The sequence below is a fragment of the Oncorhynchus masou genome, chromosome 21 (genome assembly GCF_036934945.1).
Source record: "Oncorhynchus masou masou isolate Uvic2021 chromosome 21, UVic_Omas_1.1, whole genome shotgun sequence".
Lineage (NCBI taxonomy): Eukaryota > Metazoa > Chordata > Actinopteri > Salmoniformes > Salmonidae > Oncorhynchus > Oncorhynchus masou.
Window position 1 is genome coordinate 10297292 of NC_088232.1, and position 144179 is coordinate 10441470.

The 144179-nt window shown below is 43.2% G+C and overlaps 4 protein-coding genes, 2 non-coding genes and 1 pseudogene across 7 annotated transcripts; 6 read left to right on the top strand and 1 right to left on the bottom strand.

Moving 5' to 3' along the window:
- The first annotated feature begins 7446 nt into the window (after positions 1-7446).
- LOC135507798 (SLAM family member 5-like) lies at positions 7447-31156 on the top strand. 2 transcript variants are annotated; one of them, XM_064927462.1, is made up of 6 exons: positions 7447-7602; positions 23949-24263; positions 24369-24650; positions 24774-24894; positions 26238-26308; positions 26989-27114. In XM_064927462.1, exons 1-5 carry the CDS (start codon positions 7533-7535, stop codon positions 26287-26289), a joined length of 840 nt encoding a protein of 279 aa, XP_064783534.1. In that variant the 5' UTR covers positions 7447-7532; the 3' UTR covers positions 26290-26308; positions 26989-27114. The 2 variants fall into 2 exon arrangements, with proteins under 2 accessions (XP_064783534.1, XP_064783535.1); XM_064927463.1 differs by having other exon boundaries at positions 7448-7602; positions 24774-24890; positions 26989-31156.
- Positions 31157-42771: 11615 nt separating this feature from the next.
- LOC135507799 (protein PAT1 homolog 1-like) lies at positions 42772-71848 on the top strand. Its single transcript, XM_064927464.1, has 18 exons — positions 42772-42880; positions 45089-45191; positions 55928-56427; positions 56833-56913; positions 58432-58644; positions 59037-59144; positions 59415-59501; positions 62500-62723; positions 62928-63072; positions 65059-65176; positions 65444-65541; positions 67863-67922; positions 68352-68497; positions 69839-69998; positions 70160-70285; positions 70486-70577; positions 70899-71048; positions 71546-71848. The coding sequence occupies exons 1-18, from the start codon at positions 42866-42868 to the stop codon at positions 71565-71567; spliced, it is 2448 nt and encodes an 815-aa protein (XP_064783536.1). The 5' UTR covers positions 42772-42865; the 3' UTR covers positions 71568-71848.
- A 9699-nt stretch (positions 71849-81547) lies between these two features.
- Positions 81548-81620, bottom strand: trnak-uuu (transfer RNA lysine (anticodon UUU)). The gene has a single exon. It is a non-coding gene; the product is annotated as a tRNA-Lys (tRNA).
- Positions 81621-82142: 522 nt separating this feature from the next.
- trnar-ucu (transfer RNA arginine (anticodon UCU)) lies at positions 82143-82234 on the top strand. Its single transcript is given in 2 exon segments — positions 82143-82179; positions 82199-82234. It is a non-coding gene; the product is annotated as a tRNA-Arg (tRNA).
- Positions 82235-83532: 1298 nt separating this feature from the next.
- Positions 83533-114810, top strand: LOC135507800 (programmed cell death protein 4-like). Its single transcript, XM_064927465.1, has 12 exons — positions 83533-83770; positions 83902-84001; positions 98965-99264; positions 99507-99604; positions 101525-101638; positions 101817-102038; positions 102327-102424; positions 103282-103396; positions 107854-107961; positions 111739-111849; positions 112274-112413; positions 113097-114810. The coding sequence occupies exons 2-12, from the start codon at positions 83956-83958 to the stop codon at positions 113146-113148; spliced, it is 1404 nt and encodes a 467-aa protein (XP_064783537.1). The 5' UTR covers positions 83533-83770; positions 83902-83955; the 3' UTR covers positions 113149-114810.
- A 466-nt stretch (positions 114811-115276) lies between these two features.
- On the top strand, positions 115277-129889 carry LOC135507801 (mannosyl-oligosaccharide glucosidase-like; annotated as a pseudogene).
- Positions 129890-139552: 9663 nt separating this feature from the next.
- On the top strand, positions 139553-143137 carry LOC135507327 (early growth response protein 4-like). The gene is made up of 2 exons (XM_064926887.1): positions 139553-139946; positions 140201-143137. Exons 1-2 carry the CDS (start codon positions 139790-139792, stop codon positions 141511-141513), a joined length of 1470 nt encoding a protein of 489 aa, XP_064782959.1. The 5' UTR covers positions 139553-139789; the 3' UTR covers positions 141514-143137.
- The last annotated feature ends 1042 nt before the right edge of the window (positions 143138-144179 follow it).

Consider the following 144179-nt stretch of genomic DNA (forward strand, 5'->3'; position numbering starts at 1 on the left):
AACATAATAATGCGGTGTGCCCTGTGCAGAAAACAAAACACCAATTCCACACGGTTCAGTCTCTTGATTTACCAGCCAAGTTAGTTTGCAAAACTAATACAGCTTTTGAACTTGGCTGTAGTTAAATGGGTCTTGCCACAGGCTGTGCAAGATGGTAAGCCGAACACGAGTGCCATGGTCCTCCTCAATAATAGCTCGCTTATCAAGACTGCTCTTAACACTGAGACGCATTCATGCGCTCCTCGTAGTGGTGCGGAAAGTCCAATACAATCACAAGGACTCAGCGTGTAAGATTTCAGATGCTGAAACACCCTGTAGAGGTAAGTATCAGAGGCATATTCATGGCTCACTACCTCACACCTATCATTACGTATGTAGGCATTGTTTGGCTGTCTCATTTTGATAACCTGTTGGCGGGGAGAAGCTCAAAAGATGCATTCTTGCAAATTTGCACAAGTCGCCTCCTCCCTGAACGGACCATCTTCTTTAGTTGTTGCAAGTAGTTGTCAAACTTGAAAGCTCTACAGTTGTCAAGGCAGCCGTGTTCTTCAGCATCAGCAGTGTGTTGCCAGAACAACAACCTCTACCTCAACGTGACCAAGACAAAGGAAATGGTCATGCACTACAGGAAAATGAGGGCCGAGCATGTGCCCATTCTCATCGATGGGGCTGTAGTAGAGCAGGTTAAGAGGTTCAACTTCCTTGGTGTCCATATCACCAAAAAACTCATGGTCGATACACATCAAGACAGGAAAAGGGCACAACAATATCTACAGTGCCTTGCAAACGTATTCACCCCCTTGGCATTTTTCCTATTTTGCTTTCTTACAACCTGGAATTAAATGGATATTTGGGGGGTCTGTATTATTTGATTTACACAATATTCCTACTACTTTGAAGATGCTAAATATTTTTTATTGTGAAACAAACAAGAAATAAGACAAAAAAACGGAAAACTATTCACCCCCCAGTCAATACATTGTAGAGCCACCTTTTGCAGCAATTGCATCTGCAAGTCTCTTGGGTTATGTCTCCTATAAGCTTGGCACATCTTGCCATTGGGAATTTTCCCATTCTTCAAGGCAAAACCTCTCAAGCTCCTTCAAGTAGGATGGGTTCCGTTGGTTTTAAATTTAAAATGTAAATGGTTTCCCTTAATATATATTAAGGAGTGGCAATGTCGTCCGCTATTATTCTCAGTAATTTTCCATCCAAGTTGTCACACCCCGGTGGCTTGTCATTGTTGATATACAACCATTTTTTTTTTTCACTTCTCCCACACTCACTTTACGGAATTCAAAATTACAACGCTTGTCTTTCATAATTTGATCAGTTATACTTGGATGTGTGGTGTCAGGGTTTGTTGCTGGCATTTCATGGCTAAGTTTGTTCATCTTGCCAGTGAACAAAATCATTTCAGTAATTGGCAATGTAAGTGGGTTTTTTGATGAATGGAATGAATTCAATAAGTTATGGAGCTGAGTTTCCCTTTTTACACAACATTTCTCAACTTCCAGTACGTTGGCAATCGGTTATGCAGCCATTCTTATTTGCCACTCCTTTTGCCTCATCCCTCTCAACCATAATATTTTATTTTTCTCATCAATCCATTGGGATTTGATAGTTTTTACAGTCATTTTCTTAATTGGTTAATTTCATAAATGTGTCAAGTGCAGCATCTGGTTGCTCCTCATTACACACCACAGACCAACAAATATTTACGACAAAACTTCTTGCAGGACCTCTTATACACTATATTAGGCCCAACCTTTGGAACTTTGGTTTTCCTAGATATGGCTTCTATATTGTGATCACTACATCCGATTGATTTGGTTACTGTTTTAAAGTAAGAGTGTCAAACTATTACTCAAAACCACATCAATAATCTTGGTTCATAGGCACATGATTACTGCACACATTAGCTGTAGGATCAGCAGAGGAATTCAGGGCAGTTAGACGGACATACAATAGCTTACTACCGTCATGGGACTTTGTAAATTGTTTAATTCTACGTAAATACAGCTTTCAACCCACATAAGGCGTGGTGCAAATACAATGCATACGGAAAATATTCAGACACCTTGACTTTTTCCACATTTTGTCACGTTACAGCCTTATTCTAAAACAATTTTTTTTTAATTCCTCACCCTGGGGTAGCCTAGTGGTTAGAGCGTTGGTCTAGTAACCGGAAGGTTGCAAGTTCAAACCCCCTGAGCCGACAAGGTAAAAATCTGTCGTTCTGCCCCTGAACGGGCAGTTAACCCACTGTTCCCAGGCCGTTATTGAAAATAAGAATTTGTTCTTAACTGACTTGCCTGGTTAAATAAATGTAAAAAAAAATAATACAAAAATCTACACACAATACTCCAAAATGACAACGCAAAAACAGGTTTCTAGTCATTTTTGCTAATTTATTAAAAATGTAAACTCACATTTCCCTAAGTATTCAGACCCTTTACTCAGGACTTTGTTAAAGCAGCCTTGGCAGCGATTACAGACTTGAGTCTTCTTGGGTATGATGCTACAAGCTTGGCACACCTGTATTTGGGGACTTTCTCCCATTCTTCTCGCAGATCCTCTCAAACTCTGTCAGGTTGGATGGGGAGAGTTGCTGCACAGCTATTTCAAGGTCTCTTTAGAGATATTCGATCGGTTTCAAGTTCGGGCTATGGCCTGGCCACTCAAGGAAATTCAGAGACTTGTCCCGAAGCCACTCCTGTGTTGTCTTGGCTGTGTGCTTAGGGTCATTGTCCAGTTGGAAGGTTAACCTTCACCCCAGGCTGAGGTTCTGTGCTCTTTGAAGCAAATTTTAATCGAGGATCTCTCTTTGCTCCATTCATCTTTTCCTTGATCCAGACTAGTCTCCCAGTCCATGAACAACATCCCCACAGCATGATGCTGCCTCCACCATGCCTCATTGTAGGGATGGTGCCAGGTTTCCTCCAAAAATGACACTTGGCATTCAGGCCAAATAGTTCAATCTTGGTTTCTTCAGATCCGAGAATCTTGCTTCCCATGGTCTGAGAATCCTTTAGATGCCTTTTGACAAACTCCAAGCAGGCTGTCATGTGCCTTTTACTGAGGAGTGGCTATCGTCTGGCCACTCTACAATAAAGACCTGATTGGTGGAGTACTGCAGAGATGGTTGTCCTTCTGGAAGGTTCTCCCATCTCCACAGAGGAACTCTGGGCTTCTTTCAGAGTGTCACCTCACTGACCAAGGCCGTTCTCCCCCGATTACTCTGTTTGGCCGAGCGGCCAGCTCTAGGAAGAGTCTTGGTGGTTCCAAACTTCTTCCATTTTTAAGAATGATGTTCTTGGGGACCTTCAATTGCTGCAGACATAATACTGCTTTTGGTACCCTTCCCCAGATCTGTGCCTCAACACAATCCTGTCTCTGAGCTCTATGTACAATTCCTTCGACCTCATGGCTTGGTTTTTGCTCTGACATGCACTGTCAACTGTGGGACCTTATGTAGACACGTGTGTGCCTTTCCTAATCATGTCCAATCAATAGAATTTACCACAGGTGGACTCCAAGTTGTAGAAACATCTCAAGGATGATCAATGGAAACAGGATGCACTTGAGATAAATTTCGAGTCTCATAGCAAAGTGTCTGAATACTTGTGTAAATAAGCTATTACTGTTTTTATTTTTAATACATATGCAAAAATGTCTAAAAACGTGTTTTTGCTTTGTCATTATTGGGTATTGTGTGTAGATTGATGAGGGGGAAAATTATTTAATAGATTTCAGAATACGGCTGTAAAGTAAACAAAATGTGGAAAAGTCAAGGGGTCTGAATACTTTCCAAATGCACACGTACCACTCTGCACCTTGGTCCTCTGCTTCTTCCACCTACAACAATCGTTACACCGGTATCTCTCATGGCATGAACATTGGCTACCCGTCATTCAGGACAGGTGGGGCACAGTTTTGAGCCACACCTATTTAGCTAGTGGAAATTTGCTAATATCCCTCCGTCATGTGCTTTTCAGTGATCCTTGATTTCTTTTTATTTGGGAAAGAAAATAAAACAGTCATTTGGTGGAAGATTTTCCCTTGCTCAAGGAATGTATTTCCACGTGAACTCAATTTCTGACAGCATATTCAACTACCAGCCCTAAAACTTTGTTTTCTGATTTTCACCATCACATCAGGCCTGTTATTACCTGTTGTCCGGACCTCTGACAGTCTCTATGGGTGTGCCACAGGGTTCAATTCTCGGGCCGACTCTTTTCTGTATACATCAGTGATGTTGCTCTTGCTGAGGGCGATTCCCTGATCCACCTCTACGCAGACGACACCATTCTGTATACTTCCGGCCCGTCCTTGGACACTGTGCTATCTAACCTCCAAACGAGCTTCAATGCCATACAACACTCCTTCTGTGGCCTCCAAGTGCTCTTAAATGCTAGTAAAACCAAATGCATGTTTTTCAACCGTTCGCTGCCTGCACCCGCACGCCTGACTAGCATCACCACCCTGGATGGTTCCGACCTAGAATATGTGGACATCTATAAGTACCTAGGTGTCTGGCTAGACTTTAAACTCTCCTTCCAGACTCATATCAAACATCTCCAATCTAAAATCAAATCTAGAGTCGGCTTTCTATTCCGCAACAAAGCCTCCTTCACTCACGCCGCCAAACTTACACTAGTAAAACTGACTATCCTACTGATCCTTGACTTCGGAGATGTCATCTACAAAATAGCGTCCAATACTCTACTCAGCAAACTGGATGCAGTTTATCACAGTGCCATCCATTTTGTTACTAAAGCACCTTATACCCCCCACCACTGCGACCTGCATGCTCTAGTCGGCTGGCCCTCGCTACATATTCGCCGCCAGACCCACTGGCTCCAGGTCATCTACAAGTCCATGCTAGGTAAAGCTCTTCCTTATCTCAGTTCACTGGTCACGATGGCAACACCCACTCGTAGCACGTGCTCCAGCAGGTGTATCTCACTGATCATCCCTAAAGCCAACACCTCATTTGGCCGCCTTTCGTTCCAGTTCTCTGCTGCCTGTGACTGGAACGAATTGCAAAAATCGCTGAAGTTGGAGACTTTTATCTCCCTCACCAACTTCAAACATCTGCTATCTGAGCAGCTAACCGATCGCTGCAGCTGTACATAGTCAATCGTTAAATAGCCCACCCAATTTTACCTACCTCATCACCATACTGTTTATATTTATTTACTTTTCTGCTCTTTTGCACACCAATATCTCTACCTGTACATGACCATCTGATCATTTATCACTCCAGTGTTAATCTGCAAAATTGTAATTATTTTCCTACCTCCTGATGCCTTTTGCACACAATGTATATAGACTCTCTTTTTTTCTACCGTGTTATTGACTTGTTAATTGTTTACTCCCTGTGTAACTCTGTTGTCTGTTCACACTGCTATGCTTTATCTTGGCCAGGTCGCAGTTGCAAATGAGAACTTGTTCTCAACTAGCCTACCTGGTTAAATAAAGGTGAAATAAAATAAATAAAAAACATACACAATCCTTGTCTCAATTGTCTCAAAGCTTAAAAATCCTTCTTTAACCCGTCTCCTCCCCTTCATCTACACTAATTGCAGTGGATTTAACAGGTGACCATGATATCAATAAGGGATTATAGCTTTCACCTGGATTCACCTGGTCTGTCTGTCATGGAAAGAGCAGGTTTTCCTAATGTTTTGCACACTCAGCGTATATACCATAATAGAACATAGAAGGCTACCATACAAGATGATGCAAACTGTAAACAGTCGACCATGAAATTCTACATTTACTCCACTAGAAGGTAGTCTTTAACAACCTACAGTACAGTACTCTGGTTCATCACTACGCAACAAATCTCCTAACCGCTCCCTATCTCAAGAGCGATGAGTATTATAGTCTAATGAGCTGATGGCAATAATGGATTATATGATTTCTCACACAGCGTCTCATTTACATTTAAGTCATTTAGCAGACGCTCTTATCCAGAGCGACTTACAAATTGGTGAATTCACCTTCTGACATCAGTGGAACAGCCACTTTACAATAGTGCATCTAAATCATTTAAGGGGGGGGAGGGGTGAGAAGGATTACTTTATCCTATCCTAGGTATTCCTTGAAGAGGTGGGGTTTCAGGTGTCTCCGGAAGGTGGTGATTGACTCCGCTGTCCTGGCGTCGTGAGGGAGTTTGTTCCACCATTGGGGGGCCAGAGCAGCGAACAGTTTTGACTGGGCTGAGCGGGAACTGTACTTCCTCAGTGGTAGGGAGGCGAGCAGGCCAGAGGTGGATGAACGCAGTGCCCTTGTTTGGGTGTAGGGCCTGATCAGAGCCTGGAGGTACTGCGGTGCCGTTCCCCTCACAGCTCCGTAGGCAAGCACCATGGTCTTGTAGCGGATGCGAGCTTCAACTGGAAGCCAGTGGAGAGAGCGAAGGAGCGGGGTGACGTGAGAGAACTTGGGAAGGTTGAACACCAGACGGGCTGCGGCGTTCTGGATGAGTTGTAGGGGTTTAATGGCACAGGCAGGGAGCCCAGCCAACAGCGAGTTGCAGTAATCCAGACGGGAGATGACAAGTGCCTGGATTAGGACCTGCGCCGCTTCCTGTGTGAGGCAGGGTCGTACTCTGCGGATGTTGTAGAGCATGAACCTACAGGAACGGGCCACCGCCTTGATGTTAGTTGAGAACGACAGGGTGTTGTCCAAGATCACGCCAAGGTTCTTAGCGCTCTGGGAGGAGGACACAATGGAGTTGTCAACCGTGATGGCGAGATCATGGAACGGGCAGTCCTTCCCCGGGAGGAAGAGCAGCTCCGTCTTGCCGAGGTTCAGCTTGAGGTGGTGATCCGTCATCCACACTGATATGTCTGCCAGACATGCAGAGATGCGATTCGCCACCTGGTCATCAGAAGGGGGAAAGGAGAAGATGAATTGTGTGTGTCGTCTGCATAGCAATGATAGGAGAGACCATGTGAGGTTATGACAGAGCCAAGTGACTTGGTGTATAGCGAGAATAGGAGAGGGCCTAGAACAGAGCCCTGGGGGACACCAGTGGTGAGAGCGCGTGGCGAGGAGACAGATTCTCGCCACGCCACCTGGTAGGAGCGACCTGTCAGGTAGGACGCAATCCAAGCGTGGGCCGCGCCGGAGATGCCCAACTCGGAGAGGGTGGAGAGGAGGATCTGATGGTTCACAGTATCGAAGGCAGCCGATAGGTCTAGAAGGATGAGAGCAGAGGAGAGAGAGTTATCCAAGGTCTCCATCTCCACAGGGTGTTGTGATGTTGATGGTAATGTTGTGATTACTCACAGGGTTGGCAACCAGTCTTCTCTCTCTAGTACCGGAGGGATGGTGATGAGATCGGGGTGTAATCATTAGTCCAAACAGTTGCAACTGAAACGACAGGTTCTATTGGACAAATTCAGGTCGGTCCCTCCCCCATTTTGTTTGCTTCTCTTTCTTTAGAAACTTTTGCAACAAAAACGTCACACCTTTCAGGTTGTTCACAGTGGACAGGATTGAACAGCTCGAGCTTTAGAACAATGAACCATTTGTTTGGATGGAGAAGGCTTGCCAGCCTGATGTTAATGCTGCTATATTTCATCATTGATGGTATGTTTCTTTTGTTACTGATTTGCTGTGTATGTGGGAGATAATAGATAAGTAGCCTAAACTTTACTTGTTTTAAATGTTCAATGTTTGAATTAATAACTTTAGAAACATATTTTTGTATGTTTTGTTGTGGCTCCTGAATAAGGGAGCCTAGGCTACCAGTTGTAGTGCATGGAGCGCAGACCAAATGTGAATTCCCCAAATTGCATTCCCAATCCCCCCTTCCCACCCCCTTATTAAATATGGTAAAATGTGTAAAGGCTAAATAATTTAAACAGTGCCACATTGAAACCTAGCCTGTCGCTAACACTCAAAATAACATTCCTCTCTCGAGAGGAACATACCCTCCTGTATCCTGTCCGAGCATTTGATAAATATTTACAGTAAGGGATAGATAACGACAGAGAGTAGGTTGTATAACTGAGCTCTTTCATGGGAAGAAAGAGGTGGAGGCTATAAAAGTTTGCAATCTCAACACCAACTACAGAGTATGCCAATACTTTGATGCATAGACTAATTTATATGACAGATTAATGATCTTTTGGAAACAACAGACTGACAACCTTACCTAATAATGTGACTGTAGCAAGTCATATGAAACTAATTTGCATGACTATTTGCATTTTTTCCCAACTGTCAGAGCTCACAGGCTCACTGTGTTAAGACTCACAGTGCCTAATGACTATAGATATGAGAATAAAATACGCACCTTTATGGTGTTGGGACTTCCCTCAACCATGTTGGGAATTCCCTCAACCATGTTGAATCATTGAAGGGCAATGGACATGGCTTCATCCCCAAAATGAAGAAATCCTTTCACGGATATATCAACATCTAAAAGTCACGAGGTAAAATTAACATTCCAACTCAGTGATGTACTTTATTTAAGCTACATTCGATCGGCACATTAGATTGTTCTTCTCTAAACAGGAAACGTTGGTGTTTTCCTGTGATTACGTGGTTAGTGGCTGTCTTTACCCTGAAATACATAAATGACAAAATACACCCATCAAAAGAAAAATACAAAATGCAAGAAGAAAGATAGAAAAACACAGTCGTAAAAAATAAAGACATTCATCAGTAAAAAGTTCCTTACTCAGCTTTCTGAATTGCTCTAGAGGCACCAAAACATAACATTTTTCAGAACATTTTGAAAATTGTTCCACAAATAAGGTGCAAAAAAGCTTAAAGCTGTTTTAGCTAACTCAGTAGAGACCAATGGAATTTCCTGGGTTTACCATCCCTGAGAGCGGGTGTGGTAACTCCTATGTCTGAAGTTTAGTAATGATATTAGGTACAGTGGGACCTTTTGTAAAAGGGCTTTAAAAATGAAAACATAGTGATGTTTCAACCTACGTGACATCAAACGAGAGCCAACCAACTTTCTGGGAGAGAAGGCAGTGATTGGTACTAAAATTGCGCTATGATAAACTGCATCTAACGGCTTTAATAAAGTGTCAGTTGCGTTCATACAGACGAAGTCGCCATAGTCTAGGACCGATAGGAACGTCGACTGAATAATCTGCTTTCTACTTTTTAGCGAAAGGCAGGACCTATTTCTATGGAAGAGCAAATTTTTATTCTCGGCTTCTTAACGAAATCGTCACTACGCTTTTTAAAACACCCTTAACAAGTCGTTTTGCCTGCCCCCTGTTCTAGTAATTCACTTTTGTTACTTTGACACTGTCTGCATCTGGGTCTTCTCCTGAAATGTTAATTCACCTGTATTTGGGGAGTTTCTCCCTCTCTTCTCTGCAGATCCTCTCAAGCTCTGTCAGGTTGGATGGTGAGCACTCCTGCACAGCTATTTTCAGGCCTCTCCAGAGATGTTCGATCGGGTTCAAGTCTGGGCTCTGGCTGGGCCACTCAAGGACATTCAGAGACTTGTCCCGAAGCCACTCCTGCTTTGTCTTGGCCGTGTGCTTACAGTCATTGTCCTGTTGGAAGGTGAACCTTCACCCCAGTCTGAGGTCCTGAGCGCTCTGGAGCAGGTTCTCATCAAGGATCTCTCTGTACTTTGCTCCGTTCATATTTCCCTCGATCCTGACTAGTCTCCCAGTCCCTGCCGCTGAAAAATGTACTGTCATGTACCATTTACTGAGGAGTGGCTTCTGTCTGGCCATTCTACCATAAAGGCCTAATTGGTGGTGTGCTGCAGAGATGGCTGTTCTTTTGGAAGGTTCTCTCATCTCCACAGAGGAACTCTAGAGCTCTCTGAGTAACCATTGGGTTCTTGGTCACCAAGCTGATTCCCTTCTCCCCCGATTGCTCAGTTTGGCAAGGGCGGCCAGCTCTAGGAAGTCTTGGTGGTTCCAAACTTCTTCCATTTAAGAATGTGTGTTCTTGGGGACCACTGTTTTCTTGGGGACCTTCAATTCTGCAGAAAAGTTGTGGTACCCTTCCCCGGATCTGTGCCTCGACATAATCCTGTCTCGGAGCTCTACGGACAATTCCTTCAACCTCAAGTTGCTCTGACATGCACTATCAACTGTGGGACCTTATATTGTCAGGTGTGTGCCCTTCAAAATCATGTCCAATCAACTGAATTTACCACAGGTGGACTCCAATCAAGTTGTAGAAACATCTCAAGGATGATCAATGGAAACAGGATGTAACTGACAGTTAGACTTACAGGTTATGTCGTTGTCTTTTGTTTGAATTGTTTACGTGTCCGCTGTGCGGGGGAAATGATAATACAAGCGGAACTACGTAGCTAATACTGTTGTAACAGGGATCCTTATTGTAGCAACACACTGTTGGAGGGAAGGCAATCCTGCGCTGCTCGTTAGCTAAGTTTTCATGTCATCGGGTGTAGTGTAGTGGGTCCTGTGTGGCTCAGTCGGTAGAGCATGGCGCTTGCAACGCCAAGCGTCGTGGGTTCGATTCCCGCTAGGGCCACCCATATGTAAAAGTAGTGGCCCCAGCCGACTTGTAAGTCGCTTTGGACAAAAGCGTCTGCTAAATGGGATATATTATTATTATTATATTAGTTCATAAAGGTTGAAGAGTGTATGTTAGGATGAAGTGTGAATTCATGCCAGGAATAATACGTGTGAAGTTTGAGTTCCTCCCTTCTGTATAAGCAGCCAATGAGGTATTTTTTCCTTTATTCATGTGTTTAATCTGAACCCGTTATAACGCCGGTTAAACTGTTATGCATGTAAGCACTTCAGAGTTATACCAAGCTAATAAGTCACTCGTAAGATAAGGTTGTAAGAGTGTGCTTAACTGTATTTTTCATTTACTTTATAGTTCTCACGGAAGGTGATAATTCTGACTAAAACTACAGAATAAAGCCGCCAGTTAAAATCAAGGAACGGTTGTGCTCGTGGTTACTGAAGGGAGCTACACAGGATGGACCTGAGCTCAATTTCGAGTCTCAGAGCAAAGGGTCTGAATACTTATGTAAATAAGGTATTTCTGTTTTTTACATTTAAAAAATGTGCAAAAATTACCACAGACCTGTTTCCACTTTGTCATTATGTGGTATTGTGTGTAGATTGCTTAGGAAATAGTTTTATTTCATCCATTTTAGAATACGGGTGTAACACAACAAAATGTGGAAATAGTCAAGGGGTCTGAATACTGCACTGTACTTAGTTTTACCTGCATTCAATACTGCATTCAATACTAATCTCAGGTCAATAAGGTTTTTCTGTAATACAATGAAGGCAGACTGTAGTTCAGATGGTGCCTGTTCAACCGTGGGGCAATAGCATACACAACAGTATCATCAGCATACAAGTGCAGGTACATTTCTTTTACAGACAAGGCGATTTTGTTAATGTCAACAACAAAAAGTAGAGGACCCAAAATCGACCCCTGCAGGACACCTTTCGTAATATCCAGGAAACGTGATTTAACACCGTTAGTAGATACACGTTGAGTTTAATCTTTTAAGTAATTTTTAAAACAGCTACATGCAGCCTGGTTGAGGTCACTTGAGGACAGCCTTTGAATTAGTAGTGAGTGATCAACAGTATCAAAATCCTTTGACGAAGAACGCGAAGAAGGCGGCTCAATGTTGCCCTTTCATCCACATAATTAACCAGATCATTTATAACTAGGGATGCAGCAGAGAGAGTGCTTTGACCTGGTCTAAAACCCGACTGATGTACATTTAGAAAACATGTCAAAGATAAGAAAGATCTTAATCAAGGATTCTAATATTTTAGCTAGGCAAGAAAGTTTAGAAGCAGGCCGATAATTATTTAGGTCACAAGGGTCACCACTTTGCTGAAGAGGGAGTACATGGGCCGCCTTCCAAACCCTGGGAATAGTACCAGATATAATCATCCAGTTAAAAATATGGGTTAATTATTCAGCAATCAGGGGGCAGAGACCTGGAGCAAAAATAGATCAAACATATCAGCCCCAGCGGTAATTTTTACGTCTGAAGCAAGGCATCTAGCACATCACAGATAGTAAATTTGCTGATATGAAAACAAAGATTCACTAGAAGATGACATACACTTCCGGCGCCGACAGAGCGCCGACAGAGATGGCGCCGACAGAGATGGCCACCTCGCTTCGTGTTCCTAGGAAACTATGCAGTTTTTTGTTTTTTTACGTGTTATTTCTTACATTTGTACCCCAGGTCATCTTAGGTTTCATTACATACAGTCGAGAAGAACTACTGTATATAAGATCAGCGTCAACTCACCATCAGTACGACCAAGAATATGTTTTTCGCGACGCAGATCCTGTGTTCTGCCTTACTAACAGGACAACGGAATGGATCGCATGCAGCGACCCAAAAAAACAACTCCGAAAAAGAGGGAAACGAGGCGGTCTTCTGGTCAGACTCCGGAGACGGGCACATCGTGCCCCACTTCCTAGCATTCTTCTTGCCAATGTCTAGTCTCTTGACAACAAGGTTGATGAAATCCGAGCAAGGGTAGCATTCCAGAGGGACATCAGAGACTGTAACGTTCTGTGCTTCACGGAAACATGGCTCACTGGAGAGACGCTATCCGAAGCGGTGCAGCCAACGGGTTTCTCCATGCATCGCGCCGACAGAAACAAACACCTTTCTGGTAAGAAGAGTGGTGGGGGTGTATGCCTTATGGCTAACGAGGCATGGTGCGATAAAAGAAACATACAGGAACTCAAATCCTTCTGTTCACCTGATTTAGAATTCCTCACAATCAAATGTAGACCGCATTATCTACCAGGAGAATTCTCTTCGAATATAATCACAGCCGTATATATCCCCCCCCCAAGCAGACACATCGATGGCTCTGAACGAACTTTATTTAACTCTTTGCAAACTGGAAACCATTTATCCGGAGGCTGCATTCATTGTTGCTGGGGATTTTAACAAGGCTAATCTGAAAACAAGACTCCCTAAATTTTATCAGCATATCGATTGCGCAAGCAGTGGTGGAAAAACCTTGGATCACTGTTACTCTAACTTCCGTGACGCATATAAGGCCCTGCCCCGCCCCCCTTTCGGAAAAGCTGACCACGACTCCATTTTGCTGATACCTGCCTACAGACAAAAACTAAAACAAGAAGCTCCCATGCTGAGGTCTGTCCAACGCTGGTCCGACCAAGCTGACTCCACACTCCAAGACTGCTTCCATCACGTGGACTGGGACATGTTTCGTATTGCGTCAGATAACAACATTGACGAATACGCTGATTCGGTGTGCGAGTTCATTAGAACGTGCGTTGAAGATGTCGTTCCCATAGCAACGATTAAAACATTCCCTAACCAGAAACCGCTGATTGATGGCAGCATTCGCGTGAAACTGAAAGCGCGAACCACTGCTTTTAATCAGGACAAGGTGTCTGGTAACATGACTGAATACAAACAGTGCAGCTATTCCCTCCGTAAGGCTATCAAACAAGCTAAGCGCCAGTACAGAGACAAAGTAGAATCTCAATTCAACGGCTCAGACACAAGAGGCATGTGGCAGGGTCTGCAGTTAATCACGGACTACAGGAAGAAATCCAGCCCAGTCACGGACCAGGATGTCTTGCTCCCAGGCAGACTAAATAACTTTTTTGCCCGCTTTGAGGACAATACAGTGCCACTGACACGGCCTGCAACGGAAACATGCGGTCTCTCCTTCACTGCAGCCGAGGTGAGTAAAACATTTAAACGTGTTAACCCTCGCAAGGCTGCAGGCCCAGACGGCATCCCCAGCCGCGCCCTCAGAGCATGCGCAGACCAGCTGGCTGGTGTGTTTACGGACATATTCAATCAATCCCTATACCAGTCTGCTGTTCCCACATGCTTCAAGAGGGCCACCATTGTTCCTGTTCCCAAGAAAGCTAAGGTAACTGAGCTAAACGACTACCGCCCCGTAGCACTCACTTTTGTCATCATGAAGTGCTTTGAGAGACTAGTCAAGGACCATATCACCTCCACCCTACCTGACACCCTAGACCCACTCCAATTTGCTTACCGCCCAAATAGGTCCACAGACGATGCAATCTCAACCACAATGCACACTGCCCTAACCCATCTGGACAAGAGGAATACCTATTTGAGAATGCTGTTCATCGACTACAGCTCGGCATTCAACACCATAGTACCCTCCAAGCTTGTCATCAAGCTCGAGACCCTGGGTCTCGACCCCGCCCTGTGCAACTGGGTACTGGACTTCCTGACGGGCCGCCCCCAGGTGGTGAGGGTAGGTAACAACATCTCCTCCCCGCTGATCCTCAACACTGGGGCCCCACAAGGGTGCGTTCTGAGCCCTCTCCTGTACTCCCTGTTCACCCACGACTGCGTGGCCACACACGCCTCCAACTCAATCATCAAGTTTGCGGACGACACAACAGTGGTAGCCTTGATTACCAACAACGACGAGACGGCCTACAGGGAGGAGGTGAGGGCCCTCGGAGTGTGGTGTCAGGAAAATAACCTCACACTCAACGTCAACAAAACTAAGGAGATGATTGTGGACTTCAGGAAACAGCAGAGGGAACACCCCCCTATCCACATCGATGGAACAGTAGTGGAGAGGGTAGTAAGTTTTAAGTTCCTCGGCATACACATCACAGACAAACTGAATTGGTCCACTCACACAGACAGCATCGTGAAGAAGGCGCAGCAGCGCCTCTTCAACCTCAGGAGGCTGAAGAAATTCGGCTTGTCACCAAAAGCACTCACAAACTTCTACAGATGCACAATCAAGAGCATCCTGGCGGGCTGTATCACCGCCTGGTACGGCAACTGCTCCGCCCTCAACCGTAAGGCTCTCCAGAGGGTAGTGAGGTCTGCACAACGCATCACCGGGGGCAAACTACCTGCCCTTCAGGACACCTACACCACCCGATGTTACAGGAAGGCCATAAAGATCATCAAGGACATCAACCACCCGAGCCACTGCCTGTTCACCCCGCTATCATCCAGAAGGTGAGGTCAGTACAGGTGCATCAAAGCTGGGACCGAGAGACTGAAAAACAGCTTCTATCTCAAGGCCATCAGACTGTTAAACAGCCACCACTAACATTGAGTGGCTGCTGCCAACACACTGACACTGACTCAACTCCAGCCACTTTAATAATGGGAATTGATGGGAAATTATGTAAATATATCACTAGCCACTTTAAACAATGCTACCTTATATAATGTTACTTACCCTACATTATTCATCTCATATGCATACGTATATACTGTACTCTAGATCATCGACTGCATCCTTATGTAATACATGTATCACTAGCCACTTTAACTATGCCACTTTGTTTACATACTCATCTCATATGTATATACTGTACTCGATACCATCTACTGTATCTTGCCTATGCTGCTCTGTACCATCACTCATTCATATATCCTTATGTACATATTCTTTATCCCCTTACACTGTGTATAAGACTGTAGTTTAGGAATTGTTAGTTAGATTACTTGTTGGTTATTACTGCATTGTCGGAACTAGAAGCACAAGCATTTCACTACACTCGCATTAACATCTGCTAACCATGTGTATGTGACAAATACAATTTGATTTGATTTGATGTTAATCATCGAGTCATCTAGAGGCTGGCATTGGGGAAAAGCAGTTCATTGACTTTAAACCACAGTTTCTCTCAAATAAAAAGCCTGCCTAGATACAATTATGATTAAACCATCACTTTTCCCCTTCTCAGTTATGATGCCACAGTCAGACATAACTTGCTTAGACAGGGAAGAAGAGGCATTTGTACGCTTTAGTGCATTTACTGTTCTCCCAACTTTTTAAGGATCACCAGCCGATTCAGAGATAAAGCTTAAAAAGTAGCTTGATTTAGCTTCCTTAAATGATATAGTAGATATGTTTCTCAATGGTCTTCAAAATGAACAGGGTCCGTTTCCTTGCCTTGGATCAGGCCTGATTTTTCACCTGATTGAGCTCAGAAGAAAACCAAGGGTTGGATCTATCTTTCACTCTGAATTGTTTAAAAGGGGCGTGTTTATCTGCCAGAAAAATAAATATGGAGGATACATTTTTACAGGAGACAGTGGCTAAATCAAGACCAGAACATGTCACGACCCTTGAGGAGAGAACTTTTAAAAATGTATTTATTTAATTAAACGAGGATTAGTATTTTGCTGTTTCGTATCTCCTATACATACTATGTGAGATGATCACGTTGTCGTGGAAATTCAACACCATGTCATGGTAATGACCACCAGGGACACCTTGAAGTCAATATGAAATGAATAATTCTTTGTTATCAGCACGGTGGAGAGGCTCCAACCAACTCAATACACCAAGTACACATATCGATCAGGAACTCCAACTGGGATTTACATTCTAAAATACACACACAAGGGATCTGTAGACTCAGCGGTGACTAAATCTCTCAATGCTTAACCATTGTTTACATAGGTTACATAGCTCTCACCACAATCGGGTTGCAGTGACTGTCCCTGAGACGAGTCAATACACCAAGCCTGTAGTTTAAGAGCTTCTAAACTTGTCAAACAAAAAAAAATAAACGGACATTCTCCCTCAAAGCTCTTATCCTTTAACAAACCAAGGGCCTGTCATCACTCCTGCTATTGAAATGGGTGGGAGTAGAGTATTATCTGGCCTAGCAAAAGACAGTGGGCCTGTGTGTTAGTATAATGCAAACAGTGCATGGTCCATCCCACCTAGAAATCATATTGACTTTCACAGGGAAGAGACTACACATGTTGTAACAGTTTCACACCAACGCTGATAAGAATGAGATTGGGGCAAGGTTAGCCCAAGATACATTCTAGTGGCTCTCCTCTCGTTTTAGGGCATCGCTCTGTCACTCCTTCTCGCCTTTCCAAATCATAATTAGAACAAAATCAATGAATGAATTATCCAACCCTAATTTAGAATCACTCGAAGAACCTCAACTTAGCACAAACCGACACTTGCAGAATATACATTTATGTTGACAGACAGTATATCCATTTTATAATTCTAGCCTTAACTTTTTTCGGCCCCCATTTGTGGTAATGACAGACTGGTATCTCAATGCATTCTTAGTCTAAATTACTATAACATCCACAGTGTACAGACCCTCCCCAATCGATATCCCAAATAAACAATTTGACAAATCTAAATCAATTACAGGTACGGTTGACGACCCCCTTCCTTCACGCCACTCATCCTTCTGGCGTGTCTTAATCGGCTTCTTCAGATAGCTTTACAATTAGTCTTCCCAATAGCACATACAGTGCCTTGCGAAAGTATTCGGCCCCCTTGAACTTTGCAACCTTTTGCCACATTTCAGGCTTCAAACATAAAGATATAAAACTGTATTTTTTGTGAAGAATCAACAACAAGTGGGACACAATCATGAAGTGGAACGACATTTATTGGATATTTCAAAAAAATTTAACAAATCAATAACTGAAAAATTGGGCGTGCAGAATTATTCAGCCCCTTTACTTTCAGTGCAGCAAACTCTCTCCAGAAGTTCAGTGAGGATCTCTGAATGATCCAATGTTGACCTAAATGACTAATGATGATAAATACAATCCACCTGTGTGTAATCAAATCTCCGTATAAATGCACCTGCACTGTGATAGTCTCAGAGGTCCCTTAAAAGCGCAGAGAGCATCATGAAGAACAAGGAACACACCAGGCAGGTCCGAGATACTGTTGTGAAGAAGTTTAAAGCCGGATTTGGATACAAAAAGATTTCCCAAGCTTTAAACATCCCAAGGAGCACTGTGCAAGCGATAATATTGAAATGGAAGGAGTATCAGACCACTGCAAATCTACCAAGACCTGGCCGTCCCTCTAAACTTTCAGTTCATACAAGGAGAAGACTGATCAGAGATGCAGCCAAGAGGCCCATGATCACTCTGGATGAACTGCAGAGATCTACAGCTGAGGTGGGAGACTCTGTCCATAGGACAACAATCAGTCGTATATTGCACAAATCTGGCCTTTATGGAAGAGTGGCAAGAAGAAAGCCATTTCTTAAAGATATCCATAAAAAGTGTTGTTTAAAGTTTGCCACACGCCACCTGGGAGACACACCAAACATGTGGAAGAAGGTGCTCTGGTCAGATGAAACCAAAATTGAACTTTTTGGCAACAATGCAAAACGTTATGTTTGGCGTAGAAGCATCACAGCTCATCACCCTGAACACACCATCCCCTCTGTCAAACATGGTGGTGGCAGCATCATGGTTTGGGCCTGCTTTTCTTCAGCAGGGACAGGGAAGATGGTTAAAATTGATGGGAAGATGGATGGAGCCAAATACAGAACCATTCTGGAAGAAAACCTGATGGAGTCTGCAAAAGACCTGAGACTGAGACGGAGATTTGTCTTCCAACAAGACAATGATCCAAAACATAAAGCAAAATCTACAATGGAATGGTTCAAAAATAAACATATCCAGGTGTTAGAATGGCCAAGTCAAAGTCCAGACCTGAATCCAATCGAGAATCTGTGGAAAGAACTGAAAACTGCTGTTCACAAATGCTCTCCATCCAACCTCATTGAGCTCGAGCTGTTTTGCAAGGAGGAATGGGAAAAAATTTCAGTCTCTCGATGTGCAAAACTGATAGAGACATACCCCAAGCGACTTACAGCTGTAATCGCAGCAAAAGGTGGCGCTACAAAGTATTAACTTAAGGGGGCTGAATAATTTTGCACGCCCAATTTTTCAGTTTTTGATTTGTTAAAAAAGTTTGAAATATCCAATAAATGTCGTTCCACTTCATGATTGTGTCCCACTTGTTGTTGATTCTTCACAAAAAATACAGTTTTATATCTTTATGTTTTAAGCCTGAAATGTGGCAAAAGGTCGCAAAGTTCAAGGGGGCCGAATACTTTCGCAAGGCACTGTATGTTCAAAGTGGATGGCCCTTGATAATGTCCCCATTTCAATATCTGGGGAATAATCTGATTTTCCCAGCAGACAAATCTCTCACCTGAGCCGCCATCCCACCATCATTTGCGGTCCATTATGTCCATTTTTCCAACCAGTACACCAGAAGCATGAAAGAAGTTTGGACGGGATCTCTTTGCATGCTCACTCCACGTGGACTCATGTCACATTCCTGAGAGAAAAGGCATGAGAAAAAAGGCAGTTGATAGCCTCAACTGGCTGCTGTGTACAGGTTGCTGGCTCGGATTCAGGTTTCAGGTGGTGAAGGATCATCGTGAACGCCATTATCGCCCTTACTTGAGCCGGTTAGAGGGGGTGAGGTTCATACCGTTCTTGGCCAAATGATCCCTTCCGTGCATCTAGATACCATCTGTTGTCACCTTCGCAATCACCTCGATAGAGTACAAACCAGGACAACATCTTAGTTCAGGTCATTTCTGATTCAGGAAATCCAGACAAACTATTCACTAAATGACAGCAATACACTTCTTCATATAAAACTAGAGGTGGGGAAAACTTCAATCAACACCATAGTGCCCTCAAAGCTCATCACTAAGCTGAAGACCCTGGGACTAAACACCTCCCTCTGCAACTGGATCCTGGACTTCCTGACAGGCTGCCCTCAGGTGTTAAGGGTAGGTAACAACACATCTGCCACACTGATCCTCAACACTGGGGCCCCTCAGGGGTGCATGCTCAGTCCCCTCCTGTACTCCCTGTTACCAATGACTGCATGGCCAGGCACAACTCCAACACCATCATTAAGTTTGCCAATGACACAACAGTGGTAGGCCTGATCACTGACAACAATGAGACAGCCTATAGGGAGGAGGTCAGAGACCAGGCAGTGTGGTCCCAGGATAACAACCTCTCCCTCATCGTGAGCAAGACAAAGGAGATTATTGTGGACTACAGGAAAAGGAGGACCAAGCATGCCCCCATTCTCATCGACGGGGCTGTAGTGGAGCAGGTTGAGATGCTCAGTCTTCGAACGCATGGCCCCAGTGTACATCACTGGGGCCAAGCTTTCTGCCATCTAGGACCTCTATACCAGGCAGTGTCAGTGGAAGGCGCTAAAAATTCAGCCACCCTAGTCATAGACTGTTATCTGTGCTACCGCACAGCAAGCAGTACCGAAGTGCCAAGTCTAGGTCCAAAAGGCTTCTTAACAGCTTCTTGCTACATGCCATAAGATTCCTGAACCACCCCCCCCCCCCTCCCAACCCCTATTTTACACTGCAGCTACTCTCTGTTTATTATCTATGCATAGTCACTTTACCTGTACTTACATGTATATATTACCTAAATTACCTTGACAAACCTGTGCCCCGCACATTGACTCTGTACTGGTACCCCCTGTATATAACCTCGCTACTGTTATTTTATTGTTGCTCTTCAATTATTTACTATTTTTCTATTTTCTTATTTTTCTTTGGTTTATTTTAGTAAATACTTTGTTACATAATTTTTTTTATAGCTTATGGTTTATTCGCCGTTAGTCAGCACCACTACATAAAATTATTTTCTCTGGGTGTGCGCCAGCTCATGTTTTTTATTCAAGTAAATACTTTCTTAACATTTATGTTTCTTAAAACTGCATTGTTGATTAAGGGCTTGTAAGTCAGCATTTCACTTCAAGGTCTACACCTGTTGTTTTCGGCGCATGTGACAAAGAAAATGTGATTTGTTTTGGTAGGGGCTGGAGATATCCGTGTCTGGATCAGCTGAGATGAGATTGGCCTCCTCTCTCTCCTTGGAGATACGGGGAGGTGGGGGGGGGCTTGGTGGCTGACCTGGTTTGATTGTGGAACTCTGCCTAACGTGGCGTTCTTCAGGTCCTTAGCAAAGATTCTGACTCCCTCGTGGTCCAGTTGCACATGGTCATACAAGTGTTCACATGTCAGGGTGTGGTGGTGAGAGACGCTGACATTTGGTAGTGAGGAGCAGCTCCATGTTGATTTCTTGGTAGACATTTTGGATAATTTGCCGGGGGAGATCTTTCCTTGGTAGAAGGGTGGATAGAATCACGTTTCTCCTTGGGACCAGGGTGTGTGCTTTCTCTGCCACCTTTCTCACTTCCTCTGCCACTCTTTCACCTTTGTGCGCAGGTCATTTGTCCCAGTATGTATGACAAGGTTGTCAGGATTTTCCAGCTTGAGTTGATAGAGCAGTTGTAGTGCACTAGTTGTCAGTTATGGTACACCAGCATTTAGCCATCTGGTATCTGGGGGAATTCTCCTATCTTCCAGATACTTCCTATTAGAGTCTATCAGAACTGGAGTTTTGGGAGGTATCCTATGTTGAACTGGATCCTGTCCTCGGGAGGTGTTCGGCTGAACATGGTCAGACTGCTGGGAGGTTGGTGAGGCAGGGTAGGGTGTGGCAGACTGGGAGGTTGGCAGGTCAAAGTGGACCGTGGAAAATGTAAAAACAATGTTGTAGAAAAATAATGTAGTTACACTCCTGGGCCTACCCACCCAAGCAAAATAGCCTTCCTTTTCCCAGTGCAATTTCACTTTCACTTTTAGAAATCCAAAGACCCCTATCAGGTCTACATTGATCTGACAATTGTAAGAATTATAAGAGTCACGAGTAGACCTTTAGCGTTACTGACAACTATTCTGTTCGCTGCAGTGAAAAGTATTAATTTCAGTGCAAACATATTTTACCACATAGGCCTGCATGTGAGACAGGACTCCTGTATGCATGGAAGACTGTGTGGGGCTGCTTCACATATTAATATGATTTGAACTTACAGCTGCAGGAGGATGACTGCCCGCTAGCCCCTGGTCTTCTTCCATAACATCATTGATGTGTCCTCATACAATGTCTTCGTGATATGGAACAAGATCAACCCTACCTGGATGGCTGATAAGTGGAACAAGAGGAGGGTGTTCCTGGAGCAGCTGGGAAAGGCACTTGTAACCCCATACATTCAAAGAAGGGAGCGCCTCCCCCGCACAGCAGCCTCTGCAGCTCTTGTGAAAGCTGTTCAAGGGGCTGAATATTGTCCTGATTCGCCTGAGGCTAAAGCTGGGGCAGGCAAGAGGAGGAAATACCAAATTCTGTCCCCCCAAAAAAGGACTGTAAAACAAATACTATGTGCTACACATGTTAGAAATACATCTGCAAAGTGATGTAAATTGATTGATTTATGTTCTTCAAGTTTTTGTTTTGTATTTATCTTATTTTGTTCGTATTAATTGTTGTTGTTTATACACCTTGTGGGTGGGGGAAATGGTTTACCAATATGGGAGTAGACTAGTATTTTGTACTTGAATTCCTCATTGTACAGTATGTAAGAATATATCATTTTGTTGGCAAAAAAGTTCAAGACTGTTATTGTTTCTCTTCAATAAAAATGCTTTCAAAACTACTTTCTGCATGTTTCTGCTACTATCTTAGGCTATACGTGTGCTATCTCTTGCTAAAAAAAATATGTTTACACCTATGCAGTACTTTTAGCAATAATAATAATAATAATAATAATAATAACAAACCTCTACTTTGGTAAGGAAAACAACTATGACAGGTGTTTTGTAATAAAAACGAGTGGTGTCAACTGATTAAATGCAGTATTTCTACATTGTGAAGAGGGAAAACTCAGATATTCACAAGGTTTGACATGAATGACAGGTTGTTTCTTCATTCAAAATAGATTTAGGGTTTAAAATTCAATTAAGCTGCTTTATTTTAGGGGTTCAGTGAAGGCGTACCCTTAAGGGGAGTATACAGAATGTTAAGACTATACACAAGGGTTAATTAAGCAGTGTTTTGGGGGGGGGGGGGTCTGTACTTTACTTTACTATTTATCTTTTGACAACTTTTACTTTTACTCCACTACATTCCTAAAGAAAATATACTCCATACATTTCCCTGGCACCCAAAAGTACTCATTACATTTTGAATGCTTAGCAGGACAAATAAATGGTCCAATTCACACACTTGTTAAGAGGAAATGCCTGGATGTCCCTACTGCCTCTGATCTGGCGGACTCACTAAACACAAATGTTTAGTTTGTAAATGATGTGTGAGTGTTGGAGTGTGCCACTAGCTATCCGTAAATTTAAAAAAACAAGACAATCTGGTTTGAAATGACTTATACTTTTACTTTTGATACTTAAGTATATTTAAAACTTTTATATTTAAAAGTACTTTTAGACTTTTACTCCAGTAGTATTTCACTGGGTGACTTTCACTTTTACTTGAGCCATTTTTAATTAAGGTATATCTTTACTTTTACTCACGTATGACAATTGGGTACTTTTCTCACCACTGATTATTGATATACATTACTTCTGTTTAGAAGAAAATTACATTTGAGTAATTTAGCAGACACTTTTCAACAGTCTACAGCTGCTTATAATCACAATATTTTTGCAGTGTCCATATGTACAGAATTCCTCCCTCTTCCCTAATGCTAGTAGGACAACCATCATGCCCCTCATCTCTTTTTCTGTGTTGTCAACACAAAGCCTTGTTTCAACAAATAACACATAGGCTAACGCCTACATTAGTCCTCTGTCATGCTGCAATGTTCCCCTGACCCTGAAATTCAAAGAATGCAATCTAGGCTATTTTAGAGGCTGCCGTGTAAAATTATGTTAGGTGGTAATGAAATATCTCTGTAAAGTCGTGTGCTTTTTCAGTGATATCCTTGACTTTTATTTTGGAGAAAAAACAAACAGTCAATTGGGGAAGAACTTCCCTCACTCAGAGAATCCATTTCCATGTGAACTTAATTTCTGACAAAATATTAAACTACTAGTCCTAACAATTATTTCCTGACCCCAACCATCACATTAGGCCTGTAAATAACTAAGAAGGACTGTGATACTCAAGTCAGTAGTGTCATTCCAGGCGACTACATTGCAGCAATTTTTTTTACTAATGATTGTATGTCATTGTCATCTTCAATGACATGTTAAACACTTATCCAGGTGTTGTGAGATTTAGTGTGCGACTGTTTTACTGCCCCGCTGGAATGCAGTCGTTGTGTTGATATTGACTATCTCTCTTTCCACAGTACTCTGTGCTTCCCAACCAACAGTTCAGTCTGAGACTCCGCGGGTGAATGGCATCGTGGGACAGTCTTTCTCTTTTCCAGAGAGGGTGATCAAGTCTGGCAATTTACTTTACGGAGACCTTGGCAGTATTGCAAATGTGTACCCTGGTAAAGAAGGCAAAATCACCCTTGAGAAGAGATTTGAAAATCGTATCCACTTAAACAGTGTTACAAGATACTTCACTCTGTCAGACCTTCAGATAGACGATGCTGGGGTTTATACTGTGGAGAATACAGATGGAGGGGAAAAAAACAAATTTGAGCTCACTGTATACAGTAAGTGTGTGTGCGTGCGTGCGTGCGTGCGTGCGTGTGTGCTGTATATTACAAAAACATTAGAAATAGGTTCCATTTCCAATTTATTCCAAATTTTTCTTCCAGATGTTGTTTCCAAACCTCAGGTGACAGAATGTGACAGCAGCTCCTGTCGTGTGGTGTGTTCTGTGGACAACGAAAAAGAGGTGACCTTGACCTTGTACAGGGGAGAGGACATACTAAACCAGACCAGCAGTCCTGATCTCACCACTGATCTATCTCTCCGTTTGGAGGTAGAGGGAAAGAACTACAACTCCACCTACAGCTGTGTGGCTGCTAACCCTATCAGTAATGAGACAGTTCCTGTCCCAAAATGTTGCAGCAAAGATGGTCATCCCAAGGAGACAGGTAAGAGCAATATTGAATTAAAGTCATCCAGAAAAGAGCAATTACCAAGTGAAAGTGAAATGTCATTGAGCTCATTCAAAACATATTTTACTAAAAATAATTTCCTTGTGTCATTTATTTCAGACCGTGATGAGAGGGGTCGGGGAATTCTTATTCTTGCTGTATTCTGCGTTTTGGTTGCCTTGGGGCTGGTTGGACTTGCAATCTATCTAAGGAAGAGAAGAAATGGACAACCAAAAGGCAGGTATTTATCTTTTACAGGTATGAGGTCACCCCCCAAAGTGCTTAGCCTTTTTCATGTATTTTTTTATTATTCTTTTTTTAAATCAAGCGTAGTGTTTTGGAAAAGGTAGGAAATGTTTGCTTGAACACAGGATGCAGGTCAAATAAAGTGGCACATCTTCCACACTTCCTCTGCTTGTCCCGACAGTGTCATTATTCCAGACAGTTTCTCTAAATATTGAAAAAACAGAAGGCACGCACACACACACACACACTCTCTCTCTCTCTCTCTCTCTCTCTCTCTCTCTCTCTCTCTCTCTCTCTCTCTCTCTCTCTCTCTCTCTGACAATGATTACCTGAATAGCTTTTCTGACACCAAAAAGGCTGCAAGCACAGAGACCGGTCCCATAGTAGACGGGTACCCATTGTAGACGGGTACCCATAGTAGACCGGTACCCATCGTAGACGGGTACCCATAGAAGACCGGTACCCATAGAAGACGGGTACCCAGAGTAGACCGGTACCCATAATAGACCGGTACCCATAGTAGACCGTTACCCATAGTAGACCGGTACCCAGAGTAGACCGGTACCCATCGTAGACCGGTACCCATAGAAGACCGGTACCCATAGTAGACCGGTACCCATAGTAGACCGGTACCCATAGTAGACCGTTACCCATAGTAGACCGTTACCCATAGTAGACCGGTACCCATAGTAGACCGTTACCCATAGTAGACCGGTACCCACAGTAGACCGTTACCCATAGTAGACCGGTACCCATAGTAGACCGTTACCCATAGTAGACCGGTACCCATAGTAGACCGGTACCCATAGTAGACCGGTACCCATAGTAGACCGTTACCCATAGTAGACCGGTACCCATAGTAGACCGGTACCCATAGTAGACCGTTACCCATAATAGACCGGTACCCATAGTAGACCGTTACCCATAATAGACCGGTACCCATAGTAGACCGTTACCCATAATAGACCGGTACCCATAGTAGACCGGTACCCATAGTAGGCCGGTACCCATAGTAGACCGGTACCCATAGTAGACCGGTACCCATAGTAGACCGTTACCCATAGTAGACCGGTACCCATAGGAGACCGGTACCCATAGAAGACCGGTACCCATAGTAGACCGGTACCCATAGTAGACCGTTACCCATAGTAGACCGTTACCCATAATAGACCGGTACCCATAGTAGACCGGTACCCATAGTAGACCGGTACCCATAGTACCAAATGAGACCTGAATTTTTACAGAACCTGTCCTGGGCGGTGAGCATCTATATGTCTCTGTCAGTTAGTCACTCCTCACCTTAGGACAATATTAACTTTCCTTTATTTCTCTTCATAGATTCATCTCAAAAAGTGCAAGTGGACATAGTGTATGCAGCGATAACTCCTAAACAACAAGCAGATAATCAGGTTAGTAAAAAAAAAAGCTACAGACTGAGAGACAAGAGAGCAGCATTTGCAGCCCTCGTGGCGACAGCTGTAGGCTTTAGCTCTGCGCCAGTGGATTAATGTGGTGTTGAGATGCACAGACCACATGAGCGTGATACGCAGCCTGAAGTCATTGCAACCAGTTTTGCCCGTATGATATGGTTGGGTTGCACAATGAGAAGCCACACAGCACAAATGGAATATAGTAATGACTTTGATCTTCACATAGTCTTTGTCAGTATTTGCAAAGTCTGTGGGCTTTTAAAGCTCGGCCTCGTGGTTCCTCCCGCTAGCTATAGGAATGGTCCTAGGTGTGTTGTGTTGACTGTTGAGTTACTTACTGCAGAACAAACAGGATAGACAAGAGAGCATGTCCTGTTTCTAATAAAGCACAAGACATTTTTTTCTGTTTGTTACTTTCCTACCCCTTTAATCTCCCCTCTCTCTGTCCTGTCCTTCTCCCTCCCTCCCTCCCTCCCTCCCTCCCTCCCTCCCTCCCTCCCTACACTTACTTCCCTCCCACTCCCTTTCCCTGTCCCTCCATCCCTCCCACTCCCTCCCGTACCTCCCTCCCTCCCACTCCCTCCCTCCCTCCCTCCCACTCCCTTTCCCTGTCCCTCTCCGTCCTTCCCCCCCCTACCTCCCTCCCTCTCCCTGCCTAGGAGGTGCGTACAGGTGTACCAGAACTGGATTCACTTAGAGACAAACAAAAACTGACATCAGTTTATGATACACTACAATCCCATCGCATGGCTGCCAGCGGGGATGTTGACACAGCATGAAGGAGCGAAATGGGAAGTCACTGAGAAACCGACATGATAATTCACATCCTGGAGAGGACGGCATATCATGAAGAGGATGTTGAAACAAACTGAAAGTAAAAAACTATTCGCCCAGAAAACCTTTTAGAGGCACAGTTGTTATGGGAGAAAATTCCCCTGAAACTTTTGCGCTGATGTTATATTTTCAGTCTTTCTTTGTAGGTCGTTCTCACAGACCTTCTGCCAAACAGGGGTCTTGATGACATCCACTGGTACGGACCAGTTCAATAACTACGCATTGAGTTAGTAGCAGGATCTGTATAATCCTTCTTTTCAAGTGCCTTTTGTCCCAAATCCCAATTTATAGGTTAAAACAAATGGAACCTGTCTTTTAATCCAATTCCCTAGTGTGTTTGCTATGCTACTGCTGGGCCAAAGCTTATTTTCAGTACTGACTGTTCTGTTGTTTAAATGTAGGTCCCTCCCCTATATCTTTTTGCAGATGGTAATTGTTTCGCTTGCCAGAGGATAGCAGCTGTGTACGTATTATAAAAAGAGCAGGCGTTTGAGACAAAGACACCTATTCCTTAGAAGCAATGGCTGTTAGGCTGCTTTTGGAAAACAAAAGTTCCATAGATGTATTTTTTCCTTTCACCATGTATGTTGTATTGAAACATTTCTGAGGGTCGATTTGCCATTTGATCTTCAGCGACATTTTCCTCTTCTTAGCGTTTTTCACAAGATGGAGGTCTGGGCTAAATTGTAACTCTTAATCAGCTCATTTTGTTTATTATGATGGACCATCTATTGGTTATCCTGATCTAGGTGTTTTTTTATGTTTTCATTTAACCTTTATTTAACTAGGCAAGTCAGTTAAGAACACATTCTAATTTACAATGACGGCCTACCAAAAGGCAAAAGGCCTCCTGCGGGGACGGGGGCTGGGATTAAAAATAAAAATATAGGACAAAACACATCATGACAAGTGAGACACCACACCACTACATAAAGAGAGACCGAAGACGACAACATAGCATGGCAGCATTACATGACAACACAACATGATAGCAACACCACATGACAACAACATGGTAGCAACACAACGTGGCAGCTGCACAACATGGTAGCAGCACAAAACATGGTACCAATATTATTGGGCACAGACAGCAGCACAAAGGCAAGAAGGTAGAGACAACAATACATCACACAAAGCAGCCACAACTGTCAGTAAGAGTGTCCATGATTGAATCTTTGAATGAAGAGATAAAACTGCCCAGTTTGAGTGTTTTTGCAGCTCGCTCCAGTCGCTAGCTGCAGCGAACTGAAACGTGATAGGGATGTGTGTGCTTTGGGGACCTTTAACAGAATGTGAGAATGTGGAGGATGAGGAATGCAGTAGGTATCTCAGATAGGGGGAAGTGAGGCCTAAGAGGGTTTTATAAATAGGCATCTACCAGTGGTTCGTGTGATGGGTCTACAGAGATGACCAGTTTACAGAGGAGTAGAGTGCAGTGATGTGTCCTATGAGGAGCATTGGTGGCAAATCTGATGGCCGCTGGTAAAGAACATCTAGCCGCTCGAGAGCATCCTTACCTGCCGATCTATAAATGAAGTCTCTGTAATCTAGCATGGGTAGGATGGTCATCTGAATCAGGGTTAGTTTGGCAGCTGGGGTGAAAGAGGAGTGATTACGATAGAGGAAACCAAGTCTAAATTTAACCTTAGCCTGCAGCTTTGATATCTGCTGAGAGAAGGACAGTGTACCATCTAGCCATACTCCCAAGTACTTGTATGAGTTGACTACCTCAAGCTCTAAACCCTCAGAGGTAGTAATCACACCTGTGGGGAGAAGGGCATTCTTCTTACCAAACCACGACCTTTGTTTTGGAGGTGTTCAGAACACGGTTAAGTGCAGAGAAATATGGAACGCCGTTTGGTTCTTTACGTGTCAAAAAGATACACGTAAAATAACACAACTCTATTATAGAATGTTGTGTGTGATGAATTTGAACGTGCAAGCTAAGCGCCACCACCACTAACAGTGGCACTGTCAAAGCTGTACAAAAAGTCTGCAAACAAGCACACACTGGCCACGAACGATGTGTTTACAATACTTCGTTGGTAATAAGGCGTTATTTGTTCGACCTCAACATCTTTGGTATCTAACCCTAACCCTAACCCAATACAACTTGTCGTTTTGCTGTGTTTTTGGGAAAGAACATTGTTTGCATCAAATCCATCAGCTAGCTAACCTTTTTGCGACCAGCACTGTCCAGAGCTTGGGGAAGGGCAGGTGGGCGAGACAACTTTGCCAGCATCATAGCGATATGTATCGTTTAATTGTTGTGACATATTAAATACGAGTGATAGTGTAATCAATGTGTAATAACTACGTTAAAAAATGTATGAACGCGCTCAATTATTATGTGACGTGCAGTCATATTCAGGTCCCGATTGGTCAACCAGCTTATTTGACACGTCAAATAGTGTTATTTGACGTGTATCTTTTTTGACACGTAAAGACCCAAACGGCGTTCCATAGAGAAAGCTTGTTGGACACTAAGAAAACTTTGGTGTAGAGCGTTTAACACAAAATCCGGGGAGGGGCCAGCTGAGTAAAAGATTGTATCATCTGCATATACATGGATGAGAGGGCTTCTTCCTGCCTGAGCTATGTTGTTGATGTAAATTGAGAAGAGCGTGGTGCCTAGGATCGAGCCTTGGGGTACTCCCTTGGTGACAGGCAGTGGCTGAGACAGCAGATGTTGTGACTTTATACACTGCACTCTTTGAGAGAGGTAGTTAGTAAACCAGGCCAAAGACCCCCTCAGAGACACGAATACTCCTTACCCGGCCCACAAGAATGGAATGTTCTACAGTACCAAAAGCTTTGGCCTAGTCAAAAAAAATAGCAACACAACATATGTAGCACATCATCCCTTCAAAATATAATCACTCCCTCCTGCAGACTCCTGCTGCAACTCCTGCAGACACCATACACTCTCCTTCTATCAGAGCATTTTGTGGTCCACCTACATTAGTGCAACCTTTGTATGGATCTGTGCCTGCAAAGATCACTGTCACCCAAAAATATAAAATCTGTCGATACCATAGTGAGTTGTTGCACTGTAGGCCATTTCAATTTTATGCCACTCAATTTCTGAGTAGTTACTGAGACTGAATATGAAGATATAATTCACTTTTCACTATTTTAAAATAACTTCGTGACTTATTCAAACCGATAAAAATAAACATGTTGCACTGATCTTCAATATATTAAGTCAAAGGCTTACCCATACCTTTCCTTTAAAGTCATACATTGTGTATATTTCCTGATGTTTAACAGTCATCAATACATCTATAACCATGCTTGCAATATATGCATGTTTTACATACCCTATCACAACCCAAAATATGATTACTCTATTCTCCATTTTTGCTTTTGTTGTCATTTAGATCTTTGTAAACAAAGTATTTATTGCTTCAGAATACCTGTGTAGACTGCCATTCCTTGAAGCCAAAGCTGTCTCTATGAGTTTGAGAGGGGAAACATTTCTCCAGAGACATTTCTCCAGAAACACAACTTCAGATTGTGGTTTTAATAATGTAGCCTACTTCTAGGGTCAAATAGGAGGGATCACTGTAGTTGTTTGGTGGATTCTCTATTTTAGAGACTTTAAGTGTGTGTGACCTTTTGTCATGTCACTTTGCATGCCAGGCAGCTGTACATTTGTAAACGATAATGACTGCTAACAGTGATTTACTCATTTGTATTTAAAAATCCTATACAATTTCAAGCATTGTTTAGAGAAAACGTTGGCCTTTTCTTCCAATCCTTTCCCCCCATCTAGTGGTTGAACATTTTTCTATTTCAGTATACTGTACATATTGCACAAAGTTTTGTTCTGAGACAGCGTACTGTAAATTGTGTAAGTGTAGCTTAAATCATGTGCAACCAAAATGTAATCTAACCTTTCTATGCTTTGGACTGTGATCCCGCATGTTTGTGCCATTTGTGCCATTTATTGTAACGTTATTGTGAGTAACAATTAAAACAGTTGTGTCATGACATTGCCCTCTTTGGGTACAGCAAGCCCATCCCCCTCTCCCTGCCTCCCCCTGACTCCTTCAACTAGGCTGCTGTGGTCAGAGAGAGGTCGTAAATTCCTGAGAAGACCCTGCCTCATGGCCACACAGTATAAGAGACAGGGTGATTTTTCATAGAGAACAAAGGAATTTCTTCCACCTCACAGAACTCCGAACAAATGTCATGTTCTGGACAAGGTATAAAAGATTGGTGAAGAATCCAGCTACGAATTGGTCCATTTGTCACAACTTGGGGAAGCTCATGGGAGACGGTGTGGCCACATTGCCATAACACTGTTTATATAATAGCCTCAGATATTAGGTTTACATCTAATTGTTGTATAAGATGAATGAGTGAGTATGATACTGTTTGTAAAATTGTGTGATGTAATTTTGGACTGCTTTAATGAAGGAAACTTCAATTCCCTTTTGAGTTGAACTAAATCAGAGGACAGCCCCTGAGTCCAGTTAGGGTCAGGCATCCTGGGACAGCCCTTTTCTGCAATTCCCAATAAAACCCAACATAGAGATAGACAGAGGACTCTTCTTTGTATCTGTGCCATTATAGAATCTGTAACAGCATGGGTAGCCTCATTGAAGCTATTTCCATTTTAAATTAGCCAGTCTTCTTCTTCATTAGCTGATTAGTCCCATCTCATTAGAATCCCCACCCAGTTGACTACCTTAAAATGGTTGAACCCCTCAATGGTATTGGCCACGCTAAAACAACATATATCCAAGATGAGTCCTCTATCTATCTCTATGACAACAAGCACAACTCTGATATAAAGTCGTTTTTTTGTTGTTGCCGAAATGCCATGTGCATTCATAACAACCTAACCATTATGAAACTTCTATTAGTTCAAGTAAGTCTCACGTAGCAAATTAGTAATTACATTTTTTGTTGACCAAATTCAAAACTCATTGACCTCAACACAAAATGTTCTCACTTCGTGGGCTTATTTTCGTGGACAGATTTTGTGGGTGGAGTAAACCTCTTGTTTTGTCTCTTCCTCTATAGAGCAATTAAAATAAATTCCATTAAGTTATTAAACCGAAGAGTTTCAATGAATCGGACAGGTCACTCTTCCAGATACCAAAGAATATATCACTTTTCTCTGGAAAAAAATGTCACATACCCTTTTAACCTTAGTGCTTAGAATAGCCAATTAATTATACTTTTTTTTTTAAGACCTCAGGCCAGGGTCAACTTGTGGGTTAACCTAATGTATTCAGGGAACCGTAGCATTTTTCCAATATTGAATGAAATGTCAGTGATTAATTAAATATAATAACTTTGAATATTTGCATACAGGTTTAGTCGTTTTAAGAGTTTGTCATGAAAATCTATCGTTTCAACAATATTTTATATGCTTGTACTGTATATAACGCCATGTTCGATGTTTTATGTAGAAGTATATTTGTATAGACTACTACACCTAATATGTATAAACTACTACACCTAATAATGATACAACACCCGTTCTGCCAGTCACATTCTGTTAAAGGTCCCCAAAGCACGCACATCCCTGGATCGCTCCTCTTTTCAGTTCGCTGCAGCTAGCGACTGGAACAAGCTACAAACAAACACTCAAACTGGACAGTTTTATCTCCATCTCTTCATTCAAAGACTCAATCATGGACACTCTTAATGACAGTTGTGGCTACTTAGCGTAATCGACTATTGTCTCTACCTTCTTGCCTTTGTGCTGTTGTCTGTGCCCAATAATGTTTGTACCATGTTGTGCTGTTGCCATGTGTTGTGACCATGCTGTATTGTCATGTGTTGCTGCCATACTATGTTGTCATCTTAGGTCTCTCTTGTTGTAGTGGTGTGGTGTCTTTCTTGTCGTGATGTGTGTTTTGCCCTATATTTCTATTTTTAATCCCTGCCTCAGTCCCCACAGGAGGCCTTTTGCCCTTTGGTAGGACGTCATTGCAAATTAGAATTTGTTCTTAACTGACTTGCCTAGTTAAATAAAAGTTAAAAAATATATAATATGGTAATAATAATAATATAGAATAGTAGAGGCATTTTAATTTAACTGAATTAAATTATTCTCTGGTCTGTTGAAACCAAGATTGAACACTTTGGCTGGATTGCCAAGCATCACGTCTGGAGGACGTTGGTGGCAGCTTCATGCTGTGGGGATTTATTTCATTGGCAGGGACTGGGAGACTAGTCAGGATCGACAGAAAGATGAACGGAGCAAAATACAGAGAGATCCTTGATAAGAACCTGCACCAGAGCGCTCAGGACCTCCGACTGGGGGTGAAGGTTCACCTTCCAACAGGACAGTGACTCTAAGCACACAGCGAAGACAATACAGGAGTAGCTTCAGGACAAGTCTCTGAATCTCCTTGAGTGGCCCAGCCAGAGCCCGGACTTGAACCCGTTCGAAAATCTCTGGAGAGACCTGGAAATAGCTGTGCAGCGACTCTCCCCATCCAACCTGACAGAGCTTGAGAGGATCTGTGAGAAGAATGTGAGAAACTCCCCAAATACAGGTGTCCCAAGCTTGTAGTGTCATAACCAAGAAGACTAGAGTATGTAATCACTGCCAAAGGTGCTTCAACAAAGTACTGAGTAAAGGGTTTGAATACTTATGTAAATGTGATATTTCAGTTTTGTTTTTTTTATGTGCAAGAATTTCTCAAATCCAGTTTTTGCTTTGTCATTATGGGGTATTGTGTGTAGATTGATGAGTGAAAAAAAACGATTTAGTCAATTTTAGAATAAGGCTGTAACACAACAAAATGTGGAAAAAGTTAAGGTCTGAATACTTTCCAATTGCACTGTATATACTGAATCTACTTCCTATTGACATTGCTTCTGTAGCTCATCTCACTGCACACACAACAGTTAGAGCTAAGTTCACTAGAGATGATAGATTTAGTTTCATTCAGAATGTTTCTCTTGTAGGCATATATACATACTGTATCTCTTCATAATTTAGGCAAAAATGTGTGACCTCATCAACCACTTCCACTCGTCCATGACGTCAGAGAGCGAGACCCCTCTGCATCCTGTGCCAGACACCGTTGTGCTGTGAGATGTTGGTGGCCATTTTAGAAATCACTGTTGGGGGAGAGTGTGTAGGGATAGATACTCTGATGCAAATATACACTCACTTTTAGCTTGTTCAGATCGGGTTGAAGAACAATCAAAATGGTGAACACTCAGAAGCAATCAGAGAGGTTGTTCATAAGCTATGGAAGCTGTGTTTTCTACAACTGGAGAGAGGAAGCCTCATATTCAGCGAGAGCGATATGAAGGAACACGGAATCGACGGCTCCAAAAGTTCCACATTCCACAGGTTGTGTAGGCCGCTCATTGCAGGGTGTGAGATGTACCTGGAGGAAATGTACCACTTTGCTCACGCTGCATTCAAGACTACCTAGCTGCTCTGCACGCGTTTCTCACCTACACAAACAAAAGGAGAAACCTACTACTCCAACCTACTACAATCTTTACTACAATTATACTACAATCAATAATATCTTATTGATTAAAAAAAGATGTAAAAACATAACATTACATTTCACATTTTAGTCATTTAGTATGTCTATCAGTTTTGCACATCGAGAGACTGAAATCTTTTCCCATTCCTCCTTGCAAAACAGCTCGAGCTCAATGAGGTTGGAAGGAGAGCATTTGTGAACAACAGTTTTCAGTTCTTTCCACAGATTCTCGATTGGATTCAGGTCTGGACTTTGACTTGGCCATTCTAACACCTGGATATGTTTATTTTTGAACCGTTCCATTGTAGATTTTGCTTTATGTTTTGGATCATTGTCTTGTTGGAAGACAAATCTCCGTCCCAGTCTCAGGTCTTTTGCAGACTCCATCAGGTTTTCTTCCAGAATGGTCCTGTATTTGGCTCCATACATCTTCCCATCAATTTTAACCATCTTCCCTGTCCCTGCTGAAGAAAAGCAGGCCCAAACCATGATGCTGCCACCACCATGTTTAACAGTGGGGATGGTGTGTTCAGGGTGATGAGCTGTGTTGCTTTTACGCCAAACATAACGTTTTGCATTGTTGCCAAAAAGTTCAATTTTGGTTTCATCTGACCAGAGCACCTTCTTCCACGTGTTTGGTGTGTCTCCCAGGTGGCTTGTGGCAAACTTTAAACAACACTTTTTATGGATATCTTTAAGAAATGGCTTTCTTCTTGCCACTCTTCCATAAAGGCCAGATTTGTGCAATATATGACTGATTGTTGTCCTATGGACAGAGTCTCCCACCTCAGCTGTAGATCTCTGCAGTTCATCCAGAGTGATCATGGGCCTCTTGGCTGCATCTCTGATCAGTCTTCTCCTTGTATGAGCTGAAAGTTTAGAGGGACGGCCAGGTCTTGGTAGATTTGCAGTGGTCTGATACTCCTTCCATTTCAATAATATCGCTTGCACAGTGCTCCTTGGGATGTTTAAAGCTTGGGAAATCTTTTTTTATCCAAATCCGGCTTTAAACTTCTTCACAACAGTATCTCGGACCTGCCTGGTGTGTTCCTTGTTCTTCATGATGCTCTCTGCGCTTTTAACGGACCTCTGAGACTATCACAGTGCAGGTGCATTTATACGGAGACTTGATTACACACAGGTGGATTGTATTTATCATCATTAGTCATTTAGGTCAACATTGGATCATTCAGAGATCCTCACTGAACTTCTGGAGAGAGTTTGCTGCACTGAAAGTAAAGGGGCTGAATAATTTTGAACGCCCAATTTTTCAGTTTTTGATTTGTTAAAAAAGTTTGAAATATCCAATAAATTTCGTTCCACTTCATGATTGTGTCCCACTTGTTGTTGATTCTTCACAAAAAAAATACAGTTTTATATCTTTATGTTTGATGCCTGAAATGTGGCAAAAGGTCGCAAAGTTCAAGGGGGCCGAATACTTTCGCAAGGCACTGTATGTTTTTATGATCAAACCACTTCTCGTTAGCCATAAGGCATACGCCCCCGCCCCTCTTCTTACCAGAAAGATGTTTGTTTCTGTTGGCGCGATGCGTGGAGAAACCAGCTGGCTGCACCGACTCCGATAGCGTCTCTCCAGTGAGCCATGTTTCCGTGAAGCAAAGAACGTTACAGTCTCTGATGTCCCTCTGGAATGCTACCCTTGCTCGGATTTCATCAACCTTGTTGTCAAGAGACTGGACATTGGCGAGAAGTATACTAGGGAGTGGTGCACGATGTGCCCGTCTCCTGAGTCTGACCAGAAGACCGCTTCGTTTCCCTCTTTTACAAAGTCGTTTTTTTGGGTTGCCGGCTGGGATCCATTCCATTGTCCTGGGTGAAAGGCAGAACACAGGATCCGCTTCGCGAAAGTCATATTCTTGGTCGTACTGATGGTGAGTTGATGCTGCTCTTATATTCAGTAGTTCTTCTCGACTGTATGTAATGAAACCTAAGATGACCTGGGGTACTAATGTAAGAAATAACACTTAAAAAAACAAAAAACTGCATAGTTTCCTAGGAACGCGAAGCGAGGTGGCGATAAAAAACAAGAGAGATTACATTTTTTGCTATAATGTAGGGAGTTGTACATCTTAATACATTCAACTGAAATGTGTCTTCCACATTTAACCCAATCCATATACTTAGATTAGAAGTGCCCTTCCAAGAAGGATCAAGGTCATTGGCCACAGAAGTGACATCAAATCTCGTTATATGTACAATATCTTTGATTGGACTGATGATGTCAACATCATACTTTCACAATCTTAACTTGCAGTCATCAGCATGACTCATGAATCAAGTCTACTGGTAAGTCCTTTTTAATCCTTGTCATATGAAGAGAAAATATAGATAAAACGTATCAGTGCTCATTGGGGCGGTAGGGTACCCTAGTGGTTAGAGTGTTGGACTAGTAACCGGAAGGTTGCAAGTTCAGATCCCTGAGCTGACAAGGTACAAATCTGTTGTTCTGCCCCTGAACAGGCAGAACTGTTCTTAGGCTGTCATTGAAAATAAGAATTTGTTCTTAACTGAAGGTGAATAAAATCATCCATTGGACACAAACATTACATGAAATGGAACAATGAATTGTTTGGAAGGAATTGGTGACAGTGGCAAACCAGAAGTCAGACTGGGAAAATATGTTTTGAACGGTCATCCAGAATTCTAAATATTTTTCTTTGATACAAATTTGCCAACGGAGGACTGCCGCACAACAAGGTGAGTCCAAAAATGTCTTATATGCTGCTGCTGCAAAAATGATGCAATATGCCAGGGAGATATGGTCAGCCATATCAGCTATGTTTTTTTTAAAGGTTGTAAATGAGGCTGAATGAATTGTTTCGCTGCCAGACAAGGCTCCGCTGATAGCCAGGTGTAGCAGTGGTAAGGATTCACTCCATTTTGCTGGAAAGAAAGCTCTGCTGTTGGGACGGCTTTATGAAGGCCCAAACAGTTTGTGGGCACCGCTTGTCGCTGTTATAGTGCAATTAATGTATTGTTTAGCGTTGTGTATTGGCTTTGCAGGCATGCATCTAAAAAAAAATTGTTTGTCCAATTTGTAAGTCGCTCTGGATAAGAGCGTCTGCTAAATGACTTAAATGTAAATGTAAATGTAATGTTTGCTCCATCAAGATTTACATGCACATAGTCATGTTCATAACACACTGTTGCATAGGTAAACCCTATGCACACACAAGCAAGGACACACACACACACACACACACACACACACACACACACACACACACACACACACACACACGCACACACACACACACACACACGCACACACACCCATACAGTGCTTGACTTGGGGAGCTCACCAGAGCTGAGAACCAGGACCTCAAATTTTCCACTGCTTGAGCTCCTGTTCCTCTTATAGAATATTTGCTCAAAGGTATTGTGGCGCTCCAGCACCTAAATATGAACAGTACCTGCACCGAAAATGAATATCAACACTGATTTTGGTCTGTCAAGCACTGTATAGACATACACAGACACAAGAGGCTGCCTCTTCACTACTTTTTGAAGATGTGGTGGCTCGTCTGCGACTGTGACAGATTGATTATTCACATAGTCTTATGCAATGGACTGATTGTTGCCTAGGTAACAGGTGAGAGGGAGGGACGACCATGGAAGGGTTCATCAGGCTGAGGAAACCACATTGAAAATTGTCATAAGAACCCTGCTCAGGACTATGTGAGTTTTCATGTCTGCATTAGCTTTACTGTAGAGTACGGTGCGTGCCCAATAGTGTTTCAGGTTACTTTGAAGGCAAGATTCAAATGTATGTCAATGGACCTTACCTTGCACCTAGTCACATATAATAATACATTGCATGAACTTAAACGTTGTGGTAAATCGTGCGTCGCAGTCAATTCAATTCAATTCAAGGGGCTTTATTGGCATGGGAAACATGTGTTAACATTGCCAAAGCAAGTAAGGTAAACAATAAAAATGAACAGTAGACATCACACATACAGAAGTTTCAAAACAATAAAGACATTACAAATGTCATATTATATATATATATATATATATATATACAGTGTTTTTACAATGTACATATGGTAAAGGACACAAGATAAAATAAATAAGCATAGATATGGGTTGTATTTACAATGGTGTTTGTTCTTCACTGGTTGCCCTTTTCTCGTGGCAACAGGTCACAAATCTTGCTGCTCTGATGGCACACTGTGGAATTTCACCCAGTAGATATGGGAGTTTTTCAAAATTGGATTTGTTTTCGAATTCTTTGTGGATCTGTGTAATCTGAGGGAAATATGTCTCTCTAATATGGTCATACATTGGGCAGGAGGTTAGGAAGTGCAGCTCAGTTTCCACCTCATTTTGTGGGCAGTGAGCACATAGCCTGTCTTCTCTTGAGAGCCATGTCTGCCTACGGCGGCCTTTCTCAATAGCAAGGCTATGCTCGCTGAGTCTGTACATAGTCAAAGCTTTCCTTAATTTTGGGTCAGCCACAGTGGTCAGGTATTCTGCCGCTGTGTACTCTCTGTGTAGGGCCAAATAGCATTCTAGTTTGCTCTGTTTTTTTGTTAATTCTTTCCAATGTGTCAAGTAATTATCTTTTTGTTTTCTCATGATTTGGTTGGGTCTAATTGTGCTGCTGTCATGGGGCTCTGTAGGGTGTGTTTGTGAACAGAGCCCCAGGACCAGCTTGCTTAGTTAAGAAATCAAATCAAATCAAATCAAATTTTATTTGTCACATACACATGGTTAGCAGATGTTAATGCGAGTGTAGCGAAATGCTTATGCTTCTAGTTCTGACAATGCAGTAATAACCAACAAGTAATCTAACTAACAATTCCTAATCTACTGTCTTATACACAGTGTAAGGGGATAAAGAATATGTACATAAGGATATATGAGTGAGTGATGGTACAGAGCAGCATAGGCAAGATACAGTAGATGGTATCGAGTACAGTATATACATGTGAGATGAGTATGTAAACAAAGTGGCATAGTTAAAGTGGCTAGTGATACATGTATTACATAAGGATGCAGTCGATGATCTAGAGTACAGTATATACGTATGCATATGAGATGAATAATGTAGGGTAAGTAACATTATATAAGGTAGCATTGTTTAAAGTGGCTAGTGATATATTTACAACATTTCCCATCAATTCCCATTATTAAAGTGGCTGGAGTTGTGTCAGTGTGTAGGCAGCAGCCACTCAATGTTAGTGGTGGCTGTTTAACAGTCTGATGGCCTTGAGATAGAAGCTGTTTTTCAGTCTCTCGGTCCCAGCTTTGATGCACCTGTACTGACCTCGCCTTCTGGATGATAGCGGGGTGAACAGGCAGTGGCTCGGGTGGTAGATGTCCTTGATGATCTTTATGGCCTTCCTGTAACATCGGTTGGTGTAGGTGTCCTGGAGGGCAGGTAGTTTGCCCCCGATGATGCGTTGTGCAGACCTCACTACCCTCTGGAGAGCCTTACGGTTGAGGGCGGAGCAGTTGCCGTACCAGGCGGTGATACAGCCCGCCAGGATGCTCTCGATTGTGCCTCTGTAGAAGTTTGTGAGTGCTTTTGGTGACAAGCCGAATTTCTTCAGCCTCCTGAGGTTGAAGAGGCGCTGCTGCGCCTTCTTCACAATGCTGTCTGTGTGAGTGGACCAATTCAGTTTGTCTGTGATGTGTATGCCGAGGAACTTAAAACTTGCTACTCTCTCCACTACTGTTCCATCGATGTGGATAGGGGGTGTTCCCTCTGCTGTTTCCTGAAGTCCACAATCATCTCCTTAGTTTTGTTGACGTTGAGTGTGAGGTTATTTTCCTGACACCACACTCCGAGGGCCCTCACCTCCTCCCTGTAGGCCGTCTCGTCGTTGTTGGTAATCAAGCCTACCACTGTTGTGTCGTCCGCAAACTTGATGATTGAGTTGGAGGCGTGCGTGGCCACGCAGTCGTGGGTGAACAGGGAGTACAGGAGAGGGCTCAGAACGCACCCTTGTGGGGCCCCAGTGTTGAGGATCAGCGGGGAGGAGATGTTGTTACCTACCCTCACCACTTGGGGACGGCCCGTCAGGAAGTCCAGGACCCAGTTGCACAGGGCGGTGTCGAGACCCAGGGTCTCGAGCTTGATGACGAGCTTGGATGGTACTATGGTGTTGAATGCCGAGCTGTAGTCGATGAACAGCATTCTCACATAGGTATTCCTCTTGTCCAGATGGGTTAGGGCAGTGTGCAGTGTGGTTGAGATTGCATCGTCTGTGGACCTATTTGAGCGGTAAGCAAATTGGAGTGGGTCTAGGGAGTCAGGTAGGGTGGAGGTGATATGGTCCTTGACTAGTCTCTCAAAGCCCTTCATGATGACGGAAGTGAGTGCTACGGGGCGGTAGTCGTTTAGCTCAGTTACCTTAGCTTTCTTGGGTACAGGAACGATGGTGGCCCTCTTGAAGCATGTGGGAACAGCAGACTGGTATAGGGATTGATTGAATATGTCCGTAAACACACCAGCCAGCTGGTCTGCGCATGCTCTGAGGGCGCGGCTGGGGATGCCGTCTGGGCCTGCAGCCTTGCGAGGGTTAACACGTTTAAATGTTTTACTCACCTCGGCTGCAGTGAAGGAGAGACCGCATTTTTCCGTTGCAGGCAGTGTCAGTGGCACTGTATTGTCCTCAAAGCGGGCAAAAAAGTTATTTAGTCTGCCTGGGAGCAAGACATCCTGGTCCGTGACTGGGCTGGATTTCTTCCTGTAGTCCGTGATTGACTGTAGACCCTGCCACATGCCTCTTGTGTCTGAGCCGTTGAATTGGGATTCTACTTTGTCTCTGTACTGACGCTTAGCTTGTTTGATAGCCTTACGGAGTGAATAGCTGCATTGATTGTATTCAGTCATGTTACCAGACACCTTGCCCTGATTGAAAGCAGTGGTTCGTGCTTTCAGTTTCACACGAATGCTGCCATCAATCCAAGGTTTCTGGTTAGGGAATGTTTTAATCGTTGCTATGGGAACGACATCTTCAACGCACATTCTAATGAACTCGCACACCGAATCAGCGTATTCGTCAATGTTGTTATTAGACGCAATATGAAACATGTCCCAGTCCACGTGATGGAAGCAGTCTTGGAGTGTGGAGTCAGCTTGGTCGGACCAGCGTTGGACAGACCTCAGCGTGGGAGCTTCTTTTTTTAGCTTTTGTCTGTAGGCAGGTATCAGCAAAATGGAGTTGTGGTCAGCTTTTTCGAAAGGGGGGCGGGGCCGGGCCTTATATGCGTCGCGGAAGTTAGAGTAACAGTGATCCAAGGTTTTTCCGCCCCTGGTTGCGCAATCGATATGCTGATAAAATTTAGGGAGTCTTGTTTTCAGATTAGCCTTGTTAAAATCCCCAACAACGATGAATGCAGCCTCCGGATAAATGGTTTCCAGTTTGCAAAGAGTTAACTCTTTAACTCTTTAACTCTTCTCCAGGTTCATCTCTCTGTAGGTGATGGCTTTGTTGTGGAAGGTTTGGGAATCGCTTCCTTTTAGGTGGTTATAGAATTTAACAGCTCTTTTCTGGATTTTGATAATTAGTGGGTATCGGCCTAATTCTGATCTCATGCATTATTTGGTGTTCTACGTTGTACACGGAGGATATTTTTGCAGAATTCTGCGTGCAGAGTCTCAATTTGGTGTTTGTCCCATTTTGTAAAGTCTTGGTTGGTGAGCGGACCCCAGACCTCACAACCATAAAGGGCAATGGGCTCTATGACTGATTCAAGTATTTTTAGCCAAATCCTAATTGGTATGTTGAAATTTATGTTCCTTTTGATGGCATAGAATTCCCTTCTTGCCTTGTCTCTCAGATCGTTCACAGCTTTGTGGAAGTTACCTGTGGCGCTGATGTTTAGGCCAAGGTATGTATAGTTTTTTGTGTGCTCTAGGGCAACAGTGTCGAGATGGAATTTGTATTTGTGGTCCTGGTGACTGGACCTTTTTTGGAACACCATTATTTTGGTCTTACTGAGATTTACTGTCAGGGCCCAGGTCTGACAGAATCTGTGCATAAGATCTAGGTGCTGCTGTAGGCCCTCCTTGGTTGGTGACAGAAGCACCAGATCATCAGCAAACAGCAGACATTTGACTTCAATCTCTCCCCGTGTGCGTACTCGTGCACATAGACTTGGCCGCGATCACGCGAACCCCAATGCTGCGTAATTTGCGCGCCGCCTTCCACCAGAGACACTTGGGTGAATTGTACCTTTCACGGATTGAAGATACATGTTCCGTTTTCAGGTGAGCAGTGTTTAGATTACATCTGGCAATTTCTCTACACATTTTAGCTCGCGTTCCCTCAAGACGAGTTGAAATGTGGCCATTTTCTGGAGGATTTTGCCTTTTACTTATCGACTCTTGTTGACAAAATTCCTCCGTGCGGCCTACCAAGCTTTCCCTGGCTAATTGTCCCCGGCACCTTGTCCCCCACTGTCACCGGCCTGGGTGTTCAGTGAACGGAGTATGGACATGGCTGTCGGGCTCAACATTTTACCTTAAAAGAAAAGTACTAAAGAATGCTGGATTTTTATTAGGAAATGTTCCAAGTACGATACTATCGACGTGGATCCCGTGTGATGTAACCTAACTAGCTAGTTTGCGCAGCCTTCCACGTTAGCTAGCTTTTTTGGTTCGCTATTTTGTCTGGGAAACTTGGTCTTGATAGGTGATAAGATGGCTAGCTAGGTCGCTAGCTAGGTGGCTCATGTTTGACAGTACATTATAAGGTTCATAAGTATAATTGCTATGCTAATTTTCTTTGAAATGGAAATACAGTGTATTGTTGACAAGTGAGTCGATTGATAAAGCCAAGGTGATTTGGATCACTCTGCCTGTGAAATGCTGGACTGTTCTTCTCCAAGTTATCTTCTAAACTAACGTTAACATTTTCATTGACGTTAATGTCTTAACAGTAACGTTATATCTTTGGGCTAGTTACTTCAAAACTAGCGGCACCAATCAATCTAGTTGCAGAGGTAACTAGCTGGCAGCATTGACCTCCCCCATCCACGTGGGTTCACGAAATACTCACAATATAATATATATATGGTTCTAATCATTCGCTATCAAATTGAGGGAAATCTGTCATTTCGTTCAAATCAAATGTTATTTGTCACATACACATGGTTAGCACATGTTAATGCGAGTGTAGCGAAATGCTTGTGCTTCTAGTTCCGACAATGCAGTAATAACCAATAAGTAATCTAACTAACAATTCCTAAACTACTGTCTTATACACACAAGTGTAAGGGGTTAAAGAATATGTACATAAAGATATATGAATGAGTGATGGTACAGAGCAGCATAGGCAAGATACAGTAGATGGTATCGAGTACAGTATATACATATGAGATGAGTATGTAAACAAAGTGGCATAGTTAAAGTGGCTAGTGATACATGTATTACATAAAGATGATATAGAGTACAGTATATACGTATACATATGAGATGAATAATGTAGGGTATGTGAACATTATATTAGGTAGCATTGTTTAAAGTGGCTAGTGATATATTTTACATCATTTCCCATTATTAAAGTGGCTGGAGTTGAGTCAGTGTGTTGGCAGCAGCCACTCAATGTTAGTGGTGGCTGTTTAACAGTCTGATGGCCTTGAGATAGAAGCTGTTTTTCAGTCTCTCGGTCCCAGCTTTGATGCACCTGTACTGACCTCGCCTTCTGGATGATAGTGGGGTGAACAGGCAGTGGCCCTAACTTCCGGCGCCGACAGAGATGGCCGCCTCGCTTCGCGTTCCTAGGAAACTATGCAGTCATTTCGTTCCTATTGTACCCAGAGCCTCATCTGCGGATGAAGTCAATAATTTTTGCTTTGCTTGAGGAGCTTGCTAAGAAACCTGCCTTGACTATAATTATCTAAAAAAGGATTTTTGACATTTGTTGAAAAACAAAATTTTGCATGAGGAAAAACAACATTCTAGACTTAGTTCTTAAATCTTTAAATTTCTTGACCTCATCACCTCCCCTCCCTTCAACAACAATCAATATCTCTTGTTGCTTCTCTTTCTGTCCCATAGCTCCTTTCTGTCATCCTTCCATATCTCTATCATACCTTCTTTCTCCTATCCCTCTCATCCCTCCCTCCTTACTCTCTCTCATCCCTCCCTCCTTACTCTCTCTCATCCTTACTCTCTCTCATCCTTACTCTCTCTCATCCTTACTCTCTCTCATCCTTACTCTCTCTCATCCTTACTCTCTCTCATCCTTACACTCTCTCATCCTTACACTCTCTCATCCTTACTCTCTCTCATCCTTACTCTCTCTCATCCTTACACTCTCTCATCCTTACACTCTCTCATCCTTACTCTCTCTCATCCTTACTCTCTCTCATCCTTACTCTCTCTCATCCTTACTCTCTCATTCCTCCCTCCTTACCCTCTCTCATCCCTCCCTCCTTACCCTCTCTCATCTCTCTCTGTTCTCTCTCCCTCCAGTCCATTGATGAAGATTGTACCCTGGAGAAGGAGGAAGGGCTGGTAGAAGAAGAAGATGAGATTGACCAGTTTAATGACGACACCTTCGGAGATGGGGCCATCGGTGAGTCACTTGCCCGTCTTTCACCAACTGACTGACAAAACACATTAAACTGAATAATATAACAAAATATTAATATTTTATACAACTAAAATTAAATATATACTAGCAAACCGGGCCTGAAAACTAACAAACTAAACGGAATAAAAAAATAAAATGGACAAATCTAAAATAATAAACTTGGGCCATTGGATGTCCCCTTTAGCCTTGTGAGTGAAATGCCCTCTGTATAATCGCAAATACAACTCGCACACTTTACAGTTTTGGAAACATTTGAAGCGTAACTTTCAAATGAACATGGGGGGGGGGAATGTAAAATACAAAAGATGCACTTTCTGTATGCAGTTTAGCAAAGTTGCGCCCAGCTGTGTTTTGAGTAACAACACCTGCTTCTGACCGGAGAAATGGAAATGCAAACGCAAGGTGAGAGGATGTTTGGTACCTCGGTGGGAGGGCTGTTTTACAGCCGGATGCAACTTTGCTAAACCGCTTACAGTAAGTGTAGCTTTTGCATTTGAAAGATTATTTCTCGCTGCTACTAAAGTTAAGTTCCAACGGTTTCTTAAAGGGTAAGCAAGGATTACGTTAAAATAAAGCGTCAGTATTGTGGTTCACATGGAGCATCTGAGACCCCCCCCCCCCACCCCCATGAGTTCTCGAAAGCTGTTTAGCCTAGGCTGAAGCTGCTTTTGAGAAACGGTCCCATAAAGAATAGAAAGTTCACGCACGGTAACGTTTTCTGTTTTGTAGGACTGTCTCAACTAAAACAAATTTCTGTTCGTTCGACCAATCGATGAAATCAACTATGTGTAGGCTACTGAGCTTGTCTGATGTTTTGAGCACGCTGATTAAATAATTTAGATACGCAAAGGAAGCGAACCTGTTCCCGACTCTCTCTCCCGCCGCTGCGTCTGGCCTTCGCAGATTCTGCTGTTACGCTCCTAATAGGCTACACCAGGCATCGGCAGCCAATTCCATTTGGAGTGCCAATTTATCTTACCATTTCTACCGATCTGCGTGCCAGTTGTGATTTTTATATGCACCTTTTCGTGGAACAGTTTAATTTATAATAAAGTCTTCATATCTCAGTCATTATGTGGTAAATCAAAATTCTTAAAGTAAATTCTATAGCCGTTACAAACTATGTAAAAATATCCTACAAGAGCCAACAAATCAAAACATTGCAGCCAGCAGGTAAAGAATATTCTATAAATCCCAATGGTTAGGTATGGCCTGTCTGCCACGAACTTGAAACATTGTATCAACTATTAATAACTTGGGTCTCTTGAAGCTGGCATGAGCAAACATGCAACAATGCATAAAATATTCTGTACCCTCACTTTCCTGCTCCAGACAGACATAGCTGTAGGCTGTTTTGTGCAGGGGATAAGAAGTAATCAGGTAGGCCTATTTTATGATTTCCACCAGATCAGAGCATGACATTTTATTCCCCCTTTCATGCTGAGTGGCTATCAAAAGGAGAGAGCTGGGGAACTATTGTCATTCTCAATGGATGTAAAAACAGACTGTTTACTTGCTGTTTGAAGTGAAGAGAAAATTGCTTTGAAGTTCAACAGTGGTGGTGAGTTAAGACAATCAGAAATCTTATCAGATCTCCAAATGGGCACATTTATAGGCCTACATTTATGCACAGGATAGGGAGCCTGGGCCTACTTCTATGAATAATCAGGTGCGCGTCCTTACTGAACATTGACAGGAGCGCTACAAACAAATGACAATGTATACATTAACAACTCCTAAATGGAATGAAACAAACCAACTTGTTCCTCACAAGTGTAGCCTAGATTGTGCAGTCTGCAAAATAATGTGACCACTCCTACAATGAGAATGGTAAAAGATTGTAATAATAATGTATTGAATGCATTAACATATATTACTGTAACCAAACAAACATTGTAGATTAGAATTATGGGAATTTATGGGAAATCTACAAATGATGGTACTGGTGTGCCATCCCCACGGCTTCCGAAATACATTTGTCCACTGAGACAGGTGTGAATCAGACAGGTGTCTCGTGCCATAAAAAAAAGATATACAGTACCAGTCAAATGTTTGGACACTGTTAGAATTGCGTCAATTCGAATCTGGTATCAGGATAAATATGACAATGAGTCACCGATTGTATACTATGTATTTTTTATTAGCTAAGCAATAAGTGGTATATGCAATTTTCGTATATACGGGCTCTCTGTCCCACCTCGCAGGGCAAATAGAGAACTGACAAGATGTATGTAAACAGTATTCTTATACTGTGATAGGCCAACAGACAGGTTGGGACAATGTCTATCACAGTAGAGACTGGGCGTGGTTTAGACTCACCCAGCCTATTATTGATTGTTGTCGTACGCGCTGGTACCAGCCCCCGAGCGCTCCAGTTGATAGATGTAACTTGCTGTGAAGAATATCTATGCGCTCCTGCTCGATACCGTTATCTCGCACCTGGCTCCTGTTATCTAACAAAAGACCGCTTGTTCTCGCAACTCCACGCTCTGAATGTGCCACCCCCCACCTCATTGCACAGTTCCTGTCTTCATGCTACTCTGTACTTTTCCATCACGAGAAAGGCCCATGGCCCTGAAACTGTTAACAATGTTTCAAGTCAGCTATGTTGCATAACACATACATACATCCACACAAGCCAACAGCAGAGAATATTCAATCACATATATGGTAACAGGCTATAGTGCATAACACAGAATCCTCATAACACCTACTCATTCAAGGGTTTTTATTTTATTTTTACATTGTAGAATAATAGCGAATACATCAAAACTATGACATAACAGATGTTAAAATGGCGCCAACAGATAGGGCTGCCGTGCTTCTCGCTCTTAGGAAACTTTGCAGTATTTCGTTTGTTTTGTGTAATTTCTTACATTATTAGGCCAGAATTGTTTTGTGCTATTACATACAGCTGTGAAGAACTTTTGGATATCCGTGTGGCTGTAACTCACCAGCATTACGACCAGGAATTTCTCTAATCGGATCCTTTGTTCACACCCCAACGGGCAATTGAAATGATTCCAGAGGCTGACCCAAAACACTGCCTGTGGAGGAGAGGTACTCAGAGTGGACTTCTAGTCCGGCTCAGGATGCGTGCACACCGACTACCGCTTCCAAGTATATTACTCACTAATGTTCAGTCTCTGGATAATGACATCAAGGATGGTAACATCCTCTGTTTCACGGAAACATGGCTCTCTCGGGATATACTGTCTGAGTCCTATAGCCAGTTGGGTTGTCAGTTCATCGTGCAGACAGGAATAAATATTGCTCCGGGAAGGAGGACGGGTTTATATGTTTCATGATTAACTACTCATGGTGTGATTGTGATAACAACATACAGAAACTCAAGTCCTTTTGTTCTCCCGGCCAAGAATACCTCACAATCAAATGCTGACTGCTATTGACTATTCAACGCTGGTCTGACCAATCGGAATCCACGCTTCAAAATTGTTTTGATCACGTGGACTGGGAATATGTTCAGTGTAGCCTCCGAGAATAACATTGACGAATACACGGCCACGTGACTGAGTTTATCAGAAAGTGTATAGGAGATGTTGTACCCACTGTGACTATTAAAACCTACCCTAACCAGAAACCATGGATAGATGGGAGCATTTGTGCGAACCATCACATTTATACATGGCAAGGTGACTGGGAATATGGCCGAATACAAACAGCATAGTTATTCCCGCCGTAGGCAATCAAACAAGCGACATGTGAGTGTAGAGACATAGTTGAGTCACAATTCAATGGCTCAGACACGAGATGTATGTGGCAGGGTCGACATATTTTCACCAAGTACAAAGGGAAAACCAGCCACGTTGTGGACACCATCTTCCTTTCTTCGCCTGCTTTGACGATAACACACTGCCACCGATGCGGCCTGCTACCATGGACTGTGGGCTCCTTCTCCGTGGCAGACGTGAGTACCACTTTTAAGCATGTTAACCCTCGCAAGGCTTCCGGCCCAGACGACATCCCGAGCCGTGTCCTCAGAGCATGCTCAGACCAGCTGGCTGGAGTGTTTACGGACATATTCAATCTCCTTATCCCAGTCTGCTTCAAGTTGGCCACCATTGTTCCTGTACCCAAAAAAGCAAAAGTAACTGAACTAAATGATTACCGTCCCGAGCACTCACTCCTGTCATCATGAAGTGCTTTGAGAGGCAAGTCAAGGATCATATCACATCCACCTTACCTTCCACCCTAGATCCACATCAAGTTGCTTACCGCCCAAATAAATTCACAGACGACGCAATCACACTGCCCTATCCCATATGGACAAGAGGAATACCCATGCAAGAATGCTGTTCATTGACGAAAGCTCAGCATTCAATGCCATAGTACCCTCCAAGCTCATCATTAAGCTCGAGGCCCTGGGTCTGTCCACGCCCTGTGCAACTGGGTCCTGGACTTCCTGATGGGTTGCCCCCCCAGATGGTGAAGGTAAAAAACACCTCCACTTTGCTTATCCTCAACACCGGGGCCCCACAAGGGTGCGTGCACAGCCCCCTCCTGTACTCCCTGTTAACCCATCACTGTGTGACCATGCACGCCTCCAACTCAATCATCAAGTTTGCAGATGACACAACCATAGTAGGCCTGATTACGAACAATGACGAGACAGCCGACAGGGAGGAGGTGAGGGCCCTGGGAGTGTGGTGCCAGGAAAATAACCTCTTGCCCAACGTCAATAAAACAAAGAACTTCAGGAAACTGTAGATGGAGCACCCCCCGAGCCACATTGACGGGACTGCAGTGGAGAAGGTGGAAAGCTTCAACTTGCTCTGTGAACACATCTCTGACAAACTGAAATGGTCCACCAACCCAGTGTGGTGAAGAAGGCGCAACAGTGCCTTTTCACCTGAAACCCTCAAACCTTTACAGATGCACAATTGAGAGCATTCTGTCAGGCTGTATCACCGCCTGGTATGGCAACTGCACTGCACACAACCGTAGGGCTCTCCATAGCGTGGTGTGGTCTGTTAAATAGCCATCACTAGCACATTAGAGGCTGCTGCCCTATATACAGTGGAGAGAACAAGTATTTGATACACTGCCGATTTTGCAGGTTTTCCTACTTACAAAGCATGTAGAGGTCTGTAAATTTTTATCATAGGTACACTTCAACTGTGAGAGACGGAATCTAAAACAAAAATCCAGAAAATCACATTGTATGAATTTTAAGTAATTAATTTGGATTTTATTGCATGACATAAGTATTTGATCACCTACCAACCAGTAAGATTTCCAGCTCTGACAGACCTGTTAGTTTTTATTTAAGAAATCCTCCTGTTATCCACTCATAACCTGTATTAACTCCACCTGTTTGAACTTGTTACCTGTATAAAAGACACCTGTCCACACACTCAATCAAACAGACTCCAACCTCTCCACAATGGCCAAGACCAGAGAGCTGTGTAAGGACATCAGGGTTAAATTGTAGACCTGCACAAGATTGGGATGGGCTACAGGACAATAGGCAAGCAGCTTGGTGAGAAGGCAACAGCTGTTGGCACAATTATTAGAAAATGGAAGAAGTTCAAGATGATGGTCAATCATCCTCGGTCTGGGGCTCCATGCAAGATCTCACCTCGTGGGGCCTCAATGATTATGAGGAAGGTGAGTGATCAGCTCAGAACTACACGGCAGGACCTGGTCAATGACCTGAAGAGAGCTGGGACCACAGTCTCAAAGAAAACTATTAGTAACACACTACGCCGTCATGGATTAAAATCCTGCAGCTCATGCAAGGTCCCCCTGCTCAAGCCAGTGCATGTCCAGGCCCGTCTGAGGTTTGCCAATGACCATCTGGATGATCCAGAGGAGGAATGGGAGAAGGTCATGTGGTCTGATGAGACACAAATAGAGCTTTTTGGTCTAAACTCCACTCACCGTGTTTGGAGGAAGAGTACAACCCCAAGATCAACATCCCAACCGTGAAGCATGGAGGTGGAAACATCATTCTTTGGGGATGCTTTTCTGTAAAGGGGACAGGACGACTGCACCGTATTGAGGGGAGGATGGATGGGGCCATGTATCGTGAGATGTTGGCCAACAACCTCCTTCCCTCAGTAAGAGCATTGGAGATGGGTTGTGGCTTGGTCTTTCAGCATGACAACGACCCGAAACACACAGCCAGGGCAACCGAGTGGCTCCGTAAGAAGCATCTCAAGGTCCTGGAGTGGACTAGCCAGTCTCCAGACCTGAACCCAATAGAATATCTTTGGAGGGAGCTGAAAGTCCGTTTTGCCCAGCGACAGCCCTGAAACCTGAAGGATCTGGAGAAGGTCTGTATGGAGGACTGGGCCAAAATCCCAGTGTGTGCAAACCTGGTCATGAACTACAGGAAACGTATGATCTCTGTGGATATATTGAAGCAACATCTTAAGACATCAGTCAGGAAGTTAAAGCTTGGTCGCAAATGGGTCTTCCAAATGGATAATGACCCCAAGCATACTTCCAAAGTTGTGGCAAAATGGCTTAAGTACATCAAAGTCGAATTATTGAAGTTGCCGTCACAAAGCCCTGAGCTCAATCCTATAGAAAATGTGTAGTCAGAACTGAAAAGGCATGTGTGAGCAATGAGGCCTCCAAACCTGACTTAGTTACACCAGCTCCGTCAGGAGGAATGGCCCACAATTCACCCAACTTATTATGGGAAGCTTGTGGAAGGCTACCTGAAATGTTTGACCCAAATGAAACAATTTAAAGGCAATGCTACCAAATACTAATTGAGGGTATGTAAACTTCTCACCCACTGGGAATGTGATGAAAGAAATAAAAGCTGAAATAAATCATTCTCTCTATTATTATTCTGACATTTCACATTCTTAAAAGACATTGGTGATCCTAACTGACCGAAGACAGGGAATTTTAACTAGGATTAAATGTCAGGAATTTGAAAAACTGATTTTAAATGTATTTGGCTAAGGTGTATGTCAACTTCCGACTTCAACTGCATATTGGTCATGACTCCCGAGTGGCGTACAATGGGATTGCCTTGTAGTTCTCCAGCTGTATCCTCTGAAAGCAAGCGAGGTTCAAGGGGAGGGGGCAAAGGATGGGCCGCAGAGCTACACACAGAAGACGGACCTAGCCCATTGGGGGACCCCACCCCTCCACACTGGGTAGCACAGAGCAACACATTTTAGGGGCATTGCACTATTAGTGGTGCTGACTAGGAAAACGTTCCTGCTGTTTTATTCTGTAAGTGCCAGTCTGCACGTTCAAATAAAACAATGTAACTAAGAATGACATCTTAATGCTTTCGTTAATAAAATAATGGTAAAAAATACTCTTTCAAAATGCCTATTTAATTAGTTATGGATCCATAACAAATTACTATGGGAATAAATCACTGAATTACAGAAATATTGGAACAATGTTGTTTAATGAAGGTAAACAAATGGTTGCTTACTGGAAAATACTCTTTCAAACACAGTCACGTTGTACAATGCCATTATGCCTATTAGCAGGTAGCTGGACAATAGACTTGCCTACAAGGAGGGTGGAGGGAGAATTCTATCGTCAAATGTATTTCTTAGTTAGGTTGGCTGTATCACAACCGGCCATGATTGGTTGCAATTTCAGTTTAATCCACCATAAAAAGTAGACCTCATAAGGGAGAGGGTCTGGGCACCCCTGGTCTAACCTATTCTACTATATTTAACATCGCCCAACTATTTCTATATTCTTAATTCCTTTACTTTAGATATGTGTGTGTTGTGAAATGTAGATATTACTGCACTGTTGGAGCTAGAAACAAGCATTTCACTACACCTGCAATAGCATCTGCTAAACACGTATATTTGACAAATACTTTTGATTTTGATTTATTGAATTATGTAGTAACCAAAAAAGTGTTCAACAAATCAAAATATATTTGAGATTCTTCAAAGTAGCCACCTTTTGCCTTGATGACAGCTTTGCACACTAGGCATTCTCTCAACCAGCTGCATGAGGTAGTTACCTGGAATGAATTTAGTCCTGTGTGGCTCAGTCGGTAGAGCATGGCGCTTGCAACGCCAAGCGTCGTGGGTTCGATTCCCACTGGGGCCACCCATATGTAAAAGTAGTGGCCCCAGCCGACTTGTAAGTCGCTTTGGACAAAAGCGTCTGCTAAATGGGATATATTATATATATTTATTTAAATTAACAGGTGTGCCTTGTTAAAAGTTAATTTGTGGATTTTCTTTCCTCGATGCGTTTGAGCCAATCAGTTGTGTTGTGACAAGGTGGGGGTATACAGAGAAAGCCCTATTTGGTAGAACACCAAGTCCATATTATGGCAAGAACTGCTCAAATAAGCAAAGAGAAATGACAGTCCATCATTACTTTGAGACATGAAGGTCAGTCAATCTGGAAAATGTCAAGAACTGCAGTCTCAAAGAGCATCAAACGCTATGAGGAAACTGTCTCTCATGAGGACCACCACAGGAAAGGAAGACCCAGAGGATAAGGTCATTAGATTTAACAGCCGTAGAAATTGCAGGCCAAATAAATGCTTCAGAGTTGAAGTAACAGGCACATCTCAACATCAACTGTTCATATGAGACTGCGTGAAACAGGCCTTCATGGCCGAATTGCTGCAAAGAAACCACTACTAAAGACACCTTGGGCCAAGAAACACGAACAATGGACATTAGACCGGTGGAAATCTGTCCTTTGGTCTGATGTCAAAATTTTTGGTTCCAACTGCTGTGTCTTTGTGAGACGCAGATTAGGTGAATGGATGATCTCTGCATGAGTGCTTCCCACCGTGAAAGGAGGTGTGATGGTGTGGGTGTGCTTTGCTGGTGACACTCAGTGATTCATTTATAATTCAAAGGCTCACTTTACCAGCATGGCTTCCACAGCATTCTGCAGCGATACGCCATCCCTTCTGGTCTGCGCTTAGTGGGACTATCATTTGTTTTTCAACGGGACAATGACCCAACACACTTCCAGGCTGTGTAAGGGCTATTTGGCCAAGGAGGAGAGTGATGGAGTGCTGCATCAGATGACCTGGCCTCCATAATCACCTGACCACAACCCAATTGAGATGGTTTGGGATGAGTTAGACTGCAGAGTGAAGGGAAAGCAGCCAACAAGTGCTTAGCATATGTGACAACTCCTTCAAGACTGTTGGAAAAACATTCCAGGTGAAGCTTGTTGAGAGAATGCCAGGAGTATGCAAAGCTTTCATCAATGCAAAGAGTGGCTACTTTGAAGAATCTCAAATATAAACATGTTTTGTTTAACTTTTTTTTTTGTTTGTTGGTTACAACAATATGTATTATTTCGTAGTTTTGATGTCTTTACTATTCTACAATGTAGAAAAGAGTAAAGGGGGAAAACCCCTTGAATGAGTAGGTGTCCAAACTTTTGACTGGTACTGTATATTTTAGACTGCTCAACTACAAAAAATCTTGGTTGATCAACAGCCTATCGACCAAAAAGTAGACTAAATGGGGTCAGCTCTACTGTTTTGAGACACATGGTCAGCTTAGCTATAGCATGTCGTTTGGTGGCATACTAACAAGCATGAAAGACTGAGCCAACCACAAACTTTTCTTGTTCTGAATGACATAAGCACAGAAGGCGTTACCATCTAATGAAGCACCTCCGCAACGTTTTTGTATTTTCTCGCCAGCAGAAGTGAGCTCCTTTGTCGGTGACTCTTTCGTCCGCGCCCATGTGTGCGCGATTGGCACTAAACGGCTGCTGGGTGTTTTCATACGATTCTGTGCGTCGGATTGGACACCTAGTCCACTGCACAATTGTGTAGGCTATTGCGCAACACCCAACAGCATTTTTCTTTCCATTATTCATGACGTTTAGAATGACGACAAATGAGTCGTCTAGTGGGCTTTAAAAAAAAATATATCAGGTCATGAAAGTTTTTGTCCTAGATTTATTGTTAGCCCCAATGTATATCTCCTTTTAATGTCAATTAATACATGGTGGACAGTTGAATTGTGAATGTGACTTTATTAAATTTGAATAATGTGAAAAACCTGATGGTGAGAGCCCAGTAACAAATTGACTGTTGTAGTCCCCTTAAACATGAGCTGTTACATTATCTCTAAAATCACGATGTCTCCATTTCTATAATTGTGTCTTTTGAAAAATTGAAACATCCAAAATGTCAGCCTTTGACCAGAATTGTTTTCCTGCATGAACGGTTGTATTTTCATAACTGATCAAAATATGCTATGTTTTACTGTACATACATACATAATTTACCCATATGAACTTATTTTAGGCCATATAAAGTACAGCTATACATGACTTGACTGGAAAGCATCAAACGGATGCATTGTTTCACATTTTCTTCGTAAACTACTCAGGAACAGGCAATAGGCTACAGCACGTAGTACATTCCACAAAAGCATAATTTACACTATGCAAATCTGCACTGCACACACTATATCCAACATATATCCAAGCCTTTTCTGCATACAATACACGCAGGGTATTCAAGTCTGTTTCTGCTTTAGCTAGCTTCAATGCTGTGGTCATGGTAAAATCTCTGTCGTGCCAATTTAGCCAATGACAAAGGAATTGCCTAAAGCAGAAACACACTGGCGCCGTAGGTTAATTATAAGTATCGGCCTTTACCTCATCGCTAATGTTAACATTCACAGTTAATATCCCCCATTTGTCAGTCAGTCTTTATTACTTGGATGGATGACACCTGTGATAATGGAATGATGTATTACCTCCTACAGACGATGACTGGCAGGAGGAGCACAAGCGGCTAGCCGAGCTCGAAGAACAAAAGAACGATGGACTCGGAGGTTTAGGGCTAGGGACACTAGGGATGGGGGGAATGGGAGGAGGAAACGCCTCCACTGCTCACCTTCCTCCTCCCGCCAGTCGCGTCCCCCATCCGTCTTCCCTCCCACCACCACATCACCCCCTTTCTTCGATGCCCCCTCCGGGCCTGGAGGAGAGGGGGGGAGGCGACCTAGCCGAGTCCCTAGCCATGTTGATTCTCGGGGCGGACCCGGCCATCGCCAGTGTGGGGGGTCCAGCCGGGCCTGATGACCGGTCCACTGGTCTCCCTCCTCCCCCTTCCATTCCCCAGCAGCATCACCACCCCTCCCAGCTCCCTCCCCACCACCAGCTGACCCCGTCTGGGCTACCCCCCGACCCACCGCATCTCTCCCTGCTTAGCTACCAGCAGCATCAGCACCTTCTACGACGAGGGGCAGCCCCCATGCAACAGGTGAGACAGTCTAGTATGTTATACTGTAGTAATGCTGCAGATCATTGTATCTTGTGCAGTGGTTCTCAAACCTCTCCTGGGTACCCCCAGCCGTTCCATGTATTTGATCTATGCCAGAGTTAGGCACACCTGACTCAACTTGTCAACTAAATAGCAAACTCTTGACTAGGTGAATAACGTGAGCTGGTTCAGAGCTACAACATAATTTTGAATTGTCTGGGGGTCGCCAAGGAGAGGTTTGAGAACCACTGATCTTGTATTCTGTAGCTCTAAATGCTGCAGAACAACGTTATAGTTTCCTTTTCCAAAACCTATCAGCTCGTTCAATGAGGGACGATTATTATGCATCACTAGGGGAGCGGTGCCTTCTGACACTCTTTCTCTTCCTCTGCCTCTTTATTTCAGATGAACTCTCACAATATCTGGGAGAACAACTTGGGATTCGGGCCTGTGAGCATCACCCCTGGACTAATCACTCAAATGGAGGTAAGACACCTGCCTGCTTTGAAACGGGCTGTAACGGGGGATGTACTTCCTGAAATTGTCAAATAAGAACACTGCTTTTCGGTTACCTTGTAACGTTGTGCCTTGCTGAATGTGGCCCAGTACTTTACATGAAAAACAACATACAGTGGGGCAAAAAAGTATTTAGTCAGCCAAGTTCTCCCACTTAAAAAGATGAGAGGCTTTTAATTTTCATCATAGGTACACTTCAACTATGACAGACAAAATGAGGGAAAAAAATCCAGAAAATCACATTGTAGGATTTTTAATGAATTTATTTGCAAATTATGGTGGAAAATAAGTATTTGGTCACCTACAAACAAGCAAGATTTCTGGCTCTCACTGACCTGTAACTTCTTCTTTAAGAGGCTCCTCTGTCCTCCTCTCGTTACCTGTATTAATGGCACCTGTTTGAACTTGTTATCAGTATAAAAGACAACTGTCCACAACCTCAAACAGTCACACTCCAAACTCCACTATGGCTTAGACCAAAGAGCTGTCAAAGGACACCAGAAACAAAATTGTAGACCTGCACCAGGCTGGGACGACTGAATCTGCAATAGGTAAGCAGCTTGGTTTGAAGAAATCAACTGTGGGTGCCATTATTAGGAAATGGAAGACCTACAAGACCACTGATAATCTCCCTCGATCTGGGGCTCCACACAAGATCTCACCCCGTGGGGTCAAAATGATCACAAGAATGGTGAGCAAAATTCCCAGAACCACACGGGAGGACTTAGTGAATGACCTGCAGAGAGCTGGGACCAAAGTAACAAAGCCTACCATCGGCAACACACTACGCCGCCAGGGACTCAAATCCTGCAGTGTCAGACGTGTCCCCCTGCTTAAGCCAGTACATGTCCAGGCCCGTCTGAACTTTGCTGGAGAGCATTTGGATGATCCAGAAGAAGATTGGGAGAATGTCATATGGTCAGATGAAACCAAAATAGAACTTTTTGGTATACTCAACTCGCCGTGTTTGGAGGACAAAGAATGCTGAGTTGCATCCAAAGAACACCATACCCACTGTGAATCATTGGGGTGGAAACATCATGCTTTGGGGCTGTTTTTCTGCAAAGGGACCAGGACGACTGATCCGTGTAAAGAAAAGAATGAGTGGGGCCATGTATCGTGAGATTTTGAGTGAAAACCTCCTTAAATCAGCAAGGGCATTGAAGATGAAACGTGGCTGGGTCTTTCAGCATGACAATGATCCCAAACACACCGCCCGGTCAACGAAGGAGTGGCTTCATAAGAAGCATTTCAAGGTCCTGGAGTTGCCTAGCCAGTCTCCAGATCTCAACCCCATAGAAAATCTTTGAAGGGAGTTGAAAGTCTGTGTTGCTCAGCAACAGCGTCTGACTAAATACTTTTTTGCCCCACTGTAGCTGGCGCATTTGCCCTCTGAATGACTTAACAGATCTTGTTTAAGCCAATTGTATTAATTATTGATTGTAGACTTTATTGATCCAAAAGTTAAACTCCATTTCTTCTTTCCAGGACAGTCCACTTATGTCTATCATCAAAGAAGTGGGGCTGCCCAATCGGCCTCCGCCAATGATGAGCGAGGATGGGCGGGACTTGTCGGAAAGGGCCCCCCCGCCTCGCTCGTCCTCTCCCGTGATTGGTAGCCCACCAGTGAGGGCTGTGCCTATCGGGACTCCTCCCAAGCAGCCGATGAGTCATGCTATGAATCATCATCATCATCAGCAGGTCAGTGGGAGAATTCTGCCCTCCCACTTATATTTTAAATAGTTATTTGTGTAATTTTGGCTTTTTCTTGTGAACTGTGTATGCCCATGTCAGTGTAGTTTTGTATAACATGGCATTATTCTGCAGAAGTAACTACGGTTCATTGTAACTACTGTTCAAACTTCCAGTTCATGGGCCACATCTGGCCCCCGAGTCACTACGTTAGCCCACGGGCCTGGAGTTTGAAACCACTCTATTAGACTATTAGTAACTGCTTGGTGTTATCCTCCTGTTTCTGCCTCTACTCTCTTCCTATCTGTTGCAAAGCTGGAGTTAACCCTCTCTCTGTGTACAGTTAAAGGCTAATGAGTTTTATTGAAACCCTCTCGCTCTCTCTCCTGTGTGTGTTGCAGATCCACCACCCCACCGCCGTTCATGTGCGAGCCCCGGTCCACCACCAACACCGCTACCCCCCTTCCTTCCCTGAGCGCATCTCTCCCAACACCCTCTTAAACATCGCTGTGAGTCCTACCTCTCCGGCTTTCCCTTACTTTATTAGGTGGGACATGTGAAGTTGTGGAATGTGAAGTGTTTTTATTTTGTTGGTCTGTTGTGGTGTTTTTGACCAATTGTTGAATGAGTGTTGACTTCTCATGGTCAGTTACTTCTGTGAGGGTGGATATATAAACACAAAATATTAATTATTCCATAGCAGCTAGCTTGGTTAGCTCACTGCAGATGCAGTTTCCAGGTCAGTGTTGGTTCTGAGTTGGGTTCTCTCTCTCTGTTAGAACTCTCCTCTGTGTCGTCCTCCGTTCCCGGCCGGCGTGGGCCCCGTTCTGTCCCAGATCCAACACGCCCAGATGCTCAACTCTCAGGTGAGACTCAACCAGTGGCAACCTGTCATTCAGGTCAGGTGGGGCAGAGTTTAGCATGTTATTTTGGCATTAATATGTGTCACATATCAGTTTACAAACCATGTAAAAATACATATTTTTATAAAAAGTAATTGAGTTAATAAAGCTGCGTACAAACATGGTCTCTTTTTTTGCTTTCTTGAGTAAGGCAACACCAAAATGCAGGTGTTTCAGCATAACTTGGTGCTTGCTGTGGTGGGGCAGCCAGCGGAAAATACAGAGCATAGGGGTTGGTAATGTTCTCTAGTTGCTCTGTGATTGGCTCAGTGTTCTGTCACTCATGGGGACACTACTACAAAATCTATGGGGAGAGCTCGAAAATTCAAGGCGCTTGGGTGCTGCCATAGAGTTACATTAGAAGTGCCCATCCAAGAAGGTTCAAGGTCATTGGCCACAGATATCACATAATTTTATCTACATACGGTAGCTTTGATTGGACTGATCATGTCAACAACATACTTTCAAAATCTTAGCTAGCAAGCTAGCAGTCATCATGAATCAAGTTGACAATCTACTGACAAATCCTTTTCAATCCTTGTCATATGAAGAGAAATTGTAGATAAAACATATCGGTGCTCAACGGCCATTGGACATAAACATTACACAAGTTGGAAATCTAAATTCAACAATGAGTGGTTTGTGAGGAATCAGTGGCTAACTGAAAGCATTGCAAAGCAATCATTAGCCTGCTTTTCAGTGGAGTGGATGTGTGGTCAAAGTCTGGTTTTAAGGGTCTCTTTTCCAACCTTCAAAGGATAAACATTCAACATTGGCCATGCTGTCAATTCAACATGACTTCTGCCGCTTTCAAAACAACTGGAAACTCGGAACTGGGAACAATCTGACTTCAGTGAGTTAACGACAACTGGGAGGGAACTCTGGGGGGAGAAAACGACCTCCGACAGGGAAAATACATTTTGAGCGGTCATCCAACTCAGAATTCCAAGTCGGGAACTCTGCCTCTTTCTAGAGCTCCGACCTGAAGATCACTAACGTCATGATTCAACCTTGTTTTTTTCCGAGTTCTCAGTTGTCTCGAAAGCACCATGAATCCAGAGAATGCCAGACTTTGTTGACAAAATTTGCCCACCAAGGACCGCTGAGCCACCTTCCAGTTCAAGTGAGCACAGAACAACAAGGTGAGTCCAAAAATGTATTGTATGCTGCTGCATAAATGATATAATATGCCAGGGAGATATGTGTACTGTAGTTAAGAAAGTAATACTAAGTGTATGTTAGTAGCCCATGTGCCTCACCCTAATAATTTGGTCCCTTTCCCCCCTCATACTTTTGCCTACTGTTCTGACTTGCTGGGGCACATGTAGCCCTGAGCCTGTTTCAGATAAATGTCATTGAATATTGTAAATGCTTTCATTGTCTGCTTCTATGCCGCCTTTATCCTGTGGTTCTGACTTGGTGTACAGGGAGAATATTGTAAGAAATGCCCATGTTCTGAATTCTGTTGCTATACGTTTCTGAACAAATGGTTATAATCGACTATGTCCGTCCTAGCTCGCTCATTTGTATTAATCGAAATTACGGATTGCCTCTTATTAGCTCGTCATCCCCTTATGCCACAGTTTGTACATCTCAATTGTCATTAGAAACCACATTTGTTTTTTAAGCAATTCAGCCATATCAGCTATGTTTTATTTTAAAGGAAGTAAATGAGACTGAACCAACTGTTTCGCTGCAAGACAAGGCTCCACTGATAGCCAGGTGTAACAGTTATAAAGCTGACGTAGGTTCTATCCGTTTTGGACACCGTCTGTCAACGTTATAGTCCATTGAATGTGTTGTGTAGTGGATATGCTGGTATGCATCTAAAAACATTTTTTTGAGTTTGTCCCACCAAGATTACACGCTACAAATCGTCACTGGACTCAACGCTCACCTGTGTTCTCATCCGTACACCTGAATGCACTCGCCTTGAGCCGTCTCACTCACAAATTTGGCCACCTGGGGTGTATTCATTCGTAAGTGCACACCGTACCAAAAAGTGTTGCAACGTATTGGCTAATGAAGGGAACTCTGGGTAGTGTTCTATGCTTTGTGTGCATGTGGGGTGGTGAGAGATATCCGGTTGGCTTGTTGCGCTGTGTTTCATCTGAAATGTGTCCCAAATATGTTCTATCCCATTAGATCAGACTGCTGTAAAATGTAATTTTGGTGGTTTTATGCTTCTGTAACACTTCTGTTTTGTCTTAATGTTTCAGAATGTATTTATTTTGTATTGCTGTTAACTTTTGATGTGGTTTTTGCTGTTATTTTTTCCATGTAATATTTCTGCTTATGTAAGTCTTGTTAAAAGAATCTATAAACATATTGTTTAAAAATAAATAAAAATCTAAGATAATTTAGTCCCTCCCTGTTTCAGACCTTTTGCTTCTGATTGGTGCGTAGGGAATACACCGCATGCTCACTCCCTATGAACAAAAGTGATTCACATGTGCAACATACCTATGAACGTCTATACATACTATTATGTGGAATGGGTGTTTGCATAAACACACGAGGGAACATTTTGTCTGAAGACCTCCTTGAATAGTACACACCTCTCATTCTCTTGGTTCGTGCAGGTGACTGTGACCACCACCTCAGACCAATTGGCAGTACTCTCAGAACGTTGCTCTGGGATCCTTCTCAGTTTCAAGGTCCTAACTTTGAGAGGAGCCTCGTCAGTCACATGCAGGAACCAACGTTAATAATGAGTAATGCAAATCATGCTTATATAACTTGTTTGTGGAGAAGTATATAAGGACTGAAAGGGAACCCCTCCTTTTCAGAATTTTCATCAAGCTTGGATTGAACTTCCCTGGATGTGACAATAATAAAGATGGATTAATTTACATTGAGTTCGAGTCCTTAAATTTCCACGAAACACATTCAATGCTAGCCTCCCTTCCTTTCCTCTAAAATATATATATATATATATTTTCTTTCCTTCTCCCTCTCTCAGGTTGCTGGCTTCCCCAGGGGCTGTCAGGGTCCCCCGTTGCTGCCTGGTGGCGGAGGCTTCAGGCCCTTCTTCGGCCAGCCCCCTCCCCACAGGATGGGTCCCCACCCCGGCGGGCCCCCTCCCAACCACAACCACGTCCCTTGTCCCATCATCCGGCACAATACCACGCACCTGCACCCCCAGCACCGCCGCATGCTCACCCAGAGGATGCAGAGTAGAGGAGGGTATGTAGATTGAAGTGTGTGTATAAATCATTTGAGTTGTCCCAGCATCCGCATGTCTCCTCCATATCTATCCACAGTGCTGTTGCCATAAACTGCCTCACGAATTTCCTTGAATTGCTAATGCTTTACGTTCAGCTAACCTGCATCTGAAGCAGCTGTGGAGCCTCTTTCTCACTTTCCCTCCCCTATCGTCTTTCTCCCCAGTGAGCGTGGCGGGCGTGTTGGGGACTGGCGGAGCAGGGACCCCTACAGTAACTTGATGAGCCAGAGGGAGAAGGAGTGGGTGGCCAAGATCCAGATGATGCAGCTGCAGAGCACTGATCCCTACCTGGATGACTACTACTACCAGGTCAGTACAGCCATGGCCCTGTTCATTCGGTACCAAACAAAACAAAATGGTCTGAAAAAGGGAGTGAGTAGTTGGTCCTAAAAGAAACGCCTGTTTTTTTTGTTTTCTGGTGCAAAATCTTTTAACGATTTTTCTTCTGCGTACCCTAATGAACATTACCCCGGATTGTATTCACTAGGTGCAAAGGAACCAATGCAATAGTCTCCAAAGTGCAAACACTGCCCTTTTGGTACACCAGGCAGTGTTCCAAGCGCTATTTAACTTCTTGATACTACCCATCCCGTATCCGGGATCGTGAATACAGCCTCAGGCTCATTAGCATAACGCAACGTTAACGATTTCTGAAAATCGCAAATGAAATGAAAATAATATGCCTGCTCTAAAGCTTAGCCTTTTCTTAACAACTCTGTCATCTCAGATTTTCAAAATATGCTTTTGAACCATAGCAAATCAAGCATTTGTGTAAGAGTATTGCAAGCTAGCTTAGCATTTTGCGTAGCATTTAGAACGCAACATTTTCACAACCAAGATAACCAAATAAATAAAATAATTTACCTTTGAAGAACTTCGGATGTTTTCAATGAGGAGACTCTCAGTTACATAGCAAATGTTCAGTTTTTCCTGAAAGAATCTTTGTGTAGGAGAAATCGCTCCGTTTTGTACATCACATTTGGCTACCGAAACGAACCGAAGATTCAGTCACCAAAACGTCAAACTTTTTCCAAATGAATTACATAATATTGACCGAAACATGGCAAACGTTGTTTAGAATCAATCCTCAAGGTGTTTTTTCACATATCTCTTCATTGATATGCCGTTCGTGGAAGCCTGCTTTCGTCTCAGAATCCCATGGAAAAATACCAGCAGCTGAAAATGACGCACCAATTTCGACGGAGGACACCGGGCGGACACCTGGCAAATGTAGTCTCTTATGGTCAATCTTCCAATGATATGCCTACAAATACGTCACAATGCTGCAGACACCTTGGGGAAACGATAGATAGGGCAGGCTCATTCCTGCCGCATTCACAGCCATATAAGGAGACAATGGAAAACAGAGCCTCAAAAATCCTGCTCATTTCCTGGTTGCAGTTTCATCTTGGTTTTGCCTGTAGCCCCTGTTCTGGGGCACTCACAGACAATATCTTTGCAGTTCTGGAAAATTCAGTGTTTTCTTTCCAAAGCTATCAATTATATGCATAGTCGAGCATCTTTTTGTGACAAAATATCTTGTTTAAAACGGGAACGTTTTTCATCCAAAAATGAAATAGCGCCCCCAGAGTTTCAAGAGGTTAACTGCACAAGAAAATGGATTGAAATGGGGAATGGCTACCTGGACTTGGTCCAATTAACGCTCGTCATTTTCCGCTGCAAAATGTTTTGCTACGGTGTTCCCTAATAAACATGACCCAGGTCAGTGCAGGGTTATGTGCTGGAGGGCGTGACGTTCTGAACAAGCAGATAGAAATGTCAGTTCTAAACCTGACGCAATCTCTTGCAAAGATGCATGTCGGCTTTACACAATGTTTATATCTGAACTATCCATCACCTTCTGTCCTACTGACCAACCTAGAATGAGATGAAATAGAAATGTAATTTATTGAGCTTACACGAGTCCTTATGTTGTTTCTATCTGATCGTAACCAGGCTAGACAGACCAATTCAGAATGGGATAAGGAGGGAGCATGTCATAAACAAGATCATAATGTCCACCAGGGAAACAGCTGTTCCAGTCCTGTCCTTCAGATCCTTTATTAGTTCCACTTGGCGGTCTACCTCAATCTAATCCCTGTTCACCTGCTTCTAGGGACCGATAGGTCTTGCTGTCCTTTGACATTTGTCAAAGTTCCACCTTTTAATTTAATTATCCTGATACATTTTTTATATGATTAGGAAACTTTTATTTTCAGTAGTTGTCCCTGTTTATGGTGGATTAGATGCAGAAATATGTAAATAAATGGATGCCAATGTTGTGTTGCCTGGCAGAATTACTTTGAGAAGTTGGAGAAGAGGCAGGAGCGAGACAGAGACGGCGTGAGGAAGGAGCACACCACCAAACTCATCACCCCCCAGGTGGCCAAGCTGGAACACATCTACAGACCAGGTAACGCATGAATGATTATTATAAAACTAGGATGACACATGATCAATTATGAAATCCAGACCTGAGTACAAATAATGTTTGGCACACTACCTGGTGTACCGAATGGGCAGGGTTTGCACTTTGGGGACTATTGCACTGGCTCCTAAATAGGCCAGGTTTGCACTTTTGGGACTATAGCATGGGTTCCTTTGCACCAGGCAAGCTCAAACAAGTATTAAAAAGAGAACCAATACTATTTTAACCGAGATCTACCCCCCCCCCCCACAGTGCAGTTTGCAGGCTCGCTGGGTAAGCTAACTGTGTCCAGCGTCAACAACCCCAGGAAGATGATCGACACGGTGGTGACTAGTCGCACTGATGACGAGGTACGTACTTCACACACCACAATCTCTCCAGACTCCTGTGTCTCATGAGTCCTGCCATTCTAGCTCCTGCTGTTTTTGTCTCTGACGCATGTTCCCCGTTCCTTATCACGCTCTGTTATTATTATATTGCTTTTGTCTCGCTACTCCAGATGTTACTGTCAGTTGTTTGGTCTATCCTTCCTGCATTGATATGGAGACAGGACAACATTAATAATTTTCAGGAACGTGTTGGTTCCTTTTTTCTGGGCTCCGTTATTTACTCAACAAATAAGAAATAATCTAAATGTGCACTTATAAATCATAACAGTTTTAATCAAAATACAGCTCTCGACAGAAGTCAAAGATCAAACACCCAACTGATGTGTCTCCTGAGTTCTGCTAAATAGGAAAAGTCCAAGTTGCTTTTAATATGCTTGCAGTCAACCCCTAGTGATGTAACTGCCTAGGTCAATACCTTCTACTCGTGAGACCAAGCCCATGCATATTAAGTTTTACAAACTTGCAGGAGAGACACTATTTCCAGTGCTTTCTAAGGGCTCAGCAGTAATTTTCCAATCCCCAAGTTGCTTTATAGTGGTATGTCTGACTAGTCTCATCTCTTTCACTTCCTTGCAGAGTTCTGTGTCGATGAATCTCTTTTGGCCTTGAGGCGCTTTCTCACAGACACCCTATTTTGACTGCAATAACACACATCTCTCAGACCGTTTCTTATAGAGACTAAAAAAAGAACTGTGGAACAATATTAAACCTTATAGTGTGTGTGTGTGTGTTAATCTGTAGTCTAGGACCCTATAAATGTAGTGGGGGGAGGGATCTAATAGCCCTTCCCCTTCTATTAATACAACATAAGCATAATAAATTATTATAATACATCATACATTTGGTGCAGCCCCTATCATGACCCAAAGTTTACCCCATCAAACTTACCCATAATAACGGTTTTATTTTAGTAGGTTTTGTGGTACTGGGTATTGTAGTACAGTGGGGGTGCGAGTGCTCAGACAGAAAATCACTTCGGCCCGCACCTCTGGGTAACCAACGGATGTCGGTGTGAAGCAGTAGCTGCTGGAACTCAGTCCCACTGTCATCACAGAGCCTTTCAAAACAAGTTGGTGATTCGGAGGCCTGGACTGGATAGAGTGAATCACTTTCACTGCCTTTAAAAAAAAACAAAAAAACATAATGGAACTCAGGACTCATTTTCTTTCTGGCCAATGCCTCCATCTGAATGATAGTGATTCCATTCAACGTCCGGGTTTACTTTATGTGGGCAATTGATCCTTTCATTCTCCCAGTCATCGATGCCGCACCATCCGTGCACACACGAACACAGGATTTCCCATCCAGATTGTGTTCTGAGGAAAAAGCTGTCAATAACGTGAAACACATCTTCACCTGTCGCTCTCCCCGTTAAGCTTCTCACTGGCCCGAATGTGTCTCAGTATCGCATAAATGCAATCAACTGTCTTTAAAAACTGACATCCGTCCATTCGTCCAACTGCAGCTCAAATGAACTGAAATGGAACTTTCCCACCACTTGGATCAATAATATCAACGCCCATGTCGTCGATTGTACAGCACACCGTGATATTTGACAATGGTACAGTCTTCAGTGCATCAGCTGCTGTCTTATCAGTCATAGTTTCAGTGAGGATAACAGCAGCAGGCAAAATGAACTCCTCAGCTATAGTGAATGGCTTTTTTTGACTTGGCCACAAGTAGCGACATAGCATATGAAGCCTTCAATGCTTTGGTTGACCCTAGTAACTTTCTTTTAGTTTCTCTCAACTTCCCAGGAGGTGAAACCGAAGAGGACATACTGTTCATGAAATTGACGTTACTTTGATCTTTCTTTCTTTTTCCCACGGGTTCACTTGAGCTGGCGCTAAGTGCTGCTACTGCTGCTTGAAACGGTGCGTTTCAGCCATGAATCCATAGCTAGTTTCTACTCAATGCTAGCTGTTAGCTGAAATGGTGAGCCACTAGTGGGGAGCAGAGGGTCACGTGCACTTGGGCGTGCGCAGAGGATGAACGGGCGGACAGAGGCCAGGGAGACCGAGCAATGCACACCGAAACTAAAGTTTGAAAAAAAGTAGTCCTATAAATATAAAATGAACTGGAGATTTCACCCTAGTGACCTCAGTAAATGTTTTTCTGTCTATTAAGATTGAAAAATATATATTCGCCAATATTTATTTTTTTGCACATTTTGGAAAAATGTCCCACAAACCCCCAGGGGTCTGCCCGCCTACCCCCCGTTTGGGTAACACTGCGGTAGTACAGTATTCTACTCCTCTAACCGCTCCCTCTGTCCCACGCAGGAGAAGAGAGAGAAACAGGTGTGGAATAAGAGACGGCAGATCCTCTACACTGTGGAGAAGGTAAAGAGAACGAAGGGGGAGGATTACTTTGTCTCTGCAGCTCTGTGGTTGCATTCATTTGTATTACCTTGATTTAAAAAAAACTTCCTTCCTTCCTGTTTTGAACTCTGCAGTGCTCTCACTCTTAACATGTATTATATCTGTATACACTCCATTATCTCTTTGTAACCATCTTGTGTTGGCAGCTGGCTAGCAGTAACTATGTGCCTAAACGTTGGTGTTGCCTATTCAGTTATTGGGAGCATATATATTGTTCATTATCTTTATTCATTTATTCTATTTTTTCACATTTGTAACAATTTACTACTATTTACTCATTATCTTTGAAACTCTGCATTATTACCACGCATCCCGATAAAACACCCGTGAGAGCTTGGCACACTGGGGACCCGAATATGATCTCCCTCCCCCTCTCTCTTTCTCCATCAGATGTACAGTCTGCTGCTGGAGGTGCAGGACTTTGAGAAGCGCTTCATGCAGACGCCGGAGGAGCAGAGGGAGGCCCTGCTGGAGCAGCACAAAACCCACACGCTGCAGCTCTACAGCTCCCTCAAGGAGAAGGAGTGGGATGACAGGTGAGATGGAGGGATGGAGAGGATGGGGGAGGAGGGAGAGGACAAGACCCACACTCTACAGCTCCCTCAAGGAGTGGGAAGACAGGTGAGGTGGAGGGATGGAGAGGATGGGGTAAGTGAGGGAGAGGGGCATAGGGGGAGGAGGGAGAGGACAAGACCCACACTCTACAGCTCCCTCAAGGGGAAGGAGTGGGAAGACAGGTGAGCAATGTCCAACGGTAACCTTTTTCTTGGTCACTGGCCCAGTCGGCCAAAAATCTGTTGGCCCCAGACTTGGGGTCGTTCAAATGCATTAAGATCCTGCAAGGCCTATAGGTTGGCATGCTTTCTCTCTATATTCAGCTACATATTGTTATTATGGTTTGAAAAAGCTGTGTAATATAATTTAGGCAATGTGAGTCATTACATTGTATTAGTTGCAATAATTGTTGTTTCGAAAGTGTCATTTTGAGAGAATATTTTTTTTGTACATTTTCAGGCCGCTTCCCCTTTTTAAGAACGAGTCCCAGAAAATAGATATCTGGCTCCAGTAGGCCGGTCAAGATGAACGCTAGGTGTGTTTTTGTAGCTTTCTTTTTTCAAGTCTATCACTTTTCTTTAAAATAAATCAAGCGCAGCGAGTGGATTGACGAGCGCTTCTTTTTGCTCTGGACAGCCTGCGTGTGCTGTGTGACGGCATCAACTCATATTCTGCTCAAGCAGTTGTGACTTGCGGGGGTGTGGTGGTCCTTGAATGAACGGCCAATCATTTTGCGTGTGGTTTTCGACAGTAGACTGCGACAGAGTATGTAAATGTTGAACTGGAACGCAGAAATACGCAGAGGAGTTGATGAGATCCACTGGGCCGACACACTTTTTTATTTATTTACTGGCAGCGGGCCGTCGTTAACGTCGGCGCCTGGGGGAGGGAGAGGAGGGGAACGTGGGTCCCTGAATTCCAAATGGACTCCGGGCTCCCCTTCCCTAGACACTTGTGTAGATCTGAAGGGTTGCGATAGGTGGAAGAAATATGGTGGAAATGACTATTGCTTATACCGATCCCACCCTTTCAGATCAACATGAGTGCCTAGGGTGAAGGGGCTAGGGAATAATTTGGAATTAGGGGGAGGGAGGAGAGGAAGGGGTGAACATGACCTCCCCACACCCTGCTGCTTCGCTGCTCCCTCAGCCAACCGGCTGTCACTAATGTTCAATGTTTAACTTTCAAGTAGTCAACTCACCCCCCCGGAGCTATTTGGCGGAAACCCTAATTGTCCCTGAAAAGCTTTGCTTCCCCCTGTCACTAATATTCACCGCAGACTCACTCGCCTCTTCTCCTCCATCTGTCCCCACATCCTACAGAGTGAGTGACGAGCAGTGTCTGTTGATCATGTCGGTGCGTAAGGGAAAGCGCCTCATCTCCAGGCTCATCCCTTTCCTGCCTCCGCTGCAGGCCGCCACCGTTGTCATGGGGATTGCCCGGAACCTGCCAGCCCTGGCCAAGAAAGACAAACAGGACCAGGTAGAGAGGCACACATACACACAAAGTTGGTTAGCGTCAGGTCTTTATTGCAAAAAAACAATGTTCTCTATGAGATACTCAAGCCCACACACACAGAGACGCACGCACACACATGCATACAATTTAATGCTCATAAGTGGTCTATAATTGCTCTCCCCCAGGTGCTGTGCTGGTTGGTGGAGCCAATTGCCGTAGTGATCTCATCCCTATCTAGCGCCTCCCTCACAGATTTGCTGCAGGAGCTGCAAGGCAGCGAGGGTCAACTGTCCAGAGTGTTACAAAATAAGGTACCTGCACTGGCCTGCTGTTAGAATGATGCAAAATAGTGCGCCTTACCTTCCTCTGTCCAGCAGTGGCATTTGTTCAGGTTCAATGGCGATAGATAAGGCCATGATGGCATTGATGTTATGAAGTCAGTGGGCTCACTTTTCCTGTCCCCGTCTCTCCTTTTCTACCATCTCTTTGTTTTTCTCTCCCATCCTCCCAGTTTGGTGTGACACTGCTTTACCTGATCCTGAGTGAAGGAGAGCGAATGCAGAGCTCCAACCCCACCTGTCAACTCATGGATGACAATCGATGGTGAGCACAGCCCGCCTCTTACTAGTCAAGAAAACGTGTGTTTTGTGATTGGCAACATTTAGACTGGCTGTTAGATGTTTACATTCATCAATATTAGCTAGTATTGTTTCCATCAGAAGCTAATGAAATAAGGTACCGGTAATGGCTAGTGATGCATGGTCGATGCCTCCACCTAGTGGCAGGTTCTGGAAACACACAGCAACGACAAAACTATACATGTTTTTTTTTATGTTGAAAACACTGTTTGTTTATTGTGGTTGCAGTCTAACTCTCCACCTTGTCTGTGTCCTTTTCGCCTCTTGCTTTCCTTCGCTCTCGCAGGACAGAGTTGGTGTTCTCTGTGACCAGGGAGCTGCTCAACGTGCCCTCCTCGTCCCTGTCCCCTCCTCTCTTCACCCCGCCCAACCTGCTCTCTCTCTTCTCGCGCTACGTCGACCGACAGAGGCTGGAGCTGCTGCAGGAGAAGTTACAGTGAGTACAGTCTCTCGTGTCCTTGGCCCAATTTAAATTCTCCCTGAAGTGTGCTGTTCCTAGCTCCCCTTCAATGATTTGAAAAGCATGGATGGTAAACAAGTTCACATGCACGATGCCTTGGCGCTTTTTGAGTACATTGTGTTAAGGTGCTGAGGGTTGTGAGTTCGTATCCCAGTCAGAGGTGGAATTTCCAATTTGTCACACACTTCAGGGTGACCTAGGGCTGCAGTTAGCCTGTGGTTAAGAGCGTTGGGCCAGTAACCTAAAGGTACCTGGTTCGAATCCCTGAGCCGACTAGGGGGACAATCTGTTGACGTGCCCTCGAGCAAGTTAAATCGCTTGGGATAAGAACGTCTTCTAAAATACTCAAATATAGAATGGGAGGAATTAAATTTAGTACACGCGTTCTTCTTTGACCACCGGACATTTACTTTGGACTCCCATCTGTTCACTACTTTCTCACAATAAACCCTCCTTCCTTTTCTCTTTCTCAGGATCTCCGCATTGTCCAGGTAGAGGTGACTACAGACATCAAGAGAACCTCAGTTGAAGCGTGTGTGCGCGCACTATTGTACGCAGAGGAGTAGGATGTCTACTAGGGTTGATAACTGATTTTAATCCAGCAGAATCTCTTGTCATTTTTTTTTCTTTGTGTCCATTAGGTGTGTATGGGGATGCGCGTGAGTGAGCGATGAAATTGAGAGAGAATACAAATCTGCTTTTTTTTATTTTTATTCTTTGTTAACGTTGATGCCTGTGATAAAACATCAAATTAAAAGTATTTCTATTGTATACAACCGGTTTGTGCTGGTTTGTTTCGCTCTTCATCTCATTTGTTAAAGACTGGCAACCAACAAGGGTCGTGGGTTCGATTCCCGCAAAGGCCACATGAAAATGTGTGGACTCACCCTTCTATTTAAAGCTATTTACAGTAGAGTATGATGAATTTCATATATTATAGTGTTAGAATCATTCATTTATCATTCAATAACCTTGCATGTCACGTGTCAAGATTGTGTTGCAGGATTCCCATAAATAGATATACTGTTCCATCAGAGAAGCTGGGAATAAGATACCCATATACCCTCTTTCTGTGTTTGCAAACATTGCCGCACTAGAGTGAGGAGTAGCAAGTTGGTGGCATAACATGGGAGTGCTCATAGAGCTGCAGCAACAAAAAAAAGCCTCCATTTACATTTTACTTATATGAGTGCATTTCACATGACTTTTGGATTGTAAATTGGATTTTAAGGCTTGTATGAATGTCCTGCTTAATATGCATTACACTTCAACCAGTAAAATGCCTGATTGCTGACCCTACCATCCGGCAGCTGAACAGGATAGGTACGTTAGGATAGGTGCAAGTAAAACTAAGTGCATGCTCTTCAACTGATCACTGCCCGCCCATCCAGCATCACTACTCTGGACGGTTCTGCTTTAGAATATGTGGACAACTACAAATACCTAGGTGTCTGGCTAGACTGTAAACTCTCCTTCCAGACTCACATTAAGCATCTCCACAATCCCAAAATTAAATCTAGTATTGACTTCCTATTTCGCAGCAAAGCATCCTTCACTCATGCAGCCAAACATACTCTGGTAAAACTGACCATCCTACCGATTCTTGACTTCGGCAATGTCATCTATAAAATATCCTCCACTCTACTCAACAAATTGGATGCAGTTTATCACAGTGCCATCTGTTTTGTCACCAAAGCCCCATATATTAACCACCGCTGCGACCTGTACACTCGTTCGGCTCGCCATCGCTTCATACTCGTCGCCAAACCCACTGGCTCCAGGTCATCTACAAGTCTCTGTTAGGTAAAGCCCTGCCTTATCTCAGCTCACTGGTCACCATAGCAGCACCCACCCGTTGCACGCATATCTCACTGGTCACCTCCAAAGCCAATTCCTCCTTTGGCCACCTCTCCTTTCCAGTTCTCTGCTGTCAATGACTAGAACAAACTGCAAAAATCTCTGAAGCTGGAGACTCTTACCTCCCTCACTAGCTGTCAGAGCAGCTCACAGATCACTGCACCTGTACATAGCTCATCTGTAAATGGCACATCCAATCTACCTCATCCCCATACTGTATTTATTTATCTTGCTCCTTTGCACCCCAGTATCTCTACTTGCACATTCATCTTCTGTACATCCTACCATTCCAGTGTTTAATTGCTATATTGTAATTACTTTGTCACCATGGCCTATTTATTGCCTTTCCTCTCTTATCCTACCTCATTTGCACACAATTTTTATAGACTTTTTTTCTACTGTATTTTTGATTGTATGTTTGTTTATTCCATGTGTAACTGTGTCGACCTGCTTTGCTTTATCTTGCCCAGGTCGCAGTTGCAAATGAGAACTTGTTCTCAACTAGCCTACCTGGTTAAATAAAGGTGAAATAAAAATAAACATTTTCCCTATATCCATGTAGTACATGAGGACACAGTGCGATGCACAGTGCTTGCTTTGTAAGTAAGCATCTATCTTGTGATTAAAAATAGACTTATTGTAGGTTATTTGACTGATTTACAGATCATGGACTATTTTTCTGTTTTATATTAGGATACTTTTTTAATCGATTTAAATAACGTTTCCATATCTCAGTGTCTTTAGAGTATCCTGTGGTCAGGAGGAGAGTAGCTTCTTGAAGGTTTTGGGGGAAACATTTCCCCCAGATGAATCCAAATGTTGAGGCCTTTAAGAGGGACAGGAGGAGGAGACTTGTTCCCCTACAAAATAAAGGGTTGTTGTCAAGACAATGGAGGACAGATGGTGTGGTTGAATTGGTGGCTCAACAATTTGTCCAAGGGAGCATGCAGGTGGTCTTGGAGCAGTAAGTCAACTCTGTCATAAATCTGTTTAGTACTTGTCATTACCTCCTCTAACATAAATATTTTTAATCAGTCCATCCCCCTAAATCAATACACATAACTATATTGTCCTTAAACTTGTTTTAAATATACTGTCTCTAAACCATGACAGGTTCAAATATGGTCCCAACTCTCTTGGGCTGCTCAAAGCATTGGGGAACCACCCGGAGAGCTTCCGAGCACTTTTTGTGGGTACCTGCGAGATCTGTTTAAAATAACCTATTCCATACCTGGCGGCAACCGGCGGTGTTTGGAGAACGACACCGTCTGCCACTGGTTCAACTGGCTGGCTGAGGTGCAAGGTAAAATTAGTCAATTGTTCAAGTTTATCGGTAACTGCATATTATTCCAATTTTGTGATTTTAAATGTGTATTTTAAATGTTTTACTGTGTACTCCTCAGATGGAGAATGTCCTCTTAACAGTGGCGATGGTGTTGGAGTTTGCTACTGGGGAAACGGTGATGCCACCCCTTGGGTTTGAGGACACCCCGACCATCGAATTCCTCCACACAGCGCGAGGGCGTCTCGCTGGGCAGCAGAAGAAAAAGTACCCAGAGGCAAACACGTGTGCTGTGACACTAATGCTCCCTCTTCATAGCACCTACAATGCCTTTGGGGAATTCATGACCTCGGGTATTGTGAATTCCTCACATTTCGGTGTTGCATAAAAACATTTTGAAGACACATAATTGTATCTAGTAGCACTAAACTACAGTAGCAATTGAGTGTTTGAAAATTGAACTGCACATCAACATTTAAGCATTTATCTACTTGTTTGTATGGTGCATTCGGGACGTATTCAGACCTCTTGACCTTTTCAACATTTTATTAAGTTACAGTCTTATTAAAAAACGGATAAAAAAATTTCCCTCATCTATCTACACACAATACCCCATAATGACAAGCAAAAACAGGTTGACATTTTTGCAAATGTATAAAAAATAGGAAATATTACATTTATGACCTTTTACTCAGTACTTTTCTGAAGCAGCGATTACATCATAGAGTATTGGGTATCATTGGGTATGACGCTACATTTTAATTTATTTAATACATTTTAGAATAAGGCTCTAATTTAACAAAATGTGGAAAAAGTCAAGGGGATATGAATACTTTCCAAATGCACTGTATTTCCATATTGGCTGTTACTGTGCACTTAATGATCATTACAATTAAATTATTACAATCCATTTTGCTCGTCTTGGTATTCTGTTTTTTTAGAAACACTTTACTGACACTTCACTAATAACCAATATCTTTGCTGATATTGACTGAAGTACTCCTGCCATATCGCAGCCAACTCATCCAAATCTGATGTCCTACATTAAGAACAATAAACTTCAGCCAACATTTAATTAGAACTACATGAAATAAGACTTCCCATCCACTGTATTAAGTGACAGCTCCACTTCTGGGAACTGCACCTCTGTTAGTCCAAAGCTCTCCAACCTTGTTCCTGGAGAGCTGCCCTCCTGTAGGTTTTCAATCCAACCTCAATTGTAAACTAACCTGATTAATTTATTAAGCAGGTAATTATTCAAATCAGGTGCAGTAGATTAGGGTTGGAGTGAACCTACAAGACAGTAGCTCTCCAGGAACGGGGTTGGAGTGAACCTACAAGACAGTAGCTCTCCAGGAACAGGGTTGGAGTGAACCTACAAGACAGTAGCTCTCCAGGAACGGGGTTGGAGTGAACCTACAAGACAGTAGTTCTCCAGGAACGGGGTTGGAGTGAACCTACAAGACAGTAGCTCTCCAGGAACGGGGTTGGAGTGAACCTACAAGACAGTAGTTCTCCAGGAACGGGGTTGGAGTGAACCTACAAGACAGTAGCTCTCCAGGAACGGGGTTGGAGTGAACCTACAAGACAGTAGCTCTCCAGGAACGGGGTTGGAGTGAACCTACAAGACAGTAGCTCTCCAGGAACGGGGTTGGAGTGAACCTACAAGACAGTAGCTCTCCAGGAACGGGGTTGGAGTGAACCTACAAGACAGTAGCTCTCCAGGAACGGGGTTGGAGTGAACCTACAAGACAGTAGCTCTCCAGGAACGGGGTTGGAGTGAACCTACAAGACAGTAGCTCTCCAGGAACGGGGTTGGAGAGCCCTGCACTAGTCCATCTTCAACCACATCATTTGAGCTGCCACAATGTGTCAACAATGTTATGTTAGTAACTGTAATCGGTTGCTGTTAATCACAATGATATAAAATGTAACGGGGGCAGAACCACCGAATCCCTATCTTCATAGTTTTTTAAATTATTTGTAATTTTTTTACAACTATAGGACTTTCTCCACACAATTATTTATTTTAACAATTTATATAAGTCCCGATTGGGCATTACAAAAATGTAAGTTCTGTTTTAATAATGTCCATTCAGAATGTTCTGTTGTCCTCCAACAGCAGGCGCGCTCTGAAGGCTCCAATCCAGTGCTTGCAGTAGGCCTCTCCTGGGTCGTGTTGTACAGAGTGGGAGACAAATATTGTGTCAGCAGATGGAATGCTGTTGCTAAAGCGCCATGGAGCAAAATACAATAACCATCGGCCTTATATCTTAACAGTACCTGACACTCCAAATATGAGCAAACAAAATCGTAACGGAATGGAGAATTACGTCACTTTGTTATGGCCACTTGTGTCTAAACTCTGGTCCCCATCCGTTTAGAGTTGTAGATGTCTGTCGCACCTTTCTAGAGACCAAATCATACAGTGTGTGAAAGAGGGGGAATGTTAGTTTTATAAAAATGAACTGATTCAAAGGAAGGAGTGGCGCTGAAGATATAGCGTCCAATCCCTCATCCGAGTAGGAGAGTATAAATCAGGTTGGAGTAGGAACAAGTGGCGCTGAAGATATAGCGGCCAATCCCTCATCCCAGTAGGGGAGTATAAATCAGGTTGGAGTAGGAACAAGTGGCGCTGAAGATATAGCGTCCAATCCCTCATCCCAGTAGGAGAGTATAAATCAGGTTGGAGTAGGAACAAGTGGCGCTGAAGATATAGCATCCAATCCCTCATCCCAGTAGGAGAGTATAAATCAGGTTGGAGAAGGAACAAGTGGCGCTGAAGATATAGCATCCAATCCCTCATCCCAGTAGGGGAGTATAAATCAGGTTGGAGAAGGAACAAGTGGCGCTGAAGATATAGCGTCCAATCCCTCATCCCAGTAGGAGAGTATAAATCAGGTTGGAGTAGGAACAAGTGGCGCTGAAGATATAGCGGCCAATCCCTCATCCCAGTAGGGGAGTATAAATCAGGTTGGAGTAGGAACAAGTGGCGCTGAAGATATAGCGTCCAATCCCTCATCCCAGTAGGGGAGTATAAATCAGGTTGGAGTAGGAACAAGTGGCGCTGAAGATATAGCATCCAATCCCTCATCCCAGTAGGAGAATATAAATCAGGTTGGAGTAGGAACAAGTGGCGCTGAAGATATAGTGTCCAATCCCTCATCCCAGTAGGGGAGTATAAATCAGGTTGGAGTAGGAACAAGTGGCGCTGAAGATATAGCGTCCAATCCCTCATCCCAGTAGGGGAGTATAAATCAGGTTGGAGTAGGAACAAGTGGCGCTGAAGATATAGCGTCCAATCCCTCATCCCAGTAGGAGAGTATAAATCAGGTTGGAGTAGGAACAAGTGGCGCTCAAGATATAGCATCCAATCCCTCATCCCAGTAGGAGAGTATAAATCAGGTTGGAGAAGGAACAAGTGGCGCTGAAGATATAGCATCCAATCCCTCATCCCAGTAGGGGAGTATAAATCAGGTTGGAGAAGGAACAAGTGGCGCTGAAGATATAGCGTCCAATCCCTCATCCCAGTAGGAGAGTATAAATCAGGTTGGAGTAGGAACAAGTGGCGCTGAAGATATAGCGTCCAATCCCTCATCCCAGTAGGGGAGTATAAATCAGGTTGGAGTAGGAACAAGTGGCGCTGAAGATATAGCGTCCAATCCCTCATCCCAGTAGGGGAGTATAAATCAGGTTGGAGTAGGAACAAGTGGCGCTGAAGATATAGCGTCCAATCCCTCATCCCAGTAGGAGAATATAAATCAGGTTGGAGTAGGAACAAGTGGCGCTGAAGATATAGCGTCCAATCCCTCATCCCAGTAGGAGAGTATAAATCAGGTTGGAGTAGGAACAAGTGGCGCTGAAGATATAGCGGCCAATCCCTCATCCCAGTAGGGGAGTATAAATCAGGTTGGAGTAGGAACAAGTGGCGCTGAAGATATAGCGTCCAATCCCTCATCCCAGTAGGAGAGTATAAATCAGGTTGGAGTAGGAACAAGTGGCGTTGAAGATATAGCGTCCAATCCCTCATCCCAGTAGGGGAGTATAAATCAGGTTGGAGTAGGAACAAGTGGCGCTGAAGATATAGCGTCCAATCCCTCATCCCAGTAGGAGAGTATAAATCAGGTTGGAGTAGGAACAAGTGGCGCTGAAGATATAGCTTCCAATCCCTCATCCCAGTAGGGGAGTATAAATCAGGTTGGAGTAGGAACAAGTGGCGCTGAAGATATAGCATCCAATCCCTCATCCCAGTAGGGGAGTATAAATCAGGTTGGAGTAGGAACAAGTGGCTTTGAAGATATAGCATCCAATCCCTCATCCCAGTAGGGGAGTATAAATCAGGTTGGAGTAGGAACAAGTGGCGCTAAAGATATAGCATCCAATCCCTCATCTCAGTAGGGGAGTATAAATCAGGTTGGAGAAGGAACGAGTGGCACTGAAGATGTAACTGCCATAACCCTCTGTAGAATGTCAACTCCCAGGCTGCCTCTGGGGCCTTCCAATTTAATTATTGTCCGCAACAGCTCCATCTGTGTGTTGCTGATGGTGAACTGGGTTTGTGGCACAATCACCCAATCCGACCAATAAATAGATGCGCCGAGGTGATGGTTGTTGGAGGAGGAGCTGAGGTGGTGGTTGTTGGAGGCGCTGAGGTGATGGTTGTTGGAGGAGTATCTGAGGTGGTGGCTTGAGAGCTGATGGTGATTGAATTTGGGGCGAACAAATCCCTAACTGCTGTCAGATTGGCCCTCTGCATTGCCAGGGAGCCCGAGACGAACAACTGCAGAGGTGACTGCCGTTGTTCAGTCCTCAGCCGATGGTGGTTCCCCTGACTGGCAAACACAGCAAGATCTCTGTTCATCCATGGCAGGAACACAAAGTGCAGTGCCCACAGGTCCACCTCATTGTTGATGCCGATGATCTGCTCCGTCTCCAAGAAGGTGAACAGGTCATGGTAAACGTTGGAGACTCCATGCCAGACGTCCCCCCCACAGCCACTCTATCCTCTGGTTGTGTGCTCCTTCCTCTGAGGGCACTTCCCTCCCTGGCTGCTTCGAATGACATCCATGACTGTGGCTCTCCTGTTGTTGTCAGAGGCCTTCAGAAACCCAACAAGTCTGCTGTAACCATCCACAGCACCATGGATAACAATCCTCCTCCAAAACAAGATATGTTTGTTTTACAAAAACTTTTTTTTGGTCTCTTATAGGGACGCCATTCTGTTTTTATTGATATCAGCCCTTTGATCCTCTCATCCAGCTGAGCGTCTGACAACAGTGAGTAGGACCTGAAAAATAATTAATGACAAAATACACTTCTAAAAACGTTTTGCAGCTATTACACCACACACTCTCAACACCTACATTAGATATATAGCTAACATTAAGTTAAAGTTACCAGGCTATTGATGGTTGAAGTTGATGGTTGAATCTCTTCTGTCCATGAGCAGCAGTCTGGTGCAAATCAGAGATGGTAGATTTACGATCTTCCAGAAATTGGGCAGCCATTGAATTTTTTTACCTCGGGAGAACAGAAGTTGAGTGAACGTCTTTCATCAGTACCTGAGACTTGGGCGGAGTCCAAACGACCTTTATGCAAATGTTATCACCGGTGACAAAATCTATGACTCATAGCGATACGTATCGGTGAATCGTTGTGACGTATGAAATAGAGTGAGAGTGTAATCAATGTGTAATAACTACGTACAAAGTGTTAAATTATTATGTGAGGTGGGGTCATATGCAGGTGCAGATTGGTAAAGAAGCTTACGTAACGTGTCAAATAGTGTTATTTGACGCCTCAAATAGTGTTATTTGACGTGTATCTTTTTTGACACTAAAGACCCAAACTGCATTCCATACAGCCGAAATTCGCGCGCATCTGTGTTTAACGTCAGGCCAATGTGTCGTGTACAGAAAACCTATGTCAGCCCGGCAAATTGACCTCCATTTGCCTTCTCATCTGAAAGAACGACCTCTTTACAAAATCATCATGCCGTTCATTGATTTAGAAAGTAGAGTACGTTTTCTGACGATTTTTTGAAAAAGTCGTGCTCCAAAGCAGCCACTGTTCTAGGGAAACCCGACGAGAGAATGATGTTGGTGGTGTCAATATCTTCCCTTTCCTTACAGGAGAACTTGGACTTACTGAAGACCGGGTCGTGATCAGGTTCTACCCACTGGAGGCACATCAGGTTGGAAAGAAAGGAACCGTTATGAGTTACCTGTAGGAGGAACTTTCTGCACCAGAAACTTCCCACATCTGTTCCACAACAGTTACCTTCGGAGAGAACAAACCCCGGCAGTGGATTTTCCACCACTCAACTGGACATGACATACCATATGACAAAGACCTGTAATTGAATTATATCACTATGGTATTTGACCCCATGAATCTATGCCCTGGAAACTCGTTAATGTGTGTTACATCTGCGATAGTAAACCAGAACCACACATTTGACAAGCTAGATGATATAAGAATATATTCATGTTTGATTCGAGGAAATGTAAACCAATTGACCTTTATTCAAAGATATTACTATGTCATTTCACCTATTCATTTCATATCTCATATCTCTTCATGTGCATCTGAAAATGTGGTTGAGATGTTTTTTTTCTGCCATGTTTTGTTAGTAAGAATCACAATGACCAGCATAGATGATAGACTAGTATTAACAGTCAATATTGACATACGTACTGTGCAATGGAATTCAGGTAAATGTCAATGTATGGCAGCTGTGAAACACCATCCTATGCATTTGTTGAGAGTATAGAAGTAGATAAGGACATAACATGGTGTTACATTGGACTAACGTGCACTCTAAGCACAGTGAAGGACTGTGCTTAGTAAATTTACATATAATATATTCCTTTTGAATTTCAGTCCTTTTAATATATAAGTATCAGGTAAATGTTGTGAAGGCTTTGCTGTACAATTAGTCATACTAGAAGTAAAAGTACTTAAATTATATTTAAAAAAATAATGTAAAAGCCTGTCAGCCCAATGTCTCCACCTAGCGGCATGTTTGGGGAATAAATTAGCCCCACATCTCAAAACGTTCACCAGACAGCCTTGAAAGTGATATTCCAATCAAATCCAGTCAAAGTAGACTCTTGTTCTGTATTTATTATTGACTATAGCATAATTACTGCTTGGCGGTCTTTAAAACTGATAAATACAAGAAAAGGACCTTCTGAATACAACGAATTAGTGTAAACACAAGAACGCAACTTAGGCGTCGTCTTCAAGGTGAATTCAAAATTCTCGTTTAGCCACCCAGCAATCTTATCAAACGTAGTTGATGGCTAGCAATATTTAGCAGGTAAAAAAAAAGCATCGCCCGAACAGGGACTTGAACCCTGGACCCTCAGATTAAAAGTCTGATGCTCTACCGACTGAGCTATCCGGGCTCTGTTTTCAGCAGGCCATGTATGGTATTTCAAAAATTTCCTGGTTGCAGACAGTGATAACATAACTAGGTTGTCGCGGCCAGAAATGTCCTCGACTAACTGGGGGATGCTCATATAGCTACAATGCCAGTTAGCACAATATATTCGCTTGTTTCACTAAACAGCATGTGATTCTTGCTCTGTTGACAATGCGAAAGAGCCGTCCCTTTATGTTCAACCCACCCACAACGCGTCCGTGGCAAGAAAACGCTAAACTAAAGCGGTTTCAGATATCAGCCAGCAAATGTTTTGTTATTCAATGCATACTACAGCAATATTATCAGGGCTCATGTATACTATACGTTGTTCACTTACAATGTACACGACATCTATACTTATCTTCTTTCACATATGACGTGACCATTGTGATGTATTTAGTAACATTGGGTACATTGAAAAGCTAGCTCAAAGGCGATGTTGCTACGTAAGGTTTTTCGGGACGCCGCAACGTTATATGAGCTAGTGCGAAGCCTATCAACAGGTGGCTCCGTGGCGCAATGGATAGCGCATTGGACTTCTAGTCAAGCACTTGAGGAGTGATTCAAAGGTTGTGGGTTCGAGTCCCACCGGAGTCGCATCTTTTGCGGTATAACTTAAAACACAAAACCTGCCTTTATACTTTTACTTTTCATGTCTATGCGTTTCTGACGTCAAGTTTATAAAACATTTTTTTTATAGCAAATATCTAAATAACATTACAGTAATAGTTATGGCACTGCATTATAACCCAGATAACAATTACTTTCGAGGGTTTAAATGTGTTTGTCACGTCAATATCCAAGGTGATATGATACATTTTTTCTTTGAATACACTGCTTTAAACCTCCGTGACAGGAGAGCACCACCCGGTAAGGTGGTCTCATAGTTTAAAGGAAAGGCTTAAACGAATATAGCTAGAATGCTACAGTGCAAGCTAACCTAACATAAACAGTATAAACCCATACATAGGCAAGCATAAGTTAGAACGTTTGCATTCATGTTGTCATGCGGCTAATTACACGAGCATGCTAATATAAAGTAGGCTATGGGGGCCGCCATCTTGGAATGGTCACATGACAATAATAACCACTGGAAGCGACCATTTTAGGCCTATAGGTTTCAATGGCAAGAAGTATTCATACAAAAAAAGTGTACAAAGCAGGTGGTGTAGAATGAACATAGAATTCGACATACCAATTAGGATCTGAACCCATTGCCCTTTATGGTTATGAGGTCTGGGGTCTGCAAAATGCTACAAAAAATGGGACCTGGGTGGCGCAGTAGTCTAGGACACCACATCACAGTGCTACCCGTGCCACCAAAGCCCCCAGGTTCGAGCCCAGGCTCTGCCGCAGCTGGCGCCACCCAAAGGTCCATGTGGCGACACACAATTGGCCTAGCGTCGTCCGGGTTAAGGATGGCCATACAACCTATGTGTATTTATTTTCCCTTTTGTACTTGAAATATTTGCACATCATTACAACACTGTAAATATACACAATATGACATCTGAAATGTCTCTATTATTTTGGAACCTTTGTAAGTGTAAATGCTTACAGTTAATTTGTTATTGTTTATTATCGATTTCACTTACTTTGGCAATGTAAACATATGTTTCCCATGCCAATAAATCCCTTACATTGAAATTGAATTGATTGGTCCTTGCGATAACGATTCCTTGGGACGTCCCTACCGCATTGAGGTTGAAATGTTAAAAAATGGTTCGGGTTAGGTACCGTTATGATTGGGATAACGGTAGGGGTTAATTGTAGGGTTTTAGGTAGGGACTTCCCAAGAATCTCGGATAACACTAACCCCAAATGATTGGCCAGGACAGAAAAGGACTTGCCCCTGTATTAACCACGTGACATTGAGACAGACGTTCCAAAGTTAAAAACGGACTTTGTTTATTTTCTAGGTTGCTGCGGAAAGGTCCACGGATTATTTTCTCTTTGCGCATCGCCCTCCCCCCCATGCTCTTGTCAGATTTATTCTGAAATGAGTAGTAGATATATATGAATTTCATTTAAAAAAGTGTCGAATTTATTTGACATTCAATTTTCTACGGCATTTCATATTTGTTGGGTATTATAGCTGACGTTATATAGCACGAGCAAGCAAGCTGCTGGAGTGTGAGGATTAACATATTTGCATTTTTTTGGCATGCATGTGCATAACACCAATGTTTCCTTTAGGTGCACATTTTGTTTGATTGTTTTGTTCACGCTATTTTGCACGTTTCTGCTATTTGTTTTCGTGACAGGCCAAACGGTGTGGATCGCTATCAAACGGTAAACAACCAGTTCAAAAGGGCGCCATGGCGACCGAAGTGGAGACATGGACCACCGTTCAAAAGCACGATGGTGAGTTATTTGAATAGCATATGCACGAATTGCATGGTTAACTCAAGGCAGTAAATCGTTTGGATTGAACGACGAAAACATGTTTGCCCAGTTCGCCTATTGTCTCAAAGGGTTGGGCTGCAGTTCCAGCCACACTCCACCATGTGCTCTATTGCTCGAGCACTTGTATTAGAGCGAACCAGTTGGCAATGTAGCTAGTTATCAAGTTAATTCGACAGTCAACTCACAAATTGCTGGACGACATATTTGACTATGCATTGTTTTTTATGGACCATTGTCTCGCTGGGCACATGTGAAGACGCACTCTAATATGTAACCCATTCGAGACTTGTTTTGCAGTGCATTAACGTCCCTTCCTCTTTGGCGAAAGGCTAACGTATCTGGCTAGCCATTTAGATAGCAACATGTAATCAACATACTGTGTTGCGCAATCAACCACTAACAGTTATACACTGACCTGTCAAATGTTTCAATTACGGACATTTGCCTACAAATGTAGTTAGTTGTATTTAAAGGGTGTTTTGTGATTGAATGTTACTGCTTTAAAGGAAATGTGTTCTTCACCTCTCGTCTGGAATGCCCATAAACATTCATGCAACATTGCTTTCATTCATGGCCAGTGCTAGCGTGTTTTTATTCATAATCTCGGTAATTTGACTAAACGCTGTATACCCTGACAAACATGCGGTCAAATGACGAACTGAATTTATGTTGTCAAACACCGTCACGCTCCCTTACCGGACGTGCAATCCGTTGCGTGCAATACCATTTTTATTGGGCTACATAAAAAAATACTGCAAAGAACATCAATCTACTTTTATGCATATTGGTTAAATACAACGTGTCATATTGCCCATCCATTTATGCCCATCATTCATTAATACCAATGTTGAATGGCACGGATTCGTAAAACATCCTCTATCACATTGACATGAATTTCCCCACTGAGCAAAATGGTCGCATGATGTTTTGCATTAGCCACATGTATATCTTTGGCCATGGACTTATGGACTTCTACATAAAATGTTTTTCTCCAGTAGAACTCGAGATTAGTAGACACATGCACAACCCTGTGTAACCGATGACTGACTACTCATGCGGAGTTGATAACCAGTGGGAATTTACCCCCATAGAGTTAGAGGACTCTAGATGGATAAAACAAGTTTTGTCATGGACATTCCCATGAGGGATTCACCTTTTTTTTTAAGTAGTCAACTGGGTGGGACTTCCTATGGGTGAAGCAAGGATCATATGATTCCATCTGGGTCATCAGGAGGGATCCGTCAATATCAAATACAGTGTTATGTCACATGCACTGAATACAGTTGTAGACCTTGCAGTGAAATGCTTACTTAGGAGCCCCTAATCAACAATGCAGTTAAAAAAAACTTGAATAAGATTATATTATATTTGTGAGGCAAATATTCCATAACTGTAGGTGGCAGTAAATTGCCATCCTTGGCTCTATACCTGGTCAAACAACACACTCTGAATGGCAGTATGCACCCTTTCTGTTTAATTGCCAACTCGTAGTAGTAGAAAAATGTACTACTTCAAAATGGAGATGGCCTCAATGCGCTGCCTGTGTGCTCACAGATGCCATAATGGGACATATATAAAGATGATATCTTTATCATTCTCTACGTTTACCACATACGACTGGGAAAATCTATTTGAACATCCCACCAGCTGGTAGAGACTAGTGGGGAAACGAGTCGGATCATCCTTGAGTTCCAAGTGGGAGGTGGAAATGTACCATTTTGAAGTTGAAAATACCAGTTGGATGCATTCGTGTGCTTTGAGCTCATTTGAGAAACACCCAATTAGCTAATGGCCAACAAGCTGTGTCAACCATAAACTAAAAGTACAGCTATCAGGCTTGTAAACAAATTATAGTTTAAAAAACAACATATGAATAGATTGCTTTAAAAAATAATGTTTTGAGTTGCTTTTATCGAGAATTTCCTTAGTAGGTAACATCAGAGGTCACCATGTGGGGGAAGTCGGAGCTCAGCGGCGCTAGACAAGTTAACCACAAGGAAGTACCAGTTGGAGGGCCGTTCAAATGTTGTTTTTTCCCCAGTCATATGTGGTAAACAGTCTGATAGATATCATCTTTATATGTCCCAATGTGGCGTCTGTGAGCGCAAGGGCAGTGCCAGTAACGCAATCTCAATTTTGAAGTAGTATAATTTCTTATCTACTACTTCTGAGTTGGCAAAAAAACTGCAAGGGTGCATGCTGCCGGTGTGCTGCCCTTTATACCTGTTCAAACAAGGTTAGCCATTTACTGCCAGCTACATTTTTTTGGGAATGTGTATAATTCATTAGCTGATGACCTGGATGGAATCATGTGATCCTTCACCCACTTTAAAATGGTGGAAGGTTAAGGGCAATATCCATGTCAAATTTGGTTTTATCTATCTACAGTTTTATCTATGGTGGGAAATTCCCACTTGGTTACTAATGCAGTATCAAGTCTTACAAGATTAGTGACGTGGGCAATATATATCTCAATCAATCAATCAATCAATAGAAATACTTGACGTAATGCATGTGCTTAATGTGAAATGGATGACATTTTTGTTTATAGTATATAGATTACAATGGTTTGGCGATAAGGTTGCAATTGTCTCATTTACAGTTCCTTGCCTACAGTTCCTACTTGGAATACCTGTTAAGGATTAAAAATAAAATAACCACAATTCAGTGAAAATATTTACTAATAAACATTAAATCCAACAAGTGTTCAGCAGAATTAAACCCATGGTCTCATCCTTGTGTCACGTGTGAAAATACATACGTTATTGCCAAGTACATACATTGGAATATAAAAAAAGTAATGTTGAGAAATTGCTTTTTAAGGCCTTTTTTTTTTTTTTTTACAATAAATTCATTATGAAATATCAATTTAAAAAAATGAAATTACTGTGAAATAATACAATATTTCAGTTGTGTGTATTATTTTTTTTTTAACTTGTTATTTTTCTTATTCCTAAAAGTAATCTCATCTCTGCTTAGGCAGTAGCAACCAAACAGCCAGACAACGTTCTCTGTGCTCCCCATACTGTACTGTCTTTAGTCCTTCTATATAGCTAGGCATGCTGCAGAGCTGTCTGACAATCATTTTACTAGTTCTTCAAAGTAGATCGGACATACTTTTACGAGCTGTCTTTTTCCCTCTCTCTTGAATGTGGTGTTCCTTTCTCATGTGGTAGGATATGCATATTCTTGATACCATTTGAACGGAAACACTTTGAAGTTTGTGGAAATGTGAAAGTAATGTAACAGAATAATGAAAACGACAACTTCCTTCAGCCCAGCGTCCCACATACAGTACCAGTCAAAAGTTTAGACAAACTTACTCAATCCAGGGTTTTTCTTTAGAATAACAGTGAAGACATCACAACTGTATTAAATAACACATTTGGAATCATGTAGTAAACGGTGTTAAACAAATCTAAATATATTTGAGATTCTTCAAAGTAGCCTCCCCCCAATATGTAAGGCAAGGAATGTGCACTTTAATGGTACGCTCCATGCTCGAGTCATAGTTGTTTCCCATACTGATGAATACATCTGCACATATGAGCTGTTGCTCTTTCATATGACCTGTGTTGGCGCTAGTCTACTCGAGGAAGGCCTGTTGTGCTTGATTAAATTGCTCAGCTGCTGTGGTGGTGGTAACACTCCCCGTCAAAGACGCCTTTGTGTGTGGGTTGGAGGAGAAACCCTCCCACAGAGGCCTATGTGCGTCTATTGAGTAAAACACAACTCTGAGTGAAATAATTTCACCCCTGAAATGATGCAATGCCCACTTCACTGGTGACATGTCTTGCATAGGCATACATATAGCCTAGCAGAAAACTGGCAGAAATTGCATTTGAATTATTTGTTGTATACTTGTTTGAGTTGACATTCTGATTATACCTGCTTTGGCATGTATTTTTTTTAAATTTTGATTATCTGATGCAAGTGTAGCACGTAACCCATCTTTTGAATGGAGTAGCAACTTGCCTACAGAGTATTAACATGATAGGCTACAGTGTTTATTTTAGCAGCATTGTGGGGTACTTCCTATCAGAACATTTTATATAGATAGTAGACCATTGGTAAATATAGGCTTATAAGTATAATGGAGCATGCACTACACTGAAATGTCAAGCCGGATTTGTTTTTGGCCTACTGACTACACATAATGCAAGTAAAAAAACAAAAACAATTTAAGGTCCGCTCAGCCGATTTTTAATTTAAAATAAGGACCGAAAAACAAACCCAGCTGAGAACCGATATATGGCCAGTAAGATATGGCACCCTATTCCCGATCACCCTATGCTATTTGGGATGTAGCTCATTGGCTCTTTTAGTGCAAACAATTATTTACTTAAAACAAGGATGTGTCAATTTAAGGGAGGCCAAAAACAACTTAAAAAACCCCCCACCTAATTCAATAATAGACCTAATGGGAAATCGTCCAATATCTTCCCACTCAGCTCTGTAGCGAACTTGTCTTTCTGTCCGCCCCTTAGTGACAGTTGAACCCCCCCCCCCCACCCCCAGGACAGAACCACCAACCAACCACACCCCTCTCTCTCTCCCTCCTTAACCCAACTGTAACAACACACCCAAAAAGTCTGATTGTCCTGGATTAAGCCCCATAGTGCTTGTTCGTGTTCAGCAGGGCCCCTTGTATAAAGACATTTAGCAACAGAAAACAATATGTCTTGTAGGTCCAGGGAGTAGCACCTCTCCTTTACACCCGGTTTGGAGGCAAATTCTCCACACTGAACACAGCCTTGTCAGACAGCAGTTTGGGACTGCATTTCAACATGTGAAGGCCCCTTGCCTTGGCTTTAGGGTTGCAAAACTTTGGTAGCTTAACCAAAATGCCTAGGTTTTCTATAAATCCTGGTTGGAGGATTCCTGGATTTCTTAACAGAATCAGATAGGAATAGGAAAACTTCCAACCAGGATTTTGGGGAGTTTCGAGAAAGTTGACAGAATATTTTTTTTTTTTTTTAAACTCTACTTTGTGTCCATTACCCCACTGACACCAATCTCTTTGGCTGTGAGTGACCTTACTGAACTGCCAACTCACCCCAAGCAGCCATTAGAACTGTGGAACTGGGTCAATTCTCCCAGCTCTCTGAAAACTTTGCTCTACTGACCCCCAGGGCTGACCCTTTCACCACTTCCAAGCCAGTGCCAGCCTAAAAAGTGTACACACACACTAGGGATGTGACAAATGAAGAACCATTTTGCTTAACATTTAAACTGCCAATTGTATACTTTTTCCCCCATTTAAAATGCTACGGGGGGAAAAAATCCTACATCAATTCACAATGTGGAATAATGGTCCTATTACATATGCATGACAACTTCATTTCCCAGCCTTAGTGATCGACCACAGTCAAATACCCTTGAATACACCTCAGCTACTACGTTTTTGTCTGCAAGGGTACTCTGCTATGTCAGTCATTTTTACTTGGCAGGAAGGTTATCCCAGTCCTAAAAACCTACTGTTTTTCGGCAAACTCCCAGGACCTCTGATAGTACTTATCCTGTGCGAATCCTCAATCCTGTGTATCGAGGGTTATTATAAACAGGTGCTGCACCCAGTTTGGGTAAGAACACGGAAACAAATTGATGCTTAAAACAAACTGCTATGCACGTAGCCTACAGATAAATGATCCGTTTTTGTCAAATATCTTTCCTAGTGCCATACATATCTTTTAAAAGATTAAGTGGACGATATCATACCAATGGATTGATAAATTGCCAAATAGGTCAGGTTAAAGTTCATGGTTCTTACTGATATCCATTATGACTTTTTATGAAGGCCATTGGGCCAATATTAGGCTATCCCTAGACGTTTGAATGTGGCATCCCTGCTGTTATTGTGAAGTGGAAACGTCTAGGAGCAACAACGGCTCAGCCGCAAAGTGGTAGGCCAAACAAGCTCACAGAACGGGACCGCATAGTGCATTAACATCTTCTGTCCTCAATTGCAACACTCACCCCCGAGTTCCAAACTGCCTCTTGAAGCAAAGTTTGGACAAAAACTGTTTGTCTAGAGTGATGAATCATGCTTCACCATCTGACAGTCCGACGGCCGACTCTGGGTTTACCGGATGCCAGGAGAATGCTACCTGCTCGACTGCATAGTGCCAACTGTAAAGTTGGGCGGAGGAGTCATAATGGTCTGCGACCCTTAGTTCCAGTGAAGGGAAATCTGAACGCTACAATATACAATGACATTTTGTGGCAACAGCCTGACAATGGCCCCGTATACAAAGTGATGTTCATACAGAAATGGTTTGTCAAGATCGGTGTGGAAGAATGTATTGTATCGCACAACATTCATGACACAAATATTTTCGCTCCCTGGCATTACAAAGATGGTTAACTTTTTGGTGGCTCTTCCTACTATCCAATCTTGACTGTATGGAGAAACTTAAATGCTTTGAAATAAATATTGGTTTAAACTAAAATGCAGATTATCTGCTTGAAAAAATTACTCTCTAGGCTATGTCATAAACTGCTATAAATGGCACGACTTAAAAGAATGCGGAGTCGCCAGTTTGCCATGCAACTGGCTGTGAACAAAGGTGTTTTGGCCCAACGCAGCATATCTGACTCCGCATTCTTCCAAAGCCTTGGTCATGTTAGTGGTTCTTCCTTTAAAGTTTTAAGCTTTTGCCGCGACCGTTAGTGGTAGATGGTGGCATTCTGTCTTTGCACTACACTATCACAAGGGGGAGATCAGCGTTCTATCGGTCGTCTAAACTGTGGCACAAATTGACTATCAGTTTGTAAATTAATGGAGGTGTTTTCAGTCAGTTTTGAATAAATAACTTGGTCAAAACCATTAATCTGCTCATGTTGTGTTAAATTATTTTCCGTTCCTCCTGACAGCCCTAGTATTAAAAAGTCTGTCGCCCACATGCGCTTTAAATATTTGTACAATAAGGCATATTGAAGATAGAAGCCGCCTCGTAATGAGTTCCAAGAGCCGATCTGTTACCAACTATTATTATTGATATTGTTTTTTTACATATTGGATCACAACATTTTTTAACTTTTACATTACCATGTAGTTTGACCAATAAAATCGATTGACAGGGATGTGGACATAATCTCTATACATGTTCCCGAAATAAATCTATTTTGGGAAAACGGTCAAAATGCATTTTCTCCATCGACCACAAGCACTTTAAACATTTGGATAATAAAGCATTTAAAGGCTGACATTGGTCGATTTTTAATACTGCTGACAGCCAAAATTCTAGCTCCACCCATAACTTTTAAACATTGCCTTTGCAGATCGCTCATCTTCAACCATTATAACTTCTTAATGCTAGGCATCCCGCTAGCAGGACAACTTCTGGTGAAACTGGAGGGTGCGCAATTCAAATAAATAATCATAAAAATTATGGATATTAAACATTTATGTACATACAAGTGTGTTATATTGGATAAAAGCTTAAATTCTTGTTAATCTACCCGCACTATCCGATTTTACAGTAGGCTTTACAGCTAAAACATGCCATGCGATTGTTTGAGGACGGCTCCCCACATCAAAATATATTTTCGCTGGCACAGGTTTCATAATTTCACAAATAGCAATTTTAAATATTCACTTTTTTTAAATCTTCCTCTGATTTTGTCATCCAAAGGGTCCCAGCTACAACATGTAGTGTTGTTTGGTTAGATTCAACCCTTCGACACACACTTGTAAAAAAATAAATAAAAAAAACCCACAAAAACACTGAAGTAGAAGAACTAGTTTCTAGCACTTTCAGTTCCCTATACAGTCCTTGACAACCTACATGGCCTCATGCTACAGATCATTGCATTACACATGTCAAAGGGCATGTGTCCAGTACAAGCTTCTCAGAGAGGTATAACGTTACCTTTGCTAGTGAGGTATCACATTTTTTAGTTTTTGTGGTTTACAATACTTGACTTGGCAGAACCCTAGTTTCCTCTCTGCTCTCCTCACTTTTTCTTCCTGTTTCCAATTGGCCAGGCCTGTTTTTGGCTGGTTGACATTGATCTTCCCCTAATTTACTGGTCTGGCATGTTCCTAATTTGAAGGGAGTTGGAGGACGACGAGGGACTTGGTCAGTTGTTTACAGCTTTGCAGGCCCAGTGAGTTTTTTTTTTTGACCGACGGTAGGCCGGCCCACGCTTGTTTAGAATCGGATAGTGAGGCCTCTGCTGTACAGTATGCACAAACACTGGACATCTGTTGGACCTTTTACACCCTGTAGGAATCTTGTTCACTTGATCCATGTACTAAACGTCTCACCGGCTGCTACCTCGTTGATTTACTCGCGGGGGCCTGGCTCATCTAGCCCTTCTAGGAGAGCAGGCACACAGGCTTTATCCTAAAGTGCACTGCTTTTAAACTGGGCCCACTGGGTGTAAAGTAGGGAAACAGGGTGCCATTTTAGATGCAGGCACATACAGCACTCATGGCCAGGAAAAGTGGTTTGGCTGGCGATGGCTCCACTCCAGGGCCGCCCTCCTCTTCCCTGTAATCTATAGGGTCGTGTCTCCTCTTAGGGCTCGGCGGTGGGCTTTGTAGGAGGGCTCTGGGGTATTCATTACACCCTAAGAAATTCCTTCTCCTCTTGAGGGTTCATTTGACTGGCTGTGGGCTAGCACTGCCATATGTAGTCAGACCCACGCTGAGTGGTAGTGTCGAGATGCACACTAGAAGGATAGGGGAAAAGTGCTCACGTCAGCATTTTTTTTTTTTTTTTTGTGTTGTGTGATCAGTCTCCATAATAAATTGGGATTAGTGGGCCCTGGTGTTGTAAGGGCAGCGGCCGTGTGCCGGCTAAACAGTTGTGCGCGAACACTTTTAACATATGGAAGCGGGCCAACTATGCTTCGGGTAGTCCTGGTAGTAAGACTATGACTTCAGAATGTGACCAGCATAATGCATTTTCTCTCTTTCTCCTGGTCTGTTTATTGTAGCTCGAAAGGTGTTTTTAGACTTTGGTGTAGACCATTAGGCACGTTTTGGTTCGCATATGTTGTCGGTGTGGCCTCTTTAAATCACCTTATCAAGCTATGTAGTGTGAGCAGCCAAGAGGGCTTCTAACAGCTGGTAACGTCCCACACCGCCTGAGCGTGCTCTGCTGTTTGAGCTGACATGTTGATGGTAGAACTGGAGAGATTGAAGCGCTATCATTGACGAAACCATTTGCAAGTCATTATTACTAGAATGTAACCCCCCCCAAATTGCTTTATCGTAAAATAGGGCGGAGGCTTAACACTTGACAGAGAAAGGTATAGGCCTAGTCTAAAGCTGGACTATTTACCATTAAGACTACTTTTTATGATTTGGGATTTATGGCTTGATGGGCCTAAGCAGTTTGGTTAGTAAAACTCTTAAACTCTGTAGGGCCCCATTCGATCATAAAGTTGATTGTTGCATCATTTTCTAGAAGCGGCAATTTAAACAATAACAAAGATCTTCCTGGCTCTGTTTGACTAAAGGCCGAGGGATGGGTCTGGAGAAATGGAACCACTCTCAAATGTATAGACTGGGCTATCGATGCAAGGATTCGTTTTTATCATGTTTTGTTGCGATACAATGTTTGTTAATGAACATTGGAGTAAAACAAGCATATGTTTTGGATTCTGATGGGATAGGGCAGTTCAACTAAGCTCATGAGGCATTTATAGGTTATATTCGTTAAGAATCAATGGTTACACGTCATTTAGAAGTCACAAAATTGATGGGCTTCAGATGCCGCCCCCCCCCCAGTACAGCACACAAATATAGACAAGGGCATATTTTGCCATTGCAGAACAGTGAAGCACTTTGGTTGTTGGTCTAAAGGTTCAATATGCACAAATCAGTCAACTGAAATAAATCCATTGGTCCCAAATCTTTTTTTAAATGGGCCTAAGGATCCCGTCATGGTATTTTTGAGCATTCAAATGCTGCTGTTCATTGTCTGTAGCTTACGCCTGCCAATACCATAACCTCACCGCCTCCATGGGGCTCTCTGTTCACAATGGTGACATCTGCAAACTGCTCGCCCACACGACGCCATACACATGGTCTGCGGTTGTAAGGCCGTTAAAGGCGGCTTACAGTAGAGAAATTAACATTCAATTCTCTGGCGACAGCTCTCGTAGACATCTTGCAGTCAGCATGCCAATTGCACTCTCCCTCAACTTGAGACATCTGTGGCATTGTTGTGACTAGTGATGCACTGATATGACATTTTTGGCTGATATCTGATATTTTCCTTGCCAAAAAAAGGAAAACCAATATTTTACATTTTAGCAGCCTTTAAGCATTCTAGTACAGTTAAATAGTTAGACCGCAGCGTCCGTGTGTGTGTGTGTGTGTTAAGGCACTGCATCTCAGTGCAAGAGGGGTCACGACAGTCCCTTGTTCGAATCCAGGCTGTATCACATCCAGCTGTGATTGGGAGTCCCATAGGGCGGCGCACAATTTGGCCCAGCGTCTACCGGGCCGTCATTGTAAATAAGAATTTGTTCTTAACCGACTTGCCTAGTTAAATAAAGGTTACACACACACACCACATTGAGCAAAAAGTTATTTTGTTGGAATGTACGTATGTCCCCATTACCAGTTAAACAATCAAAACCTATTTCTTTCACTTACTTGCTGTGCTGTTTCGTTGTTCATTTGTTCAGTCTTTTTATTCTCAACCAGGATTTCTATGGAACGCCGTTTGGGTCTTTGCGTGTCAAAAAAAATAACGACATCATCTGTTTCGGTAGCTATAGCTAGCTAACTATATAGCTAGGCGTAATCTAAAATAATGCTAATTTGTAAGACCGTTCTTATTTGATAAATGGTGGTCAGACCCATCTGTGAAGCTAGCCACAATAAGGATTAGCCACAATAGTGGACTTTGCGGTTAGCCTTCAAAATAAAAGTGTGGTATAATTGTTTAATTAATTTGCATCACTGTCAATGACACTTATTTTGAAGGCAACCCCAAATTCCACTTGAGCCGTATTGTGACTAGCTTCACACAAACCATTCCAGTCGAGCCTCACTAGCCAGATGAAGCTAGCTGGCTGCTTGTAACGTTAGCTTTGGGCAACCGGGTTAAGTAGCTGGCTAGCTATTTATTTTCATGAACTGAAGTTAAATTTCAACAGGCGAACAAGTGGCAACCTAGCTAAAACGTACTCTCAAGGATTCCTAAATCATTGCTAAGAATATTGAATGACTGCAGTTTCTACTGGTCATTGTTTTCAGGCTGGTTGTATTGGTACTAGCTAGGTACCAAGCTAAAGCTAGCTACCCCAGATGTTGCGGTCAAACAAATAATTCTTTATTACCAACGGGGTATTGTAAACACATCTTTCGTGACTGGTGTTGGCTTGTTTGCAGGCTTTTATTGTATAGCTTTGACAGTGCTACTGTATCTTTTTTGACAAAGTCCTAAACGTCGTTCCATAGTATGTATGTCGTGAAGCTAATATCAGTGACGCTATTACTGTGTAACTCCGGTAGGGCAACATCTGAAAAATAGTGCACTTGGTAGTGTGTACACGTGCTCGAAAATACATTCGAGCAACACATTCGACAGAAGTGCTATATTTCTTAATGTTTTGCTTAAAATTAATCTGCCATTCTACCTGAGAAATGTAGCTACACATCAGTCAGAGCACTGTCTGCTGATAGAATTCACAGTGAGGAAGTGCAACTGAAGCACAAAATTAGTCATAGAAATTACAGTAAGAAGCATTTTTTTCCCCCTTAATTTTGTGATATCCAATTGGTAGTTATGGTCTCATTGCGAGAGGCGAAGGTTGAGTCATGCGTCCTCCAAAACATGACCCGCCAAGTGCCGCGGCTTCTTAAAACACCGCTCGCTTAACCTGGAAGCCAGCCACACCATTCAACTGTTGAGCAGGGTCAGCTTGCAGGCGCCTGTCCCGCCACGAGTCGCTAGAGTGCGATGAGCCAAGGAAATCCTCCTGGCCAAAACCCCCTCCTAACCCGGACGACGCTGGGACAAATGGGTCACGGTCGGCACCGCGATGCAATCCCTTAAATCTTGCTACACTCCTGAGAGGCACAGCAGTCTATTTTTTGGGGGCTAGTTGTCTAAGTAAGTGGCTGATTAATTAAAGAGATGGGCATCATATAGTGTTAGCTTTCTGCCTTGTTTGAGAATCTGTACAGCTGCTGCTGTCTTGTTCCCCCCCCCCCCCGTTTTCTCTGTTTTTGGCCCCTCTGCTTCTCAGAGCAGGTAGGCCTGTTGCCCTAGTGACTCCACACAGACACAGCTTGTACACATGCTGCTCCAGAGCCTGTACTGTGCTTCCTTCAGACAAGCATGCATCTCAACTTTGTTGTCTCTCATTCACATTCGCTTGTAAACTTACCACAAATGACAAGCTCCTACCTTATGCAGTTGAAGTCGGAAGTTTACATACACCTTAGCCAAATACATTTAAACTCAGTTTTTCACAACTCCTGACGTTTAATCCTAGTAAAAATTCTTAGGTCAGTTAGGATCACTACTTTATTTTAAGAATGTGAAGTGTCAGAATAATAGTAGAGTGATATATTTCAGCCTATTTCTTATCACATTCCCAGTGGGTCAGAAGTTTACATACACTCAATTAGTATTTGGACGCATAGCTTTTTAAATTGTTTAACTTGGATCAAACATTTCGGGTAGCCTTCCACAAGCTTCCCACAATAAGTTGGGTGGATTTTGGCCCATTCCTCCTGACGGAACTGGTGTAACTGAGTCAGGTTTGTAGGCCTCCTTGCTTGCACATGCTTTTTCAATTCTGCCCAAAAATGTTCTCTGGGATTGAGGTCAGGGCTTTGTGATGGCCACTCCAATACCTTGACGTTGTTGTCCTTAAGCCATTTTGCCACAACTTTGGAAGTATGCTTTGGGTCATTGTCCATTTGGAAGACCCATTTGCGACCAAGCTTTAACTTCCTGACTGATGTCTTGATGTTGCTTCAATATATCCACAATTTTCCTTCCTTTTGAAGCCATCTATTTTGTGAAGTGCACCAGTCCCTCCTGCAGCAAAGCACCCCCACAGCGCTTCACAGTTGGGATGGTGTTGTTCGGCTTGCAAGCCTCCCCCTTTTCCTCCAAACATAACGATGGTCGTTATGGCCAAACAGTTCTATTTTTGTTTCATCAGACCAGAGGACATTTCTCCAAAAAGTAAGATCTTTGTCCCCATGTGCAGTTGAAAACTGTAGTCTGGCTTTTTTATGTTGGTTTTGGAGCAGTGGCTTCCTCCTTGCTGAGCGGCCTTTCAGGTTATGTCGATGTTGGACTCGTTTTATTGTGGATATAGATACTTTTGTACCAGTTTCCTCCAGCATCTTCGCAAGATCCCTTGCTGCTGTTCTGGGATTGATTTGCATTTTTCGCAGCAAAGTACGTTCATCTCTAGGAGACAGAACACATCTCCTTCCTGAGCGGTATGACTGCTGTGTGGTCCCATGGTGTTTAGACTTGCGTACTATTGTTTGTACAGATGAACGAGGTACCTTCAGGCGTTGGAAGTTGCTCCCAAGGATGAACCAGACTTGTGGAGGTCTACAACTTGTTTTCTGGGGTCTTGGTAGATTTTCCCATGATGTCAAGCAAAGAGGCACTGAGTTTGAAGGTAGGCCTTGAAATACATCCACAGGTACACCTCCAATTGACTCAAATGATGTCAATTAGCCTATCGGAAGCTTCTAAAGCCATGACATCATTTTCCAAGCTGTTTAAAGGCACAGTCAACATAGTGTATTTAAACTTCTGACCCACTGGAATTGTGATAGTGAAATAATCTGTCTGTAAACCATTGTTTTAAAAATTACTTGTGTCATGCATAAAGTAGATGCCAAAACTATAGTTTGTTAACAAGACATTGGTTGAGTGGTTGAAAAACGAGTTTTAATGACTCCAACCTAAGTGTATGTAAACTTCCGACTTCAACCGTATGTATACCTTTGCGCTAGATTGGCTATCTTTGTAATTTGTTTTTGTTGTTAGCATGTTTAGCTAGCAGCCCCCGTGGAAACTAAAACTCACATTTCTATGTGAATTTGGTCGTGTTTCCCGAAAAGTTACATATTGCAGCTTTAAGCTATGCAGATAGGATACGGCAGTCACTCTGCGCTACCAGTTGCCTTGCAAGGCGCTCTTAACTCCAAGCAAAATGAAGTTTAGTACCATATGAGCCTGAGTCAACTGGCCAGTTTGGGCATGATAATTGGCTAACCATTAAACTAGATGTTCATGTGACCATTGAATGAAAGGGATTAGCTTAGTTAACTTCACAGTTCGACTGCATACAAGTGTTCTCTGCAATTCTTATAGATGTTGTAGACATTATTTTAAGGATAACAGCTGTCCTGCCCATAAAAAGCCACCAGTCTCAATTTACACTAGACATTGTCCATAGTGCCAAAATGACAACAAATGATCTCATACCTGCAAGTCATTCTTACAGTGATGTTATCTGTCATGGAAATTAGTGTCTTTGAACATACTCCAAGCCCTTGGAAAGTTTTGCATTTTCCTTGATTTACTGGCTCTCTGTAATCCTTTAATTATTATAATCTCATTACTGTGACTGGACACTCTTCTGCTTGGGGATTCTGATTGCCATTTGTAGTAGAAGTGCTGGCAGTTGACATGTTTCCACAGACTTCAAACTTTTGAATATCCATCCCCATAACTTGCAACTTAGCAATGTAGGATACACAAACAAATTCATACCTCGTGTTGTCAAAGGTGCATTCTGCAGTCTTTGTCCCCCTGTGGCCACTGGAAGAACTGCAAACATTGTTTAATAAAAAAAAAAAGTGAACTATGCAGACAAGTATTTAAGCCAACCAGGGTGCGGTCCTGCTGGTTCAATGTTATTAATATTTACATGAAATTGATTAAACTCACACTGCCTGTTCTTGTATCCAATCGCAGGGGTGTTATCCTTTGACGACGATGTGGATATGGACCATCCCTATTGCGATGAGGACGAGGCGGCGCTTGAGGCGGAGGTGAACGGCAACTGGACGCCACAGGAGAAGGCGCTCCACGAGGCGCGGCTGAAGGCCAAGGCCAAGCGGCGTGTGCGCAAATCGTCATCCCGCAGCGAGTCGCTCTCAGAGTCGCTGTCGGGTGAATTGGCCGACGGCGATTCCCACAGCCCCAAGGGCAAAGTCCCCGTACCCAACGACCGCAAGTCCAGGACAGGCAAGGGCCGGGGCCTGCCTAAGAAAGGTCTGTGCTATTCTAATAATGGTTGAGATAGATGGAAGTCATCTACTCTGTAAGCGCTGGTGGTCTAGTACCAGTTTGTCTGGGGCCATAGGTTTTTGTTTAGGATTGAAGTCTGGTAAACTGATCATAGAGCAGTGCTTATGGCTGAGGTAATCTCCCTGGGTTCACAAAACCATATATTCTAAATGTGTCTCTAGTGCTAACTGACTAGCTCTGATGTTGATGTGGTCTTTACACTACAGGTGGCGCAGGGGGTAAAGGTGTATGGGGAGCAGCAGGTATGGTGTACGAGGTAGAGGAACCAGATGTTAAGGACCCCAACTACGACGAGATTGCACAGGTAAAAGAGGGGGAACGGGCGAGGTATGTGTGTATAAACGACATGAGCTCTCTCCTACCCCAACCTATACGATATAGCCTCTGCACGCACCCCTCTCTACAAAGACAACAGTTGCTTAGATGAGGGGGCCAGGGTTGGGTTCTTTCTGTGGTTGTTTTGTGCTGAGCTCTGTTTTTGGACTAGCTTTGTTCAGAAGTGGCCAATCGTCACAAAGCCGTGGCCCGTGTTGGATCATGCCACTTTTATGGGTTGTGGAAAATGAACATACTTATGGTGACTGCTGGGATTTGCGGTGAATGCAGGGGCCACATGTTCCCAGACAAGCAGATATTGTCCATACAAAGTCCACAACTGGGTCATGCTCATCAGAACACATTTTGTAACTGGAAACTAAAACCAGTGTTTCTTATTGGACAGATGATGCCTCCCCATTAGCTCTCCGTTTCGGCACTGCTTTCTTCCTTTTCATGCCGACTGAACACAACCCGGTAGTTAACATCCATCGCCATAATTATGACTCACTTAATGAGTCGTACATCCTCTTGTATCTTTTTTGAATGGGATCAGAATAGACCATTTTTATTTGTATTATTTTCTGGGTGAAATATCTTCCATTTAAATCATGAAGGTAGACTTGTTCTGTCATAGGCCATTTATGACAAGTCATTTTGTATATTCTACCTTACACCTTAGGAATGATCTATGATGGCGAGGGTTTATTTATTAATTTTTTTTCAAAACTTTATCAGTTAAACGTGGACGTCGCAGGTGTTGTTTGCTATTCGAGAGAGAGCGGGCGACACTGGAGAGCAGCCCTACTGACCTCTAAAAGCATATGGGCCTGGCCCTGGTCAAAAGTACACTATATAGGGAATAGGGTGTCATTTGGGATGTCCCATGCTCTTGAGACACATATGCCGGTCTCCAGTATATCCCAGTAGTGGTGTTGTCTGGGATCCCTACTAGCAATGGGAGTGGTAAGGGTCACATGGGTCCTGTTTCAAAACTTGAAAGTGTGCATCCATCCTCCTCCCTTCCTGGAAGTAATCACTCATCAATCACGACTGGGTCTGTGAAAGTTAAATGGTGTAATCAAGTAAGATCAATGGTTACTTTTTAAGGAAGGGAGTTGCAGGACAATACCATAACAGGTCATTGGTGTAGTCTGAACATTTTTGGTTGTTCTTAAAGGTCAAGTATACTTCTGAAACCTAGAGAGAAAACCGGAAAGGGAGTCGGTGCGTTGAGTAATTGCTTAAACATCGACTGTATATGTCGGCAGCACTTGGCACAGAACTGCTATCATGCTGTTACATTTGCCATATCCCGACCATTCAGCCTAAATATGATGGCAGTTATTGACACCTGCTCTATACCTTAAAGGCCCAGTGCAGTCAAATATGATTTTCCTGTGTTTTATATAAATTTCCACAATAGTTTAGAATAATACTGTGAAAAAAAAGAAGAAAAAAAAATGATTATCCCCTTTTTTTAGCAAAAAAAAATGTTTGGAAAGACTGGCAGAAATTTCTGCCTGTTTTGGTGGGGGTTTTGGCCTTCCATGGTGATATCATTATGTTGTAAATTAGTTAATAGACCAATAAGAAAGGGTTCCAAATCTAATTTTCCATTTTCCCTTCCCCACTCAAACCACCTCGACAGACCTAGCAAAACTCTTGCTTGAGAAATTGCTCTTTGCTTAGAAGCTATTTATTTTGGACAATTAAACTCTAACAGTAAGGTACTTAATTGTTACCCAGAAATTAGTTGATTTTGAGATAAAAATGGCTGCACTGAATTTAACAAATGCACCGGTAGCATTTCAGATTACAGCCTAATCCTGCCTAATGAGCGGGCCGGTCGTGTTGATGTTATTAGATTGCTATTCCTGACCTACAATGTCTGTGGTTCATTTTAAAGGGAGACACCGTATATGCCACTGTTGTTCCAGAGCTGGACGAGAGGGAACTGGAGAAGACCGTCAACCCCATCGTACAGGAGTACTTTGAGCATGGGGACACAAAAGAAGTCCAAGTAGGTCTTTGACGTTGCACTAAAGAGAGGAAGAGGTTGGATGGAGGTGCATCTATTTTCTTTTACTGTTTTGTCTCAAAACCATGCAGGGTTGTGACTTTCATGTCATTTTACTTCACGTTAACTGCCTTTTGTGTGTGTTTCTCTGTGTACACCCCACCCCCTCTTCCACTCCCAGATGCTGCTGAAGGAGCTGAACCTGGGCCACCACAAGTACGAGTTCTCCAGCCTGGCTGTGTCTCTGTCTTTGGAGGGCAAGGCCAGCCACCGGGAGCTCACCTCCAGGCTGCTCCGTGACCTGGTCGGCAAGGAGCTCTCAGAGTCCGACATGGCCCGCGCCTTCGACAAGATCCTCAAAGAGCTGCCCGACCTTATGCTTGACACGCCAGAGGCTCCACAGGTACTGGATGGGGGAAGGACTTGTTAGAAAAATACTTGGGCTACATCACAAATGGCACTTTTTTCCCAATTTAGTACACTACTTTTGACAAGGGACCATGGCTCTCTGGTCTGAAGTAGTGTACTATATAAGGAATAAATAGGGTGCCATTTGGTATGCAATCATTGTACATTTTTCTTTCAGACAAATTATAATTTGTCATGCTGCTTTAAACCCAACCCTCTAATTTAAAGAGAATAACCGATCATCTACTCTAGTTTGACTTTTTAATTCTCTCCAACTCTACAGATGCTGGGACAGTTTATTGCCCGAGCCATCGCCGACCACGCTCTACCTATGGCATTCCTGGACCGCTACAAAGGCAAGGTGGACTGCGACCACGCTAGGTGAGCAAGGGTTAGGATAATAAAAAAAGATGGGCGTTGATTGGTGGAGGGGTGATTTAAATTCAAACAACTTTTTCAGTCCTTAGAATACTTTTTTTAGGGCTGAAGTAGTGCTTCAGACAAACAACAGACTGGCACAGACAAATGGACAGCAACATTTAGACACTGATATGAATCATGGGCAGAAGGCAGGGAGAATTAGTTGATGTTTGTCATTTAGGGTGAGGAGAATTCAGATGAGGTTGCCCCTGTCAGTTTTGCTCAGAATCAGTATTCTCTAAGGATTAAGGAAGAAACTGATCTTGGATCTGTTGCCAACAAGGAACATGGTGGAAAAGCCCACTTCACATCAAAGCAGCCTGAAGTGGTTACATATCTCTGTTGCTGATGTTGTCAGTTAAGCACTTAACAACCGCCTGATGAAGGGCCAGGGTAAATGTTTGCGTCTTCTCACCATGGAAGCGTAGTCATTCTCCAAGCAATGAATGATCCCCCTCCAGAACTGATGACAACCCTTATTTGATTTCACCTAATGTTTGGAATCTCCCATTTTTTTTGTGAAAGATATACTACTCCAACCTGAGAATGTGAGATCCAATGCAAATTATACTGTTATATTTATTCTGATGAGTTGGGGAAAGTCCATTTTGTAGTTAACCTGCTGATTCCTTTCTTTTTATATCTCTCTCTCTCTCTTACTAGGCAACTTTATTCAGAAAGTAATTTTGTTGTGAATTCATGTGACCATGTTCAATATCTAGCAGTGTCTTGACACATTCCCCTTTTCTCATTGCAACTCTCTGTGGTTGTGGTCACGGTTGCGATCATGACTGTTGCGGTTATTCCCTTCCCCACAGAGCTGCGTTGGACCGCGCGGCGGTGCTCCTCTCCATGAAGAGGGAGATGGTGCGGCTAGATAACGTGTGGGGTGTGGGAGGCGGCCTCAGACCTGTCAAACACCTCGTCAAAGAGGTAAGAGGCAGTCTCTGCCAAGTAGGCGGGACCTGGCACCCCGCCAGCCAATCGTCACATGCCAGTGTTGTATCATTGTGTGACTCATCAAAACATTCCGGGTATACAAGCAACCTCCCATTCCGGATGTTCTCTCTCTGCATGCATGAAATGTGATGCCTTGTTGGAAGTGACAGCAGACACCTAATGAGAACAAAATATGGATAAATGGCAACAGGCCTGGGTTCTGTTAATATTATTTGAACCCAGGTCTGAATGGCAATTCAACAAAAACTATATTCAGCTAACACCCATCTCTCAGAGCTAGAAACATGCACAACCAATCAAAGGAGAGCTTTGTTATATTTCTCTGCAGCCTTCCATTGTGGGCCAACTGTATTTACACACAGTGGAGATTACCTTTTTGTTCCCTCCACCTGAACCCAGACTCTCAGTGCAGAGAGATGGGCTCTGTCTTGTTGTTTCCCAAATGACACCCTATAAAGTAGTGCACTAAATAGGGTGCCATTTGGGACGTAGCCTGCCTGGTGGTCTGGATCTGTACTCGTGTGGTATGTGAACACAACAAGGTGGAGAGAACTTCATGCTGGGAAAAGAGCCGTAGGGAGCCCTGCCAGGCTGGTGTCAGCACAACGGTGTCCCTCAGCTCGGCTCTGACTGCAAAGCCTGGAACAAAGTGGCTGATGCTCACACTTACAGGGACACAGGCATAGGGACACATGCGTGCATGTATGTACGTAAACAGATGCCCAGGGACGCACACACACACACACACACACACCTGAGTGCAGGTTTTCAAGTCGTGCGTGTGAGCATTTGTATATTCTAGAGTGGTCAAGAGTCTTTGCTCCCTGAACTAAATGGATCATTTGGCACCCTCGCGTGTGAGTGTGCACGGCTGCACACATGCGTGTGACGATGTAGCAGAGCAAGAGTATTGTGTAACCCAATGTACGTTAGTCTCTAGCCTGCAGACTCCCGACCAGGTTTGACTTCCTGCCTGTCCTTGTTGGGCCTCGGGCCCTGATCGAGTGTGTCTACACTGGGCTACAGAGGGCACGGCCCACACAGCCTGCCAGAACAGGAGCTCCTAGGGTGCGTCCCAAATGGCATCTTATTGTCTGTATACTGCACTACTTATGACCAGAGCACAATGGGTCCTGGTCAAAAGTAGTGTTACTTCATAGGGTCATTAGGGAAGCAGATTTAGCCTCTGGGTTTGATCAAATCACTCTGCCAGAGACTACATTTGAAGTCAGTATTGGTGTTGAGAGCAATTTGAATAGCAGTATCCCCCTAGGGAGTTTTCACATATGCATTTAGTACTGTGGTGAGGTTCCCTGGAGTGTTCTTTCACAAGACCTGGAAATAACCCTTTCAGGGTGTGATTTGACAGCGTGCTTCAAGAACCAGCTCATACAGGGATATGCGTGTAAGAGTCAGACAAGTGCCCTTATTCCCCTGCTGTTACTGTTATATAGTGCTTTTGGCCGTGCATAGTGATCAGAATTGAATACAGGGGTGTGTGTGTGCACAGTGGGCAGTGTCTTTTGTAAACAAAGCTGCCGGTGACGACTGCACAAACATTAAGCTAGGATTGATTGAATACTGTACCATCGCACACACAACCCGAATAGGACTGATAAGTCTGTGCTGGGAGTGACGAGGAGACTAGTGGAGTCCTCCAGAGCATCTTTCTCCATGGCACCCTATTTCCTCAATAGTGCACTACTTTTAACCAGAGCCAATAAGTAGTACACTTGAATAGGAATAGAATCAGGGTGCCATTTGGGACACAACCCGTCTGTCTCGCTTCTCTTAATCTGGGCTTTAGGAAGGCTGTCTATTATCCCCCCACCACTTAAACACTGTCTGCCAGAGGACTGGATTGGTATGGTTTGGCAGTACCGTGCCCACTGCTCAGGGGTGAAGCCCTGGTCACGCTAGGGTCATCACACACTCGTCAGTGAGATCGCACACCAGTTAACCCCCCCCCATTTCACTGCTTCACCATGGAGAGGGGTAGTCGGCAGTGTGCCTGCTCCAGCTGAGGGATGTTTGGGGGGTGCTAGGGGTTCTCTCCTTCCAGTGCATTCCATAGGAGATTGTTTACAGCTTAGGCTGTAGAAACAGAAGCAGTCCCTGACAACAAAAAACAATCTATTGGTTAAAATGTATAGACACATCCTGTGTTTTATTCAAATGTACTATTATATGCACTGAGCTTGTTTGATGCTTTAATGGCACTGTTTTGATTAAATGACACACGGATAACTAGAGGGAGTCTGACCACAAGCTATTTTATTGTACCGGGCTCAAACTTTCTGCGCAGAAAGAAAAAAAAAAGACTGCCCCATTGTCTCTCTCTCCTCCCTGCTGTAGCGACCACCACAGAACATCAAGTGTTTATCGCACTGTCCGTGTTGCTGAACCGGCAAAATAATTACACCCATTTCTGGCAAAGGTTCTGTTGCTGAAATCATTTGTTTTAGGATTGTTTACGCTTATTATTCAAGGGTCGTTTTGTTATTTTAAAACTAAAATGCTTGATTGCGTTTCAAATCATGAATCAAATGTATTTATAAAGCCCTTTTTATATCAGCAGATGTCAAAGTGCTTATACAGAAACTCAGACTAAAACGGCAAATAATGCTGATGTAGAAGCACGGGGGCTAGGAAAAACTCCCAAGAAAGGCAGAAACCAGGCTTTGAGGGGTGGCCAGGCATCTTCTGGCGGTATCCCGGGTGAAGATTATAAGAGATCATGGCCTTCAAGATGTTCATAGGTGACCAGCAGGGGTCAAATAATAATAATCACAGGGGTTGTAGAGGGTGCAGCAGGTCAGTATCTCAGGGCAAAATGTCAGTTGGCTGTTCATAGCTGAGCATTGAGGTCTAGACGGCAGGAGAGGGAGAATTGAAAACAGCACGTCCGGGACAAGGTAGCGCGTCCGGTGAACTGGTCAGTGTTCCATAGCCGCAGGCAGAACAGTTGAAACTGGAGCAGCAGCACAATCAGGTGGACTGGGGATAGCCAGGAGTCATCAGGCCAGGTAGTCCTGAGGCATGGTCCTAGAGCTCAGGTCCTCCGGGATGGGAGGGAGAAAGCGAATTAGAGGAAGAGACCGGAGAATTACACCAGATAAAACACTGACCCTAGACTATTGCAGTTTAGATACTGGAGGCTGCATAGATAACTCCGGTCATGGCCAACCAGGCAGGATATCGCCCCACCCACTATACACAGCTCCCACACCACTAGAGGGATATCAGACAACTAACGTGCTAGACAAGGCTGACAATAGCCGACGAAGAGCTCCTCCGCACGACCCCAAGGGGGTGCAAAACTGGACATGAAGATCATGTCAGTGACTCTACCCACTCAAGTGACGCACCCCTCCGAGGGACGGCATGGAAGAGCACTCGTGAGCCAGTCACCCAGCCTCATAATAGGGTCTGATGCAGAGGATCCCAGTGAAGGGGGGAGCCGGCCAGGCAGAGACAGCAAAGGCGGTTCGTCGCGCCAGTGCCTTTCCGTTCACCTTTGCACTCCTGGGCCAGACAACACACAATCATAGGACCTACTGAAGAGTTGAGTCTTCAGAAACCGAGTCTGCGTCTCTCACATGAATAGACAGACCATTCCATAAAAATGGAAAGCCCTGCCTCCATCTGTTTGCTCAGAAGTTCTAGGTACAATAAGGAGGCTTGTGTCTTGTGACTGTAGTCTACGTGTAGGTATGTAAGGCAGTGACCTCTATCCAATGCAGGAGAAAATATATAACATAATATTAGTGTTGCACCATTGTCCTTATGTATTATAATTGTATACAATTTCAGTATCACGTCTGATGGACTGTGCCATCCCCACTGCTTCCACAATAGATTAGTCTAGTCAGACAGACGAGAATCAGACAGGTGTCTTGTATACAGTGACTTTTTTCTTTTCTTTTTTTTGCTATATGCTCAACATAGGCTGTTGGTCGACCAACATTTCTTATCACCCCCAAAAAATTGGGGTAAGCCCGAGTCACCAAGGGTTTGCGGAATTGCAGTTGCACTCACGGTTCATAACTGAACAGAAACATGAGGGTTGAGTACTACACACACAAAGCAGACATTGTTTGACCAAATAGTCAATCACAATGCTCAATGACCAACTTGTCCAGCCAGTGATCGCTTGGGAGTCCTCCCCCCGATTCATGACTTCCTGTATTAAACAAGAAAAATCTTGCACTACCAAATAAACAATGTCCGGTAGTCACTGCTGAGAAATGTCAAACTATAGATAAGATGCATCTTTTATCTATTGGACATAGGCTTTAGCTCAGTGGGATACGTTGAGGTTTGAAACCTTACTGGTAAAATCTGTATTGGGTAGTGTTTTATCCATGGGCGGTGAATGATGGTATGATGGAGAATTTGATTGATTCATACTTTATTGATATGCGTTTCAGATGAACTTGCTGCTGAAGGAGTACCTTGTATCGGGAGAGGTGAAGGAGGCGGAACGCTGTCTGCGTGACCTAGAAGTCCCTCACTTCCACCACGAGCTTGTCTATGAGGTAAAGAAAAATACCGAAAGTGCTTTGTGTCCTGTTTTAAAAGGACACACTGTATCAAAATGTTTTGCAACAGAAAGCAAACATGTTTTATTGGAGTTTCTCCATACTGAATATGGCCTTTGTTGTCAGCACATAAAGATATTGATAGCAGATCATTGATGGCTCGACTGTACTTTCAATAGTGGCAACATATGGTGTAATCTTACTTGCCTTTTCAGTATTGATAAGACCATAGTGTGGTTGTGTTTACTGTCATTAAAATGTGAAGACTTTTATATTTATCAAATCAATTCTCTGTAATTATTCCATGATTAAATGGAATCATGGAACAGTATTTCACTAGGAAGTTTGGGCACCACGGGAAAGTTTTTTTTTTTTTTTTTTTTTAATTTGAGTTTCAATTTCCCGACTATAACGCTTCAGCTATTTTCTTGTCGATTTTAGTGTTCTATTAATGTATTGTTACCTCAGTCTCATTTTTGAATGTCACAAACCCTAACATGAATCAGCAATTTACAAATTGGCTTATTTATTTACTAACTAATCAATCACAGAATTCCATAAACACACAATTAGTTATACATTGGTTACTGACATGATACACTGAAAATACACTTGTGGACTAAGCCTATATGACGGCTTGGTAGACAAAGGAAAGGGGTGTGGCCGGCTCCAGAGCGGGAAATTCAGTGGACCCCATACATACGCTACACTCCTGGAAATGCTTATACTTTTTGAACAACTGCTCATTTGAAAATGGCAATTTACAAATTTACGAGTGTATGCCTTTGTTGTCCCCCTCTGCGATTGCCATTCTGTCTGCTGGATAGATTGTCAACAAAGTCTCTGGTTGGTCCACCAGAGATCAGTCTTTCGGAGTTGTAGCTTGTTATAATGGATACGTCAGAGTACCGTTCGACCGGTTGCGTTTACCAGACTAAAGTACTCAAACAGCTGCAGCCTGAATAATTGTTCTTTAAATTGAAATGGCTAAGAAATCTACAACGTGGGAATGCTCTCCACGTTCTCTGGTCTTGTCCTTCGGTAGAGTTGAAATTTGAACCACCCGGTGTGTTTTGGTCTCGAGTAGTAGCCATTTCAACGTGGGTGCACTGTCCCGGCGTTATCTTGACTATTTAAATCGCCAACCATTTCAACATGTAGCGACAGCTCTGTGTTTTCTGATCTAATGTCAATTTTGTCGGGAGTCCTTTAGAAGCACTTGCCTTGGGGGGCAATTCCATGATGTTTGGGTATAATGTCTGTGCTCACGGGGGCGTGGCCACTGACTAGTTAAAACCTTAATTGTTTTCATATCTCATTTAGAAGGCTAAAATCGCATTACATCTTCTCAAATAGTTTCATATTTTATACAACATTCAGATGCAAACCCCATAGTTAAAAGTGTACACAACCAAAAAGACTGTTTCATGTCCTTCATGAGATTCACCAAATTAAACAAACTTGACATAAGTGTCCACCAACCATTTCAAGTGGTTTGAATACAGAAATGTTGTTACATTATTTGACCTTGAAGGTATACCGTACTGAAAAATATTTCTGTGGTAACAAAGGGATTCTCAACCTTCATTTTGGCCAAGTGGGGAAAAGAATTTTAGGTATTTATGACCGTCATAAACCTGTGGTGGGAGGGAGAGAGAGAGGGGGCTATGATCCTCACCCAAAAAGGGCGCGTCGTGACGATTGGTTTGACTTGAATTGAAAAATGTGTTGTCACCTAGAAACTTCTGTGTTTTTGAAAAAAGCTTTTTTTTTTTGTCCATTTTAAAATAACATCAAATTGATCAGGAATGCAGTGTAGACATTGTTAATGTTGTAAATGACTATTGTAGCTGGAAACTGTTTTTTTAAAGTTTATGGAATATCTACATAGGCGTACAGAGGCCAATGATCAGCAACCATCATTCCTGTGTTCCAATGGCACGTTGTGTAGCTAATCCGAATTGATTATTTTAAAAGGCGAATTGATCATTAGAAAACCCTTTTGCAATTATGTTAGCGCTGCTGAAAACTGTTGTTCGGATTTAAGAAGCAATAAAACTGTCCTCCTTTAGACTAGTTGAGTATCTGGAGCATCCACATTTGTGGGTTTGATTACAGGCTCAAAAGGGCCAGAAACAAATAACTTTCTTCTGAAACTCGTCAGTCTATTCTTGTTCTGAGAAACTAAGGCTATTCCATGTGAGAATTTGCCAAGAAACTGAAGATCTCATACAAGGCTGTGTACTACTCCTTTCACAGTGCAGCGCAAACTGGCTCTAACCAGAATAGACAGGAATGTGAGGTTCCGGTGCACAACTGAGCAAGAGGACAAGTACATTAGTGTCTAGTTTGAGAAACAGACTCCTCACAAGTCCTCAACTGGCAGCTTCATTAAATAGTACCTGTAAAACAGCATTCTCAAGAAATGTTTAAGATGGGCAAAAGAACACAGACACTGGACAGAGGAACTCTGCCTAGAAGGCCAGCATCCTGGAGTCGCCTCTTCACTGTTGACGTCGAGACTGGTGTTTTGCGGGTACTATTTAACGAAGCTGCCAGTTGAGGAATTGTTTGGTGTCTGTTTCTCAAACTAAACTTTAATGTGCTTGTCTTCTTGCTAAGTTGTGCACCGGGGCCTCCCACTCTCTCTATTCTGCTTAGAGAGAGTTTGTGCTGTTCTGTGAAGGGAGTAGAACACAGCGTTGTACGAGGTCTTGTGTTTCCTGGCAAATTCTCACATGGAATAGCCATAGTTTCTCAGGACAAAAATACTGATGAGTGTCGGAAGAAAGTTGTTTGTTTCTGGACGATTTGTGACTGTAACCGAACCCACAAATGCTGACGCTTCAGATACTGAACGAGTCTAGAAAAGGCTAGTTTTATTGCTTCTTTAAGCAGAACACAATTTTCAGCTGTGCTAACATAATTGCAAAAGGGTTTTCTAATGATCAAATAGCCTTTTGAAATGATAAACTTGGATTAGCTAACACAACGTGCCATTGGAACAGAGGAGTGATGGTTGCTGATAATGGGCCTTTGTATGCCTATGTAGATATTTCATTTTAAAAAATCAGCCGTTTCCAGCTACAATAGTCATTTACAACATTAACAGTCTACACTGTATTTCTGATCAGTTTGATGTTATTTTAATGGACATATTGTGCTTTACTTTCAAAAACAAGGACATTTCTAAGTGACCCTAAACTTTTAAACGGTAGTGTGGTTACCTTAATGTTTATGGTCCATGCTGCTGTAAAGAAAGTTTGATTAATTGTTTGTCTGACATGTTATCTTGCAAATCATTACCAAACATTTTCCCACCAACATCCTAGATACTAATTAAATGCAAATGTTATCAGTTACTCAAAATATTTCATGCCAAATCCATTCACGGTGGTGAGAATTAAAGCAATGCTGCCCCAATGTGGTTAAATAAGGGATTGAAACCTCTCTGAAAATAGTCTGGTCTGAAAATAGCAAATTTAACAGCACATTTTATTGTCAAATCATTCTTTCTCCACTCTTCAGTCTCGTCTTGGTCAAGCTGTCAATGCACATAATGGAATAGATAAGACACTGTGTGCATGACATAACCGGTGTTCCAAATGGCACCTTATTCCCTTTATAGAGCGCTGGACAAAGGTAGTGCACTATATAGGGAATAGGGTGCCAGTTGGGGGACACATTTTACAATCATTTTGTACATGAAAACCCTGTTCATAGACATTAGCATGAAGTCCAATGCATTTTCTTCCTCTCCTGGATGGACACCAGGCTGTTGTCATGGTGCTGGAGTCCAAGGGGGACACGGCCGTCAAGATGATGTGTAAGCTCCTCCAGGCCTTCTGGAAGATTGGCCTCGTCACAGTGGACCAGATGAACCGGGTACGTCCCCTTACGCACCAGAAAGCAGCACCAAATTCACTGGTAGCACTAGCACAAAACAATAACTTCCAAAAACTATTTCCAGTGATATGACTGCAGGTTTTTATTTTCTAGCACTATTAACATAGCATGACTCATGTTAAACGAGTATTAATTGTCAACGTCAGACCTTGTGGATTTAAACCCGTCTGTAGACCATCGAACAACTCATTCAAGGCATATTTACTGTTGCTGATATAGCTACAGTATTTGGCCATATCCTCTCTAACTATAGCCACAGTATATATTGTGATAATCTCTCGAGTCACTGTCAAGGCATATTAGTTACCTGACAAGCTCAAGTGACAGAATTCAATCATCTCTTATGATTGAAAGTGTTCTTTGACTGTAGAACTTGCTTACTCTGAGTTGTTGTAACATCCAGGGCTTCCAGCGTGTGTACGACGAGCTGCCAGAGATCAACCTGGACGTGCCCCACGCCCACTCCATCATGGAGTCCTTTACGGACCTCTGCTACCAGGAGTCTGTTATCACCAAACAGTTGAGAGACTCCTGTCCCTCCAGGTCAGTCCCAGTGTAGAGTGGTGCATTTTGTCTCTTGGGTATAGTCAGTTCCTGATTCTGCGATCGCATTTATTTTGGCAAAAATCAACAATTCCTTGCATATTATATGCGCGAGGGTTTGCAAATTTGACCTGTCACTGCACGATTTCGGCATGAAACTAAAAGCATTGACCCATCACCACAATACAAAAATAGGGCTCGTGGTTTCAACCAATCAACGCACATTTACTGCATAATGATTCATTCAAAGCCACACGTCAGCGAACCTTTAACCTCTTCAGTGCATTTTGACAAATTGACAGAATTATTGCACTTTGTCATGCAAGAAGTCAGAATTGCTGCTTCAAAATAAAGCATTTTTACCCTGCAGATATCACAATTTCTGCCAAATCCTGGAGGGGCTTTATAGTAAAGTCGTGTTTTCGATTAAAACTAGACAAATCAGAGTATGCATACTTTATGACCTTATTTCAATTAAGGTAAGTGTTTACATTAATAATGCCATAGTCTGAGTAATATCAAGTTATTAGCGTACATGTAAACCCACTCAATATGAGTATGTTAATTTATTTATGTATAGCTGTTCACTAGGCCCCAAGTGTTTTGCATTTTAAGGCTGAGGACTCATCCTCAATTCATTGGTAGCCTGAAGTACTGAATTGCCTGTTCTGTCTGTCCACCAGGGGGCGGAAGCGGTTTGTGAGTGAGGGAGACGGGGGCCTGATCAAGAACTAGTGTGGAGGAGGGTGTGCTCGGCGTCCCTCTGCCCCTCAAGCCGCAGGCCTGAGGCTGGGCAGGCTCGCGGTCAGACTCCCCTGCTTTATCTCCGGCCCTTCGTTATCACCACCCACACCAACGCTGACATCAGGTGTAGGAGGACTGAGGAGACGGGCAATCTTTTACTTTATTTTTTTACTTTTTCGGTCATTTTTGTAAGATTTTTAATTCTGGGTTTGGTGATCATTCTTTTCAGTCTGTTCTTTGAGTGAGTCAAGGCCCTGGATAAATGGGGGGGGGGGTCAAATGGAGTCACTTAAGCTGTAGTTAAGGGTCAATGGAAAGTGGAAAAGGGATTATGTATTGTCTTGTGCTGGGCACGGGTTATTTGGGCTTTTTTTGTTTGTTGCTACACCGGTGACTCTCTAATTTTCTTTTCGCTTTGCATGTATAACGCTCATAAAAATGAATAAAAAAAACAAAGACGACTCGTCATCAGCATACTGCATCGCAAGCTCTTTATGAACTGAATCGCTCTTTGGAATGACATGGACCTCTGCATTTGTTTGCCCAAAGGTTTCTGTAATTACACAAAGACAAAGTTATATGGTTCTTAATTTTTGATGGTGATTTTGCTCAGTCAGTTGGGTTATTTATCTGTCCGCTCCACAGGCAGGGTTCTTAAACTGTTATCAGCATCGCAGCAGTCACAAAAGCCTGGGTTTATAACTAGAGCCCAGATCAGGACCTTCCTGTCTTCCCCTTAGTGGAAGGCCTCTCCCTTCTAGTACACTAATTGAGTGTCAGAATGGGAGGGTTAGCGTCTCTCTAAATATACAGTACAAATACGCAGGGTCTCTAGAACCCCTCTTCCTTTCGCTGAGCTGTTGACAGAAACTGGAACACCCTGGAGGCTTTTGTGTCTGTATTGTGATGTTTCATTCTCATACTCAAACTGTTACATGTCATCTAGTGGAACCTGTACAATCTGTTTTAGGCAGACCTGGGTTTAAAAAGGTGTTTATCAAATACTTTGTGCTTGATTAGACTTGTCTGGCACAATGAAACCAATGAATTAAGTCTCCCTACCTTTTCAGGCACTCCAGGCAGGCTACATCAAATGCTCAATAAGTAATTGAAAATACATTTGAACCCAGGTCTGGCCCTAGGAGAGCGTGAAGGAAACAAGTCTTATCGCTGAGCTAGGGTCTCGTATGAGAATGCAATGGATTTGTCCTGCCTTTGTTGACCAATATGTAAAGTAATAAGCTCAATCGAAATGTGAGGGTTCTGGATGGGGGTTAACATAGATTATTATTTTTTTTTTTATGTAACAAAACTAGTGAGGTTGAGTGTCATCACACCTATTTTTGTTTACATAAACTGGTTTGGGATTGGCTTTAAGAATGAGCTAGAAGTGAGTGGTCATCGCCACCTAGGGCTGAGAGGAGGCGCCTGACGTCAGCGTTTACTCCTAGTCATCAGCTCTGAACCACCCGTTCCTGATTGCCATTATCCATTTCACTTATTTTACAGCGTTTGTTTTGAAAAGTTCATAGCAGATACAGTTGTTACATATACAATCACACCCAACTACAGTTTATGGATTTGAATGCATTTCAAAAATAAAATGTGGGTTTTTACACACAAGCCCCACAGAGCCATCTTTATTACTTTAAACTGTTTCCAACTCCTTTCCTCATGCAGTTCATTATACAATCATTTCAATAAAATTCCATATTTCTCTTCAGTGTAATATTCTTTGGACATTTTTGTATAACCAGTTCCTATTAGATGTTACATGCTATTGCTAGGCATATGACAGTCAAATAAATGCTCGTTCCATACTGGATAGCAAATTGATAGGCTTGAATGATAAACAATGATCAACACTAATGCATTGTACAACCTGGCCCAATTCGAATACAAACATTTTACTTTATCTGCATATTCTGGTTTAGTCAACACCATTTAGGATGACATAGTCCCAAATGTCATAGTCAACTACTGATGAAATGGTGTGCATAGATTGAATGTTGTGGCTTCAGACAACTCGAGCTGTGGTGTAATCAGAGTTGCGGCGCTCCGTTTTGTAACAAACGAGTTTAAATTCGACTAATGCAGGTAGGTGTTACGTTTTCTTCCGCGTAAGAAACATTTCGCAACAGAATGGGCGCAATGAATGGGCCCCTGGCGTGGGCGGTCAACACTATGTACACAGTCAGTGTTTTACGGGAGCGAGGGGATCAGGAACAAGCGCGAATGATGTGCCGCTGATATTCTGTCCATTTGAAATGTGAGTTTTACATTTACTGTCCATATTACAGGATATATAGTATAGTGCTAAAACAGGTCTGCCCGATAGCTTCGTGACAGCCACCGATTTGCTAACCGTTCATTAGCCAGTTAGCTTTAGCCGAAAGGCTTAAATGTATGCTTTGCCTAGCGCAGTAACTAAAACAAAAGTTATGTTGTAATCGTTTTAAAAGGCATTTCTTTATGCAACTTTGCGGGTCAATAATTTTCATAGTCGACGAGGCATCATTACATTTGCTAGCTAGGTAGCAAACTACTAGCTAGTTCTGTATCGTTGCAAGCAATGTTACCTGGCAGGTGCATTATAATTAGCCAGGCTAAAAAGGCTAAAAGCTGAAGATGAGGTCGAGTTAGCGCACTGCTTTTAAGAAACGCTAGTATTTACACACTGGCGTTGTCAATTAGCTTACAAAATAACTGCCGGAAGCTAGAAGTGAGAGAAATTCAATTGATTGACTGTAGGCTTTGTCCTTATGCAGGTGGAATTCCAGAATTCAAAAATAATCTAATGGAATGTAACAGTTATAAATAAACATAATTCCCAAACGTAGGTCTGATGTAGACCCATGCAGTTCCTCAGCGAGATTTGCCTGACAACTCAAACTGAATTATTCTGCTGGTCTGTTTGCTACATAATTCAGTAGTTCTTGGTGAAGTGAACATAAAGGGGTGTTGTTCAAAGCAAGTCATCAGCAATTGGAGTATCAAAGCCAATTTAAAATGCTGCTTTACCCACGTGTGGCTCTAGCCCAACCCATCGCTTTCAACAAAAAAACAACAAATTAGAACTGTTAAAATGTGTTTGCGTTCTGGAAATCATTGGGGAGCTACTCAGATCTAGACTCATTGCTGGGGAGCTACTCCAATCCAGACTCATTGCTGAGAAGAAGCTGTTTCGGCTGGCACCTAGACGAGTTTCCGAACGAGTGCGCTCGCATACTCCCTTTTAAAGACCTTCACTTGAACAACAAGAAAATCAAATAAAATGTATTGGTCATATACACAAAGTTATCAGATGTTAATGCGAGTGTAGTGAAATGCTTGTGCTTCTAGTTCTGACCGTGCAGTAATATCTAACAAGTAATCTAACCATTTCACAACTACTTTATATACACAAGTGTAAAGGAATGAATATGTACATATACATATATGGATGAGTGATGGCCGTGCGGAATAGGCAGGATGCAGTAGATGGTATAGAGTACAGTATATACATATGAGATGAGTAATGTAGGGTATGTAAACATATGAAGTGGCATTGTTTAAAGTGACTAGTGATAATTTATTACATCCAATTTTTAATTAGTGGCTAGAGATATGAGTCAGTATGTTGGCAGCAGCCACTCAATGTTAGTGATGGCTGTTGAACAGTCTGATGGCCTTGAGAGAGAAGCTGTTTTTCAGTCTCTCGGTCCCAGCTTTGATGCACCTGTACTGACCTCGCCTTCTGGATGATAGCGGGGTGAACAGGCAGTGGCTCGGGTGGTTGCTGTCCTTGATCTTTTTGGCCTTCCTGTGACATTGGGTGGTGTAGGTGTCCTGGAGGGCAGATAGTTTGCCCCCGGAAATGCGTTGTGCAGACCTCACAACCCTCTGGAGAGCCTTACGGTTGTGGGCAGAGCAGTTGCCGTACCAGGCGGTGATACAGCCCGACAGGATGCTCTCAATTGTGCATCTGTAAAAGTTTGTGAGGGTTTTCGGTGACAAGCCAAATTTCTTCAGCCTCCTGAGGTTAAAGAGGTGCTGTAGCGCGATGAAGAAGGCGCAGTCTCTGTGGGTGGACCATTTCAGTTTGTCCGTGATGTGAACCCCAAAGAACTTAACTTTCCATCTTCTCCGCTACTGTCCTGTGGATGCTGTTTTCTGAAGTCCACGATCATCTCCTTTGTTTTGTTGACGTTGAGTGTGAGGTTATTTTCCTGACACCACACTCCGAGGGCCCTCACCTCCTCCCTGTAGGCCGTCTTGTCGTTGTTGAGGATCAGCGGGGTGGAGATGTTGTTTCCTACCCTCACCATCTGGGGGCGGCCTGTCAAAGTCGAGGACCTAGTTGCAAAGGGCGGGGTCAAGACCCAGGGTCTAGAGCTTAATGACGTTTGGAGGGTACCATGGTGTTAAATGCTGAGCTGTAATCGATGAACAGCATTCTTACATAGGTGTGTATATATACACTAGAGGTTGACAGATTAATTGGAATGGACGATTAAAAAACAATCTATCAATCATAATCACTAGATAACTACACATGGTTGATGATATTACTTATTTATCTAGCGTGTCCTGCATTGTATATAATCGATGTGGTGCGTATCGTTGCTCCAATGTGTACCTAACCATGAACATCAATGCCTTTCTTAAAATCAATACACAGAAGTATATATTTTTAAACCTGCATATTTAGCTAAAAGAAATCCAGGTTAGCAGGCAATATTAACCAGGTGAAAATCTGTCACTTCTCTTGCGTTCATTGCACGCAGTCAGTGTATATGCAACAGTTTGGGCCACCTAATTTGTACGAATTTTACGTAATTATGACATAACATTGAAGGTTGTTCAATGTAACAGGAATATTTAGACTTATGGATGCCACCCGCTAGATAAAATACGTAACGGTTCCGTATTTCACTGAAAGAATAAACATCTTGTTTTCGAGATGATAGGTCATTACTATTCTCGAATCCGGAAACTAAGGTTCGTATTTCTGTGTGTTATCATGTTATAACAAAGTCAATGATTTGATAGAGCAGTCTGACTGAGCGATGGTAGGCAGCAGCAGGCTCGTAAGCATTCATTCAAACAGCACTTTCGTGCGTTTGCCAGCAGCTGTTTATGACTTGAAGCCTATCAACTCCTGAGATTAGGCTGGTGTAACCGATGTGAAATGGCTAGCTAGTTAGCGGGGGGTGCGCTAATAGCGTTTCAAACGTCACTCGCTCTGAGACTTGGAGTGGTTGTTTCCCTTGCTCTACATGGGTAATGCTGCTTCGAGGGTGGCTGTTGTCGTTGTGTTCCTGGTTCGAGGAGAGGGACGGAAGCTATACTGTTACACTGGCAATACTAAAGTGCCTATAACATCCAATAGTCAAAGGTTAATGAAATACAAATGGCATAGAGAGAAATAGTCCTATAATAACTACAACCTAAAACTTCTTACCTGGGAATATTGAAGACTCATGTTAAAAGGAACCACCAGCTTTCATATGTTTTCATGTTCTGAGCAAGGAACTTAAACGTTAGCTTTTTTACATGGCACATATTGCACTTTTACTTTCTTCTCCAACACTTTGTTTTTGCATTATTTAAACCAAATTGAACATGTTTCATTATTTATTTGAGGCTAAATTGATTTTATTGATGTATTATATTAAGTTAAAATAAGTGTTAATTCAGTATTGTTGTAATTGTCATTATTACAAATAAATAAAAAAATCGGCAGACTAATCGGCATCGACTTTTTTTGGGCCTCCAATAATCGGTATCGGCGTTGAAAAATCATAATCAGACGACCTCTAATATACACGACTGTGATTATAATCCAAGAGAATTCTCTTGGTAAATAATGTGGTCGGCATTTGATTGTAAGGAATTTTCGGTCAGGTGAACAAAAGAACTTGTGAGCTCCTGTATGTTGTTATGATCACACCAGGCATAAGGCATACACCCCCGCCCTTCTTCTTACCAGACAGATGTTTGTTTCTGTCGGTGCAAAACCGGGTGGCTGTACCGACTCTGATAACGTATCCCGAGTGAGCCATGTTTCCGTGAAACAGAGAATGTTACAATCTCCGATATCTCTCTGGAAGGCAACCCTTGCTCGAATGTTTTCTACCTTGTCAAGAGGCTGGACATTGGTGAGTAGTATACTCGGAAGTGGTGAGCGATGTGCCCGTCTACAGAGCCTGACCAAGAAGACTGCTCTGTCTCCCCGTCTGCAAAATGAGCTATGAAGGGGCCTAGACTTCGGCTACCGAAATTAGGCTTGCCTTGAGAAAAAATGTAATGTGCACAAACAGCTGAAAACCAACAAAAACGTCACAATGTTTTCATATAAAACAGTGCCTTGAGAAAGTATTCATACCCCTTGACTCCCGAGTGGCGCAGCAGTCTAAGGCACTGCATCTCAGTGCAAGAGGCATCACTACAGTCCCTGGTTTGAATCCAGGCTGTATCACATCCGGCCGGGATTGGGAGTCCCAAAGGGCAACGCACAATTGGCATAGTGTTGTCTGGGTTTGGCCGGGTTAGGCCGTCATTGTAAATAAGAATTAGTTCTTAACTGACTTGCCTAGTTAAGTAAATAAAATGTTAATCCACATTTTATTGTGCTGTAGCCTGAATTCAAAATAGATTAAATAGATTGTTTTTCTCACCCATCTACACACAAAACCCCATGACAAAGTAAAAACATGATTTTAGACAGAAATATCTAATTTACAGAAGTATTCACACCCCTAAGTCAATACCTTTGGCGGTGATTACAGCTGCGAGTCTTTCTGGGTAAGTCTCTAAGAGCGTTTCACACCTGGATTATGCAACATTTGCCTATGATTTTGTGTTTTTGTTTCATCTGGCTGCCAATTCCTGATCTTCTGAGAACATCATTTGAGGAGTCGCCTGAAGTGTAAGAGGAATGGGTGCTACAGGTATTCAACAGTGCTGCGACTGGCTACTGTTCTGAACTTTGTGGTGAGCTTTCTGACGCCCAGTGCTGCTGAGGCGTCACAAGTGGGTGCTACAGAGTGGAAGAGGAGTCCAGAGGCTATAAGACTCAGGCTGGTTCCCAGACTTGCCCTCTACAAGATCATCAGCAGACTCCATCTACCGTTCTTTGGCTCCCTCTGCTCAAGCCATGTCCCTCTCCATCTTCGGAGGATGCAGCTTCCAAAGACTTGGCCTCTATTGGTTGACCTGTCATGATATATTGCTTTTTTGTTTTGAAGCGCTTTGAAATTCTATGAAAACGCTTTAGAAATGTTATAAATTATTATTATTCAAAATTCCTCAAGCTTTGTCAAATTGCTAGACAACCATTTTCAGGTCTTGCCATATTTCCAAGTAGATTTAAGTCAAAACTGTAATTCTGCCACTGTCTTCTTGGTAAGCAACACTCGAGTAGATTTGGCCTTGTCTGTTAGGTTATTGTCCTGCTGAAAGGTAAATTAATCTCCCATTGTCTGGTGGAAAGCAGACTGAACCAGGATTTTGCCTGTGCTTAGCTCCATTCCATAATTTTTTTTTATCCTGGAAAAACTCCCCTGTCCTTAATGATGACAAGCACACCCACAACATTATGCGGCCACCACTATGCTTGAAAATATGAGGGGTGTACTCAGTAATGTGTTTGAATTAGAATTGCCCCTAACAAGACAAAAAGTGAATTGCTTTGCCCAATTTTTTTTGCTGTATTACTTTAATGCCTTGTTGCAAACAGGTTGCATGTTTTGGAATATTTCTTATTCTGTACAGGCTTCCTTTTCACTATGTCAATTAGGTTAGCATTGTAGAGAAACTACAATGTTGTTGATCCATCCTCAGTTTTCTCCTATCACAGCCATTAAACTAACTGTTTTTTAAAGTCACCATTGGCCTCAGGGAAAATCCCTAAGCGGTTGCGTTCCTCTCATGCGACTGAGTTAGGAAGGACGCCTGTATCTTTGTAGTGACTGGGTGTATTGATACATCATCCAAATTGTAATTAATAACTTCACCATGTTCAAAGGGATATTCAATGTCTGCTTTTTTTTTTACCCATCTACCAATAGGTGCCCTTCTTTGCGAGGCATTGGAAAACCTCCCTGGCCTTTGTGGTTGAATTTGAAATTCAATTCATGCGGAATATTCATTTTTTTGCAAGCTAATTCCAAGCAACACTAGTGTGTAAATGATAGCGTTGCTAAAAGCAGTTAAGGTCTAGGCCAGGGATGGACACCTTTGATGGGGGTGTGGCCCACAAAAAAACCTGAATTTATCATGAGGGGCCGCAGTGGGTCTGCATACCCACATCCATTGGTCCGCCTTCAAATGAAGGGCCGCCAATTGCCCATCCCTGGTCTAGGCTAATGTTTATATGGTAATGACTTTGTCCCTGTTATTCTATAAACTAAGAGCACTGGCATGCCATTCTTTTTATGGTAACCAAATATGATAACATACTGGGTAGAACTTATACATGGCTATGAAAATAGTGTAGACATGTTCATATTGCCTATAAACGTGGAGAGCATTCCTTTCCTCGTGTCCTCTCCTCGCTTCCCACTTTGTTGAGAAGGATGTGAGGAATTGGAGAGAAATGTGAGATTCACCCACAGTATCCTTCTCTTCCTCCTCAGCTGGAAGGATGGGCAGGCAGAGGAAGAGAGTGGTGTCCGGCGAGGCTGACCCCCCTCTCACAAGGAAAGACGAGAAACCTGCCACCCTACAACGCAAGGAAAAAAAAAAAAGCTTGACATCGGCAAAATCTTCATCAATATCTCCATCGGCCTCTGCATCTTCAGCCTTACCTGGTTCTTCTATGTCCTTTACATGCGTTCCTCGCTGGCCAAACGGGTGGTAACTCTCCATCACTCGCCGCCCGTCCTTGATGCCAACAGCAGCAGTGCTGAGGTGTCCCCTGAGAGGTTTTGGGGCTCCTACCGACCCCAGGTCTACTTTGGGATGAAAACCAGGAGCCCCAGATCTGTTGTCACAGGTACAAGACTGTCGTTTCTCTACATTCACCCTTAAATATTTGCTAATACTATTGACTAAAGTGTCAGCTGGAAATAACTTAGTATTTTATGTGGCAAGCGCTACTAACCTGTTTGCGAAAACACCAGAGGAACACAATGGAAATAAGTTGTATGACTTATTGTGTTATCCTCATATTATATGTGGTTTATATCAGGGTTTATGTTAGGACCCTACCGTTACTCCTTAAGGTCCAAGGATCTTATGTTATTTTCAGAGGTAGACTGGCTCTGGCGGCCAAAACTCTTATCTAAACGTGAATTGATTCTTAATTGCGATATGTTTCTAGAAACATTTTTATTTAACCTTTTTATTTAACTAGGCAAATAAGAACATATTCTTATTTACAATGATGGCTTACGAACGGTGGGTTAATTGCCTTGTTCAGTGGCAGAACGACAGATTTTGACCTTGTCATCTCGGGGGTTTGGTCTAGCAACCTTTCAGTTACTGAAACATAAAGCCCTTTACTTTCATCTCACATCAAAATCATTTTACAAATTATACTGTACACTTTTATCCGGCTTTATCACAGTTGCAGCCAACAGTATTTTTCGGTGACAACACGTTTCTGGTGGCCTTCCATTACACACAGGTATTCAGAGCATGCTAGATAGCTAGTTAGCACACATGGTCCCTCTGTCTTCTGTAAACATTTGCTGTAAATATGGCAGGATGACCGTTTGGAAGACTAAACCTAGCCCTATATTTTTATTTCCCAATTGGTAATTCAAGCGAGCTTCCCATTCGCCATTCAAGTGCATAGACAACTTGGCAGGCTTCATCGCGTCACACACCGCTTTGCAATGAGCTGGAGGCGGTATGCATTTTGAAAACATACAGTTTGAAACCTTAACGTTTTGCTACATATTATGAGGCATGTCTTACCTTGCTTCACAGTAGCCTAGCCAACCAAACTTGCAGGTAATTATTATTCAGATTTTTTTTTTTTACAAAGACTTCCATATGCCATTGAAATCAACTTTCTTTCATTGTGCCTTTGGCAATGGGACAATCTTAGTCATATTAACAACCCCGGTTAGTTGTCTTTAGATCTCCACTCTTTCAACATTTCCAATGGATATTTTCATCTCTGTCTCGTGAAACTGCTAATTGCATTAGGGAATGAACATGCGTGTGTAGCCTACTGCCCTTTGCACATTGCTGCGCGTATAATGTGAAGAAATAATATTTGATCAACATTTTAAACTTAACGTGAGCCTCATTGCTTTTTTGTGTTTTTTTTTGTGATTGCAGCCTGGGCTTACTGGTTGTATAAATGTGGTATCTATCGTTTCTCAACTGTCCCTGTCTGTTTGGAATAGTCTTTCTTTCTCACACAGAACGACAAGCTGACCAATAGAATAGGTCCATTTTTCTATTATGGGACCTAGGCTAGTGATTTTTGTTTTTCGTTACTCGTCTTGATGGCTGAGGAAAAGTAAATGTGGACAGTTCAAAATTTTCATCAGAATTCGGTAGGAAGGACACGCTATTGCATCCTCGAATTGCATGTTTTGTTCAAATGAATTCCCTTAAAGTAAATGCCATTTCTTTCATTCTGAGCACTGTGGGTGGACGCTTTAATCAGGTTACGCACCCAATGCATATGGATCCGGTACATTTCTTAAATGTTCCGTAAATGAAATGTCCAGAGGCACATTTTTCTAATGGAAACCCTGGATTATATACATAATCTGTGTAAATGTTTAACATTTAATATTTTTGGGAAAGATTTAAATAAATAATTTCTGTGTTTCCATTTCTCTACATCCCAGGGATGATGTGGATGCGCCAGTTCTCTGAGGTGGATGTGAACCTCCGGCACACATGCGAGCAGGGTGACCGGCTGCAGGGCTACGGCTGGCTGATGTATGATGGCCTCAGCTTTGGTGTGCAGGAGATCCATGACAGCGACTTTACTCTCTCCACGGAGTTCGTCAAGCGGATGGGCGGTGAGCACGGAGGGGACTGGACCTGGAGGATCACAGCCAAGCAGCATGTGAGTGTGGTGGGATACATTCACACACCTTTAAACCCACCTGGCAATTAACCAGGCATATTTTGTTCTGATTATTTGTCTTACATTGAAAGACAGTTGAGTTTTGAAACTATTCATATTGTCTCCTGGTATTGATTATTTATTTTTTTAATTTGAATGATACTGAGCAGAGTTCTCTCCCATTTCACTAGGTTTCAAAACATTTTCTCCTTCTTATTGAACACGACCCAGTTCTTCCTTCCCTCAGAGTTCGGCTCCGCACGCGCCGGTCATCTCCCTGATGTTCTATGCTGCTGCTGACACCCAGGGTTCCCTGTAGGCCCACGTGGAGGAGAGGAACCGTCTGGGCTCCATCACTGGGTTCTCAGAGGAGCTGGGGAACTTCAAGATCACCTTCCGCAAGCCTGTTGCCGGGGAGTCCTCCAGTGCCAAATATGCCAGGTAGGTACTCTCCCAAACTGCTAACGTTAGTATTTACATACCCAAAACCAATAGAACTCAATGAATGTACCCCAAATTAGTAATAGCATGCTTTAAAGGTCATTCCAAAAACAGAGACTTTTGCAAACATTGGACAAATGTGCCACAATATTCCCTATTAATTCATATTTAAATAATACCAAGCAATATTAAGTATCTGAAGAAAATGTTCTAAATGAAAAAATAGAAATGGCACATAATCAATCTTTTTCAAATAAAATCAGTGAGCCTGTCAAGAGAGAAACATGATATGTGACAGAAATAATGTAGTATGAAACAAAGCATTGCATATTAATAAAGACACAACTGCTACAGCAATGCATTGAGAAACAAAGCAGAGATGGGATATGACCTCGGTGTCTGCGGTGAAGATGGCCAGCCAAACTGCTGTCCTGGCTCTGATATAATGGTTCTGTTGAACGTTTTGAGGGACAAAACAGACAGACATTGATCTGTTCCAGTGGTGAAGACAAGGTCAATAGAGACTCCAATACATAGATATCGAAGGGACAGCAACGTTTCATGAGGAGGTTGCACAATCAAGCCATATAACGCAGGCTAGAAAAGAGCATTGAATAGAAGGTAGGAAGAGCAGGAACACAGCAGACAAACAAACCTATCACAGGTGTGTCTGCCATTTAGTGTGTCAGCCAATTCAACATAACCCATCGGTCAGTATGCTGTACTCTTTATGCCTGACCCTTGGCTGAAGTAGTATGAAATCACAGATGTAGGTTTAAGGTCATGCCACTTTCCAGGAGGCCATTGCACTCTGAAGGGTATAAAACCCTATGGTGATGGCAGGTCAAGGGTATTGGTGCCTTGCTCCAATTCTGAGAGGAAGCTTTGGCAAGACGAGAACATGACAGATTCCTACTACCTTCAAGGTGGTTCACCTTCATCTTCTTTCCTCAGCTACAACTACCTCCAGACCTTGTCGCCAGGCTTGGAGAGGCTGACGGACATCGTGAGGAACAGCTTGAACCGCAGATTCGTCTACAGCCCCCCCCTTTGGCGGGAAGAGGCAGTACATTGCGGTGGACACCTACAAGCCCCCGCACCGTCCGAAACCAGCCGACCCCAGAAAGGAGAGTGACTTTGTCCTGCACCAGGTCACCGTCCAGGTGCCCTTCCAGATTGAGGTCCTGTTCGAGTCCGGTAGCTTCCGCAACCGTCCCAACCAGCTGTCAGCGGCGACCATGACGGAGGAGCTGGAGGAGAGGAAGGCGGCGTTCGACGCCAAGTTTGAGAAGACGTTCGGCCTCCAGGCCAAAGGCTTGGGCCATGCCCAAGTGAAGTTCAGCAAGGCGGCGCTGAGCAACATGCTGGGTGGGATGGGTTACTTCTACGGCCAGTCGGTGGTCCAGTCGGTGTACAACGAATACCCGCTGCTCTACTCCGAGGGTGCCCTGTTCACCGCTGTGCCCTCGCGCTCCTTTTTCCCCCGGGGGTTCCTATGGGACGAAGGCTTCCACCAGCTGCTGCTCAGCAAGTGGGACCCCCAGGTGACGCGGGAGGCCACGGCCCACTGGTTGGACCTGGTCAATATGGAGGGATGGATTCCCCGGGAGCAGATCCTGGGCGATGAGGCACGCAGCAAGGTCCCTGCCGAGTTTGTGGTGCAGCGCAATGAGAACGCCAACCCGCCCTCACTTTTCTTGGCCCTGCAGAAGCTAGTGGAGCTGTTCCAGGCCAATCCGGACTCACCCACCCTGCCCTTCCTCCGCAGGCTCTACCCCCGGCTCCAGACGTGGTTCGAGTGGTACAACACCACCCAGACAGGCCCGCTGCCCAACTCCTACTGCTGGCGGGGCCGCGACAAGGACACCAACCTCTTTCTCAATCCCAAGACGCTGACGTCCGGCCTGGATGACTACCTGCGGGCCTCGCACCCGTCAGCCGAGGAGCGCCATGTGGACCTGCACTGCTGGATGGCCCTGGCGTCAGGCACCATGGCCAGCGTGGCCCGGCTGCTGGGAGTGCCCCACCAGGAGTATGAGCGCACCCACCAGACGCTCAGCGACAACGCACTGCTGGACGAGCTGCACTGGTTAGACCAGCTTCGCTCTTTCAGCGACTCTGGAAACCACACGCAGGCGGTGTCGCTGCAGCAGGAGGTGTACGTGCAGCCGAGGTACCAGTTTCCAGTGACACGCCTGGTGCGCTCAGTCCGCCGGGACCCCAAGTCGCAGTTCGTCAATGCTTTGGGCTACATCAGCCTATTCCCCTTCCTGCTACACGTCCTGACGCCCGACTCGCCCAAGCTAGAGCACATCTTCAGAGACATGAGGGACGGGGACAAGCTGTGGACGCCCTACGGCCTCGGCTCTCTGTCCAGGGCCGACCCGCTCTACATGAAGCGTAACACGGAGCATGATGCCCCCTACTGGCGGGGCCCCATATGGATCAACATCAACTACCTGGCCGTCAAGGCCTTGCACCACTGGCAACACTGAGGGGCCATATCAGGAGAAGGCAGCCACCCTCTACCAGGAACTCAGAACTAATATCATGAACAATGTTTACAGACAGTATGCAGAGACTGGGTATATCTGGGAATAGTACAATGATAGCACGGGCAGTGGGCAAGGGAGCCACTCCTTCACTGGCTGGTCGGCATTAACTGTTTTGATAATGGCTGAGCAGTATTGACACTGATGCTAAAAAATCTCATCTCGCTTTTTGTAAGATGTTCTCAAAAAATGTGCCATTTTTAACGTCAATAGATGTTAAGTCTATGGGCCAACTCTACTGTTCCAATTTTTCCCCTTTGGCTGTCTCAATGAGTGTTTGTGCAAAGCCCATACCCCAAAGAACAGATGAAAGGTTATTTTTGAATACCCCATATACTTATCAGTGAACTCCCCAAGTGCCGCCTGACTGAGAGAAGTCTGTTTGATGGCAGAAACCTTTTAAGAACTATAGTAACAATAGTAGTAGTAAAGAATAGTCTTGACATAAATCATTCATACAGTATCATATCAAGACTACCGTACTAGGAAATAATGCACTTTTTCAAAGTCGATCATTCAAACTTTTTTTGTCTCCGGGGATGCAATTTCCTGTTGAACAAAATAATACCTACAATTGGTGGACCTACAGTGCCTTGCGAAAGTATTTGGCCCCCTTGAACTTTGCGACCTTTTGCCACATTTCAGGCTTCAAACATAAAGATATAAAACTGTATTTTTTTTGTGAAGAATCAACAACCAGTGGGACACAATCATGCAGTGGAACGACATTTATTGGATATTTCAAACTTTTTTAACAAATCAAAAAATTAAAAATTGGGCGTGCAAAATTATTCAGCCCCCTTAATTTAATACTTTGTAGCGCCACCTTTTGCTGCGATTACAGCTGTAAGTCGCTTGGGGTATGTCTCTCTCTATCCAAATCCGGCTTTAAACTTCTTCACAACAGTATCTCGGACCTGCCTGGTGTGTTCGTTGTTCTTCATGATGCTCTCTGAGCTTTTAACGGACCTCTGAGACTATCACAGTGCAGGTGCATTTATACGGAGACTTGATTACACACAGGTGGATTGTATTTATCATCATTAGTCATTTAGGTAAAAAATTGGATCATTCAGAGATCCTCACTGAACTTCTGGAGAGAGTTTGCTGCACTGAAAGTAAAGGGGCTGAATAATTTTGCACGCCCAATTTTTCAGTTTTTGATTTGTTAACTAAGTTTGAAATATCCAATAAATGTCGTTCCACTTCATGATTGTGTCCCACTTGTTGTTGATTCTTCACAAAAAAATACAGTTTTATATCTTTATGTTTGAAGCCTGAAATGTCGCAAAGTTCAAGGGGGCCGAATACTTTCGCAAGGCACTGTATTGAGAAATAGTATATTCCGTCTTAACAAATATTTGATCCCTAGGGTCATTTTGTTTCTGGTTGCTTTGTCCCCTCATACAATCTCATTTAAGCCTTTATAAAATTGAGAAATAAGTTTTGTTTTTTTGCCAAATGTTTTGCTGCAAACAAACGGTTTTCTGTTCATTTTATCAATGCAAAACAAGTCACAGATGTATCTCCACTGGTAGCAGATATCCTGAGTGGCACGGAATAACACGAGTAACTTCATTGCGTTGGTTTGTTACATCTTCAGTGGAAAGAACAATAAATATGTCAAAGCCTTGTGCTGATTTACTTTTTATCTGTGGGAAGGATGTCATTATCGCCTTTTAGGAAGACGCTTATTTTCTCTATATGTACTGTTGTGTGGTGTTGTTACTCTAGCCTCTGGTTTTGGTAACCAATCATGAAATATTATAAATTCAATCAAAGTATATATTTTTTGTATAGTTTATAGCAGTGCTTATTATAATGTATTAAACTACAGCTGATAATGTACACTTCTGATAGGAGTGACCCTCCAGATCAGTAACCGGTGACTGGGTCAATTTGTCTTGCTTTGATTTCTTGCATCCTCTCTCCTAGCCAGCCTCCTTCTCAACCATACTGGACGAGATGGTCCCCTTCCCTGGGAGCTCCTCCTTCGATGGGTTTTAAGAAAGGCGAGGAGAGTTGATGCGAGGAATCGAGGAAAGATGAATTGAGAAAGAGCCACTGTCAGAGCCTGATCCTGGTCCTTTGTCAGACTGCGACACGCGAAGGACAGCCGCTGACGTCAATCCGCCGAGAGTCATTGTTTCTACGGCGCCCGGTTACCATGGCGAGGCATCGTTGTGAAGGGGCCCAATGCTGAATTGGATAAAATGGAGATGCTCGGAGTGCATCGCCGGTGTCAACTTCTTTTCAAGCGTTGACATGCAGAGAGTCGAGACGCATACAAACAAGACAAGAGCATAGTGTTCAGTCGGTAGATCTTTATTAACACAGCAGTGTGTGTACACCATTACAGAGGGCCTGGCTCCTGATTGCACTGATGTTGGTTTACAGCTTCCGCATGACCCTGGGACCGAAATCTTTCTGGCTTTCATGTTATCACAGCCTTTTGAATAGATGTGTCGTTCAAGGTCTGTCTTGTCACAGCCAGGTTTGCAGTTCTATAAATAGGCCTATGCTCAGGAGGAAGCAGCACGGGCTTGTAGCTAGTTAGAGATTTGACTGTAAAAGGTGAAAAACCTTGCAATGCAGCATTCAGTATTTATCTTTAAACTATCATCACCAACATAAAGTAGACATCTTTTATGTATTGATGTAATTTGCCTCACTTTTGGGAGATAGGCTACTGGAAATGTTTTATTAAAAAACATAAGCACAACTGCTGTTGTCTTTATTTCACATTCTGCCAATGGTGAGTTGTCCTTTTTATTGATCTACAGAGACATTCATTGTTCATTGTTGTTAGCCCACAACAGTTCCAATGTAGAATAGGTTTTTAAAATTCCTGTAACATTCCCCAGACTCCTGAAATCTTCCAAATGTAATTTCTAATCTAGAAACCCTGGGAATTTTAGCAACTAACAGTTGAGTGTGGAAGTGATAGCTCACTCTGTTGTCCAGTAGGGAGGAGATGTTTATTTTGTACCTTTATTTAACCAGATAAGTCAGTTAAGAACAAATTCTTATTTTCAATGACGGCCTAGGAACAGTGGGTTAACTGCCTTGTTCAGGGGCAGAATGACAGATTTAACCTTGTCAGCTCAGGGATACGATCTTGCAACCTTTCGGTTACTAATACAACACTCTAACCACTCGGCTACCTGGCGCTCTGGTGTGTCAGAGGCTCCACAGGAGAGGCCGACAGTGCAGAGGGTTTAGCACAGTGGTGTTCAGACTTTTTCAGCGGAGCAATTTTTTTTCCCCCACGAATTTGTTGCGACCCCCCCCCCGCACCCCACCCCAAATGACACGTCCTTAAATTTGCTCAATTTTGATTTTTACGTCAACAAATAACCTTCAATTCATTGCATTTTCATCTCTTATCAAAGTGAAAACAAACTAATATGTACATTTACTCAATAACATTGTATCTTTCAAATTATCTTTCTAAAAAACATCTATATTGTCCCATACAATAATCTGTACTCTTAATAATTGTATATATATTTGCATTACATTTTGGTGAAACCACTGCAGTTCCCACATGACCCCAACTTTGAATACCACTGGTTTAGTGCTGTACTGCTGGGTAAATGTGCGTGGGTAATACATTGTTGCCTTAGAATTTGATCCCTTGACCAGATAATGCAAATCTGGTCATCATGGGCCTTGGGCCTGAGTAAGTGTAACATATGGTAGAACCATACACACACCACACTCACTCACTCTCTCACACACACACACACACACACACACACACACACACACACACTGAGGAAATGTATTCCAAATTTCCACTTCCCTTCAAAGCAATGGCAGTCAGTCAGAAAACAAATGCATTAATTCCTTTGAAGAGAGCAACCCATCAGTGTGACTAAAGCATTCACAGAGCATTCACCCTGTTTCGAAGACCCCTTTTTTCACGCTGAAGTGGGATAATAGCCAAATGGCACCGGAGCTCACTAATGTGGCTGCATAATAAACAGATGAGTCAGGCCCGTGGTGTTGGCCTATTCATTGGTGCATTTTCTCTGTATGGATTTACAGCCAAACAACATGTGAGCGTCCTCTAGAGAATTTGTGACTGCCCAATACCCCTCTTAGACGGAAGCTATGTGTTGGGCAAAATCTCACATTTCAATTATTGTATAAAGTTTGCCTTTAAAAAAGCTAATTACATATGGAGAGCATCATTAAAATAATGCTGGTTGGAGATAGAAATGAATAACCCCTCTTTCAGCACGGCTGCTCTCGAATGCAATGACTAGAAAGTTATGCTAGAGGGAGCTGATTTAATAACCAAGTGTGTTCCTTTATTCTAAATAGACCTTATCTCCTACCCCTTAGGAATTCCTGTCGACATGGAAGGCTTGGATAAATATAAGCAATATGGTAAATAGCTTTACCTTAACCTCTGATAGGTTGGGTGGAGTTTTGCTTATGCAATCCTTTCAGATCTACAGGAGTGTCTACTGTAGGATAAGGGATCCATTTGGAATTGAACATTGTACAGCTGGTGGGTTTGTACATAGGGGTGTTAAGGATATGTTTGGGGTTAAAGGTTAGTTAGGTTAATGGGGCTGAGGGTAAAAGTTATGGTCACAGTTGACTGTTTTCCCTTACCTTTTGCCCTTTGTCTTTCCCCCCCCCCCTCTTTCTTTTTTTGTGTGTGTAATGGGTATTGTGACACATTTTTTGTTGTTGTAAAATACACTCTAAATAAATGTTGATTTGATTTGGTTAGGCATATGATTAAGTCTGACCGGCGTCAGGCACCATACAAAATCAAGCACCATTCCAATTAATCAAGCTTTTCTGCCGTTGGAGAAAAGCTTTTTTTTGAATTCAGTTTGACCTATCGCTTTACACTTACAATTGAGAAGTGCAGTACGTTAGAGCCATATAAATGGGTAATTATGCTAATAGTTCAATTTGTGTAAGATCTGGTGGTGGTCATGAAGAGTATCTCCAGGCAGTTGCGTAGATCCTCGTTCGTTGTTTCACATTGGCACGGACATTAGAGCCAAAAGAGAACGTTCTCATGGATAACAAGGGGAGACTTGTAAGGGCTTTGTCCTGGGGTGATATGATAATGTGGGGGGAATCACCTAACTCGCCTCTGGTTTTGTCTATGAGCTCACGCTATGACGTTTAGGTTTTGTTTGTGTGTGTGTGTGACTGTGTGTGGATTCCACACCCCGTGTCTAAGCTGGCCCCTCTGAGCTCGGCTAATGTATTTCTCTCACTCCCAACTCTCAAACACTCGTTAACGCGTCGCCCAATGATGTAAATGCTGATGTTGACGCCAAGCGGCGGGTGGACATTCTGGTGTCGTCTCTCCGCTGACATCACTGCCTCTCCCAGGGGAGCATGGGATGACGATAGACGCAAGAGTATAGCGTTTGTGTGTGTGTCCATCCGTCCGTCAGCAAAACAAAACATCTTCCTGCGTAGTACCCCCTCTCCTCTCCTCACCCCTCATCACCACCACCACCAGTAACAAATGCCCTCCTCACTTTCTTATCTTTTAATGTAGAGCTCCCCTGGTATACCACCACACTCACTCACCCACTCCCTTCCCTCCCTCTCCCCAGGACTGGCTCTCGCCTCTCTCCGTGGCCCTCTCCCCTCCCTCATGCCCAGCACCTCTGCCCCTTTCAGAAACCAGCAGTGCATTCCAGCAACCAGAAGCACCCAGCAGCAGCCACTCCACCCAGTAGCTCTACAGTACCAACACTGCCCTCTGCGCTGGTTATGTAAAGCCTGGCCGCTATAAATAGTGCTCGGCCAGGATCTTTTTGTCTTTACCTGCTCTTCGCTCTTAGCCCAACAGTTTTATTTCTGGAGTGAAGCTGTGGAAAGCTAGTGCCATGCCGAGCGGCCGTAACCATAGTTACTTTTGTTAGCCGACCAAGGCTTAGCTTTCTCTCAGTCTTGTTGCCTCAGAACAGCTGCAAGTTATTTGTTTGAATTCAGTGTTCTCTCTTGCTATCTATTGCTTTATCTAGCTATCTCTCTTTCTCTCTCAATTGTGCATCGAAAAGGTGATTGAATCACCATTTGTGCTATCAGATATCCTTTATTTAGAGCGTGAATTGTCACATTAACCCATTCTCCCTGTTGCATATTGTCAATGTATCAAATAAGCAAGCCTGCTTCAAATTTTACAGTTAATATATGCTTGTAAAATATCTCACAAATGGCAGTCGAAGGCAGTCACCAATATGAAGAATTTTGGTCCCTATTGATTTTGAATAGTACAGATGGTTTTTAAGTGGGGTATAGATTTTGTGTAGCCGTTGGAGGTAGTTGTTGCGTCTTGCAGAGAAAATCATACAGCTTTCCTAAGCTTGGTTTCAACTGTATTATCATCACCCTACTGTACATCTGATTTTCACTGTTCAAGGCCCTCTGTCACTCACATCACAACGACAGCGTAGCACTTCAGGTTCTATTTCACCCTAAGTAACTTCCAACCAAGATAAGTATTGCCCCGACCGTCAACATCGACCACAAAGGGTATGATTTCACTCTTATAATTTCACTCTGCGTTCCATTACACCGCTTTAACTTCCAAGCATCTGAGTAGTTAGGTAACGGCAGGTAGCTGGCATGGGACCAGCAAGTTGGCCTGTCAGAGTGCTACTCGAGTGGGGATCCTGTGGTGAGAGGAGTGCAGGGTAGGGTATGGGCCCGGATGAGTGCGGGGTGTTTGGGGAGGAGGAGGGCTGGGTGAACTGCTGGAGCTGGAGCCACCATCTGCAGTCACTGATTGGAGAAAGAAGTGCAGGCTTTAATCCCATCGCTGCCGGAGAGGAAAATAGAGTGGAGAAGAGAGGCAAGGGGCGGCCGGGCAGGGGCAGAGGTGGGCGAGCGGTGGGGTGTATTTTAAGAACACAAGGGAAACCTGCCACACTGACCAACAGACAGGGGCCTAGTTACCCGGGCTTCCCTAACCCATCACTCCCACAGAGAAAGAGCTGCTCCTTCAAAAGAAAAGCCATGCTTCCGCTCCTCTCTCTCTCTCTTTCTCTCTCTCTCTCCCTCTTTCTCTATGTGCTCTCCGTTGCCCGGTGTTTTGAATGTTGGTATATGTAACTGCGTGGCCCAACGAGAGAGAGGGAGAGAGAAGGGAGAGAGAAAAAACTTGGCAGCCGAGGCGAGCATCTTGTATTTATAGCGAGTCGTGTTTCCGGCAGAGGTTTCTCCGTTGTTAGCACTCCCAATCCATTTTTTTCAGTTCTCTTCAGAAGCCCTATTGTACGTCCATCCAGGTTTAGACGGAGATGTTCTCTCATCCGTTGCCTAAGGGGGTATTTCATATTTTTAATGTGGGGGACTTTCTTGTCAGAAATGGGTTGCGTATAGGATTTCTCCTTCTCTTTTTGTGGTATTGCCTCCAAAAACCTGTTGTATCTAGGTGTATATAAATGCAGATGTATCGGTGAGTAAAGAGCCTATCTTGCTCTTGAGCTCAAGCCTAGATACGTGATATAAAGTATTATGTCTGTGTTCCCTATAGTGGACTACTTTTGACCAAGCCCTATGGACCCTGGTCAAAAGTAGGGGACTAAATACGGAATAGGGTGCTGTTTTAGGATGCAGTCCTGCATTATACAGTATGATATCATTTCATTACCATATGGATGGTTTCAGAAGAATTCTCTATGCTCTGCATACAGTAATTGTATATAAACTGTATATAACCCACGGGGAGCTTCCAATGACCACAGATGTTCTACTTTGATGAGAGTTAATTGGCACCTTCAATTGGCCAAAGAGAGAGCGTATCCTTCACCTTTATCCTATATCCTTATATAGGTATTTTAGGCCTTTCAGCATGCTCTGCAATTTCCCTCAAGCATCCTGCTTTGCGTCCTCTTTCAGCAATGGTATAAGCCTAATGTTTACTGCAGGTCATCCAGGATATGGCTCAACTGGCACCCTATTCCCTACATAGTGCAATACTTTTGACAAGGGCTTATGGTTAAAAATGTTTCACTGTAAAGGAAATAGGGTACCATTTGATAAACAGCCCAGTTTTTTTCATAAAAATCACACCCAGTTTAATAAAAAGATAGCCTGGTCCCAGATCTGTTTGTGCTGTCTCGCCAACTTGACAATGACGATAGGAGTTGACCAGGTTAGGACAGTTTTCGAAGGTCATGATTCAATATGTAGGTCATTATTGTCCTGGTAAAGGAAGTGTGTTTCAACATCTGTAACTCTATTAATAGTGATGTAGAAGTAATTATGTTGTACTTCTACTTAATTAAAGCTGGATTAATTTAGCGTGTGTCCCAAATGGCACCCTTTTCCCAACATAGTGCAATACTATTGACCATGTGTAATATAGGAAATAGGGTGCCATTTGGGCCAAACCTTAGTCAAAGTGTGCCTCATGAGCCTGGGACGATATCCTTTCATTCCAGCCATTTTTCATATTTTAGCACTAGCAAACACTTTGAACATCATTCTTTGATGTCAACACCCATGCTTAGATCTAGAACGAACATCCAATCCTAAAACTAGCCTACCAAATTCCATAAGAGAAATGAGACTTCTTTTACACAGAATACAATAACACCTGTGTCTCATTAAACTTTTACAGGCACTAAATTGGGCTCCGTGCAATAATCTTGGTAAGTGCTGACATTACGCAAATCCATTAGGCTTCTTGGCCCTGTGGTATTTCGCCGGGGAGCGGAGAGGTTAGCGCGCACTCTGCAGTTATCTTAACAGCGTTCTAAACTCCGTGGCTCTAAATGGCATCCTATTCACTATCTAGTACACTAGCTTCGACCCAGGGCCCGGTCAAAAGTAGTGAACTATATGGTGCTATTTGGGACGGATACCCCTGTGTGATCAGATCTGTTTTAATAGACTTCAAGGGGTTTACTTGAAGACATATCCGAGAGACGAAACATTTCAAGGCCCTAGAATTAGAGCAGCTAGAGGCACGTCACTAAGGTGAAAACGATTTGTTCCAGAGAATGTCAAACCCCTCTCTGGCTGGCGCGACCAGTAGCGCATTAGGATATTATCATAACTTAAAAAGTGGACGGGTAGTGCTCCTCTCTCCGTATGCAGTTATGGCAACGATTTTGAAGATCCATTCTTGCTCTCCAAATCGGTGTCATTTGTGAGCTAGGAGAACACAACAGAGATAGCAAACCATGTGAAATACAGTTCAAATAAGTTCTACATAGAGCCCCCCCTTTAGCGCCTTTAGGTAGGCTATACCATTACCAATTGTCATCATATTGCAGTAAGTAGCCTCGACTATCGTTTTCAATCAATACACTTGTGCAATAATATAGATTACATGTGAAATTAATTAAGCAGGGAATAATGATGCAATTAAGCCTCCATTGCGTTTATATGGTGACAGTGTTAAAATCAGCACTGGCGCTGTCCGTGTTCCTGAAATCACCCCTATCAGCGCAACCGAGTGTGGCTATACATGGTGTGGGTCCTTTCGGGACCATGGACAGCGCAACGACTGATTTCCGCTGCTGAAAGTGTACATTGAGTGCACAAAACATTAAGAACGCCTGCTCTTTCCATGACAGTCATAGACTAACCAGGTGAAACTCAATATTAGGAAGGTTTAGACACTGTGTTTATCGAGTTTTTGATATCATGGAAAGAAAACTCATGCACATAACAGTTTTGTCCACTCGATTTAAACAACTTTCCCCATAGGGACATGTGCTACATCGCCTCTATGGACCCAGCATCAAATAGTGAAAATAAAACGCCTTTTTTATTGTTTGAAATGTCAACGTCTGTGTGAACAGGTTGGCTCAACCACTGAACACTTCGGGGTATGATCGATTTCCCCCGCATACCTGAAAGGCCAACCCTTTAGATAGCCTAGTGTTTTGTAGTTTAGGCTCGCAGCACAGTGACAACGCCACCACAGCGGTCACGCTTGCTATTAGACAACGATGGAAGTGAATGAGTGAAAACAGTTCAGTGCTGAGCAGCAGCAGCGTGTAGGAAGCAATTACCAGCAAGGACTTTTCCTGAGTTTCATTTATAAAAGAAAACAGCATCCAGGCCTACCTTTCTGTCGCCCACATGTGCTCAGTGGGGCCAGGCATTAGAACTGACCGAGTTTGAAGTAGCAGCAGCTACACTATATATACAAAGGAATGTGGACACCCCTTAAAATTAGTGGATTCGGCTATTTCAGCCACACCCGTTGCTGACAGTTGTATACAATTGAGCACAGAGCCATGCAATCTCCATAGACAAACATTGGCAGTAGAATGGCCTTACTGAAGAGCTCAGTGACTTTCAACGTGGCACCGTCATAGGATGCCACCTTCCCAACAAGTCAGTTCGTCAAATGTCTGCCCTGCTGGAGCTGCTCCGGTCAACTGTAAGTGCTGTTATTGTGAAGTGGAAACATCTAAGATCAACAACGGCTCACCCGCGCAGTGGTAGACTGCACAAGCTCACAGAACGGGACCGCAGAGTGCTGAAGCGCATAGTGCGTAAAAATAGTCTCTCCTCGGTTGAAACACTCACTGCCCAGTTCCAAACTTCCTCTGGAAGCAATGTCAGCCCTATAACTGTTAGTCATGAGCTTCATGAAATGGGTTTCCATGGACGAGCAGCTGCACACAAGCTTAAGATCACTATGCTTAACGCCAAGCGTCAGCGGGAGTGGTGTAAAGCTTGCCGCCATTGGACTCTGGAGCAGTGGCAATGCGTTCTCTGGAATGATGAATCACGCTTCACCATCTGGCAGTCCGAGTGAAGGGAATTCCTAACGCTACAGCATACAATGACATTCTAGATCAGGGTTGGGCAACTCCAGTCCTCGGGGGCATGATTGGTGTCACAGTTTTTCTCCATCCCTAGCAAACACAGCTGATTAATCAAATTCCTTTCTAAACTGAAGATTATGATTATTTGATTATTGGATTCAGGTGTGTTAGAATGACACCAATCATTCCCCCGAGGACTGGAATTGCCCATCCCTGTTCTTGATGATTCTGTGCTTCCAACTTTGTGGCAACAGTTTGGTAAAAGCACTTTCCTGTATCAGCATGACAATGCTCCCATGCACAAAGTGAGGTCCATACAGAAATGGTTTGTCAAGATCAGTGTGGAAGAACTTGATTGGCCTGCACAGAGACCAGACCTCAACTCCGCACAGAGCCCTGACCTCAACCCCATCAAGCACCTTCGGGATGAATTGGAACGCCGACTACAAGCTAGGCCTAATCTCCCAATATCTGTGCCTTACCTCACCAACGCTCTTATGGCTGAATGGAAGAAAGTCCCCGCAGCAATATTCCAACATCTAGTGGAAAGCCTTCCCGGAAGGGTGGAGTCTGTAGCAAACGGGGTACCAAATCCGTATTAATGCCCATGGTTTTGGAATGAGATGTCCGACGAGCAGGTGTCCACATACCTTTGGTCATGAAGTGTACCACAAAAATATCAAATGTTTTGAGGATTAGGCCTATTGCCACTCTGTTATCAGGTAATCCAATGCCTCTCTTTTGAGTTTAAGGTCTGTCATCTTTTGATGTGAGCAAGTGCATAGTTTAGCTTAGCCTACAGGTTGCATCCCAAAGAGTACCCTATTTCCAATGGGCCCCAGTCAAAAGCAGTGCACTACAAATGAAACTGCCTACAACTGTTACTTTTTTTATGTTTTTCAAGCCTGTGGTCAAACTTTCAGAACCAGTTAAATATTGATGTGTGCAGTAACTTCAGCTGCCACAATGGAAAGTTCTAATTGGGGGGAAGGATTGCTTCTTCCTTGTCGACATCACAGTTAACTTGATTTGGAAAATCTCTCTTCTATGAATCATACAGACAATTGAAATTGATTCGTCTCCCTAGTAGCCTATACACAACGTGTTATTCCCTAAAGCCTTCCTAAACTTCATATGTTTAATTGATGAGAAATTAAGTTGTTTGGTGTATTGGTGTGTTGGTTGATGGCAGAAGGCATTAGACATCTCCACACGGCATAGAATGACTGTCTACAAGCTACCATGTATATTAGTCGACCGGGTTAAACGTAAGAACACTTGCCATGCCACTGCCATGATATCTTGTTATCATGATTTGACAAATCAAGCGTTTATTATCACACATAACGTTAAACATTCACGATGGTATATCAATGGCAGTCTCTCTCGCAGATCCAAGAGACTTGTTGCAACGTCAGAATCGTAACTCTCCTTTTTTTGGGGAAGCCCGTCACATCCTCTGTCCATGTATGGGCATGAAGTTTACACGCAGCAGGGAATCCTCTCACTGGAGCCGATGAATGGGGGGAGGGCTCAAGCGACCCGCCAGAGTGTATATAAGGAGAGGCAAGGGAAGCCGCTGGTGTGAAACATAGCCACAGCAACAGATAGCCGAAAAGCTACAAAGCGATACAACACGCAGTCATCTGGACAAAAAGGACATTTCGAATAATTTATTGACACCTTTTTCCTCAAACGACTACCTGCACATTTTCGGGGATAATCGACGACCCGGTGCGTCAGAGGGAAAAGGACGCATAATTTGCATCTGCTTTGTTTTATTATTTTTTTGTCTACCTACACTTACCTGGATTGACAGACTTGAAATCAATCTCGCAATCATGCTGAACAACATGGATTTGAACTCTAAAGATTCCTTCTACCCACAGTTTGAGAATTGTAACGGTTCTTCCCTGGGGGTGGAAAATAGCGCTCGGAAAGATACCCAGGAGATGTTTTCGGACGCAGAGAGAGGAGCACCTGCCCAGTATACCTCTGGTAAATTCGCAGTAGCCTCTTGCTGCATTGCATAATATGATAAATCAATATGCATGCATTGACAGTTGAAATACAATTGTTTGTGGTTGCACATTGTGATTTATTAAAAACATCCCATGGATTTAATTTCGCCCATTTGCAGCGTACATGTTATGCATTTATGCTTATTGATTACACAACGACTTTACTTTATGTGCAATTATCAAAATACAATCAACCTTTGTAATGACAAACTTTCCCTCTTTCTTTTTCAGAGGGAGCACCTGTAACCCTGAAAACTGAGGCCTCCAACTCAGATTTCGCCTTTAATTCCTGTGAGGGGCCCAAAGGCACCTCCTCCTCCCTCGCCTACTCAGGCAGATTCTATGTCGAGGCGACTCAGGGGGGCCCGTGCAGCACTGAGACATTGCTCAACATGATCACAGAAATTGTCGGTATTTCTACGTTACCGATCTCCGAAGTTCAACTGAGCAACATGGACAGCAGCAGCTTCGGCGACGCGGGCGTCCAGAGGCAATCCTCCACCTGCAGCGCCACCCCGCCCCTGTACTCGCAGGGGCAGACATGCCCCAGATACCCCGACGGTCAGTCCGGCGGCCAAGCTCAAGGTTCAACCTCTCCCCACGTGAGCTTCGGCTCCCCCGCTCAAGTCCGAAACCAGAACAGCACCACCGAGCCACAGTCAGAAGCTGCGTCTTTTCCAGTGGTGGTCAAGAATGAATTCGATAGCAGCTGTTACGAATGGGGCACGTTCAATAAATCGGACGCCTATTTGGAAACGAGCTTCCAAACATCAGAAACGTTCCAGAATTCCAGTGACTTCCCGTCTGACCAACAAGTGGATGTAAAGGAACTTTTGGACTCATTTTCACCCATGTGTCCTAACCCAGAGATGGAGTTCAAAGTTGAAGGTGGAATCAAGCAGGAGCAGTGCTATTCTGACACCTGCTCTCAGAGTTTCTGCAGTTCTCTTTACCCCAACTACCCAGTGCCAGTCATGGACCACTCAACCAACAACCTCCTCAAGCCAGCTATGTTTCCCAACATTGAACTTCCGCCATTATCTAATCAGTGCGATTCGTCTTGCCAGCTTACCTCACCAGCTTTACCCAGTACTATAGACTCAATTCTTTACTCCTCCTTGTTGCCAGACTCCTTTGCCCAAAGTTACACGCCGCGCGCACAAAAGGCACCGCGTGTCAGGAAAAGCCCCGCCGCCTCTACCGGGCCTGCCAAAGAGAAACCCTTCACCTGCCCCATGGAGAACTGCGACCGGCGCTTCTCCCGCTCGGATGAACTCAACAGGCACATCCGCATCCACACGGGACACAAACCCTTTCAGTGCCGCATCTGTCTGCGCAGTTTCAGCCGTAGCGACCACCTCACCACCCACACCCGGACTCACACGGGAGAGAAGCCGTTCTCCTGCGACGTATGCGGCAAAAGGTTCGCTCGGAGCGACGAGAGGAAACGGCACGGTCGCGTGCACCTGAAACAGAAAGAAAAGATGGAGCTGAAGCCACAAGTGATCAGTGCGTGGCCATTTACTCTTCCCGAGGGAATTTGAAGAGACCCCATTACGCACACGAGTAGCTCTGTCCACACAACATTACAATCTTTCCGTCGAAGATAAAACGCTTAACAGTTCATTGCTGATTACAGGTCGACGTATCAACATTTGCGGTGTGACATATAGGTCGAGTGAAATTGGTTTGACTGTGAAAGTCTCTATAGGGAGTCTAAGAATACGGATGTTTTGCGAGTTAGATTTGTATAGTGCTTATATCGGGGAGCGAATTGTGAAAAGGGTCTGCTCTTTCGACCCTAGTTTACTTGTTGCTGCTGACTCTATGCAAGACATGCATGACTTGATTGTAAAACCTTCCCGAGTTGACAGCTCAACAGACAGACACGTATTGTGTTTCTCTGTTACAATCAACCAATTTGATCATTTCAAACCAAACACCAAGGCATCATAACAAATGTCTTCACCAGTTCAGTACCCTTTCGTCTGGACAGCTCCAACGTCAAACCTCGACGAAGAAATAGACCATTAAGACAACGAACTGCATCGAAATTGCTGGGCTATATTGCACTTATATACCTAATTTGAGATATCCTCTATCCACTAGAAAGTCGTATATTTTTTGCTTTCGAGGCTTTCATAACACTAACACTGCAACCAGTCAGATAGTGGTTCTTCAAATGCATGTTTATGTTCATGTGGTATTATTAAATATAGCCAACAAATAACTTAGTCCTCCACTTACCGAATGGAAGTGAAAGCGACTTCGTTTTATGACATGAATGTAACACATTGTTCTTTGCTTTAGTCACAAAGCAGTCCATTTGTGCCAAGGTTTTGAGAATGTATTTTGCTTTGCTATTAGTATTCTATTGATTGGTCTTTGTGTTGTATTTAAAGAAAACTGGTTGAATTATTAAATCGTGGAAGTTATACCATAAATGGAAAATAAATATATTTGTATGACTGTACTTTGTATTTTTATAGCTGTGTATATACATATTTCAAAAGACCACTGTTTAACCTTGAATTGTTAAAGTGTAAAAGGCTTTTTTAGACAAACTCACAATGTTTTACGTGTACTTTTGGAGGGCTGGTAGCAAACAGTGTTTTAGAGAGATTGTCATTTGATATCAAATATATTTCTAAGACAAGTAAAAGATGACCTAACTGTTCGTATAATAGTGACTCGAAATCTCATTTGATTCCACTGCTAATCAGTTCGTGATGAGGACTATAGTGTTAAACTAGTAAGTCATTATACATGGCTCTGGTACAGTACGATGTATTGTATTGTACTGTCAAGCCAGAATTGACTAGCAGCACAACACTAAAACATTGCTGTTGAGTAATCAGGTAGCACACATTGCTGCGAGTTTATGTACTTTTCAGATGAGATGATTTAAGACTTGACAAGGCATTGCTGATGAGGAACTATTCACTTTAGCAAAAAAAACGAAAATGGTTATGGCTTGGCGAGAATGTCACCAATCAGTCAGGGTACTGTAAAAAAAAAACTTTTAACTCGCCTTAAGTTATATTAACTGCTTGGGTATATAATGAATTTTGTATATATACACAGTTTATACGAAAATACTTTCGATAAATTGAATATTGATGTTGTTATTTTTATGACAAATGTTTATGAATAAAATGTGTGGTTTTCTGGAAACATTGCAAGAGTCATTTGTCCATGCATAGAAATTCCTCAGTCCTTCCTCCCTATGCTGACAACTTCCTTCATGTAAGTGGCACACTCATATGGATGACTATTGCGGCTGTTCCTAAAAATACACGTTCTTAACGGGGCATCCTAGCACCAGCAGATAGTGGAATCCTAACATTTGACATCACAGTTCTATGTAATGTTGACTCACAAGGCTTTGGACTCCCAACTCATTAAAGTGAATACCCGATTACTCATTGTTGTGATTCTGTTCCATCTGACAGGAAAAAGATCACAGGTTTATAGCTAGCAAAAGATGAGATACTCACATTAGGTGAGGGATGACACCATTATAATTTATTTGTTATAACCTCGGCTGCAGATGTTTCAGTCTAAAACAGACCTTCATCAGAAAGAGACCTTAGCAATACTTCCTATTTCCATGGAGATCTATGGCCTATGTTGTTAGCCTCAAATGGACCCATAGAAATAGTGCATGTCTCCATGGTTAGCCTCTCCTCTGTCTAACCTGTCATTCATTCCCACAATGCTGATAGATAAGAGATCAATGATGTTTGTTTCTCTCTAGTTGGCTCTTTGTGACCCAGTAGCACTGCAATCGTCCCATTTCACCTCCTCCTTTTCATAGTGGCTGTGTCGAGAGAATGTAACCTCTGCTCTGACTCGCTCATCATTCATATCCTTCATATCACTTATCAAAATGAATATGCACAAAGGATATGCAATTTCCAGGAGATCACATCCTGCTAATTCAATGGTACTTTGACTTTTGTGTGGTGCTGCTCCTTTACCAGTGTGCAGTAGGTCTACTAAATGCAACTGAGTCCATTTGAATCAATGTGTCAGAGGTTTAAAAAAAAAAGAAGGCAAGAGACTAGCATATTTCAATGTCTAATGTTATTTCTATGCAAATGACAGATTGCACTCTCATCGGGCTGTTGTACTCTTGAGCTGACAATCAGTAATCTCATTGGTCACCCATGAGTTAGATCAGACTTGATAAGATAGTTCCCGAACAGAA

Coding starts and splice junctions, on each gene's coding strand:
- LOC135507798 (XM_064927463.1), top strand. CDS start 7,533: ATGAACCATTTGTTTGGATGGAGAAGGCTTGCCAGCCTGATGTTAATG. Junction 24,264..24,368: donor ATTTGAGCTCACTGTATACA/GTAAGTGTGTGT, acceptor TTTTTCTTCCAG/ATGTTGTTTCCAAACCTCAG. Junction 24,651..24,773: donor TGGTCATCCCAAGGAGACAG/GTAAGAGCAATA, acceptor CATTTATTTCAG/ACCGTGATGAGAGGGGTCGG.
- LOC135507799 (XM_064927464.1), top strand. Junction 65,177..65,443: donor GGAACACATCTACAGACCAG/GTAACGCATGAA, acceptor CCCCCCCCACAG/TGCAGTTTGCAGGCTCGCTG. Junction 71,049..71,545: donor CTGCTGCAGGAGAAGTTACA/GTGAGTACAGTC, acceptor TCTCTTTCTCAG/GATCTCCGCATTGTCCAGGT.
- LOC135507800 (XM_064927465.1), top strand. CDS start 83,956: ATGGCGACCGAAGTGGAGACATGGACCACCGTTCAAAAGCACGATG. Junction 101,639..101,816: donor GGGACACAAAAGAAGTCCAA/GTAGGTCTTTGA, acceptor TTCCACTCCCAG/ATGCTGCTGAAGGAGCTGAA. Junction 103,397..107,853: donor TCAAACACCTCGTCAAAGAG/GTAAGAGGCAGT, acceptor TATGCGTTTCAG/ATGAACTTGCTGCTGAAGGA.
- LOC135507327 (XM_064926887.1), top strand. CDS start 139,790: ATGCTGAACAACATGGATTTGAACTCTAAAGATTCCTTCTACCCACAG. Junction 139,947..140,200: donor ACCTGCCCAGTATACCTCTG/GTAAATTCGCAG, acceptor TTTCTTTTTCAG/AGGGAGCACCTGTAACCCTG.